General features: G+C 37.3%; 2 protein-coding genes, 2 long non-coding RNA genes and 2 pseudogenes across 16 annotated transcripts; 3 read left to right on the top strand and 3 right to left on the bottom strand.

Annotated features, from left to right (window-relative positions):
* Positions 1-14,550: 14,550 nt before the first annotated feature.
* Positions 14,551-15,346, bottom strand: LOC114292626 (putative fructokinase-7 pseudogene; annotated as a pseudogene).
* Positions 15,347-29,909: 14,563 nt separating this feature from the next.
* Positions 29,910-45,590, top strand: LOC114292620 (SEC12-like protein 1). 2 transcript variants are annotated; one of them, XM_028236615.2, is made up of 10 exons: positions 29,910-30,505; positions 30,592-30,686; positions 38,825-38,945; positions 39,058-39,149; positions 40,500-40,599; positions 40,703-40,775; positions 42,223-42,343; positions 43,500-43,619; positions 44,868-44,938; positions 45,055-45,590. In XM_028236615.2, the coding sequence occupies exons 1-10, from the start codon at positions 30,335-30,337 to the stop codon at positions 45,255-45,257; spliced, it is 1,167 nt and encodes a 388-aa protein (XP_028092416.2). In that variant the 5' UTR covers positions 29,910-30,334; the 3' UTR covers positions 45,258-45,590. The 2 variants fall into 2 exon arrangements, with proteins under 2 accessions (XP_028092416.2, XP_028092417.2); XM_028236616.2 differs by lacking the exons at positions 38,825-38,945; positions 39,058-39,149 and having other exon boundaries at positions 30,001-30,505.
* LOC145797043 (uncharacterized) lies at positions 34,496-39,062 on the bottom strand. Its single transcript, XR_014338003.1, has 2 exons — positions 38,552-39,062; positions 34,496-34,899 (listed from the first exon to the last, which is right to left on the bottom strand). It is a non-coding gene; the product is annotated as an uncharacterized LOC145797043 (long non-coding RNA).
* A 15,678-nt stretch (positions 45,591-61,268) lies between the features above and the next one.
* LOC114292624 (phosphoglucan phosphatase DSP4, amyloplastic) lies at positions 61,269-85,976 on the top strand. 11 transcript variants are annotated; one of them, XR_014338001.1, is made up of 15 exons: positions 61,269-61,403; positions 61,519-61,591; positions 62,345-62,392; positions 65,998-66,100; positions 66,377-66,453; positions 66,546-66,622; positions 66,815-66,895; positions 70,008-70,143; positions 75,094-75,153; positions 78,428-78,484; positions 80,114-80,241; positions 81,679-81,767; positions 82,871-82,930; positions 83,908-84,015; positions 85,647-85,976. XR_014338001.1 is itself a non-coding variant. In XM_082883159.1 (14 exons), the coding sequence occupies exons 1-14, from the start codon at positions 61,378-61,380 to the stop codon at positions 85,773-85,775; spliced, it is 1,038 nt and encodes a 345-aa protein (XP_082739285.1). In that variant the 5' UTR covers positions 61,269-61,377; the 3' UTR covers positions 85,776-85,976. The 11 variants fall into 11 exon arrangements, 8 of the variants coding, with proteins under 8 accessions (XP_082739285.1, XP_082739279.1, XP_082739284.1 ...); XR_014338002.1 differs by having other exon boundaries at positions 83,632-84,015; XR_014338000.1 differs by lacking the exon at positions 80,114-80,241 and having other exon boundaries at positions 81,672-81,767; positions 83,632-84,015.
* Positions 85,977-103,975: 17,999 nt separating this feature from the next.
* LOC114292622 (ribonuclease H2 subunit A-like) lies at positions 103,976-109,993 on the bottom strand (annotated as a pseudogene). Its single transcript, XR_014337998.1, has 9 exons — positions 109,751-109,993; positions 108,819-109,012; positions 108,592-108,663; positions 107,587-107,812; positions 106,553-106,640; positions 105,724-105,861; positions 105,560-105,647; positions 105,344-105,464; positions 103,976-104,285 (listed from the first exon to the last, which is right to left on the bottom strand). The product of XR_014337998.1 is annotated as a ribonuclease H2 subunit A-like (transcript).
* Positions 109,994-111,609: 1,616 nt separating this feature from the next.
* Positions 111,610-115,791, top strand: LOC145797042 (uncharacterized). Its single transcript, XR_014337999.1, has 3 exons — positions 111,610-111,823; positions 113,597-115,200; positions 115,377-115,791. It is a non-coding gene; the product is annotated as an uncharacterized LOC145797042 (long non-coding RNA).
* Positions 115,792-144,179: the final 28,388 nt, after the last annotated feature.

The following is a 144,179-nucleotide window of genomic DNA, read 5'->3' as shown; positions in this document are numbered from 1 at the left end:
ATGTTGTAAGACTGGGCCTAAGGCCGTCATGTACTCAGCACAGAATCAGACTAACTATGTGAACTCTGCATCTTTACATTCATTGTTATGTACTATGTTTCAAGTTAAGCATTGCTTTATTTATGTCTTACTATTCACTGGGCCAGGCTCACTCTCTGTTATGTCTGTTTCTGTAGGTCACCAATCAGGTGGTCAGTCCTAGCCACGACGCCCGCTTTCTCTTGTCAACCTTCGTGTGTCCAGGCACTAGACAAGGCCATTTATTTTGTTAAGCTGTTAAGATGTTGGCTTGCTTTTAAGTGTCCACCTAAGGTTGATGTATATGACTTTCATGTTTTGTATATGCCTAATTTTAGGGCTGGGACTGTATATGTGTATGTATATAACCAATGCTCTGGGTTATAGTTTGGGACTTTATCTATCCATTATGATGCATGTAATGTATGAGATCCTGGCATGTAGAAGTAGCTCAATGGAGTTTGTCTATATCAGTACTCTTTTAGTGTTTTGTGCTTCCAATAAGGCCCCATATGTTATATATACCAGGTTATTTGTCCATTTCTGAATGGGTCATGCCCAAACTTTTAGGGGCAGGTTTGGGGCGTGACAGGTTTGCCGGAGGCTCGCTTTGAGAAGCGTGCCATAAGGCTGACCGGTTACGGGCTTTGCCACGATGGGAACACAAACCCCGGTTTTAACTGGGGCACCCTTTTTGACCATTCGACCTAGTGCATATTCAGAATCCATAGTGACCATTCCAAGCTAGGACAGGTTGCTTACCTGATTATAGGTTGTTTGAAACCGCTGTGTGCGTAGTGAAACCCTAGCTCCTGACAAAATAGGACAGGGAAACCCTGCCCCAACATAGGGGTGTTTTGGCTCTCACTTGTTTGCTATGTGCTTTTAGAGTGCGTCTCTACCAGAATGCATGTATCAGTTGCAAGTCTGGGTATCAGGCCTGAGGGCATCAGTATTTGGGAGAATCAGTTTTACCTGAGGGTATGAGTTTACAGGCAGAATTTTGGGCAGAATCCAATGGAGAGCACAGTCATTCAACTTTGCTCATATCTGTTTTGGTGAAATCAGGCTGAGATGCTGCATGTTTTCTCTTTTGCTAGGTAGTCTTGGAACCGTAGCTTCAGAAGGCTCCAATATCCCCCAAGGTTCATCGGACTTGTGCTGATAGACTTTGTCAGGTCAGAGATTCAGTTCAAGAGAAATCAATGTTCCTTTGCCAGAGGCAGGGTAAAAGGGCCAGTCAGGCACAGATCACCAGTTCAACAGTCCTCAGATCAGCGGCCATTATCCATCTCACCTGGGCGCAGTTAGGTTGAGATATCTGTTTTTACCACAGAGACAGATATACCGATAGATCAGTTAGATCAGGGCAGTATGGCAGGAATGGAGGAGATGATGCGTCAACTCCAAGAAAGTATGAAAATCATACAGCAGGACGCTGTTCGTCAAGCCAAATTTGCCAAACAACAGGCCGAGGTCATGGCTCAACAAGCAGAGTTGATCGCCAGGTTACAGCAGCAAACCGGAGCATCTGCTTCGCACCAAGCCCCTCCTCCACCAGGAGTTCCAGCACCCGAGGAGGCATCAAATGTCCAAGGAGATATGGACATTCCGACAGGGCCGACTCCGCCCTCAATCCTACCCTAATTATCCAAAACACCCACCAACCTGCCGGATTCTCCCTTTGAGTTCGAGGTGGACCCCATAGCATTGAAGGTGAGCAAGCTTGAAAAGCTGTTCAAGAAATCTCAAGGTGTCAAGTCCATCCCGGACATTGAGGATGGGTATACCGATGCGGCCATGACGCTGCCAGACCGCTTTAAAATGCCACATATTGACCGCTTTGACGGGTCTGGGGATCCCATGGTGCACTTACGGCTATTTTCAAACATATTAAGGCCGATGGACCTCACCAGACTACAGAAGCTTTCTTTATTCAGCCGGACCCTGTCGGGTGTGGCGGCCATCTGGTACGCAAAACTGGAAGACGATGTTAAGAGGAATTGGGATGAGATGGCCGAGGCTTTTGTCGCTCAGTACTCCTATAATACACAGATCGAGATCACAACCCGTGATCTCGAGATGACTAGGCAGGAGCCTAAGGAGAGTTTTTTTGACTTCGTAACCCGATGGAGGGCCAAGGCCTCAATGATGACCACTAGGCCCACTGACAAAGATCAGATTCGGATGATTGTGCGCAATCTCCAGCCCAAGCTTATGTAGAAAATGATTGTTCTCCCCTTCTCCACCTTTTCAGATTTACATGAGATGGGGGTATAAATTGAGGATGCTATGAAGCAGGGCCTCATTGACCAGGAGAAGGAGCAGCCCAGGAGGGCATTTTCCCGCAGTTCGAATGCAACCACCAGTGGTGATGCAGCTGCAAGATCTTCTGAAGTGGGCATGGTCACCACTACCGAATCGAAAACAGCTACCCCATTCACCGGTGCGTCCGAAAGTAGCTCACAAAAAACCAAATATCCCCCTCGAGTCAAGAGGGTTTTTACCCCACTTTATATGCCTTTGTCAAAGGCTCTAGAGGCCTTACTCCGGAAAGGATATCTGAAACCATTGGAACAACGGCCTCTACCCGATCCTATCCCTCCAAAGCATGGCCACACTAGATACTGTGCCTACCATCAACAAACCAGTCATGACACTGACAGTTGCTTTCGTCTTTGCCATGATGTGCAAGATCTGTTTGACAACAAGGTCATCGCCGCACCAGCTCAGCAAAGTCTATCATCACTAGATCAGTGAACATGGGAGATAGTACGAGTATGTGATCAGGGGATGAACCACCTTTGGGCGGCACTCAGTTTACTCCAGATGTGGTGTATGGCACGCACAGTTTTAAGCATTTGTGAATGCTAGTTTTTGTACCTCCTGACTTGGGTATTGGGTCAGTCTTGTTGTTTTGTATAGAGTCAGTCTTTTTATGCTGAGTCAATCGGGTCTGTCTTGCTGTATCAAGTCAGTCCTGTTTTGTTGGAGTTGGGTGATTTCGGGGGTGTTACCTCGGACATCACTTGCTTGTTTTGTGTTTGTCTTTTCGTTTTCTTTTGAGTCTGTTTTTGCCTTGGAGCCAGTAATGCCAACAGATTTGAATGAACAGCAGTGATTTTCACACCCTTGTGCTTGCTTCTGCCTTGTGCCAGTTGTGCCAGAAAGTTTGAATGAAACGGCAGTACTTTTTGCCTACTTTTCTGTGCCTCGAACTCATTGCATGGACCCAAGTTTTCCAAAACTTTTCAAACATTGTGTTAAAAATAAAGAGGAAAGAATTCCTCGGGATTTGCAAAATTTGATCAATTGAGAGAAAGAGAGGCGTGCTAAGCCCTTAATGAATGAGATCATGTTTGTTAATGTGAGTACTGAGAAGGATCCTGGCTTGATCCAGATTGGTTCCGCACTGTCTTCAGCGCGAGCGACTAGTCGCTTTCTTAAAAGATTTCAAAAAATGTTTTGCACGGTCCTGTGAAGACCTGTATGGAATCGCTCTTGAGATTGTGCAGCTTAGGATCGCTCTCAGCCCCGAGACTCGACCCCTCACTTTCAAACCTTGAACCTTAATTCAGAATGTGCAAAGGTCAACCACAATGTGAGGCCTGTGTGGCCAGATTTGAAACAACCCTTGAACTAGGGGCAAGGAAAGTCAAATCAAGAAGGTCAGACGTCGTCAAAAGAAAGCTTGCGAAGCTAGATCAGAAGCACCCATCGAACTAGGGGCAAAAATGTCAAATGTGCTCGAAGAGTCAAAAATTAGGATGTTTCTCAAGTTAACAAAGATCGGCAAGAATGCCAAATCCCAGAAGGGAGGAAAGAATAAAATATTGCTGAAGGATAACCGAGTTCCTATTCACAACACTAAGGGCAAATTCAGCCCCCCATTCGATGGACTCCTGCATCGTCAGCGAATAGCAGCCATTCTCCTGGATTCAGATGACTTCAGAATGTCAAAACCATTTGACATGGACAAAGCTACACTTTTACCCTTGAGAGGCTCGCTGGGCCGAAAACCCGGAAGGGCGACCCAGGCAAAAGTTAGAGCAAGAAAAAAAAAAGAACAAAAAGAAGAAAAATGCAAAGAATGAAAAAAAAAAAAAAAAAAAAAAGAAGAAGAAGAAGAAAAAAAAAATGAAAGGCAAAGATGAAAAAGAAGAAAAGAATTGAAAAGAAAAGAAGAACAAAGCTCGCAAGGTTGAAAACCCAGAAAGGGCGGCCTTGGCAAAAGTTAGAGCGCAAAAAGAGAGGTTAATACCCGAGTGTACCTTCACCCCGAACTACGTAAGGCTTGATTCCCATGTTTGGGATACGTAGGTAACTTCATTCTGAAGTCTAGCCATAAAACACTTCAAATTCAACTGTCCTTTCTATGAGATTGAACGGGTCATCTTTGTCATTTCCGTAGCCAAGAGTTCAGTTGTGACCTTCACTATGAGAACTGGTTACAGTGCGCTGCGGTTCTATTCAAACAAGGGGCAACTTTCCGTTACCCCATACAGTGTGCTGCGGTGCTATTCAAACAAGGGGCAACTTTCTGTTGCCGTGCAGTGTCCTTCAGACAAGGGGCAATTTTCCATTATTTTTGGATCTGAGGTTGTGCATCTCAAGAGTCAATTCTACGTTGGTCAAGCAGTAGCCATTTGCAAAAATAGTTTTTGAGAATTTTTAATGAGGTTGACTAATTCTCTCGAAAATTATTCCATTTTTCTAAAACTGGACCATTTCTTGGACCAAAAAAAAAAGGAAAATTTTCAGTACTCATAACCTAACTTGCATTATTTTAAATCAGAAAATCGAACAAGCATGTTAATCTAACTCTCATGTTGGTCAAAATTGTTTTAGCTGAACGTCAAAAATAAAAAATGGTCAAAGTAATGAACTAGAGGCACAGTTAAGTCAGGTGTTCTGTCTCTTCCCCATTGTCAATATACTTACCAGAAAGAGCATCGTATTTGCCAGAGAAGGGCACAACTGAAGTAACAACAAAGGGCCGAAAAGCTCTCTCATCCTCCAAGCAGCGAGGTACCGAGCCAAGTGCGAAGCACGAACTGGAATGGATCAAGATATTCCGCTCCCTCATCTGGATAGATCTGATCACGTCCAAACTCCCCAGCAGAGCATCGTCAACCGATGTCAGCTGCAGATTTGCTACACACCCAGTTGTAGCGCAACCCCTCTGTGGAAGAGATTCACTGTTGTGAACAAGAACAAGAATATGGTAGAATACCAGGGGCAAGAGCCCACAACTTCCTTCTTATCCGTCAACCACCCAGGAGAGGGATAAAAAATAGGAGATTCAAGAATAGAGAGATGTGCACTGAGAGAAAAAGTGAGAAAAATGGCTCTTTCAGAAAAACAGAGCTTGAGGGCCAAGTGATGTGAGAATCACAAATGAGAAAGGGTGGGAAACAATACCCAGAGAAACAGGCTCCCTGTGCACGTCTGAGTGTCGTGTCTTTTTGTTTTATCTCGATTCTTGTTTTGAGTCGTTTTGAGTGTTACTCGATGTGTTTAGGTTGTTTACCTTTTATTTTTCATTGTTGAGTCGTTGTGCGCTGTGTTCAGTCGTAGGCTCAGTACCCCGGTCAAGAACTCATCTCTCAATTTCAAAAATAAAATTGTTTTACGCTTCAAGTGCCGTGCCATTCTTCACACTTATGCAAAACAGAATTTGTTCTTTCATAAAATCGCAGGGTTCAACCCAGGTCATGTGGGAACAGTAAAACCAGGACCTATATGAAGCTACATAGGTTCCAGACTGCAAAGCAAAAGAAAAGAGGAAAATGTCGGGTATCTGAGTTTGTTTCAACTTCAGTAAGTTACGAGATTGCATTCCGTGTGTACCTCTTCAGGTCTTGCCAATGCTCCGAAGTATGAGTGTGCCTCTACCTCAAGCTCAAGATCAAGTCTGCTTCAAGCCAGAATGGCGATCAAAGGTGCTCTCCCTGAGTACCATTCCCTGCCAGAGGCATCTTGGCTGTGTTCGCAATGAGTTCCTAGGAGACTAACTGCGACGGTGGAAACTAGAGTTTGAATGACTGTTGCCTAGAACGCAAAGGTTCGAGATTTCCGAGACTAAAGTTTGGTTTAAATACCTAGAGGCGTGTCCTCGGCTTGAAATCTGTATAGAAGCCCCATAGGTTGAGATAGCGTGTATGCACCTCAATTCTGGATACTGAACCAACCTACTCTGTCACCCCGTTGGAGAAAAGGGAAAGTTGTGAATATGATCAGGCAGGAAAATGGCATCCAAAGTATTCTACGCGAAGAATTCTTGTCAGCATTTCAAAGCCTTTGTACTGTGAGTTGAAGGTAAGTGTTCGAAGAGCACGAGGGGAGACCCCGTCAGAGTAGAGCGGTTCATCGCCACTCACCTCGTAAGGTGCTTTCTAAAGTGCCACTAGGTTTGTTTATTGCATTCCTTAAACATCATGCATTGTATTGCATTGTACCTATCAAGTTTATTTCTCATTCATGCACGATATTGTATGTATGGTTCATTTGAAACTAGCGCAACCAGGCGATATTGTATGTACGGTTCATTCAAAGAAGTTCCGTTTAAGATCATTCACTTAGTGTATCGATCACACTTTATTTACTTTAGTGTATCCATCACACTTCATTCATTTAGGGTATCAATCACACTTCACTCTCTTCATTTGCTCTAGTGTATCAATCACAATTCATTCATTTAGTGTATCAATCACACTTCACTCTCTTCGTTTGCTCTAGTGTATCAACCACACTTCATTCATTTAGTGTATCAATCACACTTCACTCTCTTCGTTTGCTCTAGTGTATCAATCACAATTCATTCATTTAGTGTATCAATCACACTTCACTCTCTTCGTTTGCTCTAGTGAATCAATCACACTTCATTCACTTAGTGCATCTATCACACTTCGTGTTCACCCTTTGTGTATCCATCACACTCTGTTCGCATAGTGCATCTATCACACTTTGTGTTCAATTTTAGTGTATCTATCATACTCTGTTCACATAGTGGATCTATCACACTTCGTGTTCACCTTTAGTGTATCTATCATACTTGTTCACTTAGTGCATCTATCACACTTTGTGTTCACCTTTTGTGTATCCATCACACTTGTTCACTTAGTGCATCTATCACACTTCGTGTTCACCTTTAGTGTATCCATCACACTCTATTCACATAGTGCATCTATCACACTTTGTGTTCAATTTTAGTGTATCTATCATACTCTGTTCACATAGTGCATCTATCACACTTTGTGTTCATTTTTAGTGTATCTATCATACTCTGTTTACATAGTTCATTTATCACACTTTGTGTTCAATTTTAGTGTATCTATCATACTCTATTCACATAGTGCATCTATCACACTTTGTGTCCATTTTCAGTGTATCTATCATACTTTGTTCACATAGTGCATCTATCACATTTTGTGTTCACCTTTTGCGTATCCATCACACTTCGTTCACTTAGTGCATCCATCACACTTTGTGTTCACCCTTTGTGTATCTATCACACGCTCACCTTGTGTATCCATCACACTTTGCCTCATATAGTGTACCCATCACACTCGCTTCACTTTGTGTATCTAATCACATATTTGCTTAGTGTATCCATCACACTCGTTTCGCCTTGTGTATCTATCACACTTTGCTTCACTTAGGGTATCAATCACACTTTATTCGTATAGTGTATCCATCACTCTCTCTTCACTTTTGTGTATCTATCACACATGCTTACTCACTCCGTGTATCTATCACACCTCGTTCACTTTTATGTATCTATCGCACATGTTCGTGAGAATTGCATAATTTTCTTGCATCCTTTCTGCATGTAATGTAGTTTGGTCTGTATTCGCTTGCTTAAATTGTTGCATTTATTGTGTATATTTGCTACATTACAGCTTTCTTTGCGTAATCATAAGTTATGCTCGGCTTTGTGCATTGTTCTTGCATTTTGCCCCCGCCCTCGGGCGCATATCTTTTATCTATAGCTTGTATCCTTTGTCTAAGTCTTCGGCCTTGTCAAAAATGGGCCGTCTCTGGGCTTTGACGTTTACTCCCGTCATTCTTATGACTTTCGAGTTCTGTCAAAGAGGGGCAACTGTAGACACCCCATTTTTTACCGACCTTAAGACTCAGACATCATCGATTGAGCGCTCAGTGATTGCGCATGTTGTGCTCTTTCTGAAGTTACGGAGTCTTGGCTGAGAGCCTTGCCTCCAGACTTTAGGACTCTTTTGTGCTTTGCCTCGGTTTGTGAACCAGGTTCTATTTTCTCTTCCTGAAGGGAGGGAGAGGTCTCGTAGACCATCTCTCAGTGGCCGTAGGCTACTTTACGTGGTCGTAGACCACTGTTCCCATTTGAAGACCAGTTTCTGGTTTTCGGAGCCGTCGGTCGTGCGCTTCGGTTCAGGACCGCTTAACTTTCTCTGTTTGCTCCGATTTTTGGCACACACCTTGTTTCCTCTCTCTAGAGGGACATTGTGGCCCGGGAGACCACCTTCGTGGTCGCACGCCACTTTCGATGCTTAAAAGTCAGTTTTCGGGGCCTCCGGCCGCGCGTTTTGGCCTCCGAACCCTCGTTGTGAATCCGTCTTGGTTCATTTTTGGCATGGACCCTATTTTCATTGTTTGGAAGGTGGTACTAGGGTGGGAGACCACCTTTTCTCCTTGGAGACCACTTTTCCCCAGTCGGTCGATTTTCTTGACAGGTAAGTGGTCTCCCTCACTTTTAGGCCTCCTCGGAGACCACTTTTCCCCAGTCGGCCGATTTTCTTGACAAGTAAGTGGTCTCCCTCACTTTAGGGCCACAATTACTGGTCTCCCACCATACCAATTGCTTGCATTTCATGTGGAGACCACCCTAGGAGGCCACCGACCACTGACCCTTTTGACCCTGGTCGGCCGACCCCCTGAACTGGTCGGCTAGCTTTCTCCTTTTCTGTCTCACTGAGTTGGTGCCAGTTGTGCCAACTGGAAGCCACAGATTGCATCCTCCATACACGTGTATGGAGGATGTTTAACCTTGGTTTTAAGCTTCTTGGAGAAGCTTTGAACCCTCTTGGCTATAAATGAGGGCCTCTCCCTCATTGGCAAAGGTTTAGAAAATTTGGTTAAGGCATAAACATACACCCCTCTCTATCTCTCTATTTCAAGCTCCAAAGTCCCTTGTTCTTGCACCTTTACATACCACCTCCTAGCCTAACCCCTCCACTATCACTCTAAGGTTCTTGGAGCTTGTTTTTAGAGGCTAAGGAGTTACTTTTTTGGTCCAGAAGCTGCTGGAGTTCTTGGCTACAAGGGTAATACTTTTTTCCCTCTTTTTAAGCATTGTTTTGCTTCATCTTTTATCTATATTTGCAAGCATATTTGGGCTTTGTCATAAACTGAAAAAAGCCTTGTTTTGAGGTCCTTAACATGTTTGTTTAAGGCCATTTTTCTATTGGGGGTCATCTACCCCCTTGCATGCTTCATTTCATCTTGTTTTGAGCCATGCCTTAGAGCATTTGTGTTTGCCTTTGTTTGGCCTTTTAGCCACTGAAATCCAGCGGATTTTCAGTGGCTAGCATGCTGTTTTGAGCACCAAAATCAGAGAGGGATGACCCTCTCACCCCTTTGTCTTGTTTACTAGCATATTTGGCCTAATAAATGAGCTCTTATTTTCATGCTTCCAAGCCATGTTTCAGGCCATTTTTGGTGGGTTTTAGGACCTACATAGGCTCTTTCCATAGCCCATTTTTTCATTTTGGGTGTCCATCTTGCATGTATAGAACAACCCTTTTTATAGCCTATCAAAGGAGCCTATCATTCTTGCATGCATAGACCATGTTTCAGTGGATTTTTGGGCTTTATTTGGCATGTCATACCTCTAAATTTTTCTGGTTTGGTGGCCTCTTGAATGCTTCATATACTTGTAGTGTAAACCCTCTTTACTAGCTTGTGTTGCATGCTATTTTGGCCTTTGATCCTAGCACTTTTTGGCCATGCCCTAAACTGATTTTGTGCATGTTTTGGACTGTCTTAGCTTTATTTTTATGCCTCATAGTCAAATGATGCTTGCTATGCATGGTTGTAGTTCAATACCCTTGCTTAGCTTTGAGTTCTGGACATGCTAATGTTGAGGTATTTCCATGTTTTGGGGCCATTGTGCATCATATTTCAGAGCTTACATGTATGTCATATTCCCATATTTTCCACTCTTTAAATGCGTTTGAGAGTTGTGCTTGTATGCCCCGTTTTTTGACCATTGCATGAGCCCCATTTCTTTGCATTTTGAGCCATCATTTTAGACCATTTTCCCACTGTTTAGGACCTGCATAGGGACTGTTCAGGGCTGGTTTATTTGTGTACCTCTAGTGTAATGCGCTTCACTAGTTTCGGTATTCGGGCCATCTAGCATGCATTGTGTGAAGTGTTTGCATGATTCGGGGCCATCTTGCATGTTATTTCAGAGCTGAAAAATGTATGATTTCATGCCATATTTCACCCCTTGCCATGCTTTGGTAGAGTGGCATTTGATGCCTTAGGTTCGGTCCCTTGCATCGGGCATGTTTGCATGAGTGTTCCTGCCTTTAATTTCATCATGTTTGGCCACTGATTTGGGTGTGGCTGAGGCCCATTCATTTTAGTTTAAGTCCATCTTGCATTATGTATGCCATGTCCATATTGTCGCATGCTTGATCGTCGCATTGTGTATGCCTTGATTATGCCTTTCTGTATGTCCATCATCATATGTGCGTTGTGTATGCCATATAGCGTCATGTGCATTGAGTATGCCATTTGTAGTTCATAGCATTGCGTATGCTAGTTGCACCTTTGCATGTCTTTCCTTGCATGTTTGCATGTCTTATTTGCATTTCGTTTAGTATTGCATGCTAGTTGTTGCATTGTGTTTGCATGCCATGCCATTCCATGTATATTGCATTGTGTTTGGAATAGGGTTTAGTCCAAACATGGGAAACGAGGGACGTTTCGTACTCCATGTGACGAAACGTGCCTCGATTCTTGGTCGCCGACACTCCGGATTACCCATGATGGAGTTTAGGCCTTATTGTGTTCATTTGTGCATTCATTTTACATCAAGTCGTGCAATCCGACTCCTCAGCCATCATGCATCGAGATGCGTGATTGATGACACGAGGATCGAGGACTACACTTCCTGGAGCTTGTACAATGATGGGGAGAGTGGTCATGCACACATTTGTTGAAAATACCTTGCTATGCCTCTCTCTTGCTTTGTGTTACAGAAAACCAAGAACAGGAGGCAGAAACTGGTCGGCCGACCAATTTTTCTGGCAAGCCGACCACTTCTTTTGGTCTCCACCACAAAAGGTGGTCTGCAGGTGGTCTCCAAGGCCAAGGGCTGGTTGGCAGCCTTCCCACAGCTTCCCAGGGTGGGGTTTCAACCTTCTGGAGCTTTGTGCAAATTTCTGAGTTCAATTGCAAACAAAGGCGAGTTGGGGCATCGCGATGGATTTCTCGGCAAGGCGACTCGAGCATGCATGCATCCATTTTCATCCAAAACAGAGCCGAGGCAGCCCCCTTTCATTTAGTTTACATGCTAGTTTAGTTAATTTGTTAATTAGCTAGTATTGTGTAATAATTAGTTACTTCGATTCTGTATTATTTATTCGGACCCTCCGAGGAGGGCAATGTTGTAATAAGTGTGCGTGCGTGTGTGAATGTCTTCCAACCCCACATCTTTCTCCCTTTTATTTTACCAGCTTATGATGGTTAGTTTTAGGACACGTTTAAATTAGCATCCTTATGCTCGCATGTTTGCATCATTCATCTGTATTGCATGCACCGAGCTCGGCACATCATGCTAACTGCATTGTATTTCAATTCCAAGTTGAATACATGTTATCTGTTGCATTTCATATGCCATGTTTAGAATAGCCGAGCCTATCTTAGTTGCATTTTGCATGTGTTGCATTAGCCATCTTAACATGAACTAGGATCATGCGTTGATTACTAACTAGTTTCTGTTTTGGCTTGGAGTACTCGGTAAGTATTTATGCTTTAGCATCCTTGCATGTGTGTGAGTGAATGCCATGATAACATGCTTACCATGAGGCAATGTGCTTACGTGATATAACTGCCTAAATGCCTGTGGGTGAAGGTTGGGTTGCTTGAGTTGGAATAATTCGTCGAAACCTGTGTTTTAGCCTACTTGCAAGTAGCAAACTTCAATCCATTTTCAAAAACAAACGGATATGCGATGCTTTGTTCCAACTTGGGCAATCTAGTCTATACTTGTTTTGCTGTGCGCATCACATAGTAATTCTAGGGTAAATAATCGGAATAAGAGCACATGTGTTTTCAAAAACTAGATATCATGTTTAGTAGTGGTCGATCTTTGATCGGGCGAGCGGGGGTGCTCATTGCATGAACTTCCCCAATCGTACCCAAGTTTCCAAGCCGAGGCAACTTTGGTGATGACGGACACGTGGCCTTAGGCAACGAGTCAGGGTTTCCTAAATTTCCCCAAAATAAATATCTAGGTGGCGACTCTGTATCTGGCAAAGTAGTCCATGTTTGGCACTTCTTTCTAAAAATCAGTTTTTCAAAAATGATTTGCCGGATTTGGACTCTTTGATGATTCATCAGTCTTGCATTGCACTCTGCGAGATTAGATGCAGGACCGTGACATTGAGTCCTGAACTGTAGTAAGCCCAAATGAACAAAATGGGATTCCCTCCCGGGACATTCGGGGATGTCTACACTATCTTAGTTGCATTTTTGTATGTGTTGCATTAGGCATTTCAGCATAGTTAGGATTCATGCATGATTTCTAATTAGCTTCTTTCTTTGGCTTGGAGTACTCGATAAGTATTTATGCTTTAGCATCCTTGCATGCGTGTGAGTGACTTCCATGATAGCATGCTTACCGTGAGGCTATGTGCTTATGTGATATAACTGCCTGAATGTCTGTGGATGAAGGTTAGGTTGGTTGAATTGGAATAATTCGTCGAAACCCGTGTTTTAGCCTACTTGCAAGTAGCAAACTTCAATCCATTTTCAAAATAAACGGATATACGATGCTTTGTTTCAACTTAGGCAATCCAGTCTATACTTGTATGCTGTGCGCATCACATAGTAATTCTAAGCTAATAAACCGGAATAAAAGCACATGTGTTTTCAAAAACTCGATATCATGCTTAGTAGTGGTCGATCTTCGATCGGGCGAGCGGGGGTGCTCATGAAATGACCTTCCCAAATCGTACCCAAGTTCCCAAGCTGAGGCAACTTTGATGATGACGGACACGTGGCCTTAGGCACGAGTCAGGGTTTCCTAAATTCTCCCAAATCAAAATATTTAGGTGGGGACTCTGTATCTGGCAAAGCAGTCCATGTTTGGCACTTCTTTCTAAAAATCTATTTTTCAAAACGATTTGCTGAATTTGGACTCTTTGGTGATTTATCGGTCTCGCATTGCACTTTGCGGGATTAGATTTAGAACCGTGACATTTCAGTCCGAACTGCAGTAAGCCCAATGAACAAAACGGGATTTCTCTTGGGACGTTCGGGGACGTCTACACCCGTGCGCGTTAAACAATTCGGACCCTTGATTTCTTTGATCTAGTCTCACTAGTGCAATGTGAAACATAGATAAGAGTCCAGATTTGGCAACTTTTAGAAAATCCATTTTATTACATTTTTGTCAAAAATAGACTACGTCATCAGATCTTAGAGTCGCCACCTAATATTTTGGAAAATTAGGAAACCCGTGACTCGTGCCAATGCCACTGTTCGTCGTAACCAAAATTGTCTCGGTTCGGAACCTTAGGTATGAGAGGGGAAGGTCATTAATTGAGCACCCCCGCTCACCCGATCAAAAGATTGGCCTCTACTAAACTATGATATGAATTTTATTTTCTTTATATGTTCATGTTCTGATTATTTAGTAAATCCTAAAATTTACTATGTGAAGCATACAAGTATAGACTAGTTTGCTCAAATTGAAACAATTCAATTTCATGTTTGTTTGTCGAAAAGGGTTTGAATTTGCCACTTGACAAAATGGACTTAAAGTTTGTGAATTTGCCACTACAAAGTGGGTTTAAAACGTACAATTGTTGAATCATTCTAATTCAAACAACAAGCCTTCATCCACAAGCATTCAAACAGTTTATCACTTAAGCAATTAGCCACATGGTAGAATGCTAAACATAATAAGAAAATTATATACAAGTGGGATGCTAAAGCATAAAAACTCACATATTTACTGACGTCCCGCGAACAAGCTACAAAACAAAGTTAGTAAAATATGCATGATCCTATATACAAATCCTAATGCAATTCATACACAAGAATGCTTATAAAGATCCGCCTTCTAAAACATGACATGTGAAGCATTGCAACACTTGCGATAGCACACAAAATTATATAAGAATCAATTAAAGCACAAAGATGCAAATTTAGCCGGATCTAGGAATGAATCATGGATGCAAAGCATGGATATGCATGGCATGTCAGATATATACATATGTATAGTTAGGGAAAGTGATTAAAGAATGGGACAGAAAGAAGCGGGGTAGGGGGATTATTACAATACTTTAAATATTACGGATCCGAGGGAGGTGAATAAAATAAAATCCACACAAAACACTCAAAATAAAAAAGAAAATTAAACAAAAGGAAAAGCTTTATGTGCCACGCCACGGACTCCACCCTTCAATTTCTTAGTGTAGTATCTGCAACCCTTAGACCCTTCAGTTACAAGCAAAAGCTTAACGTTAGAATGAAAAGGCTTCTCCAGCACCACATTATCATCATTAGGATCATCACCCTCAATCAAGAATGATATTTCTTCCTCACATCCCATATGCTCATAATACCATTCCTAGCAGCATCTTCTGGCGGCCATAATAGCAATCTCAAATTCGGATTATAAGAGAGGAGGCAACCAGACTTTTTGGCAATTGCTAAAGCATCCAAATGAGCTGACCTAAATGGTTCTTCAATCAAACTAATTGAACCATAGTGGAAAATCCTTGCCATCAGCCCTAAGTGTAACAAATGTTAGTGCAGTCCTTGCATTGGGTTCAAACCGCATGCCAAAATTATTGACCTTGTTTTGTTTCAAAATATCAGCCAACACGTTCCCAAATTCATCCTCACCTACCTTTCCAATAAAAGCTGAAGAACCTCTCAATCTTGCTATACAAACAGCAACATTAGCAAGAGCACCACTGAGAGCTTTTTTTTTTTCAAGGCAGGTGCTTCGGCCAGTGAAACTCCGCCTACCGTTGGCTCAAAATTATCAACATTTTCCCCGAAGCAAAACAACCAGCAAACTTCCATCTGAAGTGGGTATTGCAGCCATTTGTCTGATGAGAGATATACACATTTCAGCAATCGTGTATTCAAACCAGCGCATCGCCATGCCATTTGCAGAGAAAGCTTCCGAAGCCACATGTTTGGAGATAGAGAGACAGAGGGTTTTTTTGTGTGTGTCTATTTTTCTTTTCAATCAAACTGCCGAGAGAGAGAACGAGCTGCAGAAAGAGAGTAGAGGAGCTCGGCAAGCTTGAGCTTGGAGTTTACATGGCCTTGTGCTGGGAGGGGGAAGATGAGTACATGTGGTGGTGTGAGTGTTTGTCGCCGGCGCAGTAGCGGTGAGCACAGAATGGGAGGCGGTCGGCAACTGGGTTGGACAGCTGGTGGTGAGGGAAGTGGCTGAGTTGGTGGGTTGGATGAAGAGAGAGAGAGAGTTTTAGTTGCATGTGTCTTTTTTCCTTTTTCACTCTACACCCTGCCGAGAGAGAGAGAGAGAGAGAGAGAGCAAGAAGAGAGCCGCTACTGCTGCGTTTTTAACTTCATGGCCTTGAACTTCATAGTAGAGAGAGATTGTGGTTGTTGAGCACTTGAACTTGAGTTACTTGTGTTTGGCCATGTAGAATATACTCATCAAAGACAGCTTGTTCTTCACCTTTTTGCCACCCTTTTGCCTCCTACGAACCAGAGGCTTTTATACCTGTGGGGATGTGGTTTGGAAATACTCTTCTGATTCTGGGGGACGCTCGTGATCCTCAGCTAGCCACCTGAAAAAGAATGAACACTCCGGTCGGGGGTGCCAGAATTAGCACTCCGACAGATAAGTCAGTGTATACTCTCTTGATTGCTTGTATCTTAAGTTAAGCACACTAGTTCTCACATACCTCTTTCTATCTGACGTTCTTCTATTTATATCTTTTCTTTCCTGGGCCTCGGGGTTTGGGCCCATTTCTGATTCACCGTATAACTACTTATTCGGCTCCTCTTGCTGCAAAACCGCTTTCCACTTGGCCCCTCAATCAACCGGCTATTATGTCGAACAAGGCCGAATGCGTTGTATATATTTCAACTCTTCTGGTCCATCTATTCGGCCTATTTACGCCTCTCAACATTTCAGCCCCCACAATTGCCCCCCAAGCACTCCACTAACAACAGTTAGCTGGAGTGTTTGGTTTCGAACTCGAAAAGTTAGAGTCGAAATTCGGCGGTTAACCTCATTCCAACGCAAATGTCAGAGCACACGCCTCTCGGTTATCATTTCAACTTCCCACCCCTTCGTACACTTATATTTATTGTGATTTAAAATCTTGTCGTCTTTTCAAACACATATTTTTTGGATGCTAGTTTTTGGACTGCCTTCCGACTCGTCTCTGCAACTTCCATTCATCTTTCACCGTCCTCTCCATCTTTTATAAGTTCTCTTCCTCTGTTTTGAATCCCTTTTCCTGGTTTGCCTTTAGTTTAGTACGCTCCTATAGGCTGACCGAAATGGCAAAGCACCTGAAAGACCTCCTCTCCGCGGACCGAATCTCTAGCTTTCGATGCCATTTTTTTATTCCTGATGACGTCCGTCTGTCGCATGTGACAGACGGCACCCTCGATATGGAGAGGATTGATGAAAGCACAATGGTTTTTCCCCTCTTGTCAATTGCTAAAGGCAGAATCCGTTTCCCGTTTCACCCATTTCTTAGGGTTGTCCTCCACCATTGGAGTCTAATCCCCTCCCAACCCAATGTCAACTTTTTTAGAATCGTAATGGGGATCATAGAGCTAAACCGTCGCCTTAGGATTAACCTCGGCATACCTGCTATTCGGCATTGTTATGCCTTGGCCAAGTCTTCTGGTCGGCATGGACGTTATTTCCTTAGGGCCAAGGACACCGACCATCAATTAGTGACTATGCTTTCCAGTTCTGGGAAGCGAGTCAATGATGTTATGGTCGTTGTCCAAGGTAACTGGAAATTCGGCGAAGGCGAGGATCGCCTTGATCCTATTCCCAGACGGAGGGGCGAACCAGGTGGCCGTATAGCTTCTTGTGTTTATTTTTCTTATGTTTATAAAACTTCATTTTTGAGTCCTCATGGTTTAGCTTGTGCAGGAAACGATTTGAAGAAAGTCTTGACCTCAACCGACGACGTCGTTCTTTCGAAAATCAAAGTCGCACTCAAATATTTCGGCCGCCCGAGTCTTCAGAAACAAGGGAGGGCAGCCCACGTTCTGCTTCGATACGAGCCGACTTATACGACCTTCTCGGCGGTAGAAAATATCTCAATTCCGAAGGGTGACGAGTTTCTTATGGCTTTTATTTTGACCGACTTCAAAAACTTGCGGCAAGTTGGTTTGAAGGGATCCAATTCGGAGCAGGCGGAAGTAGCTAAGGTCGCTGACTCAGATCAATCCAAAGCCGAAGTAGACGAGGCTCTGAGGTTGGCCTTTGAGGAAACCGGCCTCAATTCAGCCAACCCTCCGTCCACTTCGGGCCGAGGGGACCTTCCATTTGACGACATTTTTATCAATTTGGAGGACCTTCTCGGCGCATACCCCGAAGACAGGCTGGGTTAAGCCTCACACAGCGAAGGGCAGAGGCCAATCAATCTGAAGTGCCACCTGCCGCCGAAATTCAGCCCTCCCTGCCTATTGAGGAGGAAACGACTCAAACCCGAAATGCCAAGGTTGAGGTGGTTGTGCAAATCAATGAAGAGGCTGAGCGGATGGAGAAGCATCCTACCGAGGTTGAGGCCGGCTCTGAAGAAAATTGTGCTAACAAACGGCCACGTTTAGAGGAGTCAGATGTGATTGTGCCTTTCGTCATTCAACTGAAGATAAAAAACACGCCGATCTCCTCTGACGCATCGGCTATTAAAGACCCAGCCATGGCGTTGAGCATGGCTGCATCTATCTCATTGCCGGTTGACAATGCGGCTTTTTGGGCAGAGCCGGATCTTCTGGCAATAGCATTAGCCGCTCAATCAGCTCTTCTGGTAAATACCTTGATCTTGTCTTTTCCTTTTGTGCAAATATTATTTTGGTTTTAATTTCCTATTTTGCTTGCAAACGGTCGGGAGGATAGCCGAGATAGGCCGTTGCCAGCATGACGCCGTCGAACGACTTGGCCGCTTACAATTGGAAGTTGAAGACCAGAGGAGCAGGGCCGAGTTCGAAGCGGCGAGGGCAAAGATGGAAGCTGCGAGGACCGAGGCCGAGATGGAGAGGGCAAAAAATGCAGAATAGCTCAGATTGGCCGCCAAGGAAAGAGCGAATGCGAGCAAAGCTACGCTCAAGTTAGCCCAAGAGGCTATTGCTAAACTTGAGGCCAACTTGAAAGAATCAAAGGTAGTGAATGAAGTAGCCGACTCTGAGGCTTCCAAGGCGTATGAGGCCGGGTAGAGCGCTGCCCTCGCAAACTATGTAGAAGAAGTCCCCAAATTCGAGAATCGGGGTTTCAAACACGGCTGGCTCAAAGCCCTTACTGCTGCTAATGTGACATTGGCTATGCCGATTCCATTCGAGCAGGTGGATGTTGAGCCACTGGATTCTGACTCTGAGGATTGATTAGGGCGACCTTTTAGTTGCTTTTGTTTAAGGATTTTGAATGTATTGTCACAATCTTTAGTTTAGTAATTTTCATGTGTAAGGTGACATGCGAGTTTGTAGCTTTTGTTTAGTAGTTTTCACATGTAAAATGACTACAGTTTGTGCCTAATTTACTAATGAAAATTTTATTTGTACTTTGCTATTGATGAATGGTATTGTTTTTTGCTATTTTGGATAAGACATTCATGTACACTTGCCGATTTGATAACTAGGCAATTTAACAATTTATCCTCGTCGAATAGCCGATCAGATTAATAAATCTGCCCTTGCCCCAGCCATTGCATGAACTCCAAAAAGCCGAATATTAGTAGTCCACGGAGTGGCTGTGGCACAGATCGATCGGCGTCAGGCTTAGATGTTTGGCCGATTAGATTAATAAATCTACCATTGCCTCAGCCATTGCATGAACTCCAAAAAGCCGAATATTAGTAGTTCATGGAGTGGCTGTGGCACAGATCGATCGGCGTCAGGCTTAGATGTTTGACTGATTAGATTAATAAATCTACCCTTGCCCCAGCCAATGTATGAACTCCAAAAAACCGAATATTAGTAGTTCATGGAGTGGTTGTGGCACAGATCGATCGGCGTCAGGCTCAAATGTTTAGCCGATTAGATTAATAAATCTGTCCTTGCCCCAGCCAATGCATAAACTCCAAAAAGCTGAATATTAGTAGTTCATGGAGTGGATGCGAAGCACATCGATCAGCATCGGGTTTTTGGATTTTGGCATTAATGAAATCGCCTCGGGGGCGCTGCAAGCATTAGAAATAAATGGGGTGGACTCTTCGCGCCAGTGATTCCACTTCTTGTGTTCAGACTCAATTTAAACCAGTCTGTTGCGTAAGGTTAGACAAGTGCGAATGTCAAATAAACTGTTCTTCAACAGCAAAGGAGATGGGCGAACATTGGCTGAGCTTGACACTGCAATGAATCGCAGCATCGAGCCTACACATACGGGAGGTAGGACATCCAAGGAACGGGAAAAACATCAGCCCCCAAGTCGTCGAAGCAAATCACCCCGTAAGGAGAAACAGCAACAGGGAAGCTCCCCATGCCCGCAACCGAGAAGTAAGGCCGACGCGACGCCGCAACCGTTGAGTTTTGTGGTTTTTGCGGGGAATAAACCGATGACGGAGGTGGACTCCATTGTCAACGACCCAGGTGTAGCAGTCGAGTTAGCTCAACAGATTTTTCCACCGGAAGTCCAGCAGTCGATGGTCGGTCGACAAGATTTCGAAGTATTTCGAGAAGGCATCCACAGAGCGGTGAGAGGGCTGTACATCGCCTATGAAGTCAGCATGCGTCTGAACGCCGCGCGGCGGGAGATAGAAAAGAATGACGAACGAATTCAAAATTTGGAGGCTCGCGTGGAGAAGGCCGAGCGTGAGCTTAGGGAGTTTAGGAAGGCTCAAACCACCAAGCCGCGTGCGCTAGGTTAATCTAACCCGATCGTGGAGGAGAATGTGACCCAACGGCTGTTAAGTCATGCGATTGCCGATCGAGATATGGCGAACATGTTTGCCGTAGAAAATGCAAGGACCATGGGTTATGAGAAAGGCTTCCACGATGGGCGGAAAGTCGGGATAGACAAGACCAAAGAGAAACTCACGGAGGAGGTCTGCCGATACGAGAACCGGGGCTTTAGGCATAGATGGATTAACGCTCTCCAAGCCTCAGAGGCACTCCAAGGAGCAAGAATTGAATCGGCGTCACCATTATATCAACGTCAGCACTTTCCTTTCGGCGCTTTCGAAATTGAGAAGAGCGATGACGAGGGCGATGCCGAATAGGATTACATATTTATTATAAATGCTATGTTTCATTCTGAATGTATCTATTGGCTAATTTAACAAAAACATTTCTTTTTAAACATCTATGTTTCATTCTGAATGTTTACATGTTTGATTATGCATCTCATTTCGAATGTTTGCATGGTGTAATTTGTTTATGCAGTTGTGCCGACCTAACTTAATTAAGCATTTAATTTTCAATGTTTGCATGCTTTGATGCGTAAACGGTTTTTGCCGGCTCAGCTTAACGAAGCATTCTACTTTAACCTTCGTCGCGAAGGGCGCTCCGAATTTGAAATATTATTCGGCCTACACGTTTTATGCATGGCTCAGGCTCCAAATTCGGAGGGTTTTTGTCAACCAATCGTGATATCTACGAAGGGACTCTGAATCCATAGTCTCATTCGGCCCATAAGCGTCGCGCGAATAGGGCTCTGAATCCGGATGCTTAATCGGCCCAAAGATGTCATGCAAGGATGGGGCTCCACGAAAGGTGCTCCAAATCCGGAAGTTTAATCGACCCAAAAGTGCCATACACCAATGGGGCTCCGAATTCAGAGACTCGGCTTGGCCAATCGTGATATCCACGAAGAGCGCTCCGAATCCGGAGGCTTAATCGGCCCAAAGATGTCATGCACCTATGGGGCTCCGAATTCAGAGACTTGGCTTGGCCAATCGTGATATCCACGAAGGGCGCTCCGAATCTAGAGGCTTAATCGGCCCAAAGATGTCATGCACCTATGGGGCTCCGAATTCGGAGACTTGGCTTGGCCAATCGTGATATCCATGAAGGGTGCTCTGAATCCGGAGGCTTAATCGGTCCAAAGATGTCATGCACCTATGGGGCTCCGAATTCGGAGACTTGGCTTGGCCAATCGGGATATCCACGAAGGGCGCTTCGAATCCGGAGGCTTAATCGGCCCAAAAATGTCATGCACCGATGGGGCTCCGAAGTTGGAGACTTGGCTTGGCCAATTGTGATATCCACGAAGGGCGCTCCGAATCCGGAGGCTTAATCGGCCCAAAGATGTCATGTACTGATGGGGATCCGAATTCAAAGACTTGGCTTGGCCAATCGTGATATCCACGAAGGGCGCTCCGAATCTGGAGGCTTAATCGGCCCAAAGATGTCATGCACCTATGGAGCTCCGAATTCGGAGACTTGGCTTGGCCAATTGTGATATCCACAAAGGGCGCTCCGAATCCAGAGGCTTAATCGGCCCAAAGATGTCATGCACCTATGGGGCTCCGAATTCGAAGATTTGGCTTGGCCAATCATGATATCCACGAAGGGCGCTTCGAATCCAAAGGTTAATTGGCCCAAAGGTGTCATGCACCGATAGGGCTCCGAATTCGGAGACTTGGCTTGGCCAATCGTGATATCCACGAAGGGCGCTTCGGATCCGGAGGCTTTTGAACTGAATTGCGCGATGAGGAAACGGGAAACTTTGCATTGCAAAAGTGAAATATGTACATGGTGAACCATTTAAAACTAGTATCATTCCCCACAGGTCAGGTTTAATGATAAAATTTACGCAAGTGCCTTGAATTCCAAGGCCGTGGCAGACTCCTTCCAGACATGTCTTTGAGCCGATATGCCCCTACTCTCGCGATCGAATCAACCTAATAGGGCCTGTCCCAGTTAGGACCCAATTTTCCATCAGCTGGTTTCCTGACAGCTGGGAGTACTTTCTTCAGGATCAACTCTCCTAGTGTGTAGCGGCGCAGCTGAACGCTTTGATTATACGACTTAGCAAGCTGCTTCTGATACCGCGCCATGGATGCAAGGGCACGGTCTCTTCGTTCTTCAATCAGAATCAAATCCAAGGCCAGCATCATGTCGTTTTGGCCCATATCAAAAACTTTCAATTTCAAGGTTGGGAGGCCGATCTCCAGGGGTATGATTATCTGGGTTCCAAAGCATAGAGCAAACGGCGTTTCCCCAGTGGATCGCCTCAACGTAGTTCGATGAGCCCACAACACACTTGACAATTCTTCGACCCATTTGTCTTTAGCTTTCTCCAGCCTCTTCTTGATGCCGTCCAAGATGGATTTGTTAGAGGCTTCAGCTTGACCATTGCTTTGTGGATAACCTGGCGTGGAAAAGTAAGGCCGGATACCATACTTACTGTACAACTCTCGGTAGACGCCACAATCAAACTGGGTGCCGTTGTCTGAGATAAGTGCTCTTGGAATGCCGAATCGTGTTATGATATTTCTCCAAACAAAACGCTTCACGTCGGTATCTCAGATGTGCGTTAATGCCTCCGCTTCTACCCATTTTGTAATATAATCTGTCGCGACAATCAAAAATCACTTGTTACCCGGGGCACGAGGCAGTGGTCCGACGATGTCAAGTCCCCATTGGGTGAACGGCCAAGGACTGGTTATGGAGGTTAGCTCTTCAGCAGGCAGGTGGGTCAAAGAAGAGAACTTCTGGCACTGTTCACACTTTTTCACGTAACATTCAGCATCGGCTCTTATTGTCGGCCAGTAATACCCCTGTGTCACGGCTCGATGAGCCAAAAAGCGTCCGCCAGAATGGGCACCACAACTGCCTTTATGTATTTTAGTTAGAAGCTCTTCGACTTTGTCCGGATGCACGCATTCCAAATATGGACCAGAAAGGGATTTTTTATAAAGCTTTCCTTGCAGATCCAAGTAGTATCGCAGGGCTTTGTTTCGCAACTTGTGCGTTTCTTTCTTGTCCTCTGGGAGCTGTTTGGAAGACAGGAATGCAGCAATGGGATCCATCCAACTCGGTTCAGATTCTATGACATTGACCTGGACTTCCTCCGAAGGGCCAATGCTCGGCTCCGGGATGAAACCTACTTCGATGGTCGGTTTAATCTCTAAGTTAATGACGGAGGCTAGGCAAGCCAGGGAATCTGCATGTGTGTTCTGATCACGTGTTATCTGATTCAATTCATTATGGTCAAATTTTGCCAGCAAGGAGTTAGCCATTTTCATGTAAGCCGTCATACGGTCGTTTCTTGCAGCGTACTCTCCCTTTAGCTAATTGATCACCAGTTTTGAATCGCAAAATACAAGCAAATGTTGAGCACCTAGAAGATGTGCATTCCGCAAACCGGTTAGAAGGGCTTCGTATTCGACTTCGTTATTTGATGCTTCGAAACTAAGCTTGACGGCCTGCTCAATTATTGTGCCGTCGGGAGCCATGATTACTACTCCGGCTCCACTGCCCCGTTGATTGGATGATTCATCACAGTACAACTGCCAAATGTCCCCAACATAAATTCTCCAATTCAGCTTTGGTCGAATTTCATTAGGCTTGAAGTCGGCAAGACCCCTAGTGAATTCGGCAACAAAGTCAGCAAGCACCTGTCCCTTGATTGAGGTTCTAGGTAGAAATTGAATATCGTACTGGCCGAGTTCAAGAGCCCACTTTGAAACACGTCCTGATGCTTTTGTACTACGTAGTACTGATCGGAGAGGATAATCTGTTAGCACGCCGATGCTATGCCCCTGGAAATAATGCATCAGTTTTCTTGCCGCCATGACTAGGGCTAGGATGAGTTTTTCCAGCGGAAGATAGCGTGTTTTGGCATCAACCATTACCTTGCTCACATAATACACTGGCCGCTGCTCCCCCAGCTCTTTCTTTATCAGTACAGCACTGGCGGCCCGGTCGGAAACTGCCAGATACAAAATGAGCGGGTCACCTGCCGAAGGTGTTGTCAAGAGTGGTACTGATTAGAGGTAGGTCTTAAGGCCGTTGAAAGCGGCTTCGCACTCGGCGGACCATTCGAAAGCCTTGCCCTACTGTAGTGTATGAAAGAATTGTCGGCAGTGATCTATGGACCGACTGATGAACCAGTTGAGTGCGGTGGTCATCCCCATCAACTTTTGAACCTCTTTCACTAAACGAGGGGAGCTGAGCTCCAAGATTGCTGTGATTTGCCTCGGGTTGGCTTCGATTCCTCGGTGGTTGACAATGTAACCCAAGAATTTGCCAGAGTCGATCCCAAACGCACATTTGGAAGCATTCAGCTTCATTTTGTATTTGCATAAAATGCCGAATGTCACTTCCAGATCGGCTAGATGAGTTTGCTCTTCTTTGGACTTGACCACTATGTCATCAATGTACACTTCCATAGTCTGGCCGAGTTGCTCCTTGAACATGGCAGTGACCAGTCTTTGGTAAGTTGCCCCTGCATTCTTCAGCCCAAAAGGCATAACCTTATAGCAGTAGGTTCCTCTTGGGGTGAGCCATGCAGTTTTGTCTTGGTCCTCCGGATGCATGGCGATTTGATGGTAGCCTCTGTAAGCATCGAAGAAGCTCATACGCTAATGGCGTGTCATCGCATCTATAAGTTGGTCAATTCTGGGTAGGGGAAAACAATATTTGGGGCAGGCTTTGTTTAGGTCTGTGAAATCAACACACATTCGCTAAGTCCCATTTTTCTTCTTCACAACCACAGTATTAGAGAGCCATGTAGGGTAGGTCACTTCCCTAATTGCCCCAGCGTCAAGCAACTTGTCAGCCTCCTCAACAACGGCGACAGTGTGCTCTGCGGCTAACCACCGGCTTTTCTGAATGATCGGTTTGCATTTAGGGTCAACATTCAAACGGTGCTGCGAAACAGACGGATCTATACCCGGCATCTCGTATGGAGTCCAAGCAAATACATTAAGGTTGTCGAGAAGGAAGGAAATTAGCTGTTATCTATCAGCTTGATTCAGGGAGGCACCGACCATGAAGAACCTATTTGGGTTTCCGTCGATTTCAACTCGATCTAGGGCTTCCGTGGCCTTTCCACTTGGGAGCCGCCCAACATCGTCGACGCTCTCTCGATCCGGCACCTCAATAGAATTCACTTACAACTCTTTTGGCGACTTTCCAGCAAGGAGATAACATGCTTGTGCCGATTTTTGGGAGCCACGGATTTGTTCAATGCCGCGTTCTATCAGGAAGCGTAACAACTGATGATAGGTGCTTGGCACGGCCTGCATGGTGTGCAACCAAGTTCGTCCCATGATGAGATTATATAGCGACGGCAGCTTGACGACCAAGAATTCCACTTCCACTGTTCGGGAGCCCACTCGAACGGGTAGTGTGATTTTTCCCAACGAGTATTCTGGATTGGCGTTGAAGCCAAATAGTGGATAAGGTACCAGAGAGAGATCTGATTCGGAGAAGCCGAGTTTGGTAAATGTCTTGTAATACATAATTTCTAATGTACTTCCCGGATCAATGAGTACGCGCTCAACGGTGAATCGATTTACGCGTAACTCGATTACCAAGGGATCGATGTGAGGAAGTGTCACTCCGGCCAAGTCTGAATCATCAAAAACAATGCTCGCAGCTTCATGGGGCTGCTTAGCTGGAGTGAATTGATTTTGAAGGTCGGGATTCGACTAAATCGTATGCACCGCGGATGGCATTGGCAGGCTGTATATCATGTGGATCACGCCGAGTGGAGGTGAATCCTGTCTTAAGGCTATTACTTTGGTTGAGTTGCCTTTTCGAACGTACTGTTGTAGCCGACCATCTTGTACCAATTCCTCCAAGTAATCCTTCAATGCATAATAACTCTCAATATCATGGCCATGATCCTTGTGATACTCGCACTGCCTATCCCGTCTTCGCGTGTCGGGAGGTCCCACCATTTTCGACGGCCATTTGAAAAACAGCAGGTGTTGGATTTTGGACATGACTGCGCTGATCGGCTCTAACAACTCTGTATATTTCTTATTGGCACGCCTTATGCGCCTGCTATCGACTTGCAGTTGTTCATTTACTCGGTGGGGGCATTGGTCGCTTGATCGGCGAGAATCCCGTCTCTTGTCTTGTTTAGCCCGATGTTGTGGTTCAGGTCTCTAAGGTGGTACAAAATTTAACGGCTGAGTTATTTTAGAAGGAGCCGTCTTGTTGGCCACATTTCCGGCTTTAATCCGTAAGGCGTCATCTTCCACTTTACAGTATTCCTTAACTTTCTTCATCAACAACTAGACTGTTTTGGAGGTCCGTCTGGTCAAGGAGTTGCAGAGGGCACTGTCGGGATGTAATCCCATTTTGAAGGCGATAATGGCCATGGAGTCATTGCAAGCATCATCTACCAGATTAAAACACTCCCAATATCGAGTCGAATACGCACGAAGGGTTTTCCCCAGTTGAATCTGCATTGCCCAAAGGAAATCAGCTTGCTTTGGTTGGACCTCATTAGTGATAAACCTTGCCCTGAAGGATTTTTGGAGTTAGTGGAAGCTCTTGATCGAAGCTGGCTCCAGTTTATAATACCACTTGACAGCTAGTGGTCCCAAACTGCTCGGAAATATTCTGCACATGAGAGTCTCGTCGTCTGCATGCAGCGTCATGGCTTGCTCGTAATGGCGGATGTGATCGGTGGGGTCGGATTTACCGTCGTACAAGGTGAATGACGGTGCTTTGAATTTCTTGGGTAGTAATGCCCTTGCAATCCGTCGTACAAAGGGATCGTGCTGGTCTTCTTCGTCTGAACTGTTTCTTCTTCGATTATGCCTTATACGTGGACTCTCTTCAGAGAAACTGGTAGTTTCGGGTCGTCCCTTCTTCTTAGGCTTTGGGGATAATGAGTCGGAGTCGCTATCAGTGTCTTGTTGTCGAGCTCGAGGTCATCAACCATCTGCCCTCAGAGGTCGTTCCGGATCTTGGCGTACAGCTTGCTTGGACTTCGCCACTTCCAAGGCTAAATCCTGATGGAGACGTTCATTCTCAACGATCATGTTCTCCAACCTCTGTTCGTTTTGCTTTGCTTGTTCCATGATCGCTTGCATTGTCTCATCCGCTGAAGTAGAGGGTGAGGCGAAGTTCAAGGCGCGTCTTGCAGCGATAGTCTCCGGTCCAAGCATGTTTGTTGGAGTGAGGTCATCTCTCTGTGTGGTCTCATCAGTGACTATCGGAGGGTCTTCCGTTACGCCCGCCATGGATGTATTTGAGTATTCCCACAAACGGCGCCAATTGTGGGGATGTGATTTGGAAATACTCTTCTAATCTTGGGGGACGCTTGTGATCCTCAGCTAACCACCTGAAAATGAATGAATACTCCGGTCAGGGGTGCCGAAATTAGCACTCCGACGAATAAGTCAGTGTGTACTCTCTTGATTGCTTGTATCTTAAGTTAAGCACACTAGTTCTCACATACCTCTTTCTATCTGACGTTCTTCTATTTATATCTTTTCTTTCCTGAGCCTCGAGGTTTGGGCCCATTTTCGATTCGCCGTATAACTACTTATTCGGCTTCTCTTGCTGCAAAACCACTTTTCACTCGACCCCTCAATCAACCGGCTATTATGCCAAACAGGGCCGAATGCGTTATATATATTTCGACTCTCCTAGTCCATCTATTCGGCCTATTTATGCCTCTCAACATTTCGAGCCTCACAATACCAAAAATGCTGGCCTTTTGTTTAGGCTTGTATGCATTGTAAGTGCTCCCAAAAGAGCCAAACATTTCAACCAGAAGGATGCTCCAAATCAACCATGGAATTCGCAGATATATGATGGTGAGATTGCTAGTTTGATTTTGGGAAAACTCGGGTTTTTGGAATGGACGCGTGAAGAGGAGAAAGAGAAGCCCCCAGCAGAGAGAGATAAGATGCTTGTGTATGTGTCCTCTTTTTACCTTTTTTTTTTTTCTCCACTATCCCTCAACACTCCCCCCACCGAATTTGCGACTTTATTTGCTATGGACTTATCCTCCCTTTTGCTCTTTCTTTTTCCTTTTTTCTTGGCCACCCCACCATTTCCTTTTTGGGAAAAGTTAGGGATCATGAAAATGATCATGAAAGATTTATGATCATTGGATTACCTTGGTTAATGTGTGGTGCTTTATTCTAAGTGTAATCCAAAGGTTACAAAACTTTCATGATTATTTTCATGAAAGGTTTTTTATGATACCTAGCATTGCTGTTCTTTTTTTCATGTGCTACCCTCTCAAACCCTAGAGAGAGAGAGAGCTCCTTTTTTTAACATTATATTTTTTTCTTTAAAACATATCACCCCACAACCTTTGAAACCCACTTCATCGAATTATTCTCCACCATCAAAAATAATAATCATCATCATATCCCATCCCAAAACCATCATCATGTAGACCATTTCTTTTTTTTTTAATCTTTTCTTTTCTATTTTTTTTTTATCATTTTCTTTTTATCAAATATCAAAAATGTATTATTTATACCAAACATCTAAAATTATGTACGAACACACAAAATTATATAAAATTATACAATACCACAAATTTATAAAATAATAATAAAAATATTTTAATATGGCCAAAATGGGTGAGGTTTGGGATTAAAGCTTCACTCTGATTTGTCTGCTAAGAAATTCATAAAATAGCACATTTCAATTTTCATCAGCGAGTACAGCGGGTATTCAAAAAAAAAGCCAAGTCTTAGGGCCGGTCAAAATAGGGTGTCTACCCGAATCAAAACCGGAATCGTTATACCAATGATGCTATGTAACATGACGTAAATGTACAGGTGAAATTTACTCCAACATCGGTATTCTACCAACAAACGAACAAATCAACGTTGCACAAAAAAAACATGACATACCTGCAAACCAACGGACATATGTCAACGTCTGAACTGCTACATATTGTATCCAAACACATAGGCATCACAGCAAAACACCGCGATGTCACACCACAAACCCTAACGGAAAATGGCTGATCCATCTGTTCAATTAACATTCGACTTACCAAATATGTTGTCCAACATACCCAAAAAAAAAAATATGTGATCCCATGGAAACACGTCCCAATCAACAAAGTGGGGGGTACAATCGTCCACAGATCAACACCAAACATGGAAAATATGATCAAATGGAAAAAATATGTCTAGCATTAGGACTTATCGGATTAACAGTTTAAATTGAGGATTGATTGGTAGGACTTATCAGATCAACAGTTTTAATCTGTCTAGCAGTAAGACTTATTAATACATACCATATTAATTTGCAAAAAAATAATATTTTTTTATTAAAGTATTTATGTAATATTTTATATTGGCCCTGTTTGGAAATCCAAATTTAGGACTAAAATGGATTCAAACATTAAAAAATTAAATAATCTCAAACAGTAACCTCAGTCATGACCTATATATATATTTAAAAAAAGTAGCATAAGTTGACAGCTTACCCCACAGTTAGTATACGACAATTTTACCTCTTCAAACCAAATAATTTAAAAAACTAAATAATCACTAAATGCAACAATAAAATAACTAAATAATTAAAAAACTAAAAAAATAATCACATCCCAAAACGACGCCATTGTGTGCGCAACATAGCTGGAAGTTGAAGGTGTAGCGGAGGAGGGCCACAATGAGAATAACGCCCGGGGCCTATCATTAGCGGGAATCCATCACCGAATATCCTCCGTCCGATGCATACATAGTATACTACATACTAATAGACCGACCCATCGTTGACATATTGTAATTCTTCTCTCACTCATCCACTCAATCGACTCAACCCCTCAATCATCATTGTAGTTGCCGCGCTTCTTCCATTATTTAGGACCCACCATCTTCTCCTTCACCTTCTTCTACACATACATACATACAAACATTCCCTCAATTTCTATACTTTCATTTCAACAAGAAACACAAACATCTCTCTCTCTCTCATTTCTCTCTCTAAAAAGATGGAGGACAGTTTGTCGAGGCAGGGCACCGTGACGTGTGCTTCGTGGATCAGGCGGCCGGAAAACGCCCATCTCGTGGTGGTGGGAAAGGCCAGGCACCGTGATCAACCCTCGCTCATCGAGATCTTCTCCTTCGATTCCAAGACCTCCTCTCTCTCTTCCGAACCCTCGGTCTCTGCCCTAACCCCTCTCTCTCTCTCTCTCTCTCTCTCGTGCTGTTACTAGTGACACTGAGACTCTTGCTTCTTCTTCAACAGGCTTCACACGTGATTGAAGAAGGGGACCCTGTCAGCATCGCCGTGCACCCAAGCGGGGACGACTTCGTTTGCTCTATCACCACTGGTGGCTGCAAGTGAGTTCTCTCTCTCTCTCTCTCTCTCTCTCTCTCTCTCTCTCTCTCTCTCTCTCACTTGTTAGGAATTTTTATTAATTTTTCTTCCAATTACGTTTCTCTTTATCGAAATCTCTACAGTTAGATGCCTTTTGAAATTATTATTGTTTGAGTTTCTAATGTTAGGAATTGATACGCGGTTCGCACCATGCACAATCAGTTTTAAAATAAGAATCCAAATCACGCATTTATGTGTTTTACTCCATAATAAGGCTCGTCGCTGCATTTTTAGTATGATCGGAAAGACTTACAATACAATACAGAGATGTGGCACTATAACTATAAATCCATAAGGTAATTCTATTTCCACAACAAACAAAATTTCAGTACATATTATTTATAATGTTCGGATATAAATTTATAAATAAAAAGTAGGTGTTCGGATATAAACAGTTGAACCGAATGTATATTTAAACAATTTATTTTTGTTCGTAAATTTGTGTTTGAACATTTAACTTTTGTTTGAAAGTTCATATTCAAACACAACAAATGGTGTCTACTGTACTGATATTTCATGTGGTGTGCGAATAGAATTTTCCAAATCCATGTTAGGGCCACTAGGCAGAACTGTAAAATACCAAAGTTATCCTTATTCTAAAATTCGGCTACTTATCAGGGCAGCACATCCACAATTGAGGGTTAATGTTCAGCACTTATTTGGATCCACACTATCCAACACCTAATTGTTGCAGTCCTTGTTTGACCCTATATTAATTGGACAGTTCAGAACATATGAAATGATTGTGTCAAAAATAGGTCACATGGGTATTGGAAATGATTAATGCATCTGACATGCCTGATTAGAACATCAAAACCGTAGGCATCTTGACAAAAGGAGAATGTTAATATGTTCAAGTTATGCTAAACAGGCACTTTGATTTTTATCTGATGCATATAAGCAGAAAAGTCGGACATTTAATTTGACAATTTGATAAGGTATTTGTGTCATTTTTGGAGGTTAACCAGCTCTCGGACTTCGCCACTCCCTTACTCATATATACATATAAAACAGGTTGGACTTCTGTGTTCAGAGTTTTACCTAATATATAATTTACAGTATGGTTCTAATGAATCTTCTTGCAAATGAGAAGGAAGATTGGGGCAAAGTCTTGCTATTAGATAGCAGAATTGGGGTTTCCATCTTTGCATAGTGAGAACCTCAAAACAAAAGCAATCCTCTTTCAATGGACCTATGTTGAATTGATCAATCTAGAATCATATGGAACTGTAGTAATTAGAGAATGACTGCTGATCTGGAGGAGTTTCTTATGGGATGAGGATTTTGGCTTGGAACCTTTTAATATTGAAAATAGTTGCAATTGCCTCTTTGATCATTAAATATTGTCCTCAGAGAGCTTAATTTGGAAATTTTATTTACTTACAGCCAAAGTTTTGCGAAAATTCATTTTTATATGTATTTAATCCTCCAAATATTATTGCATCCTATATCATGCCCTGTCAAACTAAATCGGCATTTCTAAAAAAATTACAAAGCCCACTTCATATAAGGGTTGCCCTTCAAAATTTAATGTCTAATGTAATGACCCAAAAAAATTAATTTGGCCTCCCATTAAAAAGCCAATGGTAACCGCATAATAAAAAAAAAAAAATCTTCCAGTAAATAAGAAATATAGTTTTACCTTTTTGTTTTTGGTAATTAAAAATATAGTCTACTTGATTGGTGTGAAATCATATTAAATGAACATTCTTTGCCAAAAACAGTTAAATTTTATTAAATAAAAGAGATTTGGTTTTTAATTGATCCACTTGCAAAGCTTTATGAGCTTAAGAACATTGACTAAAATTCAAATAAGTACATAAGTTTATGAGAAGTGAGTAACATGTCTAAATTGAGACTAGTCTCCTATAGTTTTTGATTAGGTTAATTGGCCTATATTAAGTAATATTTTAATAATTATTTAATCTATTAAACCCAGCCTGACTACTCACCATCTTTTCGGCAAAATTTTCCCTATACCTTCCTTCCAACCTCCTTAATGGAATACTCCTAGCTCCATTGCCTTTTTGTTTTGTTTAGACTTATCTTCTTTTTTGGATTCTATTCTAATCAAAGTATTTTTTCTCTCTCAAACTGATTATAGCCTTGCCTACCTATCTATTCTATGGAGATTCAAGATGAAATAGTAGGTGCAAATCGTAAAACCACCTTTAGGCAATGATTAATTTGTTTAGTGGGCTGGAGTGTGCATCAGGGTCAGTGGCCAGACACAGAGGGCGGGTGAGGGCCATGCCCACCCTAAACTTCATAAAAAATTCATTTGCTCCCATATAATTTGAGTATTTATAAAGCAAGTTAGTATTTTAGCGCCTTCAAAATCTCCATAATCTTACTTTGACCTCTATAAAATTCAAATAATTTTACCTTAGGCTCCCAAACTTCTTAAAATTCTCATTACCACCATACAGTTTTGAGCATTTAAAGCAGAAATTAGCATTTTGACCTCCCAAAATCTATATAATCTTTCTTAGTTCTCCAAAATCTAAAGAATTTTACCTTGGCTCCCCTTCCCAAAATTTCTGGGTCCGCTACTGATTTGGGTGATAGTATGATGCCAGAGAAAAGACTGCTTACTAATACGCCTATTCAAACTATCTATACTAGAACTTTTCACTATTGTTTCCCTTTGCCTTTTTGTGTCTGTAGTTTTAGTGAGAACATCATGTATTTTTGAAAGCATAAGCCTCAAGTCTTCATCTAATAAATATCACTTTGAAAGGAAGCTTTTTGTTTCCAATGTCTCCAAGTGCTATAAAACAAAATTTTTGGGCTGAGTACGATTACAATCAGAAAATTTTGATTGATTGATTGAAGTTGGATAATTATGCTTGGTCTTCAAACAAAGAAAAAAAATGAATCTTTTTAATATCCTTTTCAGCTCTTATCGTCTTGCTGCGATTCTACATTTTATATATGTAACTATTGTGAATCTATGTTGTCCTGCGAAATATTAAACTTATCAACCTTTCCTACCCTTTATTTCGGTGGATGTCATCACAAATTGTTGTGTCCTTCTTAACGTGAAAGTGCTTTGGGATCCAATGTGGAGAAAAAAAAGAAAAAACCTTGAGATTCTAACCTTTGTTTTTTGGCTTTTTCCTCCCTTTAGCAACAGACCTTTGGGTTGTCATTAGCATGATTCAACTAGTTAAGCTCTCATCTTAGTTAACTAGGTAAATCTCACAAACCACCTTGAGGCTTAGAAAAAATACATTTAAGTCCCACAAGTTTGACATAACTACATCGACTTCCCCTTTGGTAAAACTAAAATGACTATAATGGAACTAATGCAGATGGTGTGTAGACACATGGATAAACAAGGTAAAATATACATTTAAGTGGAAAGAATAACGTCATCTTTCCATCCATACTACTAACAAATTATTAATGAAAAAGGAGGCTGAGTTTTATATCAACTAAAACCTTAAGGGAGCCCAATGTAATTATGCCAAACTTGTGGGGCTTGATGTATATTTTTTTAAACCTCAAAGGGTGTTAGTCTAATTTACTCTAATTAATTTATTCGTTTACTGCTACACATTTTTATCTCCAAAACTCAAATAAAGCAATGATTTGGCTTTCACTTCTGAAATAAAAATAGTGATTAGTTGCTGTAGACAGAGAACTAGCCCTTTGGATTTATTGCAGGGTTCTTGTGGTAGTTGGTCTAGAAGAATGATTGTTAGGTTAACTGCCTCACATAGATGAGAAGAAAATGAGAAGAAAGTTTCACTAATATCCCAAAGCACTTATAGGCTTGTTTCATCTTTGTGTGGGATCTCTGCTAAGTGGATTTGGCTGTCAGAGTAATTGTTAGCGTAGGCTTTCATACATATTGGCCTCAATTGTTCATTTTTCATTTAATTTGTGGAAAAGCTTTTGAACTTCGCCCATCAAAAAAAAGAAAAGAAAAAGCCTGTGGAACTTCTGCTTTTAACTTCGTCATCACTGATGGTATTATCTACACTAATGATTTGAATGCGATGGCATCATGCTAAGCTAAGATTGTGGTAAGTGCCTTTTTTCCAAGGACGTGCTTGTATTGTGATTCTCTGCTTCTTGGCTGATCATTCTCTGCTTCTTGGTGTTTATTTTTGTCAAACTAATTTCTATTTTTTTCAGAAAATTTCAGAAAACTGGTTCTGAAATTGAAACCTGTTAGAATTTACCAATTTACTCCTCCACCTACCATCTCCACTAGCACCCACTTCACCTACCACCTCCACTATCTCCACTAGCACCCACTTCACCTACCACCTCCACTACACTACACCTACTACCACCTTCTCTTCTATATATAGGAGTTGTAATACATAACACAATATAAAAACAATCTTGTAATACATCAATCAATAATACATTAATTTTAACATGGTATCAGAGCAGGTTTAGAACCTAGTATTTTCGCTTCACCGGCGGATGGCAACCTCACCTTGGCCGTCCGCCGGACCTCAATCTAATCCGCTAGAATTTTCTACACATACCTTGAAATTTTATTCGAGTCCACCACCACTGCCCCTCCTCTCACTGTTGTCCTCCCATACGCCACCGTCTCGGTCGTCTTCATCTACCACCACTGTTCGCTGCAGTCCCTTCACACTGCTGCACACACTGCTGCACACACACTGCTGCAGAAATCAACACACACACTGCTGCAGAAATCAACGGCTGGACACACACTGCTGCGGTCCCTTCACTCTGATCAACGGCTGGACCCACACACTGCCGGCACCATCGCAGCCACCTTCGGCGGCTTCGCTTCCGACTACTCCGCCCGCTTCTTCGGCATGAGAGGCCGCCTATGGACACCCTCTGGATCCTCCAAACACTCGGCGGACTCTTGTGATATTTGTAATCCTCCCTGGTTTGTTCTGAGGATTCAATATCTCAATGAGCTTAACCAGCTCATTAGGGTCCATTTTGTCCCTCACCTTAATTCCATGGGGCTTAGCAATTCCTCTCAAGAACTCAACATGGGCACCATCAAGTTGCCGAGTTCGTTCCCCAGCCCAGAGGAAATGAGCAGAACAATCATAGTACAAGCCGGACGTTGCATCCATCCTGGTAAGTGCCTGCTCATAAGGCACGAGCAGGCACGAGCAAGCACTCATGCGCTGTCCAACACTCATTGGTTGTCATGATCGGATGATCACTTTCAGTCCAGCAGCAGACATGAATCCAAGGGTCTCATCAACTCGGTTCGCTAGTTCCCGATACCTATCTCCCTGCTCACTGTGCTCTGTGAAATCCATATTCCCCCACCTGCATGTGTGCTGCTAACCCCCCACCACCCACCTTTCTTTTTATTATTTTATTTCATCTTTCCATTCACACACCCCATGTGAACCATTCACACACGGTTTCACCCCATGTGCCCCATGTGCACCATTCATCTTCTTGATTTATTTTATTTATTTCTTTATTTATTTATTTTTTTTTTTCATTAAAAAAATAAATAAATAAATAAAAAAAATAATACTAATACTAATAAACAAAAAAAAAAACAATAAAAAAAAAAAAAAAAACACACCTTTGCAGGTTTTCAAAAAACGTGGGCCCAACGCTCCACTTTCTTTATTTTCTTTTATTTTATTTATTTATTTATTTATTTCTTTATTTTTTTTTATTACAAACCCAAAACAAAAAAAAAAAAACAAAACAACTCTCCTTTTTCTCTCACTCTCCCTTTTTTTTTTAAAAATATTTTCCAACCCACCGCCCCACATGGGCATGTCTCTCTCCACCTTTCTTTATTTTATATATATATATATATATATATTTTTTATTATATTACTCCACCAGCGTTGTTCTCATTTTTTTTTATTCTCTCAGTGCTTAGTCCACCAACTCACTTCCCTCTTTTCTTTATTTCTTTTAAACACTTTTCCACGAACAGTGAGCCAGCTTTTTCACATAATTTTTCATTCCATTTTTTTTATTAAAACATAAAAAAAAAAAAAAAAAAAGCAAAACAAATTACAGATTTGCACAACACTTTGTTTTATTTATATTAGGGATCAACCCCGATCCCCATTTTACACCGAAAAAAAAAAAACAAAAAAACAAAAAAACAACCCAAAAATAAAAAAAAAATAAAAAAATAAAATAAAATACAAACACACACACCCACACCCACAGTGGGATTTTTCTTCTCTACTCTGCTGCAGGTCTCTTCTTCTTGCCTCCGTCCTGGACGGCCCTTGCCGTTGTTGCCTCCGTGTTTCCCACTCCACTGGGCATGATCACTACTCCCTGCTCCTCCCCTGCAGCATATGGCGGACCTCCAAATCGGAACATCACGGTGGCCTTCCGCTTCAGCTCCTTGTTTTCCGCCTTCAGCACACTTATCTCTGCTCGCGCATCCTTATACATGCGCTGGAGCAGAGCCAGTTGGCCGTTCAAATGCTGCACCTCATTTGTCCTACTCTGCAGCCGGTTCGACAAATTTGTAACCGCAGTCATGGTTTCCACACATGACTTCAGTGTATATTGATTGGCTTCAATATCTGTTTGCCCTGCCATTTTTTGCTCCACAGCCCGCATCGGAAAGTTCAACGGAGCAAAACCAGCGGTGTTTGGTTGAGGTTCACTGGCCACCGCACCAGTTATCTCTCTTGTTGACTCGTTCAGGTCGGGAAAGAGAGTGAGCAGACTCCGGGAAGAAGAGGCCATTTTTCTGGGCAACAGAGTGTTACAGATTTTCTCTCTCCGAAGAGGCAGAGTTTTTCAGCGAAGGGTTGGTTTCAGAGGTTTCAGAATGGTATGCCTCAGCCTCAGCCTTCGTCTTGGTTAAATAGCCGAGGCAGCCACGCGTATCGCGCGCCACTTGCCGCCAGACGACAAACGGGCGCGCAAGCCAAGGTGCCCACGTGCCTCGCCATCATGTCCGGCACACCTTTTGATGAATTGGGCACGCCTTTTGATGGCACGCCTTTTGAAAGATTGGGCACACCTTTTGAGGGTGCGACTTTTTTATGGGTCCGACAAGACTCTATAAACTGTCCCGACATTTGATACCGGTTAGCTTTTTCAAGGGTCCGATAAGACTCTGTAAACTGTCCCGACATTGATTCCGGTTAGCTCCTTTATGGGTCCGACAAGACTCTGTAAACTGTCCCGACATTGATTCCGGTTAGCTCCTTTATGGGTCCGACAAGACTCTGTAAACTGTCCCGACATAGATTCCGGTTAGTTTCTCCAAGGGTCCGACAAGACTCTGTAAACTGTCCCGACATTGATTCCGGTTAGTTTCTACAAGGGTCCAGCAAGACCCCATAAAACTGTCTTCTACAACGGTCCGACATGACCCCATAAACTGTCTTCTACAAACGGTCCGACATGACCCCATAAACTGTCTTCTACAACGGTCCGACATGACCCCATAAACTGTCTTCTACAACGGTCCGACATGACCCCATAAACTATCTTCTACATCGGTCTGACACCCCCATACAGTGTCTTCACCAACGGTCTGACACGACCATACAGTGTCTCCTATCCTTTTTTCTTTTTATGTATTTTATTGTTTTGTTCCTCTCTCCAAACTCAAGTTGGTTAGTTTCTATCCTCCTTGAGTTTGCGGGGGGCTGTTAGAATTTACCAATTTACTCCTCCACCTACCATCTCCACTAGCACCCACTTCACCTACCACCTCCACTATCTCCACTAGCACCCACTTCACCTACCACCTCCACTACACTACACCTACTACCACCTTCTCTTCTATATATAGGAGTTGTAATACATAACACAATATAAAAACAATCTTGTAATACATCAATCAATAATACATTAATTTTAACAAAACCAAACAGAGCTGTATCAGCCCTCAGCAAATTCTTTGATGTTAAATGATGTTTTGATATGTTAATTGGTTGGCTGGTTGGAGGGGCTAAAAGTTGTCAAAATTTTTAGTTTTTTGAGAAGTGTATTCAACCTTTGCTTGTTTATCCATTGACCTTTCACTTGAGATTATTCGGACCTTAAATCTAGCTAAGGTAGTGTTTGTTATATGATCATTATGATTTCCATTCCTGTCTCTGGTCTATAAATAGGATGAAATTTTTTCTGTGATGTGCAGAGTGTTCGAGGTGTACGGTCATAAAATGTCGGCCAAAGAATTTGTTCCTCTCCAAGGTAGTGGCTTTCAGAAATGCCTAGCTTTTAGTGTTGATGGATCTAGATTTGCTAGTGGTGGGGAGGTAAGCAATAACCCACTGTGATGAATGGTATAACTTGCATTTTAATACCCGCACATATGATTGTTTGTGAATAGACTTGTGTATTGAGACTCAATTCCTTAATTAACTTTAGGATGGGCATCTCAGAATCTTTGAATGGCCAAGCCTGCGTGTCATTTTAGATGAACCAAGAGCTCACAAGTCCTTCCAAGATATGGATTTTAGGTAGGAATTCAACTTACTTGTTTATTTTGTGATGTTTCATGCGTAACAGTATGTTATGTTGATGTTCATGCATATATGCAATAAAGTTATCCAAACTATATTTTAGGGATGCCTAACCCTGGTTTTTGTTGGCCTTTCCTAATGAAATTTCTGAACATTACCCCTCTTTCACTTTGGATTTACAAAGATAACTGACCCTGCCACTTCGCAATATAGATTTATGTTTGTACGAGCTTTGTTCCACTCAAGGTAAATATTCCTGCTTTTCTCCCCAAACATGTTGGGCATAGCGCACTCTCTCACTCTCATTAAGTTTTGCTTCTGATTTACATCCCCTCTTCACCCATTCCTCGTCACCCCTACAAAATCACATGCATAGTGCAATTTTCTTCTTTCCTTTCCTCCCACTTTTCCCCACAGCATTGCATGGCCTCTCTCTCACTCAGCTTCTTTTGTTTCCAAGCTTATGTACATGTACACAGCTTTCGCATTCATGTCTCATGTAAAATACATGATTACTGAGTAATAATAAGCATTCTGGCTTAGTTGGGTAAACTTATGGAAATTTGTTTCTTCTTGTTTTAAAAAACATTGCCATGCAAATGCCAAGAGATGTGGTTCTTGGACAAGAAGATTTACAGTTTTCTGCTTTATGCTTAAAAGGTTCCTGAGAGTTGGGCTCCATGCAAATACCCATTTTAGGAAATCTTGTGATTACAGATAAATGTATTGTGGACATAACTTGTATATCAGAGGAAAACCAGTGTTTCAAATAGACTAATGTTGCTGTAAATGCTGGGATTTTGTGGAAAAGGAAAGAGGAATCAAGAGAATATGAGCCTCAAATTGGTTATAGAAATCCCATTAGTGGCTGTTATTAGTATCCTCAGCAGATTCAGCTCCTCACACATGCACACAGACAGACACAGGAGTTCATGCGCACATGTGTTTTTCAGAGGAATGTTAGGGTCATTGTGCATATATTTCATTGTGTTTGTTCATATGTAGATATTTATGTATTCGGCAATGATTGGTGGCCACAAATTCTGTGGCTCAAATGGCTCGAAAATGCCAAAACGATGTCGTTTTGGGTACAAAACAACTCCGAAAATGCCAAAACGACGTCGTTTTGGCATTTTCGGGCCATTTGAGCCACATAATTTATGGCCACCAAACATTTTCCTTATGTATTTGAATGTAAAGAATGGTTTAACTGCCTAAGCATCTGTTTAGAAAAAATTATTAGCAGGCAGTTAATAAAACTATATAAAAAATGATAGTTATATAACATATTGAAAGAGTGTAAAATTTTATGTTTAAATGATTAGCTTCTCCTCTTCAAACTTGCAGCCTAGACTCAGAGTTCTTAGCTACAACATCTACTGATGGTTCTGCAAGAATATGGAAGACAAATGATGGTGTTCCAGTGACTTCTTTGACTCGCAACTCGGTACAGTTTATTTAATCTAACAACATTTGGCGGTACCACTATTTTTTATGCTTCTTGTTGAACTCTTGACTTGATATCATATCCTCTCTTCTCTCTGCTGCAGGATGAAAAGATAGAACTATGTCGGTTTTCTAAGGACGGAACAAAACCGTTCCTTTTTTGCACTGTTCAAAAAGGTATATTTATCTGAAAACACAGAGGAACATAATACAGTGTTTCATCACTTACTATTAGTACATGTACAAATCAACTCAACAAAACCCTAATCCCAATCACTGGGGTTTGGCTACATGAATCCATTTTACCCAGTTAGCTTTATTCAGACATATCTTTAGTTAAATCCAAGGCAAACATGTTCTTTCACAGTTCCTTGACTTGCGTTCTTGAATTTTTGTCACTTTGATGTGGATCATCTTACATATTCTTACCAGCTTGTTAGCTGGTCTAAAACTGAACAAAACTAAGCATCCCAATCAGGTGGGGTCTGCTAGATGGATTTTTTTTCTCCATTTCACTTTGTCAAGGGTTTTATGTTTAGTTAAATTAAATAAATTGTATTTTTTTACAATTGCATCCCATGCTAGTTTAGGCCGCCGCCATCCCCCCAATTATTATTTCCATTTACAGTGATTATATCACTCTTTCTTACTTTTGTATCTAGCAAGCAGTCTTTGTTGTATATGACCAAATCACCAAACCATCTTAATGTGATCTCTCTGGACTTATCTTCAATTATTGCTGCTCTTTTAATTTAAAATTCTATTATTTTTAGGCCAAGTTTGGGAAGACTAAATAAGTGTACTTTTTGACTTTTTATGAAATATGGGTTGGATTTGGGTTGGGTTTGAAGTGATGTGTTAGAGAGGTGATGTGACTTAAATAAGATGATGTGACTTAAATAGGATAGTGACTTTTTGACTTTTTGAATTTTTTGGAGGATGCCAAACTTGGCCTTAGTCTTACCACACATCCATCTAAGTATCCTCATCTCGATTACACTCGTTTTATGAACGTATTGTTTTTAGTCGTTTAACATTATGTTCCATAAAGCAGTGTTGACCTTATAGATGTTTTATAAAAATAAAAATAAAAATCAAATTTCTTTGTATCTTTCGATCACATAATATGCCCGAAAACGCTGCTCCACTTGAGCCAACATACTTTGAAGTTTGATTTTATGGATCACATCTTCATCCTTATTAATAATTGAAACAAGTAATGAATTTGTTCACTTTTTGTTATGGTTTTAAATCTTCACTATTTCTATTTCTATTTCTATTAAAGTTACATTCCATTTATTCAAATTTAATTCTACTTATTTTAAATTATTTTGACTCAAGTTCTTTTCTCTATATTTCTAATTTAGTGTTAATTCCTCTCGTAGTATCATCCACATGACAAGATCAGCGTGTTAGTTTGTCTACTACCTTAAATTATTCTCTCATTTGATCTTCAATTAGAGCCACTTCTAACTTCTCACATTGCATTCATTTCTTATTCTATCTTTTCTTGTGCCATACATCTACTCAACTTCCTCATTTCCGTACACACTTTTTAAACATGTTCCCCCCCCTCTCATCGGTACTTATTTACATTTGAAGTAAGCTTATTTATATAATGCAGGTAATAAAGCACTCACTGTTGTTTGGGACATAAGTGAATGGAAAAAAATTGGGCACAAGAGACTACTTAGAAAGCCTGCTTCTGTAATGTCCATGAGTCTGGACGGGAAATACCTTGCTCTGTAAGTGCTCTGCTTTTCTTTTGCACTTATGTTTATAATATATGACACTATTCTTAGGTTGCATTAATTAGAACAAGATGGAAGAAGTGCGCTGCTTTTCTTTTCCACGTAAGTTTATATTGTATGGTACTATGCTTAGCTTGCATTTATTATAAGAATACGTACAGTTGGTTTACCTAGTTGAAATCTCTATTTGGATTGTAATATTTATAACTCATGGTATATATCTCATTGTGAGCCTTAAGTTTTGGAAAATTAACTGTACAGGTCATTACTTTGATCTCAAAGTACTGTAAATAGAATTCCACGTTCTCCCCTAACCTTTTTGAAATAAATGTTTTCTATTCTTTTAGTCTTTTACCAGAACAAGCTCTCTACTAACTTCTTTCAATTTGAGGCGGGGTTTAATATGCTTGCAAGTTGCAACTTATGTTCAATTCACTGAAGCTGAAGTGTGGAGTATTTGTAGAGAACCTGCGGACCAATGTATTGCTAATATATTCTTGATTAATGGATTATCTGCAACTCAGGATTTTAATATGTGCTTCGTTTATATTTTTTTTTTCTTACCATTAGGGTTGTCTTTGTGCAATTTATTCATTGAAATTTATTTGTTCTTTTCGTACTGCACTGCAGCACCAACATATATTGGACAAATTTTCTCATATCAAATTTGAACTGCTCTGCACTTATTTACTTTTGACTTTTGGATGGGAGATATGGAATGGATGTTGAGGCATAATCATGATTACATAAGAAATATAGCCCTTAGCACCTTTATACCGTCAGACTTCTTTGCTTTTACTGAGGCTATTACCTTATTGACAAATTCTCCAATCCTGCCTGTTTTGTGCTTAGCCAAAAAGTTAGCATGATCCTTCATTTGCAGAAAGGTAGTGCTAAAAGTTGTCTTTTCATGTATTTGACCTTTTTAAAGTAGATTTTTCACATTGTATGGCTCATAGCTTAAGGAAAGGAAAATCTGTAGTCTCATGCTGAATAGTTAAAAATTATGTGATATTCTAGAAATGCTGTTTGATGACATCAGTTTGTAAACTTTTTCATAATATTTTTAACTCATTGCAATAGTGTACTAGGCTGGTGCCTTGGTTTGTGATTTTTAAATTCAATGATGTGTATTTTTCCTTCATTACAGAGGAAGCAAAGATGGGGATGTATGTGTAGTTGAACTGAAAAAAATGGAGGTCTCCCACTGGAGTAAGAGGCTTCACTTGGGTTCACGCATTGCATCGCTCGAGTTCTGTCCTAGTGAAAGGTAAGGTTAATACTCTTGCATTTTGTATTTGCTTGTGATTTGTTTTGTTGCTATTTAATATATATATACACTGTACTTGTGATCAATGGTTAAGATGGATCGATTCCTTACTTTTGTCTAAAAAAACAAATAAAATACTTCTTGGGAAAAATTCTAACAATTGTAATTCAGGGGGAAAGAAAGAGGAAGGTAGTTGCAATATTATGTTACTTTAAGCATTTCATTTTGGGGATAGGCTAAGATGGTTTGATCATGTATGACAAAGACCGGTAGAGGTAATGGTGAGTAAGTGCAATTGGATCACGGTTAATGGAAACACTATGGGAAGGATACGGCCAAGATTGACATGGGATAATGTAGTAAAGAATCATATGAATTTACTTGGTTTAACTAAAGATATGGCCCTTGATAGAGCATGATGGGGAAAAGTGGCTTATGTAGCTGACCCGACCCCAATTGATTGAGACACGATACATATGGTGTCAGATTTATGGCTGTACAGGTAGAAGGTCAAAATTAATGTATGTGCTCCTATCTTTCCCTTCTAGCTTCCAGGTCCTGAATGGACTACTGAATCATCTCAATTCATAGTCCTTCATCAGTTTATTTAACCATTTTGAAATTCTCTCAAATGCAGTTATTTGTGATTAATGTTCTATATCCATGTTTTCCACTCCTATCGGCACTTGATTCATGAAACTGGTTGATCTATTACAGAAATTTCTAGTTTTTTCTTAGATTTTTGGGAAAGCTATGGTTGGTAAGAGATGAGAAGCACTTTTCAGATTTTAATGCAACGAAACATATTATACTCAAAAATGAATTTGAAAAAACAAGGCATTGAGCTCCAATACAAACGTGTCAGTTTATTTATCAAAAATATATACAAACATGCCAGCCTGACATGGACTTTGTTGTGAAGTTTCTTGGAGTCATACAAGCACCTTGAAACGAATTGTCTTCCTGCAGATTGGACACTAAAAAAAGAAGAAAATAAGTTTTAGCTCTAATCCCGTGACAAACATCCGCAATTCTGCTTGATGAATGACCAAGGCTAGGTCCAACAAGGAATCAGATATACTGTGTAGTTCACAGATAAGAAAACTCTATTCACAATGTCAACTCATCTATAACTGATTAAAACAAATTAAATGCTTGGATGTATTTTTCGGTTGTGGTTAGGCTAGCCATGTCCCTTTGAAGCCTGGTATTTGCTTTAACCTATGTGGGTGGGAATGCATTATGCAGGATTGTGCTTACTACTTCTAAAGAATGGGGAGCTATGGTGACTAGGCTGAATGTTCCTGCTGATTGGAAAGGTCTCTCTCTCTCTCTCTCTCTCTCTCTCTCTCTCTCTCTCTCTCTCTCTCTCTCTCTCTCTCTCTCTGTTTGACATTCGAGGCTGATCTATTTTTTTCCCCCTTCTCATGTGCAGAGTGGCAGGTCTATTTAGTTCTTCTGGGATTATTTTTGGCATCTGCAGTTGCATTTTACATATTCTTTGAGAATTCCGATTCATTTTGGAATTTCCCTCTCGGGAGAGATCAACCTGCAAAACCAAGGATTGAAGCTATTTTTGGAGATCCACAGTCTGACGATCAAAATATGTGGAGTTCAACTGACCATCTGGATCTGTAACCAGTTGTTAGATTCAGTCAGACATTATAGGAGGTGGGATCGGCCCAGGGGTATAAAATTAAACTCTCGGTTTGCTAGGTGTTTTTCGACTTGGACCAGCCATTTCTTGGCCTTTTTAACGTGTAGCTCTTATATATTTGAGGGAGTGTTTCAAGATGCAGATTGATATTTGTTACTTTGGCGTTTGAGTTGACAGTGAGAAGCTTTTATTGAACCATTTTACTAACATGGCAATTTGGGGAAGAAAACATTTTGTTTTAGAAGAGAAGAAAATAACAGAAAAACTTGGAAATATCATAGATTTGAAGTAGTTGGTATTTTGTTTCTGAAAAATCTTCATGCTTCATTTATGGGTTTATTATTTTATGGTTTGTATTTTTCTTGTGGTTAGGCTGTTCATGTCCCTTTGGATTGGATCCATATTAGGGCATCTCCATCGTTTAACCTTTTTTTCATTAAATTTGAGTAAAAAATTGAGTAAAAACTCCATATAATATTGCGAGATCCAACAGAGAGTCATCAAATCACCAGTCGACCAGGAGGACGTCCGGTCGGTCGACTGACTAGTGTTATTTTTACAAAAATCTGTGGTATGTTGTGGGCAATTTTTTACTCACCCAAGTGGTCATCCGGGGGACATCCGGCCGGTCATCCGACGATGCTGTATTACTTGAAACTCCAACCACTTTGAACAGTAAATTGGTGAAAACTACAGCTATCTTCAATTTGATGAAAATTGTAACATATCTTGGATTTGATATTGGTTTGGTAAAACCATTGGAGCAATAAAAAAGTACTTTTTCATCAAATTCAAATTTAATGAAATAAAATGTGCTAGATTGGAGGAAAGTACTTTTTCATCAAATTCAAATTTAATGAAATAAAATGTGCTAGATTAGAGGTGGGAATACGCTCAAAACAAATCTTATTTATAATCAAAAACAAATTTGCTTACTCTAAAAAGAAATTTCTTACAAAATTGTTGACCAAGAATTACAACAACCTCATGTTCAATCTATTATTCAAAAAATTCAATATTTATTTAGAACGATTTATGTTCTGAACTACCTCATGCCTTCTGGCACCGTAAACAATATATGGTTGATTTGCCCTATGAAAGAGATTTCAATGAACGACAAATCCCTATCAAAGCTTGACCAATTCAAATGGATAAAAAATTAATGGAATATTGCAAACAAGAAATCAATGATCTTCTTGATAAAAAATTAATTCGACCAAGTAAGTCTCCCTGGTTTTGCCTTGCTTTTTATGTCAATAAAAATGTTGAATTAGAATGAGGAACACCTAGATTAGTAATTAACTATAAACCACTCGATAAGGTTTTATAGTGAATTCGATACCCAATTCCCAATAAAAAATATTTATTAAAACTGTCTTTATGAAGCAAAAATATTTTCAAAATTTGATATGAAATTTGACTTTTGGCAAGTTCAAATCTCCAAAAAAGACCGTTATAAGACTACTTTCACAATACCATTTGGCCATTACGAGTGGAATGTAATGCCTTTTGGCCTAAAAAATGCCCCTTCCGAATTCTAAAATATTATGAATGATATTTTCAATCCTTATACTGCCTTTACACTTGTATATATTGATGATATATTAATCTATTCTAATTCTGTGTCTCAACACAGCAAGCATATTTACAAATTTTATAATATTATTAAAAATAATGGCTTAATCCTTAGTGCCAAAAAAAATACAATTATTCCAAACATCCATACGATTTCTCAGCCACATTATTCACAAAGGCACTATCATCCCCATTCAAAGGTTTATTGAATTTGCTAATAAATTCGCAGATGAAATCTGTGACAAAACCCAACAACAAAGGTTTCTTGGAAGCTTAAATTATATTTTTGAATTTTATAAAGATCTCCACAAAGATACTAAAATCTTATAAACTCGTCTTCGAAAAAATCCTTCTCCATGGACCCATGAATATACTGTGGTAGTCCAAAGGATTAAACAAATAACAAAATTCTTACCCTTATTATGTTTACCAATTCTTATTGCTTACAAGATTGTGGAGACAAATGCTAGTGATATCGGTTATGGTGGCATCCTCAAATAATTATATAAAGGTAAAGAACAATTAGTTCAGTTTACCTCCGCAATATGAAAAGGACCACAAACACGGTATTCTATTATTCAAAAGGAAATATTGTCTATTGTTTCCTGTATTAAGAAATTTGAATCTGATTTATTAAATCAAGAATTTTTATTACGTATCTATTGTAAAGGTGCCAGAGAGGTTTTAGAAAAGGATGTCAAGAATATTGTTTCTAGACAAACCTTTGCTCGTTGGCAAGCAATTTTATGTGTTTTTTATTTCAAAATTGAATAAATACGAGGTGAATCAAATTCCTTGCCTGATTTTCTTACTTGTGAATTTTTACAGGGATCTCCAGACACTGCCCAATCAGGAGTTCAGCCCCCATTAAAAGCAATTTAAATATCACCATATTTTCAATCATTATCGCAAATGAAGAATCCGCATTCAAACATATTTTTACTGGATGACTTATAGACTAAATAACCCCTCACAAGCTACTTTCTCCAAAGGAGGACTCAATTTATCCCATACATCAACTGATCATGGCTATTATATCTATGATGTTGCTTATCCCATCACTCCCTATTGCTGTTGACCATTCCACATTTTTCCTCAAAAACCCAAACACTAAGCCAGAAACCATCATATCCCATTATTTTCCAAACAACTGGCATTATCCTCAACATTCTGGCCAACACTCTAGAATTTGCTATGAAAAAATTCTTGAAGAAACCCATTCTATCACTGTGGAACATTTTTATTCCAGAGACGACAAATTCCTTCTCCAATATTCCAAACTCCACATACTCAAAATAATTTCTCTCAGGGAATGGGGACATCTGACAATTTTTCGCAAATTTTTCGATCCAAATATCAAACCAAACCAATATAATTATTATGATTACCAACAAGCTTGGTACCATATCTTTTACTTCCAAAATCGGTTCTTCCAACACTCATGGTAGATCCGTTTGGACCCAATTTTGATATTTTAACAAAATCAATTCCCACTTGGTTCGAGCCATGGTGGACTCAATTTGGTCTACAATTTGAAGCTTTGCCAGAACCCCTCAAAGAGTCTTATGATATTTATCAGAAGGAGACCATCCCTCCTTACCTAGAATTTTTATATTTTATAATAGATTTCAAATTTTCATGGTTTATGGCTTGGCAATATACTATTTGAGTACTTGGCAACACTCAATATCTTTCCCACCAAATTGCAACAAAATGGTGGAAAAATTATAAAATTCCACCCAATCAATTTCCTAATAAATTAATTTCATTATATAAAGATTGTAAAAAGAAGGTTGCCATCAATACAGCTCCATCAGTAATGCCTTCCAATCCAAAATGAAATAAATCTTTTGATTATAATGCCTTTAAGGCAGAATCAAAGCAAAAATTAAAGGAAAAGTATCCCTCAATTTCTAGTTCCAAATTTGAACACAAATACGAAAAAGCCATCAAAATGAAATGATCCTTATGGCCGATGCAGAGTCTCTTTCCGACTTAGATGATGATCTTGTATTAGAATCTCTCTCTCCAATTCTCACAAAATCCAAACAACCTCTAGTTTCATCACCAAAAATATCTTCCCTCACTACCTCCACCAAATCCTCTCCAAAAATTCCTACCCAAAATCTTGATGATGATTATTCTGATACGTGTTAGGGTATCGGCCTTAATAATCTGTGAACCATGTGACTCTCAGGACAATGATTCCCTCAACATCCAAAGACTTCACTGACAATCACAATTACAAGCCACCTTATAAAGATAAACAAATGACGGTTCCATCACATGCATGCTAGAAGATAATTCAAAAGAAACAAACGATCAATAATGCTCTCTCCACCGTCAAAGCAAAATGCTTTCTCCACCGACAAAGCAAAGGCAATCAAACAAAACAAAAGGATAAAGCCATAAAGCAAAAAGCAGATTCCTTCAGATGTCAATTCATTTCAATTCTAGACTCCTTCATCTATATAAAGCCAGCCACACTTCAGAGGAGGTAGGCTTTCCTAAATATCAAAAGCTTATTGTAATATAGTATGAGAAATTGTGTGAGAAAATTTGAGTGTATTTCGAGTGTATCAAGAGTGTAACTGTATTTAGTGGATGTTATGTCCAATCTGCTACCAGGATTGTGACCTATTGTACGTTTTCTTTATTCAGATTTCGTATTTTAATATAAGTATTGCTTGTTTTGTTATATTTTTAATTTCTAATTTGCTTCAAGAAATTAATAACAGTATTCAATATATTTCTGATTTAGAAGAAGAATTAACTAATTTAAGATTATTATTATCCCTTGCATCTGGTCGATCAATTATTAATTATTGTCAAAGAATTGCGACAATTAAAAGAAAAATAAAAGCTGAAGATGCTTGTCTGAAACGTCTCTAAAAACAATTACATTTTGTAATCTGTGTGTAAACTACATCACTCACTTAGTTTGTAATCTTTGGAACCTATTTGGTATCAGAGCCAAGTTAGTTTTTAGATTAATTTGGTATTAAAAAAAAAAAAGTAAAATTAAGATTAGTTTTATTTCTTACCTTATAACCGGCGTAGCACTCAAGTCGCAAAAGTTTGTAAGCCGTTTGGTCTTTAGGTAGGAGGCCATCGTTGATCGTTAGAGCTTAGGCAAAACCCCCTGTTGACCGCTACAGTTATAATGGCAAGAATATTAGAATCATTCTCTAATCTAATTTCTGGTGACGGTTCCTCAACAAAACCAATTATTATTAACCAAAGTGATTTAGAAATAGAAAAGATTAAAGAACGTCTGCAAAATTGGAAATTACCTACCAAAGATATTGGCTGTCTTTATGATAAAAAATTTGAACTCAAACAGACTTACAAAATCAAAACAGTTGAACAAATATTATCTGTAACCCAAGATAACCAAAATTTCCAATTACTCGATCGAGATACAATTCTTAAATTTCAAAAGAAGTTCAATTTCCTTCATTTAGGTCTTATCCAAGTTGGTGTCAAACCTATGACCCGCCTCCATTTGAATAAATCTGTTATATGCACCCTTCAAGATATGCACCACCGTGACTATGATGATTCCTTTTTAGGCATTATTAAATCTAGTCTTGCTCATGGTCCAATTTATTTTGAATGTTTTCCAAATTTTGAAGTTTCTTTAATAGATCCTACCATCCTTAAAACCCTCACTCTTAATATTCAAACAAAAACGATACAAAATGGGTTCTCCATCTTTTAACATCATAATTTGTTACCGAGTCTATCTCAAGGCCATGACTACTTTTTGTCCTAGTTTCAAATATGCGGAAATGAAGCACTGATCGCAGGATTAAAGTTGGCAATAGCAATGGAAGCCGACGAGGTGATGGTCTTCTGTGACTCCCAGCTTATCGTCAACCAGGCCACAAGCAAATACGCAGCCCCGAGATGAAAGGATGATGGCTTATGTAAAAGAGTTGGGCAGACTCGTAGCCTTATTCCAAAGTTGCCGACTACAGCAAGTTAGTCGAGATGACAACAGCCATGCTGATGCCTTGGGCAACCTGGCTAGTGCAATGATACCAGGAGAGGCAAGGACAACAATGGTTGAGTGTTTGTCAAGTCCAAGTGTAGAACCACTGAACACAGAGTGTGAGGCAATGTGTGTGGAGATGGGACCAAGTTGGATGGATGCGATGATAGTATTCCTTAGAGATGGAAAATTGCCAGATGATTATAAAGAAGCACACAAGATCAGACTGAAGTCGGCAAGATTCAGTCTGACAGCAGAAGGACGTCTCTACAAAAGATCTATTACTGGTCCCCTTTTGAGGTGTGTACATCCTTCACAAGTTGAAGACTTCATATATGAAATACACGAAGAAGTATGTGGAAGCCACTCTAGGAGCAGGTCACTTGCTCATAGGGCCATTATTCAGGGGTACTGGTGGCCCTATATGCAGAAAGATATTGAAGCTTATGTCAGAAAGTGTGAAAAGTGTTAGAGGTTTGCGCCTTTGATACCCCAACCAGCATCGGATTTGAACCCAGTGTCCAACCCTTGGCCATTTACCTAATGGGGCATGGATCTTGTTAGACAACTGCCTCAAGCGACTGGACAAAGAAAGTTCCTGCTAGTGGCAACAGATTACTTCACCAAGTGAGTAGAAGTTGAACCCCTTGCAAAGATTCGGGACATTGATGTAAAGAACTTCATATGGAAAAACATCATCACCAGGTTTGGGATCCCAAGGGCGATAATAGCAGTCAATGGTACACAGTTTGACAGAAAGCTAATCAAGAGCTTCTGTGCAAAGTACAAAATCAAGAACTACTATTCCACTCCAAGCTTCCCTCAAAGCAATGGACAAGTAGAAGCATCCAACAAAACTATCTTGGATGGGATTAAGAAGGGGCTGGAAGCAGCAAAGGAAAAGTGGGTGGATGAGTTGCCCAATGTACTTTAGGCATATCGGACTACGCCGAGAAGATCAACTGGGGAGTCCCCATTTGCTATGGCTTATAGCACAGAAGCAGTTATTCCACTAGAGGTCGGCATCCTAGGTATCAGAACCCAGGGAGTAGAAAATGGGACCAATGAGGCATTCTTGGCCCAAGACCTGGATCTGTTAGAAGAAAAAAGGGAGAAAGCAGCAATTCAGCTATGGGCATACCAGCAACAGCTTGCTAGGGCTTACAATAAGAAGGTCAACCCACGAGAGTTTCAAGTCGGGGACCTCGTCCTGAGAAAGGTCGTCGGCAACAAGAAGGATCCCAAAGAGGGAAAGCTTGGGCCAAATTGGGAGGGACCTTATAGAATCATCTCGGTCCTGGGCAATGGGACATATCTACTTGAAGACAGTGAAGGCAAAAAGATGCCAAGACCCTAGAATACTTGCAACCTGAAGTTTTTCTATCATTAGATTTTTTGTTTTTTAAAGTTTTGTATTATTAGCCGAAGTAATAATAAAATTTTAGCTCGATTTTTAATTTCAAACTTGTGTAATACGACTGACCAATCACTTGGCGATGTTTCTAAGTGAAACATGACGAGTAACTTAGACTTATTATATGGCAGAGTTGAATTATACTTGTATATAATAGAGTTGAACTAAGTTGGTGATGTTTCTAAGAGAAACATGACGAGTAACTTAGACTTATTATATGACAGAGTTGAATTATACTTGCATATAATAGAGTTGAACTAAGTTGGCGATGTTTCTAAGAGAAATATGACGAGTAACTTAGACTCATTACATGACAGAGTTGAATTGCACTTGCATATAATGGAATTGAACTAAGTTGAATTAACCTGGACTTGCCATATCGGCAGAGTCAAACACAGATTGAAACTACGTGCATTTGAGTAAGATTAACAGAGGAACCCAGGTTGAGAACCTCGGCTAGTCTCTTTTTGAATATAACTTCGGCAAAAAGGTCATAGCCACATGCTTGATGAGAACCTAAGTGGAACTTAAGTTCACATTAGGAGGCAGAGAGCTGGAGAATGATGCTTGGGAGTTGGAATTCACAAGCTAAAGTTGGCTTAATTCACAAGTTAAAGTTGGCTTAACACTTGTTAAAATTTTCAAAAAATTTACAAGTTGAAGTTAAACCGAGGTTATGTTGAAAGAAGTATCTACATAGTTGCCGAGATTACTACGTTGCCAAAACTTGGAAAATATGGAAGACTGAAGTCTTGGTAGAAGACAATAAGTAAAGTGGCAAGTTTTAGATAAACACTTGTGAAAGTATTTTTACAATGTTTTTAACTGTGAAGGCAAGGCCGAAATAAACAAGTTGGAAGTTATGCCCGAGGTATTTTAATCCGAGGAGACTGTACAGCTAAAATAATAAAACTGAAGACATGCAAAATATTTCAAGTATGGAAACAGTAAAACATACAAACACTTGAAAGAAGAAGTTATCCTTGCATTCAAAAAAAGTAAAAGGGCAATTCGGCCTACAAGAAGGACTACTTGTTCAGATTACAAAAGTGGCACGCCGGCCAAATATGAAAACTAAAAACATTGTTCAGAAAAGTACTAGGTACAAAGAAAAAGCTCATAATTAGACTACTCAGCGTCGGTGGCAGGCTGTGTCTCGGGCCTAGAAGACAATTGGGAAATCTTCTCGGCAACCTTTTCAGCCTCGAGCTCAGCGTCGATCTCTTGTAGAGTCTGATCGAATCTCTTCTCGGTGATTGGCACCTCGGCTGTTGTCTTCTTGGGGGAGGTATCTTTTGAGACCTCGTTCTTCTCATCCTGAGCCAAGTCTAGGATTTGCTCATTCAAAGTTGGGGACTTGGCCCGTGTAGGAACTTTAGCATCAGCCACCTCGGCCTCTTTGTCATCAACTTTCTCTCATTCTTCTTCTTTCCTCCCAGCCTTAGCCTCAAATTGGCTTGAAGCGGGACGGAATGACAGCACAAGTCGACCTGCATCTTTGAGAAGAGAGTCCTCGGGAATAGCCAACTCCTTCAGAGTGACTATCCAACCAAGGATGTAACCCTTGTTGCATGCCTCTCTGACTTGTTTTTTGTAGTCTTTACGGACGTCGGCTGCCCTCTCGGCATAGGCCTTCTCGTCCGTCGCTTTGATCTCAGTGACTTTTGTGGCCAAGGTCTCCCGGAGCTCGACTTGGGCTTCGATTGTTTTTGCTTTGGCCTCTTTTTTCTCGGCCTTGAGGACCTCAGCAATAGCCTCTGCAGCCCCGCCCTTTTTCGGCCTCGTTTTGAGCTTGCTTGGCTGCTTTTGCCTGATCTATCAAGGATCTCATCTTGGCCTCGCCGTTGTTTAACAATTTAAGCAAGCCAGCAGTTTCCTTGGTCTTGCGGACTAACTCCTTCTTTATTTCCTCGGCCTGCATCGCAAAGGAATGGGCATGTTGGATCGCCTAGAAAAATTGAAATGAAGAAAGTTAGTAAACTTAAGGTTTAAAGACAAAGAATGAGGACAACCAAGTATTAGGGATTTACCAGTACAGAATGTTGCACCATCAAAGCAAAATTTTCATATTCGTTGACCTCGGCCATACGGTTGAGGTCATTGGGAAGGAGCAGCGTAATGGAGAGGGCGACGCCGACCTCAATATCAGAGGCGCTGTCACTGGCTCTGACTGGCTTATCCTTAATCGTGATAGATGGGGCCCAGGAGTCATCAGATTTAGGGGTTGTTTGGGGTGTCCTAAATAAGTGAACTTTTTGACTTTTTGGACTAAAAAGTTGAGGAAAAAATATATGGTTGTTTGGGTTAACTTTTTGACTTTTTATAAGAAAATGTGTATTAAAAAATTATATAAATTAGTGTGTAGGAAAAGATTAGGAGTGTGAGTTGTACGGCTGTCCTATCTACGCAGGTTGAATAGATGCTAAGAAGTAATTGTCTACTTTTTGGACATTGCACTGGACAGTGCTGTTTGGCTCGTGGGGGGCCATCACGGGTCCCGTTTTGATAATCTAAACCGTTCAATGTGCAGAACTCGTCGAGTACTATATGCCTATAAAAAATTACGTTGATCGAATATCGATAGCTATCTGATTAGATTTTTTTTTCAACCGTTAATTATAACACCATTTATTTTTTATACAAAACTGATTTGATCGTGTAGTTATCGATATCCGATCAATATAATTTTTTTACAGACATATAGTACTCGACGAGTTTTACATATTGAACGGTTTAGATTATCAAAATGGTACCCGTGATGGGCCCCCACGTGCCGAACAACAGTGTGTTAAAATTGCACCCCAACTATGCAATTTTTCTTAAAAAAACGCAGCATAGATCTGAATGGGTCAGATTGATGAGTTGTAATTTTGTGTGTAAAATTAATTTTTTAATTTTTTTTTGGTGAATAGTGATAACTTTTTAACTTTTTAAATAACTTTTTGACTTTTTATCTTTTTTCAGACATGCCAAACTTCGCCTTAAGAGAACCTGATGTGGCTACTGAGTCCAACCTCGGCTTCTTTGACTTAGTGGATTCGGAGGGGTTAGCCTCGGCGGGCCTCTTTTCGGCAGCGGAGGAACTTTTTTCTGCCTCGGCCATTTTTGAAATTGGCAAGGTATCCTCAGAGTCGATCTGAGTTATCGTTGCCTTTGCTTGGGCCTTTTTCAACCTCTTTGGTTTCAGTTTGGACTGGGAGTGTGAAGGTGAAGATTGGACTGTGACAACATTGGGGATGTCGGCTAGAAGGTCATCAGCGACAGCCTTTTTGCGACCCATCTCGTCGGCGGCAACGGCGACAGTGACTTTAGTGCCGAAGTGGATCGCTGGAAGTGCAGTTGGTGGGTTGGCTGGGTCGTAAGCTGACGCCTAAGTACTTCGGCGTCCTCGGCTACGAGTTTTACCTGCGGGGGGCAAGAAGTGAAGCTCGACGTCGGTGTTGACGCTGAGAAGGTGGAATCAGTTGTGGAGCAGAAGTTGATCTTTGTTCTGCTGGGTCGGATGTTGAGGCTTGGTCAGGCCTTGGTGATGAAGTAGTTGGGGGAGTTGTTGTTGAGGGTGGAGACTTGCTCTTCTTAGGGACATTGGGCAATGTGGATTTATAGGTCGGATGTAGTTCAGGAGCAGAGGAGCCTTGCGTTGATTAACAGGCAAGTCCAACAGCCTCTTGAAGTCTTTGCTGGAGAAGAATGTCTTGCGAAAGTCTTTGGGAGGCAGAGAAAGGACTGCAAGTAAGAAACAGACATTAGAACATACAAAAGTATCAAAATAGTAAAAGACTTGAAAGCAAGTAAAGTAACACGTGGCTTTTACCATTTCCTTCCCTGAACACTGTTCGGCTTAAGGGGTTGAGGTGAAGGTCATCATCTGGTGGGAACTCTCAGTTGCCCAAGACGATGAAATAATCGTCTCTAGCACCCTTGTTGGAGTCTGGGAGGTCGGTGATGAGTTTGTATTCTGTGGATCTCGGCTTAAGGTAATAGATGTAGCCCTTTTCTGACTTCAGGCCACACATTGTATAACAGTATTGGATATCGGCTAGGGTTATCCTAGTGTTTTCTTGGCTAGCTAGGGCAATGATGCCGTTGATGACTCTGTAAGAGTTAATGGCTAATTGCATCGGGTTAAGCTTATAGTAGTGAAGGACTTGGCGGAAGAGGATGTCAATGGGGAACCTAAGCCTACACTCAATAAAGGCTACCACTGGGAAGGGCATGGAATTGTCTTTGGGCATGATGGAGTCCTCCTCCCCAGCCAGCCTAAGATGAATGTCCGCAAGGATGGAGAATTCTTGCCTAAAGTATTCAAGCTTCTCCAGGGTGTCTACCCTCCACCTAAACATACCCATGATGTCAGCTAAGAGGGGCAAGGTGGGAATTTAGAAGAAAGTGATTTGTATGGGTTTGAGGGACCTCAGCTAAACCCAAAACAGAAATGGGGGTAAGGGATTTTCAAAGATCAATGGGAGATTGTTACAGTTTCCCTAAAGTTTGTAAGTTCTAAGGCAAATACCAAACCTAGAACTATTGAAACAAAAATTAGGAGAAAGAATTTGGAAAATAAGACAAAAAGAAAGCAGAAAAGGAATGTGATTCAGAACCCAGAATGCACAAGTCAAGAACGATTGTACAAAAGTGTGTGCAAAAGAGCAACAAGCCAAGAACAGTAGCAAGATAGCAAGTGTGTGAACCAAACGAGTACCCAGAAAAAGATGGCGCAGAAGCAGAATAGCAAACAAATATGATGAAATTAAAAAACATAGATGAAAAATTCAAGAACTTGAATGCATTCACAAAAACAGTGTACAAGTGTAACAGAGTTCGAAGTAAGTTAAAAAACTGAAAAGAGGGAAAAAACAATAACTTACCAAAAAAAATGGTGCGAAGTGAGATTCGCCGAAGTCAGATGACAATGGTGAGTGGAACGGAGCGGAGAATGCTCCACTGAAAGGGATGAACGGAGTAGGTTGCAGAACTTGAGAGCTTAAAACAATTGAGGATTTGGGAGATAAGTGTTAGAGAGAGAAAGCTTGGGAAAAGACGAAGATGCAAAGGTGAAAAGACGGAGAGAGAGAGAGAGAGGTGTTTTTGATCAAAACACGGAAAGGCAGCAAAATTGCAATTAGTGAGCCTAGGACGACGTGTCTGTCAGGCGGCGCGTACAGAAGCGACGCGACCTGATGGCGCGTGTCAGATACGGTTTAATAAGGAAGAGACGCGTGGCAAAAAACGGTTAAGTTACTGTGCATGATAGCTCATACGCGTGTAGAAACTCTTGGAGTTCTTGATTTAATGAAGCAAATACCTCGGCCATGGGAACGATCTCGGTTAAAGAACTTGAAAAACTTGGCTTTTGGTTCTAAGGCATTGACAAGACACACTGAAGTCTGGGTCATATGGAGCCGATGTGAGAAAACCTCGGTAATGAAGGATAGAGCAAGCTTAGCTGACGTGTTATATGGCCAAATGATATAGGTTCCATCACCTCAAAGATGCCAAGGCAATAGAACCTAGGGGGCAGTTGTGGGGGCATATTTTTTGAATAACAACACGTGGCCAAGGTGGCACCGAAGTGCCAGCCGAGGTGCCACGTGTCCTGGTCTTGGTGTCGAGGTGATTTCGGATAGGCCGAGGTTACCTGCGAAGATACCGGAATCTGAGATGAACGGATAAGGGATAAGAGTCCTAGAATGAGGGAGGACCTCAGCCTGGATAAAGATAAAACTCTTAGAGAGTTTATCTCTATCTAACTGGGAGTCCAAGATAGGCATTGAGCCAGAGTCCATTGAAGATAGGTTTCTACGAGGACCAGGTTAGTGCAAGCTATAAAAGAAAGCACCCTCGTGGGTCTAAGGTACGCTTTTTGTTTTCCTGGCTAGTGAGTTAAAACACTATTTGCTATCTTTGGGAGATAACTGAGTACTGACTTGATCATCGGAGTGCCCTCGGGTGGACAAACCTCCACCGGAGTCTCATTTTTCTGTGACAGGTCGTTTAGATGCAATCTATTCTGCCAGTGTTCTCCAGCTGAGTACCTGTTTGGTAGTGTGGTCAGAAAACAGCACACACAGATACATATGATTTCAAAGATGTCTTTGATCGAGTCAACAAAGTTCCTACCCCATTAAACACACCCACAATTCAAGATTTACAAAATGAAATTCGTACTCTTAAGATTGATATTCAAAATCTCCAATTTAGAGTTTTAGCCCTAGAAGAGAATCCCGCCGATACATATGATTTCCTGGCTGATACGGCATTCTCTTATGAACCACATTTGCAAGAATCATCCAATAAACTACTTGACAAAAAACCACTTGTTAATGATTCTGTCAATTTACTCCTTAATAGCATCACATTTCAAAAATGGTAGATTGAAATTAAAGTGGTAATTTATGATTTCATCCTAACCACAATGGCGCTAGTTGACTTTGGTACTGATCTCAATTGTATCCGAGAAGGTCTTGTACCTTTCAAATATTTTGAGAAAATTGATCAATCTCTTAACATTGCTAATGGTGGCTCAATGGAAATTAATTATAAAATATCTCATGCACAAATTTACAACCAAGGTGTATGTCTTAATACTGAATTCTTATTAGTTAAAACATGTCTCAATTAATTATCTTAGGAACTCCTTTTCTAACCATGATTGCACCTTTTATTGTCACAAATGAAGGTATTTAGACTACCCTTATTAATCATGACATAGTTTTCAATTCCCTATTTTCTCTACAGGAACATGAAATCAATACGCTCAAAACAAATCTTATTTATAAACAAAAATAAGTTTGTTTACTACAAAAATGAAATTTCTTACAAAGTCGTTAACCAAGAATTACAACATCATGTTCAATCTATTATATAAAATGACAATGTTAAAGTTATAATTTTACATATTTTAGTGTCAAAATGTCATTTTTAACTAATGTCGCTTTAATGGTATAAGTGCTATTTTGGTACATCCAAACTAATGTTTTTTGCGTGCTGGATATCTCAAACCCAGCCAACCAGATCAAAGAGCTGAGCTAGGCCTTTTTGTTTTGTTTTATTGTTTTTTATTTTTTTATAGTTAAAATTTATAAAAAAAATAAAATAAATTAAAATAATTAATAAGATAAAATATCACATCAAATTTATAATCATTTTATTTTTTCTCTTACAAATATCACCTCCAACTATTAAAAAATTCAACTATCTTTTCAAATATAAAAATTTAAACTTACTAAAAGAGTCAAAAATTTAAATAACCTGTTAAAATAGTTAACTTTCTAAACGAGGGCTTAGCACAAGGTTTGGCAATATTATTTTTTGAAAAGCCTTATTGCAGGTTGTTAGAAATTTTTTAAACAAAAATGCTTGGGACCCCCAAAATTAGACACTCTTAAAATGATGTGGATCAAACATGTTTTTTTTTTTTTTTTTTTTTTTGGGTGGACCAATTATAGGTAAGTGAGGGTTGTGTTTTTTTGGAGTATGAAGCATTGTTGTTTTTTAAATGAAGTTATAATTTCGGAAAAGTGATTTTATATTATTCTTAGGCCTCATAAGATTTTAAACATAAGTGGATTTTTTTTTTAAGCAATTACAATAGGGTGGGAATTTGAAAAATGTACAAACATAAATGATATCCAAAACAGGCCTGTAAAAGAAGGGATTATTTGATGATTTTGGAATATTATTCTATATCATTTATTACTTGATAACTGTTAAGTTATTCAAAAAAACACAATAAAAGGTACTAAATCTTATTATTTTAACCAATAAATATTATGGTGAGAATCTTATCGCATTGCCTAGGGGCAAAAAATAATTAATTTTTTGATTTTGATTAATTTTTTGAAAATTGAGGTTTTTTTTTAAGTAGATTTTTAAAAATATTTTAAGTAATTTTTTTTACTTTCTAAATGTATGTAACTTAGATCTACCTAAAATGTAAACTAATTATGAAAAATATTTAAAAAATTCAATAAATATACAAGAATATGAAAATGTACTGAATTTTTAAAATATTTTTTAAGTGTATTTAGGTTAGGTGCATCTAAAAAATAAAAATATTTCTTAAAATATTAAAATTTCTCGTTTATTTTTATAAAATATATTTTACTTTTGTTGTTTGGTTGAACAAAAAGCAAGTAAAACATTTTTTAAGGTAAATAGTTTTGCATTATTTTTTTAAAAAATGACTTACTTTTAAAATTTCTGTAAATCAATTTTTACAAAGTTGACTCTCACTCACTACCTTTTCGACACATTTTTATTTTTTCAAATAAATATCTTAACTCACTAAAAAGTTATAAATGATATTTTATTGAATCAAAATTTATCTTTTGGGCAATAAAATATTTTTGTTTCCAAAAAAACAAAAACAAAAAACAATTTTTTTTTTCTGTGTAAAATCAATTTACAAGAATTTTTTTATATAAGATATTTTACGTCAGAACAAACGAAACCTAAATACAAAAAATAAAAAATAAAAAACTAAATTTTTTAAAAAATTATTTCAATTTTTTAAAACCAGGTGAATGGCATCAGTGTGTTTGGTTTCAATTTTTAGAATTCAATTTTTTAGAAATTGAGTTTTTATTTTTTGTGTTTTTTTTTAATTTTTAGTAAATATTTTAAAATTCTAAGAATTTTTTTTTTACTTTTTTAGATGTATCTTATTTAGATATATCTAAAAAGTAAAATATTTATAAAAAATCAATAAATATACAAAAATATAAAAAAAGTATTGAATTCTCATTTTTTTTTTTGTATTTTCAATATTTAATAAATTTTTTAAAGATTTTTTTTACAGATATTATACTTTTTAAGTATATATATGTTTGGTGTATTTAAAAATTTAAAAAATTATTTAAAAAATTTAATAAAAATAAAAGATTTTAATTTCCTAAAAAGTGAATCCCAAAATAGGAATCAAATTTTGAAAATATCCAAAAAAAGAAAAAAGAAAAAAAGTGAACCCTTTGTAATTAAAGGCATCGAATATAAAATCAAATTAAAAAAAAAAAAAAATCATTTGGAAAGGGCAAGCGTACTGCAAAAAAATCCTTGCTCATCTCTCTCTCTCTCTCTCTACCAGGTACTTTGAGACTTGATTGTCGGTTTAGTTCAGATGAATGGTCTTCACTATATTCCCAGGTACTCTCACTCATTCACAATTTCCATCTACTGTTTCGAATCTCATGTTCTATTACATTTTCAACATAAAAACTCTTCAATCTCTCTAAAATCTTTCGGCGTTTTCCATTTCCAGATCCTCCTCTGCTTTGCCTCTGCAAAGCTTCCACGCCCATTCAAGAAATCCTTCATCTACTATCACTTCGCTGGTATTGCTCATTCCGACTTCATCTTCATCAAATTATTGAAAACTTCTCGGATATATACTTGTGCAATTCAGATAATTAAAAATAAAAGTAAATAATAAAAAAATTAATATCATAATATTTAAGTTACATTCTTAATGAAATTCAACGTCTTAGGGTTATCTATCTATCTATCTAAGTGAACACAAACTCTTATGGTGTCCTGAAGCTTTACTCTTCTCATGCCATGTGGCAGTATTTTTTATTTTTAAAAAAAAAAAGTTAAACAAAAAGATGGGCAAGGCTTGAACCTATGACCATGGGTTTAAGTATGAGGACTCGTACCACTTAAGCTAAGTACACATTATATTATTAATTTCATTATTATTTTTTTTTATTCCTACTTATTTAAATTGCACACACATCGTGTGTGTCACCACTAGTATTATAATAAGTTTTTTACTTTAGCATATAAAAATCTGCCACTTGGCATGTGGAGAAGGTTTGGAGGCTTGGATACTACAGTGTTGGTTGAGAGATTTGAAAAGAGATTGGAAAAGGAAAGAGAAAAGATTGGTGAAACGCGAATAAAATATACTTATATTTTATATAATTTTTCATATTTTTTTCTTTTCATTTTCAAATCCCTTTCCAAATTTCCTAACCAAATACAGCGTAAGTTCAGTGCTCACGTATATAACAGTATAGTATAGATATACAGTGCATTTTTGTATGTGCAAATATATGTGAATGAGATTCAATCTTTCTGTTTTGCAGGCTGTGATGAAGGCCACTACTGATCTTCCCTGTCTTGTTAGCGTGAAGGTAGTTACTGAAACTTTGGAGTGAGCAATTGTTTGTGTGATTTGTTGTTAATTTACTAGTTTTATTTACTCCGTCATTTATTCTTGTAAATTATCCAATTTTTTTCTTTATCTGGATTGCTGGTTACACGTACTTCTTAATGCTCAGAGTACACTGAAATCTCAGTTTTGGCCCCGATGTTAGTGCGGTGTTGGTTTTGGAAGATGTCTATGGGTATTAAGGGGCAATGCGCCCCGGTGGATGTGTGGAGTAGCCTATTTGCACATCCATTTTTTACCAAAACAAAAAAAATATGAATGAGAGTTGGATTTTATTTTTTTATAAAGATATTTTCATAAAAATCTTATTCATTTGGAATATTCCTTGTTTTGTCCTGTTCTATTTATGTTTTCTCATAACATGCTTCATTAGCAAAAATTTAAAAGTGAACAAAAAATTTAATGTGTTGTTTAGATTCATTTATGGGTAAACTACCAATAAGTCCTAATAGTTAAATTTTAATTCCCATCAAGCCCTATTGAAAATAAATCATAAAATTGTCGCTAAAAATAATTTTTTGGGACGTTTTTTTCAAATGTCTATAAAAATTGACAATTGGTGACATTTTTTTTAATCACAATTTTTATAAATTCTCACTAAAACTTACACTTAGTGACATTTTTCTAAGATGAATTTTTTAAACTGTCATTGAAAGTTAAAAATTAGCTACTTTTTTTGTGATGATTTTTGTAAACTGTCGCTAAACTTATAATTAGTGATATTTTTTGTGACAAACTTTTCAAACTGTCGCTGAAATTAACAATTAGTGACGTTTTTTAATAGTGTTCGACGAAAAACGCCATTAATTATCATAGGACATACTGATAATAAGTCCACCTATTAATACCTACATGTAACTCCCCCGGTTTTTGGGTAAACTACCAATAGGTGCTAATAGTTGGACTTAATTCTTATCAAGTCCTATTGAAAAGAAGTCTTGGTAAAACTGTCGTTAAAATAATTTTTTTGTGACAATTTTTTATATGTCGCTAAAAATTGACAATTAGTGACTTTTTTTGTCATGATTTTTATAAATTATCTTTAAAACTTACAATTAGTGACTTTTTTTCATAATTTTTTTTTTCCATAGGACCTATTAGGCAATAAGTCCACTTGTATGTTTGGTAAAGTTTACGTTTTCAGTTTATATTTACAAAAATTTTATAAACTGGTTTTTGTTTATTTTTTGTTTATTTTTAGAAAAACATAAACTATAAACGCGTTTGGTAATTGACAAAATGTTTTAAAAAATTTAAAAATATAAAAAAGAGCGAGAAATGGCAAGTGGTGGCAAGTAGCGGCGGAAGACGGTGGTGGAAAGTAGTGACGGTGGGTGGTGGGTAGCTGGTGGTGGTGGGTGGGTGGGTGGTAGTGAGTGGGAGGTGGTGGTGACGGGTGATGGGTAGTGGTGGCAGGTGGGTGGTGGGTGGCGGGTGGTGGGTGGTGAGTGGCCGATGGCGAGTGGTGGTGGGTGGCAGGTAGGTGGCGGGTGGTGGTGGTGGGTGAGTGAGTGACGGTGGCTGGTGGTGGGTAGTAGCAAGTGGGTGGTGGTGGTGGTGGTGGCGAGTGGGTGGCGGATGGCGGGTGATAGTGGGTGGTGGCGGGTGATAGTGGGTGGTGGCGAGTGATAGTGGGTGGTGATGGTGGGTGGGTGGTGGCGGGTGATGGTGGGTGGTGGCGAGTGATAGTGGGTGGTGATGGTGGGTGGGTGAGTGGGTGACGGTGGCGGGTGATGGATGGTAGCGAGTGGGTGGCGGCGGGTGTTGGTGGCGGCGGCGAGTGGTGGGTGGCGGTAGCAAGTGGGTAGTGGATGGCGGGTGGCGGGTGGTGGGTGGCGGTGGCAGGTGGGTGGCGGGTGGGTGGGTGGGTGACGGTGGCGGGTGGTAAGTGGTAGCGAGTGGGTGGTGGTGGTGGGTGGTGGGTGGTGGTGGCGGATGGGTGGCAGGTGGGTGGTGGTGGTGGGTGGCTGGTGGTGGCAGGTGGCTGGTGAGTGGTGGTGGCAAGTAAGTGGCGGGCGGTGAATGGTAGTGGCAGGTGGTGGGTAGTGGCGGGTGGATGACAAGTGGGTGATAGTGGTGGCGAATGGGTTGCAGGTGGGTGGTAGCTGGTGGTGGCGGGTGGTGATTGGTGGTCGTAGGTGGGTGGTGAGTGGTGGTAGCAGGTGGTGGTGGAGGGTAGGTGGAGGGTGGTGGTGGCGGAAGACGGTGGTGGAAAATGGTAGCGGGTGGTGGCTAATATTGTGTGATAAAAAAAAAAAAACTGAAAACTCAAAATGGAAACACATTTTTTATGTTTTTATTTTTTGGCCAAATTTATAAACTGAGACCACTGATTTATAAATCAAAAATTTTATCAAACAAGTTTTTATTTGAGTTTTTAAAATTTTTGTAAATATAAACAGAAAACTGAAAACGTAAGTGTTACCAAACGGCACCAGTGTTTTAAGTTTAATTACAACAGATCAATACAGCTGGCAGTAGTGCCATGGTTGTGATTTTGCACTCACTGTGGGAATATGAAAAAATGCTGAAAAAAAAAAAAAAACAGTAGAGCAGTTTTAAAGAACACTATTAGCATTTTGTCTCGATGAGCCATTTCAATTGTTCTGACTCAGCAAAGAGCTTTTTTATTTTGTTATTTTTATTGCAGAAACTGTTACTATATCTATATCCATGGTATACTGTTGTTATGTGCAACCACCTCAAATTGTTAGGCTTCTGAGTGTTGAATTTACCCTGCAGAACTGCGCCACGTCTAAAGGGGTTGCACAACTTGCAAATTCTTTATGTAGTTTGCCACATCAAGCTAATGCAAAGCTAAGAGGAAATTAGCTTGATGTATTTAATTCGTCTAATTGATAATCGTTTGTTGTATAGCACTTGCTCAAGAGTAATAGTTATTATTTATTAGTCAGCCAATTATAGCAACTGAATTTGTTATATGTTTTTTGTTGCAAATAGTTGGTGTGACCAGGTTACTTATTACGCTGCTACACATACTGTAGATGCCCCCCACATCACTCCGTGAGGGGTTTACAACCCTTCTTATAAAGCTGACTACTCCCTCCAACTACCATGAGGTCTTTTCCTCAAGGGAGAACAAAACCGTGAGGGCGCGGCACCCAAAGCGGATAGTATTGTGCTAGTTGTGGGTGGTTGCTTCGCTTCAATGGCACCGTCTTTGGGAACCCCTCCCTTCTTCGGGAGCCAGTCTGCTGGGAAGCTCTGTAGGTGTGTCCCACATCGCTCTGTGAGGGGTTTACGGCCCATCTTATAAAGCTGACTACTCCCTCCAACTAGCATGAGGCCTTTTCCTCAAGGGAGAACAAAACCGTGAGGGTGCGACACCCAAATCGGACAATATTGTGCTAATTGTGGGTGGTCGCTTGACATACAAATTGCCGGTGCTTCCTTGGCATTGTTTTCTTCAATAAATATTACTTTATTTATCGAGAACAAGAGAAAGACTAATCATTGATCCCACATATTATTTTCTACTCTTTCATGTAATAGATGGTTTATATGTATAAATATACATACATGCAAATATATTTTTATTTTCTTCAGGCAGTTTCTAGTTCTACATCCAGCACCGAGATGGAAAATGCTGATGCTGAGGAGGAAAAATCCGAAATTTATAGTCACAATATGACTGAAGCTATGGGTGCTGGTAAGTTTACTTGCACTGTTAGTTTAGGTTTATGCATGTGGAGAAGCTTAGCAGGCGATTCATTGGGAATAAATTCTGAACTGTCAAATCTTTTAGCTAAATATGACAACAGTACTTAGAATTTAGTACATTGATTAATTCAACAAAAAAGCTAGCCAGTTGATATGTGGGATTCTACCCAGGGTTTTCTCTGTTCTTGGTTATTGAGACATTCTCTTGTAAATCCTGGTGTACGTAGTTTTGGCTTACCTTTTCTTGTCTATTCTTTTAATACAGTCTTGACATATAAGCACGAACTGGGAATGAACTACAACTTCATTCGTCCAGATCTGATTGTGGGGTCATGCCTACAGGTGATCCTATTTCTACTTTTAGTGAATGAATGTAATGTATACTGTTCTTTTCTCAACGATCTCTTAACTTCGAATTTTATTGAAAATGGCAGACTCCTTATGATGTTGACAAGCTCCGAAGTATAGGAGTGAAAACTATTTTTTGCTTGCAACAAGATTCAGATCTTGAGTATCCCAGACAATTATATCTTCTTCACACTTTAATTTATGTTCAGAAAAGATTTAATCGCTATTTCTTGCAGCTACTTATATGGGAATGTAAGAGATTGTTATATTTAACTGTTGAGGTATGAGGCAAATTCTATCAAGATTGCCTTCAGGAGATGCACATTCTATTTAAGTCCTTTACTGTTATTTTAAGATATTTTGGGGTTGATATCACTGGCATTCGTGAATATGCCGACACATATGATGACATTCAACACTTGCGTGCTGAAATAAGGTTAGTTAAGCCAATGTTGTGATTTTTTAAGATAAATAAGTTTTATTTTGTGGGGTGTTTTTTATTTATTTATTACTGTGGAAGAGTGGTTGCCTTTGTGTTTATTCATACACCTTAATTTGTTTTTTGTCATTTGGCCTATTATGTTAGATGAACAATGATGAAGAATATAAGAAGCTCGAGGAAGAGTAAATTCAAAGAAGCGAAAATTTGGAAATTGGAATGGTTTCAAAGAGAAATCGATAGGAACCATACATAATCATGTTTCTAATATTATTATAGTTCTATTTTATGATTATTTTTATGTTTTCTAGGATTTTTAGGCGAGGGGTATTTTGATAATTTTATATTTACTGACATGGGTTGTATGGGTCGCCCATGGTTCGTCGTGTGGGTCAAGTTATTTAATTAGGTTTTATTTATATTTCTTATTTAGTCTTAAAATAGTTTTGGAAGTCAAAGATATTTTGGTAATTTCTTATTTTAGTCCTAGTCCTATATAAAGCCATGTAATGCTTATAATTTGAAAGAGAGTTGATATTTTATAAAAAAGTTAAAGAGCTTTGAAGCTTCTTTATAGATTGTGTGATGCTATCAAACCCATGCAATCAAACCCTAGACCTATCTTCTTCTTCTCCTTTCTTTCTATCTTTTTCTTTTCTTTTTCTTTCTTTCTTTCTTTCTTTCTTCAATTCCTGAACCCTAATCGTCCTGCATCAGTTTGGTATCAGAGCAAAGATCCTATTATTGGAGCAAGTTATAAAACATGTCAATTCGTTGTGAAAGATCTTTTGTCGCAGGGCAATTTTGTGCGAAGCGAAGGGATCAAGTTCTTTTAAAAATTGTGGAACAACTTGATAATTTTAGTCAGCGGCTTAATGCTTTGGAGAGACGACCAACTCAGGACAAGGTGATAAACACTCAAATTATCAAGGATAAAGAGAGTTTGATTGATGAATCAAAATTACCCCAAATAGCATCAAGGTTGAAGAAGGTTTTTACTCACAACTCTGTGTTCCAAGGTAGGATTAGAGGACCAAGATCAAAATCTGCCCAAGGTGGTGAGGCCCTTATTCATGATTCAGAAGCGCCCCAACAAGTTCCAATTATTATTCCCAAAGAGGCTAAAGTCCAAAGCAATGAATTGGATGCAACAACAATTGTAAGGACTCAAGAACTAAAGCCACCAACTACAAGTCCTGAGCCAAAAGGGCCTTTGAAGTCGGAGGTTGAAAAGTTGCTATCAGAATTCTCCAATTTGGTGCCAATACAGTCCTATTATGAGCCCCCACCTATGCATAACATTGAGCATACTTCAGGTCATATACAAGAGTCTAAATTGCTTAACCTTGCAAAATATGAGTCAAATTTAAATCAATATATCATGTCCAACTCAGTGACAAGTCATGATTCCATTGAAGAAAAGGGCAAGGTTGAATCACATGATGATATTTTGTTTGAAGGGCAAGGTAAGAACATGGAGGCCAAAATGGCTGATATGACAGGAACTATTCGAATCGAGTAAAATCAGAGCGCCATCAATCCAAAAGATATTAGGATGTATGGGAAAAATTTTGCAACACAAGGTTTAGACCAATTCAAGGATGTATCTCTTTCTTCTATTGATTTTATCATTCCGGAAAAGTTTAACCTTGCAATTGAAAGTAGCTCATTATTCTCCTTACTACCCCCAATGGAGAAGAAAAGGCGATGCCAACTTAAACATTTTTATATGGAGACTTGGGTGCGATTCCAATGCTTTTGGATTCTTATACTTGAACACTTCAAAACTCGAGGTTGAGTTTTTTCCAACCAGGGGAGAATGATGAAGAATATAAGAAGCTCGAGGAAGAGTAAATTCAAAGAAGCGAAAATTTGGAAATTGAAATGGTTTCAAAGAGAAATCGATAGGAACCATACATAATCATGTTTCTAATATTATTACAATTCTATTTTATGATTATTTTTAGGTTTTCTAGGATTTTTAGGCGAGGGCTATTTTGATAATTTTATATTTACTGACATGGGTTGTATGGGTTGCCCATGGGTCGTCGTGTTGGTCAAGTTATTTAATTATGTTTTATTTATGTTTATTATTTAGTCTTAAATTAGTTTTGAAAGTCAAAGATATTTTGATAGTTGCCTATTTTAGTTCTAGTTGGTTTAAGAAGTCTCCTAGTCCTATATAAAGCCATATAATGCTTATAATTTGAAAGAGAGTTGATATTTTATAAAAAGTTAAAGAGCTTTGAAATTTCTTTATGGATTGTGTGATGCAATCAAACCCTAGTTGTGATGCCTATGAAATCTAGGTGTGATGCCTAGACCTATCTCTTCTTCTCCTTTCTTTTATGTTTCAATTTGCTATTCCCGGATTACTATTTACAGTCGTCTAAAAGTGCATTTTTCAACCTCAAAACTCCATTCAATCACTCTCAGATCAACCCTAATCCCTTCCCTTACCTATTAGCCTTCAATTTACTCTTGAAACCATAAATTACTCACTGTTTAGGCCATCAAATAACCTCTGTTTTGAAAATCCAGCACTGTCCCTATTTGTCTTGCATCAAACAATGACATTGATATGAACATTACAGCATTTAGAATTTTATTTATGATTCGCGGTATAGGAGAGCAGTTGCAAAGAGGGTTTTTAAGCTTCCTTGTGTGAATTTGCTGTGTTAGAGTACAAAATAATTCCATGTTAATTGTTGAGCTGCTGTCCCTTGATGATATTATCTACCCAGTTCACTTGAACTACTGTATTGAAGAATCTGATTGGGTCCAAGCACAAGAGATAGAGAAACTTAGAGAGAGAGAGAGGTCTAGAGAGAATATATCTATTCAATTAAATGTCATATCGTCAAAGTTGGTTGCAAAATGGTTACTACTTCTCATGATATAGGCTAATCAATTAACCACCACTACTAGTCACATGCCAAGCACATGACCTACATCAGAATCTAAAGATGACACAAAAAACATCAAATAGAATTAATCTGTGATTCAGCTTTTCTTTATCATATCAAGGTCATTGATTTGGCTGCTGCCATATGTACTGCCCCCATAGAGCAGTTCTACTCTTTATGTTGCAAACTAATCTTTACTGTAGCAGGGACTTTGATGCATTTGATTTGCGGATGCGGCTTCCAGCTGTGGTGAGCAAATTACACAAGGCCATTAGTCGCAATGGTGGTGTAACTTATATACATTGTACAGCAGGACTAGGAAGAGCTCCTGCAGTTGCAGTATGTATAGCTGTCTAAGTATCATTTGTGGGTCAGATCTCATGCTTAATGACCAATGGCTATATTCTTCTTTGGTTTTGTCATGTTATGGAGGCCGTGCAAGATCGTTCATGCCATTTTCCTTGTCCTTGTTTGCTATTATAATCACTTAGGCATTGAACCCCAAGGGGTTTGGCTTAGTGGACGGAGAAAGCAACCAAAGGGCTTACCACCCAAGAGGTTGCATGTTCAAAAACCCACAAAGGCCAAATATCCCAAATCTTGGGGCCATTGAAGGTTTGCCCGGTCGTTAACTTTAGGGCCCTGGGATTTAGTCGTGGTGCGTGTAAGCTGGCAAGGACACCCAGTTATAAAAAAAAAAAAAAAAAAATCACTTGGGCATTATTTTACTAGTTGTTTCTGTGAAGTCATTCTTACAAAGGCTTTTGTTTTTCTTTACTGTTTATTGTCATTTTCAAGACATGCCAATCTTCACCTCTTATATTTTGGCTCTCTAGAATATAAAAGATTGAACCCGTAATAGTTTGGCTTTAGTGTAGGTGCCTGGACTTGGGAATAGAGACAATGCTTTTTTGTGAAATCATCCTTACAAAGGCTGCCTTTTTCCTTTACTCTTTGTTGTCGTTTTTAAGACAACTAATTTTCACCTCTTATATTTTGACTGTAATAGTTTGACTTTTGTGTTGATTCTTGGACTTAGGAATTATAGACAATACTTTTAAAAATTTTGGTCCACAAGTGTGGCCTCATTTGAAGAAACCCTATAATAAATATTTTATGTGAACCTGACAAGATTTATTGGGTTATGCATATTAAGATCATTGGCAACAAAATTTGATATAACCTGAATGCTATCTTTTATTTATGACCTTTTGTCCTTAGTTCTTTCCCATAAGGTGACTTACAATGTGTGGGTGCAGTTATTTTTCTGTTGTATGACTTGGAAAGGAAGCTTTGGTACAATTTTTTAGGTGCAAGTGGTGTAGGTGGCTTCTAAGAGTATGCCATTAGTATGCCACATATGCAATTCAAGCTGACATTCATGGGGCTCAGTATTAAAGCCAAAACTAATGTGGGCAAGATATCCACATAACTTGTTCTAAATGGTAACCTGTACCACTTGCACTTTAAGAATTGTATTGGAGTCTTCCCATGTAAAAACTATTATTAGCTTGATTTACATTGTTGGGCCCATTTCCTATTAGCTTAAGCTTTTGGGAACAATTGGTGACCATTAATTTTTGGCATTCCAGATAGTAGGGGTGTTCACTGGTCGGTTCAGTTTGGGTTTGTCCTCAATCCTCCAACCGAATTGAATAGATCAGGTTGATAAAATGTTCACCTACTGCTGACAGACCTGTTGTTCGAAATTTACTGAGAGAAATGATTCAGTTTGGCTGTCAATCCAAACTCAATCCACTCCCCCTTTGTCATATTGTGATTCAAATAATCTCGCATTACAACTTGTAAACAACTTAAACTCACAAACAAACCGATTTAAATATGTGATTGAAACATGCATACAGACTTGAGATAGTGCAGTGGAAGAGAGAGAGAGGAGTCTTGTCCTCGTTCAATGCCACCACTACTATTGAGCAGCATTGCTGCCACCATGAATTAGCGCCACTGCCATCGATCTACCACAATCGCCATTGCCTCACCATCACATGAAGGAGATCACCATCTTGTAAGAAAACCCTAGGTGGATCCATGGTTTCTTCGTAAGGTTTGGGGTTGAAAAGGGTAGATTGAGACAGAGAGAGAAAAGGGTAGAGAATTGAAAAACGGTCTTGAAAAAAAGAAAACGGTTCACAACTATGAGAGAGAGAGAGAGAGGATTGAAATTTGATGTTTGGTTGTTCGTGAAGATTGAAGAAAACAAAGAGGATATGGCTTCTCAGATCTCAAGAGACAATGAAGGTGTAATAACTGATAGTTGGCTGATCAAAACAACACTGTTATAATTACCAGAATATTCAATTTCCGAAATCACGGATTTCTCACAAATGTTCGCAACTATAGATGCGGACATAATGTTGTGTTTGTATTTATAGATGTGAACATTTGTGAGGGGTCGGTGATTTCGGTGATCAGATTTTTCGATGTGCGTATCTTTTTCCTGATAAAAAAGATAAGGTTCTCCAACCAATAGGACAAAACATGTGTTAAGCTAATGGCATTAGTAATAATCTAAGAAGTATGAACATGGACATGTGACACGACACGAATATGATATGGACATGCCGACATGATAATTTTAAAAAAATGCAGGACACAACAAGTGGGAGACACACAAAATATATAATTATATATATTTATTATATGTTATATATATGAATATATCATTCCAAGACAATAAATAAATGCAATATAACACTAATTTCTATAAATTTACGTTATGTTTCTTTTATCATCGTATTTTAAGTTATTTTGTTCAAATTTATAATTAGTTTCGGGTGTGTTTAAACAATGAACATGTGTGTTTAAGCAATGGACAAATGTGTCCTTCTTGCATCCGAGTCTAATTTTTTCTTAAAAAAATAAGACACGTTTAGATGAGTGTCGGACACGTGTTTGGAAGTATCTGACAGTGTCCGACACTCATCTAAACGTGTCGTATTTACGGGCACGCCACCTTTTTAGAAGTATCCGTACTTCTTAGGTAATAATGTTTGGACGGTTTAGGTTACTTGGGTGGTACCATTAACAAATTCGACGCTCGATTTCTTCTTATTTTAAAATCCACAGCTGAGCAAAATGATGTGCAAAACCATCCGTTGCTTGCATTATTGGGTTGTTCCGGTTGGTTTTGTTGGGTTGAGCGGATCCTTGGACAATCTACCAGACAGTAAACTCCAGTATACCCCATTTGGCAAAACTTTTAATTAGCTTTTAAGATTATTGGCTTAAATTGTTTAGAATAAGTTGCGAAAATGTTTGGTGCAACTTTTGGATAACATGTGAAAAAATCTAAAAATGTTCAGCAAATAATCCAAAAAAGTAGTTTTTTGAAGTGTAAAGTCCAAATTGCCCATAACCTTTTAAACCTAACCCCTTTTTAAAAGGTTATGAAGCACCGCCACTTCAAAACATGTGTTGTGCTTGGTGCTTTAGTAGTGTTAGACACGAGGACCATGTGGGGACATGCTGTTTAATTAACTATTTTTTAGGGGACATGCCAACTAGTTTTTTCCCCTTATTCTTTAGTGTTTTTGGTTCGATATTAAATGTTTATTATTTTTTACTTAGATTTAAATAATTAAGAGTGGGGTATTTTTAATTATATTAATTTAGTGCTAGTTTTTTGTTAATTTTGGTTATTTGTGGATGTAATCTACATAGAAAATACATATAAATTATTGCTATGCTCCCCTTTATATCTGTGTCTCTATTTTTTTGAAATCATTGTGTGCCGAGTCTGTGTCTGCGTTTGCATTTGCTTCTATGCTTCTTAGTTAAAGGGATATGCCCATAATTGTGAAAATCTTGAGAGGGTCTTTTTGTCCAATGTCCGAAAGCTAAAAAAGTTAAGCTAGAAAAGCACACCTTGGGAAGCTTAGAAAAAGCTAGCTTTTTTGCTACAAATAAGCTGATTAAGCTATATAAGTTGAATGTAAAAAGTTGTGTCAAACACCTCTGCTAAATTTTTTAAAGCTATAATCCAAACAATCCAACTTAAAAGCTTGCTAAATGCACTCATACTTGTATGTCTATGTGCATTTATTTTTTCTGTTGTATTACATTGAAAGGAAAAATGAAGAAAACTTTGTTACAATTTTTTAGGTACAACTTGGTGATGTAGTTGACCATTAAGAGGAAGCAGTGTGGACATTTTGCTCACTTATATAAGCCTTGGCTTTAACATTGAGCCCCACAAATGTCGGCTTGAATTGCAGATGTGGCATACTAGTGGTTCACTCTTAATGGCCAACTACACTTGCATCTAAATTTTTTCCCGTATAGAAACTATTGTTAGCTTGGTGTACATTGTTGGACCAATTTCCTAATAGCTTAAGCTTTTTAGAACAATTGATAATCTAAAATGGTATCAGAGCTTTGGTTCCAAGAGGTACTGCGTTGAAGTTTTGCATTCTGTTCTGCCTATACACGTGCACCTTGTTCCAGTCTATTTGTCAAGATGTTGTTGCGCCTGAAGAGGAGTGTGCGCTTGATGTGTATTGCTGAGCCCATTTTCTAACTACTTAATCTTTTGAGACAATTACTGATCTAGAAAACTATACGCTTTTTTTTCTTATCAATGTCAGACACCCAACAATTTTGCATATTTCTCCAAAAGAACTGTAATGTGAGTTAGAATCAGGAATTGAAAATATGAACTAATGTGAGTTGTATGTCCTTTTCAAATTTTAGCTGAGTGGTTTCGTGAGTGTATGTGAATTGATGTGATTACCATTTATCTCTCTCTCTCTCTTAAATGGTACCTTAATACGATTCTTGGTGGGAGTAGCCTAATCTGGATGCTATATTATCTTCTGCACGATCTGCCTTTGCTTTGCAGCTTGATAGGTTTTCTTTTCTTTGCTAGCATCACTGACTGTGTCTTACCAGATGAATTGGTTGAGGAGGGTTTTTGATTACTTGTCACTATGCCCTCATTCAGCTTGCTTTGACCGTCTATTATAAATATAATAATACAACATAGAAATGTTGTTTCTCTTTCTCATCTTTGACACAAAACTGATATCATATACCAATGAAATGTAAACACTACTATATACTGAGTGCAGTAATAATATTGTGTCAGTGCTAAAGATTTTGGGGGTTATGATTTTTGTTTTTGTTCATTAGACAAGATGAACTTTACTGTGAAAACGTACTAGTTTAAACTGGCATCCTTATGCACAAATGTGACGAATGTTCCATAATGTGGCATACTGCTTGATTTTCCTCTCGTCAAATAACTTGCTGAAAATTTGTTATGAACTGCAGTTGGCACACATGTTTTGGTTTGATGGCTACAAGTTAAGTGATGGCCATAGTTTACTATTGGTAATTCTGTTTCTTATTTGTCTTGTTCTTTTGAATGAATGTCACTTCATACATATGCATTACAGCTGTTTGTTTAAATTTGACATGCCTGTTTTGTTAAATATTATATATGATTATGTTTGAAATTGTTGAAATTTATGTATTTGTGGTCCTATAACCAAACTCTTCTATTTGACAAAAAATTATTGATTTAATATTGGCTAATTTCATGGCTTGGACTTTGACATGTCAATGCAATGAGGGAACACAACCTTGTGCTCTAAATAATAGGATACTTGGATCCAAGGAAGGAAATTACTCATCACATGAATATGCATGTATCAACATATTTTGTATCTCTATGTATATGAACATTCATAATCATGAATCCTCTTCTCACTTCACTCCTTTCTAAAAGAACCAAGTCCTTAATAAAACACCCCCCACCGAAAAAAAAATAAAAATAAAAAAAATATTCAAAACCTATTTTGTCCCCCCAAAAAAGAGGACCCTATATGAAGATGATGAGTTTATTTTATTTTTATCATTTTTTCACCAAACTAGTTTTTAGTTTAAGGGAAGAAAAAAAAGAAAAAGAAAAAGAAAAAAAATGGATTTTGAAAACTAAACCAAATAGGGTAGGTCAATATCTAATTCCCAAAGGTTTTTTGGGCACATCTTAGGGAGTGTCCACGAAGTGTCTTTGTAATGTTTTGAAAAATGTGGATTTTACTTCTAAATATGGTCACATCAAGATGAGGTAATGTCACGACCCCATTCTGCCCCAAACAGGATAGTAGCTATGACCGGCCAGTAGTGTTTGACTACCAAGGTCTGGTAAGACAAGACAAGACTGAACTACAACTTTGGGGCTTATGCAGAATAACCTGTTCATTATATTAATCAAAGTCCATCCAGAGCAAGTGCATAAATAAGAATGGAAACAAATCAAACATACTTCTTATTTATTTGCCTTGATATTTACTTGTTCAAGCAACAAAAGAAAAGAGTACAACATCAAAAGACGTCCTTACAAAAACCAAACCATATGAACAAAACTGTGGTTTCAAGGTTACAACTTCCCAAAAGACAAAATAAAAGCAAAAGGGTTCTAGTGCGACTCTTCCTTGTGTCCTTGTTCTTCTTCACCTACATACATATAAGGGAGAGGGATGAGTCATTGCCCAGTGAATAGTAATAAAGTAAGGCAGTAAATGAATGAACATTGAAAGCTTTAAACATTCCTTCAAAATACACATTAACTTATACAAGACAAAACATAGCTTGACTTGATGACCATTTCAAGGATTACAAGGTGTTTAACCGGCCTGGGTACTGGCTAAACGTTATAAAATGAGCTTGGCCGTCATACATGATTGGATGTTCCTCCAATTGTGGGCTTGAGCTATGAATGCCATCTAAATACATAATAAAAGAATATAGAATGTTCATTCATAGCAAAACATAACAAAGTTTGTAAACACTATCAGGGTTTGCATTGAAAACATATTTGATTAAACATAGCATTACTAAATCACCACTCACAAACGGCTTGGTTAGACAAGGGGTTTCCTTCTTCCAAGCTTGACCTACATCAAACAATAACATAACATTGAAGTACAAACCTAATTCGAATAAGCTTTAACAAACCGAATACTTAAACGTTGCTTAATGCTTTCTTAAATTCTTCTAAGTGTTTAGTATTGTTCTAGGTCAAGTTCAAGTCTTAACTAGTGTCAAATGCATAAAAGAAGGGTCCCAAATAAAAGAGGGTTGCAAAACAAAACTGTATATGAAATAAGGATGTTCCGCGCGTGCGGAACCAAAACAGCACTTGCGGAAGGGCCAAGGCAGGTGTGGCCGCCAGGTGCAATTTTTTCAGAATTCAAATCGAGAACAGGGCAAGCTCGCCGCAGGTGTGGGAACTCCCACCACACGTGGTTCTGGGAATTGTGATAAAAAATTGCACCTGGCCTAACCTCTTTCCTTTGCATGTTCTTGAGCTAGGGTCCTTAAAAACTTAACATAAACCTTGTAAATTTAATGGGAAACATGAAGATAAAGTTGTTTTCCAAATCCAAAACATCAAAACATGATTTAAATTCAAGAATCAAGATCAAACTTGTGAAATTTAACAAGAATTGAGAAAAACCTATATTGCCATGAATCTTTCTTTTCCTTCCTTTCAAAACTTGATTCTAAGCTGCAAATCTAATGAAAATCAAAGGAACACATGATGATGAAGGTCTATATGCATCGAGAACATCAAATCTTCAATCAAGATAATGAAATCTTAACCTACCTACCTAGTTTTTTTTCCGAACTTAGCTTCCTTCATTCTTTTCCAAATTTCTTCATTTCAAAACCAAATCAATCCTAGTTTCTTCTTGATTTTAGATGTTAGGGATGGGTTACTACAAGATTTTGGATAGAAAACCTACCTTAGATTTGCTAAGAGTTGAGTTTTGGTAAAATCTTCGAGCTTCCCTTCTTTTCTCTCTTCTTTCTCTATTTCTCCCCTTTGCTCTCCTTTTCTCCCGTTTGTTCTTGATTTCTCCAGCAACTCCTTTTGTTTGTCTGATTACCTAGGGTTTTATTGAGTAAGGTGGGGCAAAATTTGTACGGTTGATTAATTGGTTTCCTTGCTTTAGCTTAATTAACTAGGTTTAGGACTAAGAAATCTAATCTTATCCTAAATATACTTAACTTAATTAATCCTAATTAAGTTCACTAATCATAGTTAATTATCACTAATCTTAATTAGCAAAATAGCAAATAGCATGAAGTGGACAAGCACATTAGACTAAGGTCTTTAAGCTCCTCACTTACGGCATAGGTACATCCTATGGTTTTTAAATCAAGGTCTAAGTCATCCACTAACTTAAGGCACAAAACAATCTAGTCTTAAGCATAACTTTCTTAACTTAGCCTCCTCTTCTCTTATAATTCTTATCAAGCTCTAGTTCAAACAATTAGCACTTAACATAACATAAAATACACGAATGTCATGATATGCATTATGCATGAAAGGTTGGTTGTCACAGGTAACCACTTGCCCAGGAGCATCCAAGAAGTGTCCAAGGCTCCTCCTTAGTTGTGTCCTTGCTTCTCAAGCAGTTTCTAATTGTTTAAAAGATTTCTAGTAATGTGTTAGAAGCTTTTTTCAATAATGTGAGGGAAATTGTTTTTGGATAAGTTCATTGTTACTAGAAATTATGAGAATGATGAGCAAAGAATTAGGGCTAAGGGTTTAAACATCTGTGAAGCAACTCAATGTTATTCTTTTTCCTTGCAGAGCAAGCGTTTGTGCAGCCCAAAACTGGATGCCATAAAAAGTGCAACTGCTGATATTGTGAGTTTTCTCTTAGCGTAGCATTATATAGTAATTTAGTTAAGAAGACTAAAAATTATAGTTTCCTTTCATGTGTCTGAAAATTTTGTTTAACTACTTTATTTCTTAAAGAGCCTATGCAGCTTACCTATGTTTCTCAAGATGAATAATACTTTATCTCAAGATGAATATATTAATAACTTTCTTGGACTAAGACATGTTTGCCAAATAATGTGCTAAAATTCTTATACTTGTGTATTTGAACCCAATGATCAATTTTTTTTTTTTTAATGCTCAAAATTGTTTCTTTATTTTTGTATTAAAAAAAAAAAAGGTACAAAAAGAGACTAGTTATCAGAATTCCCCTTTATTGTGTGGAAATTTATATCTAAATTTTGTGTCCAAATCTCTTAGCATTAGTTCCGTAATAGTCAATTTTTCGATACATTCACAACCTATGTTACAAATGCTTCATTTGTCTGTCTTTGAGAAAAATTGAAGTCTCATCTTACTTACCAAACTAAATTAAGCATCCCCATCAAGAGGGGTCGGCTACATGAATCTTTTTTTACATGCGCTCTATATGCTAGGGGAAATTAAGAATAATTTCATATCCATTTTTTGCTACTACATTTCATATCAACTTAGGTCATTCCTCTCCCTAAAATTTTTATTTACAGTAATCATATCACTCTTCTTGACCTAAGAAGCACTGTCCACAGACACGAGACACCAATTAGAATACGGAACACAATGGTAATACAATATGACATATATGTTTATTTGTTATGTATATGGATATAAATTAAGGGCATAGAGATATAAGAGACATCAATGTTTATGTGGCTGTATTTTCAATTCTTTTTCTTCACTCTTCCCCCTTTTATATATTTTACTTTGAATTATCTTTATAAAATTATTTAAAAAATCCACAAAGGGGTTGTGAGATGGGTTCAAACACAAGATACATATGTGTCCATAAAGTGTCCCCAACGTGTCCTGTAAAAAATAATGATTAAAAAAATTGACACGCCATGTGGTGTGTTTGACATGTGGACATGCATGTCAATGACACATCAATATCCTATACAACATCACATTGAAGTGTTCATGCTTCCTAGTTCTTGACTATTGGATCTACATACCGTAGTTTGCCTGTTCTCTCTCAACTCATGTTCAATTTTTACTACTACCATTTCACACAACCAAACCAAATCAAACCAAACCAAGCTACATGAATCCTTCTTCTCCATTTGACTCTATCAACGGCCATTTGATTAGTCAAATTCAGAAGATTCATATATCTATTTACTACATTATCTCACGTCAATCTAGGTCTGCCTTTTCCCCTAACACTTTCATCTACCATTTCACATATATATTCATTTTTTAATTTTGTTTTTCTTGGTCTTACCTTACATCCATCTAAACATTATTATCATCTCAACTACACTCATTTTATGAATGTGTTGTTTTGTAATTTGTTTTATTGTAGTTCTGTGGTCAGTTTTTTTTTTTTTTTTTTTTTTTTTTTTTTTTTTTTTTTTTTTTTTTTTTTTTTATACAGGACACCATTTTCATCTGGATAAATTATTTAACATTTAAACTTTATCATGTTTTTCTTCCTAACTTGGGGAAAATTCTGGATAGATATTGCCAAATTGTGTGTTGATGTTACTACATGATAGATTAAAGTGCTTGAGCTGGAGTGTAATTGCTATGGTTGTGTTTGTTTCATCAGAGAATGAGGAGGAAAAATGTAAATCTCAAGAAATTGGGTAAGTTAGTTTAGTTGTTTAGTTTAGAATTCCAAAACATTAGAAAAGTATTGGACAACAACTTCTTGGACTTTGATCCAGCTCTTATTTGCCAAAGTGAGGCAAAAGCTATAAACTATTATTTGGAAATTCTTTATATCTACCCACCCTCCCTTTGGAAATTCTTTCATTTTTAATATTTGTCCCTCTTTCAAGCTGGGAAGATTTTTATTTTTATTTTTATTTTCTAGAAAAATACTTGGCAGAAATTATTTTCCTCAAATTTTCCATTGTTTGGTCAATATTAGAAACTTGTCAAGGAAAGCTTTGTTTTGTCAATATATACCTATATAATAGATAAAGAAACGTTGAGTTTGAAAGAGAAGTCAGTTAGATCAGGAGTCTAGTTGCATGAGGGAGAGAGTGAGAGAGAGGGGGGGATGGAGTTTCATATTGGTTTACCGTTATGCATCTTTTGTGGTCTATGTTCTTGGCTAGCATTGGGATGTTCCAAGTACCTCCAAACATTTCTGAAGCAGTCCCTGAAAAACCCAAAAATCAGATATAGATGTATAAGTTGAATAAAATAACTTTACGTCTTACTGATGCTTTTTTAAAATTATTGATTTTAGACTTTGTAGTCTGAGGGGATACCCCTACCGGCCCATCGGTTACTCCCTAAATAAAAGACCTTGGTTTGAATCCTCCTAACATATGATTTTTTTTTTTCTTTTTAGATAGGAACGTTTCACGTTTTTAACAATATATTTAAAAAAAAAAAACAAACAAACAAACTGAATGAATAAATAAATTAATAATAAACTTCCTGTGAAATTTACACCACAATTGGATGTCTTTTGATTCAAATATGAGAAATCTTTTTATGACTAATACTCCACTTCATGATGACTTCATCTCCCCTAGTTATTGTTTCATTTGTTCATCCATCATAGACTCACCACTTGTTGCATTAGTGGAGATTGTTAAGGTATTGGATTTAAGTATAAGATATTTGAAGGTTATAGTATAGTGATGGAGATTCAAAGGTCAAGGTTGTCACATGCAATTTACTGCCTTTATTGAGTATCTGCCAAATTAACTCAATGTCCAAGTCAAAATATAGAAGGAAAAAAAGTAAGCCAGAAAAAATATATTCACTGCCCTATTGGAAAGTAGAGGTTTATAAAAATAAATATCTTGAGTTGCTTTTCCATTTTTGCGTTGCTTTCTGGTTCTCGTCTTTCTGTCTAGCCCTATTTAAATAGTTCATGCTTGTTTTTGGTATTTCAATGATGTAATTCTGCTATTTCTGAAAGACTATCTTCATGATTTAACTTATTTATGCTCGTCTCCTCCCTTTCTTTTTGAAGAGAAGGGGGGGGGGGGGGGGGGGGGGTGTGTGTTTAAAAACTTATTCATCAAACTTGAATTAAGTATATTCTTATTTAAAGCTTACAGGCCTGAGAAAAAGGCTCGTCACTTTGGCATGGAAGGGTAGCAATTGTTCCACTGTGGAAGTCTCTGGACTTGATATTGGTTGGGGTCAGGTAATCAAGTTTCTTCAGCTTCTAATACTACTTTGTTTCTATGCCATTGATATTATGTATGTGTAAAATTCAAAAAGAATCTTCCACTGTGTTGGGTCAACTGATATATATATATAGATTCTACTCTAATGCTTGCTTAGCATGATCATGGTCATTGTAGACGATGTGATTTCTTGTTCCTACAACTGGTAAAACTACTAGAGATTTAAGACAATATTGTTATACTAGTTTTTTTAACTGCTTGCTCGATGCATGTGTTAAGGGCTGTTTTGAACGAGTCCGTAAGTTGCATTAGCATAGTAGGCGTTAGATACAATATTTGTTTAGATACATCCTTAGTGGAGGAAAAATTTGAAGCTTTTCCAACAATGTATATCAATACCATATGGCATTTAGAGTTTGGTATGAATAACTCATGAATTAAGCTTCTCTATATTCAACAATTAAGTAGATTGATTGTAGTTACAGTGGGCCTCCACATGTGTCTAAACATTTGAGTTTTGATATCTTTTTAATCAATATCTTGCATATACTTCTAAAATTCTTTGCTGGTTTGGATTCCTCCATTTATTGGCAATTCATTTTGGAAATTTTACATTCCTATTTATGGGCTCGCACACTTCAAAAAGTATCTCAGAAAGATTTTCAATACCTTGTGTTAAAGATCAATACGCTATCTTGCTACTCCACATGTTAGGATACTTGCCATTGGACTCTCTTGAAGATCCAATTCTATGGGTGATATTTTTTTAAACCCCTTTGTCACAATCAAGTCCCAAGTGTATCCAAGTCTGAACCTTGTTATTTTGGTTGGTTTTACATACTTGGTTTCACCAATATAACCCTGAGTCTTAATGAGCAGAACCCTATATTGTAAAACTTTCATGTTGAACATGAATGTGGTGGAACCACCAAGTGGTGTTATGTTATAGCTGAACTAACAATTTCGTTCAGAAAAGCATGAAAAAATGCATTTTTCTATGTGTCAGTAGTCTGCCCTCTGCTGAGCAATTCCTTTATTGAACTCAATAGTTTTCGTCTCAAGTTTATGATTTCATGCTTCAAAACTGACTGACCTAACAATTTCTCCTGACACTTTCCAGAGAATGCCTCTGAAATACGATAACGAACAATGTTTGTGGATTCTTCAGAGGAAAATGCTGGTAATTGTATTTCATTTATTTTAAACTTTCAATTACTGCTACAATATTGTGGTCCTTAGAAGGTGGTAGTAAAATATTCATTACCTTCAATACCTATGAATGTTTTCTTCAACATTTTACTCTCAACAATTTTATTACATATATCATTTTTGAAAACTTGACAACGCTCTTTGTTTGTTATAATATTCAAAAATAAATAAATAAATAAAAATAACATAAGTGGGAAGGATAATTTTTTCAAGAGTTAAAGTGAAAGATAGTATCAAAAGTTGTTTTGTTCTAGTAGAATCCTTTCTTTTGCTCTTACAGCCAAGATATTTAATCTTCAAAATGTCAAGATTTTCTGGAAGACCAAAAATATCTAGTCTATGAAATAGCTTGCTACGTTTTATACCTTCCAAGAATTGCAAACCATCCCTTTAGATAAAAAGAAAATAGCAAAAAAAAAAAAAAAAAAAGAAAAAAAAGGAAAAAAAGAAAAAAAACTCCTGGTTTCATTTTTTTGAAGCAATGCTGCCTATGTTATTTATTTAGCCAATGCATTATACTATTTTCATCTTGTCACTAACAAGATCTTATGTGAGAGATCTTACCTTTTCCAAAGGAACTGGTGTTACATCTCTTTTCTATTGATATTCAAGAAATCTATGTTTTTACCCCTCTTTGAGACCCTAACAAATGAACAGAAGTCCTTTTCCCAGGAACACACAAGTCTCACTCATCACCACAAAACAGGATAATGGTAACTGTACTATGAACTCCAACATTTATGAATTTAATACTAATAGAAATACATGTTGCGCCAAGCCACGGTCTATAAGTTGTCATTCTCTTACCTAAAGAGAGCGACGAAATAGTTAATGACCGATTCATTTAAAAGCTTAAGTTGTTGGAGAGAGAGGTAATGTGATTATTTATATCTTCAAAACTTCCACTAAAAAGTGACCAGACTCTCCTAACCAGCTCATCATTCACAGGAAGGACGCTATGAATACAAGTATATTATTGATGGTGAATGGACTTGCAATAGTTATGAGCTTGTAACTCCTGCCAACAAAGACGGCCATGTCAACAACTATGTTGAGGTAAGGCTTAGCTTCCCACAGAAGTTACTATTGCTAATTGATACCAAGACATTACTTTTTTTTCTGTTAGCCATGGCTACCATCATAAATTATTTGCTTTTTCTGTAATTTCATTCATGAGGAGTTTTATAAGTTGGATATTGAAGGAGGAAATGGGAGCTCTGTTACATCTTGCAGAAGAAAAATCCAACTTCCCATGGCCGCCGAAGAGTCTTTTCTTGAAATTCCCCTTGGCTGGTTTACAGATGCCCAATTTTCATTCCCACAGAAGGGCTTTTGCTGTCTTTTTGGTTTTCGTAGGGTGATACTCTTATGTAATGGGTACACTACCATGGTGTACCACTCTCTCTCTCTCTCAAACATATGGATCCCATAAAGGTGAGCTCTACATGTTTGTGAGAGAATGTACACCGTGGTGGTGTACCCATTAGCCAATATGGCAAACTTTACCTTAGGAAGTTTGTATCAATTACGCTGTCTTCATGATGAAATTGCACTGTGAAGTAGTTTTTTTATCATCACATCATCGATGTTACATTGACTTGTACTTTACCTGAAGTATGGGTGTTGGGTGCAGGTACATGTTTAAGTGTCTAATTCATCTAGTTTTCATATCCAATAGCAAAATAGTCATATTTCTTAATGTATATATAGTTGAAAGCCCAGCACACACTTCTTAAAACTCAGGTATTAAGGAGAGAGAAACTAAAGCCTTATAACTAGCGCAGGCGATATGCCAGCACAGATGGGGCAACTTCAAGCGATGTGGGGCACATTCTGACACACTCACCTGGACCACAACATACAATAGCTGGACAAACGGCGTACTAGTCATAGGCCCAACCAAACTCTGATACCAAATTGAAAAGCGCAGTCCACACTTCTTAAAACTCAGGTATTAAAGAGAGGGAAATTGGAGTCTTATAATCAGTACAGATGGTGCAACCCCAGACGATGTGAGACAAATTCCAATGCACCCTCCTAGACCATAACATACAGTAGCCGGACAAACAGCCAAATTGAAAAGCTCAGCCCACACTTCTTAAAATCCAGGTATTAGGAGAGGGAAACTGGAACCTTATAATCAGTGTAGATGGGGCAACTCCAGGCGATGTGGGACACATTCCAACACACCCTCCTAGACTACAAGATACAGTAACCGGGCAAATAACACACTAGTCACAGAGCCCGCTAAGCTCTAATACCAAATTGAAAAGCCCAGCCCACACTTATCCTTAAAACTCAAGTATTAAGGAGAGAAAACTGGAGCTTTATAACCAGCACATATAGGGCAGCTTCAAGTAATGTGGGACACATTCCAACATATATTTGTTTTATTTCCCAAGTTAAAATGTGTCAAAACATTTAAGGGGGCCTATGCATAGTTTTTTTTTGATAAACTCGAATTACTAAAGATGTTGGCTGTGTGAATGTTCAACTAGTACATGTCAGATACATATCCCATACTTCATCCAAATGTTGAGCACATCACATAAATACTTCTTACATTTAGAATAGTTCATGTAACTAGGTCATCCCCTATCCTCAATGGTGCCTCCACTAGTTTTGTGACTCACTTTTCTTCTTCTTCTTCTTCTTTTGTTTTGTTTTTTTGTGGTGTTTTTATGCAGGTCTTCGATAGTGATCCAAATAGCATTTCTGCAGCCTTGTGGAAGAGGTTGATGAGCGATGATCCTTACCTTACGGAGAATGAACTACTCAAAATAAGGCAGTTTCTTGAAGCTTGTACAGAAGACTGAAGAGGAGTGAATTACCAATGCAATACAAGTTTATACTTGTGAAAGGTAAAGCTGTGTGTGTATATAGTTTCAATAACCATTTTGTGTAATTACTTTGATTTATAAAATAAAAATCAAATATAGCTCATATTTCATATAAATAAACTCTCAAAGTGAGATAAAAACCTCAAATAAAAGTACGAGAATACGATTTACACCTAAGTACAGAGATTTGAATGCTTAATCTCCTAATAAAGTGCATTGTTTTTGGCTAACCTCAATGATATATTAAAGGGTAAATTGCATTTCAGTTTGACAATGGGAAAATAATCTCATTTTTATGGTGGTGCAAGTTTTTCCTGTATTTGGTGCAAGTATGTGTCAGATTGCACAAAAAAAGATTACACCTATAGTGCAATTATTTTGAGACTATTTTACTTATTTGCAATTTCCCTTATATTCAAAGGCTTTATTCAAAACACTTTATTAGATACTAGAAAAGATAAACATTGTTTTCTTTGTGCCTGTAAATTGATCTTCAGAAATAAATATTGGGTAGTTATGCCTGTATTTGCATGCCTAGTTTGCTACCTTATTGCAAGATCAATCTTTGATAAATATTAGGTGTAGTGACACTGATTAATAGAGTTTAAAATGGGGTGTGGTGTGGTCTGATGTGGTGTGGCGGGATCGATCTCATATTTGACCTCATCGACCAAGTGATTCTCATTTGTTCCATTTGAACCTTTCTAAATCAGTAACTCGTGATAGAAAATGCCACATGATCTCATATTTGTGGACCGACGAGTTTTTCATTATGTTTGCTTCGGCAAATGATGCTTTCAAGAAGTATAAACGCAAACGGAACCCTATCTATCATGTCACTTAACTAAATGAAAAGCCCAAGTTCCTACACATTCGATGATTGTGCACATTCACATGCATAAAGTACTACTTAGTAGTAGAAATACAAGGAGACGAAAACCCTTCAAAATTGGGCTCGCTCTTTCCTTTATTCCACTCTCTCCGAATCAAAATGATTCTCTACCATACAATCCATCTTTCTGCTCCTATATAATAGAAAAAAAAAAAATAAAAAAAAAAATGGGAACAAAAGAAACAAAAAAATTGTCACAGAAGATTCTTAACTCATCTACTTGTAAAATTATTTGCAAAGTCTGATCTATCAAATGGTTGTGTTACAACACACATAATTAGTTAACCAACTAGGCCTAGCCTAGTTGGCCACTATGCCTTCCTTTGGGCTTAGTCTCAAGGAGGTCTGGGTTCAATTCCCTTTAGGGGGGTTGAATTAAGGGAGTGCAAGTAATTAGGTGTTTTGTCAAGCGTGAGGAGAATTTCTCCTATAAGTGCTAATCTAACAATTAACAACTAACATTTGCCGATCAAAAAAAAAAAAAAAAAACACACACACACATAATTAGTTTGTTACATCATAAGTGCTAATCTAACAACTAATAATTAACATTTGCCGATCAAACAAAAAAAAAAAAAACACACAATTAGTTTGTTACATGATCAAGTATACATAAAAGGGTAGACCACATAGAATATAGGCCGGATTTACAGGATAATTTATGCATCTCGCATCCTTAGAATGTGCTAACTTCTCTAACATAATTCAAACAGGTCAATGACTCATGCTTCATACAACAACAGTGTCACAACCCAATATGCAAATGTACAAAAAGTTTCACAACGACAAAATCACACAAAATTTACAAGATACTGAAGACACTTACCTTTCATTTTCCACAAGGTTGCTTTTAGTGGCAAGATGTTTTAGCAGGCTTTCCAACCAAAAATCAAAAACTATGTATCTTATTTTGGGAATTTCAAATGTCAGAAACAATTCCAAAACCAACACAATATAGAATATACAGTATATCATCCCTAGCTGGAAGCAAATTCCCCATACTTCAAATTAAGGAAAATGATGTGAAAGTCTACCCACTCTAGCCCCCATTTTTAACGAGAAATATTTTTGCTAATGGGGTATTGTCGTGTGGTGTTTCAACTTGATATTTATTAGTTAAAATAGTGGGAATCAGTGCTTTTTGTTAAATTTTTTAGAACAATTTGATAAGTATCAAGAGATAAATGATATGGAGCAATACTCCAAAACCACCAAATAATCATTCATTTTTAACACCATGTGGTTGGAGATGCCAATGAGACACTAGTATCAAATTAGATAAGCATAAATCTAGATTGAATTTATCTTTTAGGTATTTCGGTAAGAGATTTATTTTGGAAATTTTTAGGTCAATAGACTCAAATTTAAATATTTTTGGGCTAAAAGGACAATGATCTATCTAAAAGGACACTTATCTGTACACATGTTATCTATTTGTCTACTTATCTATTAAAATGTTACATATTTAAACATGTGTCACCTATCTGGCCAATGTCACATATTTGTCCATCTCATCACTAGTAAAAGCTGCCGACTTCTCGGGTGACTATTTCAGCCAATTTTTTTGGTATCCTTATCATCAAAAAAGACTAAACCTTTGAACAAATAACATATGACCCTATAAATGTGGACTTTTCATCCATTAACAAATAGGCTTTCTGTGTTCAAAAAAAGAAAAAACAAATAGGCTTTCTCCTAATTTGTTATAACATATCAATCCAACAACAAGAAAAAGTTCACTAATTTATTAAGAACAAATAAAATCCCCACCAACATGGAACCTCGGGCCATTGATATCAATTGCATAAAGAAGATATTTTTGCTAAAATAGCACACTCAATAAAATTCAATTTTGATGGGAGCCTTTTTTGATTTAATGCAATTTTTATGTATTTTTGTAATTTTGACTTGAATTACTAGTTAGTAAATGATGGTTGATGGGTAATTAAAAGAAATATTACGAAAATATTAGTACACTAATGGAACACTTGCGCTATTTTAGCACGTGAATACTATACACTATTGGAGTAACTTATAATAAATCTATATAAAATATACTTTCTTTATGCTAAAATAATATAAATTGTATTTAGTTAAAGGAAGCTTTAGTATACTGCCAATAATTGAATATGTGATAGAATTTAACAATTAATATAACATCATTGACAATAGTCTCCTTTTTCAATATATATATATATATTGGATAAAACATGTTAGAAATTTTAAATGAATTACTAAATATTTTGTGCAATAATCATATGGGTGTGAGTTCCATGTGATGTGGGTCTTTCATTCATGTGAGTATTGAGTAAAATATTTGATAATTTTTTTGAGATCTCTAACATTACTTATTTTTTATAGAGAAGTTGTAGAGTTGATGGATACGGTTGTTGGTGGTTGGGGAGTGTGTGGGGTGGCTAGCTGGTGGAGAGGAGTTGAAGGAAAGAATAACATAAGAGAGGAGGGATGTCACAAAGCCAAATCAAATTTTCCCATGTCCATCTGTGCAAGTTCAAATGTTGTCCAAGTGATTTATGAAAAGGATAGTGACACATCAAGGGAGTGAGTCTAAGAGAATTTAGGCACCTTAACCAATATTAATGTCAACCATGATAGTGCAATGGAAGTTATTCCATCCTCTCAAAACATTGATCACATTACACGAAAAAGAGCGCATTCTATAGAAGGTAGTCAGGAAAACCCAAGTTTTTTTTTTGCGTTTCCTTGGCGACTTGATTTGTGAGGTATGGAACGTTCTTTTATTTTTTTTTCTAACTGTTGTAAATTACATCGGGTTTAGAACCCATACTCGATTGGGTCCCCTATGGTGGTATGACCCAAGACACATAACTAGAGATCTAGTTAAAGTGGGGTTGGATTAACTTATCTTGGGGATAAGTGTGAATGGCCAATTATCTCATCTTTTTATAGGAGATAGAGTTGTGGGTAACACTCCCATTATAATAAACGTATTATATAGGTGAGACTAATTTAACCGTATGGGAAACCTGCTAGTCTCTCTCTCATTTTTCGCTCTTTTCTTTCTTCATAGAAATACAGAACCATGCCTTGGTATTGTGAAGAGTGTGGGTAGTTCTCTAGTAGTTCTACCCTATTGTTGAGAATTATTCGAAGACATAAATGGAGGCACGTGATTCACCCATGTAACACCAAAAAGTTTATAAACCCTTATATGGTCAATTTTTATTAAATATTCACCAGTTTCCATCAAATAAATCCATCTCTCGTAAGATAATTCTTTAAGAAAAAATATTATCTTTTATTAAGTAAATCTCATTCTCATTTAAACTATATTAAACTAGGGGGACTTATGTGTACGTCCTAATAAGTGAATTTATTGTCCAATAGGTCCTATGATAATTGATGACATTTTTCATTAGACACTATTAAAAAATGTCACTAATTGTTAATTTTTAGCAACAATATAAAAATTTTGTCACAAAAAATGTCACTAATTATAAGTTTTAGTGACAGTTTAAAAAAATCATCACAAAAGGTGTCATTAATTTACAACTTTTAGCGACAATTCAAAAATTTGGTTACGAAAAAACGTCACTAATTGTAAGTTTTAATGACAATTTATGAAAACCATGAGAACAAAAAGTCACTAATTGTCAATTTTTAGAGACATATATAAAAATCGTCACAAAAAAAATTATTTTTAGTGACGATTTTACCAAGACTTATTTCAATAGGACTTGATGAGAATTAAGTTTATCTATTAGGACCTATTGGTAGTTGACCCATTAAACTATTACATTTTATGCTCACAATACAAGTTATAGTTCACAAAATTAAAGAAATCAAAAGTAAAGATGCCCTAATGGCGTACAAGTTTCAAGGGCAACCCCTTGGTTACACAAAATGGTGGACATTCAGTCTCAACACATATTAGCTCTGGAGCTTCAACAAATAACATCTAATGAGCCCATGTGCTCTATTCAAAATCATCACCGCCTTGTCACTTATGCGGAGTCACACCATCAATTCTTGAAATGGTTTTAGTTGGGGTGAGCTAATGCCTAGTAGGAAATACTATTAACAAGATATATAAATAATCGAGATGCATATGATCATGCCATACACTTGTTAGGATAAAATCCATATTTTCTCTTTTAAAAACCAAAAATGTTCAATGCAAGATTTCCATTCAAAGTCTTATCTACAACTATAGGGTGGAAAATCCGCTATGACGTCCCAAGCAAGAGCCGCAAAACTATACATACATATATAGATTTATATACAGAAAATGTTCCCACATTTGCCGACTCTAAAAACGGCGGGATGATGGGCATCCAAAACCTTTCCCTCTCCATTTTCACCGGCTCTTGAAATAGTGGGCTTGTGGACACCCAAAATCAAGTTTTCCACATTCGCCGACTCTATAAACGGCAGACTCGTGGACACCCAAAAACCTTTCCCACATTCGTCTGCAATATGCACAAGACAAGGCAATTGGGCACCTTGACTCCCCTCGTTGGTACCAAATACAACACACAACCCATTACCAAAATCCGGCTCAACTACCCGAACTCATATGCTATTTACCCTTTTTGACATTTTCCAAACATCCACAAGATTATAAAATCACATGAGAAAATTATAAAGCACATGATGCATGGGTTTTCAAATCCAATTTCCTTAAGGTTTATTCAATTCACAACAATATTTAATAGTATCAACAATAAAGGGTTTCTCCAATTCCACCATTTTCCACAATCTCAATATTCATCTATTTTACTACATATATCCAAGAAAGTTCAATAATCTCATGTCTCAACACCATTTTCATTAAGATTTAAGAGTCAATTTGGCCAAACCCATTATTAAATCAAATTTGAAAATTAGGGTTTTTGAAAAAATTGGGACTTTTCCCTCCTTTACACATAAAGAGTCAATATTCACTATTTCTAACAATAATCAAGAAGGACATGCATAAACTTTTTCAAAACATGGAGTAAAACCCCTTTTTATTCATCAAACTCACTTTATATCACAAAATCATCTCATACATTACCATAACTAAGAAAATATCATGTATATATATATATATATATATATATATATATCTCAAATCATAAATATATCAAGTTAAAAGTACCCTTACCTCAAGAATGAAAACAAGAAGATGCAAACCCAAAGAGAAACCTCGAAGAAATCGCATTCTAATTGGTCAAAATGTTGATCTTCTCTTGTTCTTCCCCTTTAATGCAAGATCTATGGTGGATTCTTGGTGAAAAATAGATGAATTCAAGGTTTGGAGGCCTAGGGTTTTGGGTATAGAGGAGAGTGAGAGAAGAGAGGAAGAAAAAATGAAAATTTTGGGGCAAAAAGTGGCTTTAAAATAGCTGATTTTGAGCAGATCACTCAAGTGGTCAAAATTTGGCTCTAGCGATGAAAAAAAGCTCCCGAAATCTTTGTAATTCGCGCAGACTACTCGAGTGGTCAAAAGTTTGCTCTACCAGATTTGCTTCTAATACAGGTACTCAAATTTCAAATGGGTATAACTCTGCCATCTATACTTTGGTTTGGGTCGTTCTTGTGTCTAAATAGAAGCCCCGACAACAAGATTTCCAATGGTTCTTGCCTCGTATCTAGATTCAAAGTGTGGAAAGAGAAAAAGGTAAAAGAGTGAAGACTGCTCATAGGACAATTATCCGAATCAATGTTTTTGGTTCAATCCTACTTATCATTATGATACCACCTCCATCAATATTCTAAAATGAATCAAAGAAGCTCCAAGTATAATAATAAAAGTGTCAAGAGTAATTCCACTAGTCCAAGGAAAACAAAGTGTTACAACCCACATGATCCATAGATTCGTTTCGTGCATAAAAGGTATTCCCAAATCTGTTTATTTCTGCTGTGTATTATTTCTTATTTTCCCTACATTTGCTTATCTTAGGTGAATGGTGGCGCAATACGTTTCCCAATTGGAAATTACACTTTAGTTTGTTACCTATGTCCTTAATTGAGTGCCTTTCATATTCGTATTTTACACTCCATTTGGATAATGGATTAGCGGAGATCCATTTTTGGGCAATCTATAATGATCAAGAAACGTATCTTTATTTTACTTTTCATAAGGTTGGAAAGTTGAGACCTAGAGTAATAAAACGCATTATTGAATGTTGTCCTATAAACGCTTACGGTCATGTGGCGTATTATTGTATATTGTCATGTAAACCCTCCGGGTCATGTGCTTATAGGTGAGCAGCTTTGTAGGAGTGTAGCTAAGTCACATAAAGTTTTCTTAGTAAAGGTGACGTGAATCGAGTTTTAGAACTCTATAAGATAGAGAATTCTAAGTATTGAGTGACATGCCTAGTAATGGATTGCTTCATTAGAGAAGAATACTCTACATTCTTAGTTGTGTGGTAGCAAATGTGAAAATTTTCCATGTCATCACTGGGTGATTGAGAGGGAAACATTCATGATAACTCTGCAAGATGATAAAGAGGTTAGGATAGTGTCAAAGGCTCTTTAGTCCTATGTTTTTAGAAAGTGGATCAATGTTGTGCATTTTAAGACAAAATCTTTAAGGATTAACCATTTCTAGAATTGGTTGACTTTTCACTATGATGCAAAACTGTTCTAAAGTTGTGCACAATTTGGATAGTCATTTTTGAAGGTATAATGCTTGTCAGATATCGAAAAGTCGCACCATTGAGAAATATGTAGACTATGAGAAGACTTGCTCTTAGGGAGTGAGGTTACTTCGACTTAGACTATGATTGACACGAGTTCGGCACTTTACTTTGTGGACATTGTGACCCAACTTCTCATTGGAGAATTGGATAAGTAGATCCAGGCGAAAAGTTAGGAGCACAAAAGATTGCTAATTCCAATAAATCTTGTATGACCTTAAGTAGTTATTCAATTAGTAGTTCTTAGATTTCATTGAGCCATGATGGTCCAACAATGATCAATGAAGACCACTGAGGCATGATCAATGGTCCAAAAAGAAGTTTTTCCCTTACGTAGTCATTATGAGCCAAGAACTTATAGGGTTGTCGCCACATAGGGTTGGCAGTCCTCTATTTAGACATGATGGACATGGGTAATGCAATTTATATGCTCAGATATCTGATCTTTAGGGATTGTTCCAGGAGAATTTTCAATTTGTCTTTGATGACTTACATAAGGAATATTCTATAATGATTCTAGATATGAAATTGCAAGCCCATTGACTTACCTATTGGTAAAATCTAAAGCCTCAGCTATTGAGTGAATCCTTAGATTGTCTCAAAGAGAAACATATGACATGTATTCCTTGATCTTTTGTTGTGGGAGCTTGAAGTGTGCTACATGGGCATATTTGGCATGATGAGTGTTATCTTTTGTAGATGGTCAATTGAGTAGTTTAGACCCTGACCTTGCTCATTAGACTATGGATAGAATGCTTTACTGGTAATGTATAAATTTGCCTTTTGTAAGATTCAATGCGCTAGTTGATCGCAACTTGAGTGAACGAAATTGGTTACCAACATGTCTTTGGAGAGGTAGTTGCGCAAGAGGTAGTGATCTTGAACCACTTTATGTAAGGTGCACATGGTGGATTCCGTTGTATATGCTTATCGCAAAGGTGCTGATAGAGCCTATGTTTGGAATCTAGAATTGGGCAAATTGTGGTTGTGTTTTTTTGTTGATTGCTTGCTTTTGTGAGATTATGAGATATTGATGCTATTATGGTTTGTATCATAATGATTAGTAGATGATAATTTCAGCAAGCAAGATTGACTCACTCACACGAGCAATTGCCTTTGGTGCTTGGGAGCAAGTAATGATGAGACTAGTGATTTATTTGTATTTGGAGCCAAGAGAGTCTTAAATTATCCACTATGTATGTCGCCTTAGTTGGAGCCAAGATGAGGTCATATTGAAGACTAAAGATAGATGTTGGTGCCTACTTCCTATGTACTGCCTAGCATGGTTAGCTAGATGCGAGATCTAATTTAGCGCTTGAAAGACGAGCGAATAGAGAATTCATGTTAGGTGCTAGAAAGCGACTTGTGCACTTAAGGGTGACTAGACTAAGATTTGTACGGTGTATCGAGTATGACATCATTCTTTGGAAGAGTTACTCCACTGTAGCATGTATTCATACTACATGTGCTTGGTGACTGAGTAATGAGGTGAAAGAATGGATCCCTACTTCCTCACCGCGTGAGTTTTACATGTCATTATTGATATGACTTTCAATTTTGTACCCTTTTATGACCTTTGATTTTGTCATAAGGTGAGGGGTTGCTGTTCTGCAGGTTTGGTATGTTGCCTGTGATCATGTATGATTTGGCCTTAAGGGACATCACTGTGAAAACAGTCAATCCTAAAAGTCAATCCTAAAAGTCAATCCTAAACTAAATGACAGTAGGGCGAAGGGAAGATCATCTAGAATTACACTTTTATTGTATATTCATTGCCGGCAACTCACATCTCTCTGTATGAGAAGCGGATTGAGTGTGAATATATTGCAACATTTGAGAGGGTCAAACATACTTTTTTGAGGGATTAGAGATGTTTTTGGGCCGGTGTAATTAAATGAGTATGGGGTATATGAGACACGATTTTTATTTTTGGGTTGATGTCTCTATGCTGGCTCTTTTGAGTTTTTAGTGTAGAGCTCCCACATGTAGGTGTTCTCAGCGATCATATGGTCCATTGGCTAATATGATTGTGTTTGATGGATAGATTGAGATAAAGGAAGTGCGGTGTCATGCCAACGCATGTTCGAGTGGAAGATGTTGGAAATTGGGTCGGGTTTAGAACCTGTACCTGATTAGGTTGCCTACAGTGGCATGACCCAAGACTATAACGATTTTGGTTTAGACCCGACCCATTTATTGCTTTTGGATCCGAGAACTTGTGTATTCAATTGTTCAACTCATTTTCATCTTGTTGTTTATTGAGTTTGGCTTTTGGGAGTTTTGGTTGTGTTTGAAATAGGTAGAGAAATTAGTTTTTCAAAGTGTTGTTGCCCAGAATTTTCCTTGTTCACTTGAGCGACCATTCCTGAGCTCGAGTGGTCTTTTGCAGTCTGTAAAACTACTGAGAGTTTGGATTCTTCGCTCGAGTGGTCTTTTTTGTGCTCGAGTGAACTTTTGCTGGTTTGAACTATTGGGAGGGGGTCATTGTGTGCTTGAGCGGTGGTTTTGGTCACTCGATCGGTGTCATTTATTGTGTCTGTTGCCCAAGCAACCATTTCTTTGCTTGAGCGGTCTGTGCGTAGATCAGTCCGAGAGGAAGACCTTTTTGATCACTTTTTCATCTCTTTCTCTCTCTAAGCATTCCATAACCCCTAGATCTACTCCCTCTTTCTCTCTAATTCTTGACTTTTTGCCCCAAATACTCTTAATCCGTGCATTTCCTCACCCTAGTCATTTGAAGTAAAAGATAGAGCATGTCGAGGGCTTCGTTCTAATTGGAGAAGTTAGTGTTTTTGGCTCCGTTGAGTTCTACATCTTGTTTCCTTTGGTCTTTTTCTTTGAGGTAGGGTTTTCTTTGACCTTTTTTTTAATGATTTTTAGCTTAGTTATTTGTCTTTTCAAAAGGGTTATGTGTTTGGGAAATTTTGGTAAAACCTAGGGTTTGGTTTGAAATAAAAAGAGGAGACTTCCAAATTGATTCTTGAAAATGGTTGTTAGAAAATGGTAGTGGATAAGTTGTGTTGAATTGGTGGAAAGTTTTTCTCAAAATTGATTTTGGAAAGAAAAAGGGTGTTTTAGCCCTAATTTTGGATTTGGGAATTTTGAAAGGGAAATGGGAAAATGATGTTGAATATTATGACATTGGAATAATGGTTATGATGATGATGATAACAGTGGAGTTGAATATGTAATATCACTCCCATTGTAATTGATGGAAATGTATCTTTTGGTTGGAATTTATCTATTGTTTAGAAATATCTGTTTTGGGCTATCGGTGGAATATAGTCTTGATTGTTGTAGACATTGCGTAAGGATTAGGTTGAATTGAAACTAATTTCTCATCCATTATGCATTGTGCATCATTTTACATTGAACATTGTAAATGTAATGGTTTTTGAGAAAATAGGTGAATACTGTGGTGAATCTAGTTAGGAGATGTAGTTGTGGTTTTATTATATTGGCCTATGTATTCTTGGTGAAAGTCCAGAAACCCGTGCGGTTAGGTGTCGATCCTTCCGATTAGTACTGGTAAAATGGCTTTTGTAGTGCTTGTATAGCCTACTTGTAGACACATACCTAGAGATTCCGAATGTGTTGTATCCACTGCCATATTTTCTGTATAAAGGATTATTTTTCATGAATTGATATATAATATGGCATTGCATTGTTTTGAGATGGAAAACAAGGAATGTTTGGAAAATGGCACGCCATGTACATTCACTTTATAATTTTGCTAAGATTCATATACTATATTATAGTATCTTTACTGGGCTTTGGCTCACCCTATGTGGGAAACAACTTTCAAGTGCTGGTGACATGCCTCCGCAAAGAACATAGCTTCGGAGGACTCGGAGCTTGAGGCTTCTTTTTTGTAATGCCCCGAAATAAATATAATAACCCATCCACAACATCAATAAGTGACAACAATGGTAAAGTAATTATCTTCCATTAGTTTCCAATTAAGTTTTACAAAAGAGTAACATATGCTGATATATATTCACAAGCCTAACCCTGAATCTATAGCATATGTTACATAATAAAGAAATAGGATGAAAGTTAAACAAATAAGAAATGCCCTAAAGGCTTACAACTTTCCAAGATGGTGCTTGGTTACAACAATAGTTGATTTAAGTCCAATACAGTTAAATTTAAGTCCAATACAGTTAAAGGCCTTTGGTTTGTACAAAATATATACAACAATCAACAAAATGAAGCTCTTGTTCCAAGTCCTTCCAAGCTATTTCCTTGGCGAAGGCATATCATCAGCACTTGAAATGTTTTTCCCACATAGGGTAATCTAAAGCCCAGTAGAGATAATCAAACACAGTATCTCATGAATGAAATTTTCGTGAAATGGCAATAGTAATGCTTGTATAGCCTACGTTTACATGGGTGTCGGTTTACGGTTTCCCGCGAATGAAATTTCTGTGAAAGGTTGTATATGTTTTGAGATTCCCAAAGTGTGATTCACTGCCATGTTTTCTATTGTAAAGGAAATGATTTATGAATTATGATATTAACCTGGCATTACATGGTTTTGGAAAGGGATATAAAATATTTTGGCAAAAGCATTGCATATAACTCAAATACAAGCCTAAAACCATTTTTACTTAAGAAAGATCTAGAAACTAAATTCTTTCAGATGTCTGGTACATGCAGCATGTTGTTGAGGGTAAATTCCTTCCCTGATGTCATCTTTAAGATCACTTTTCCTTGTTTAGCCACAGTAGAAGTAGAAGAATTTTTCATGAAAAGTTGTTCACCATTTGTAGCCTCATTATAGGTAGTGAACATCTTTTTGTCCGCACAAATGTGACGAGTTGTTCTAGTGTCAACCCACCATTCCTTGGGATTTTCAACCAAATTAGCCTTAGACACCACATCAGAGAGATTGATGTCACTTATCCCGTCAGACATGTAATCAAGTTATGTCACATTGGCTTGATTGGTAGTCTTCTTGCTGGTACTTCCGCGATTCTTCTTAGGGCGACGACAATCAGAAGCTTGATGTTCGGTCTTGTCATAGTTATAGCATTTACCTTTGAACTTTTTATTGCCATTGTTGTCGCCTTGTTGAGGACCATCTCCAGTAAACTTTTTCTTTTTGTTATGTGGTTTGTGCACTTGTTCAACCACATTAGCCTTAAGACTTCATGGGATTTTTACCATTCATGTTTTCAGCCTTTTCGTTATCTTCCTCAATTCTCAATCTTACAATCAATTCATCCATGATCATCTCCTTGCGTTTATATTTTAAATAATTTTTGAAATCTTTAAAGTCGATGGTAACTTTTCCATTAAAGCAGCGACTTGGAAAGACTCGCTAAGAGACATACCTTCAGAATGAATATCATGCAAAATTATTTGAAAATTTTGAACTTGAGAAATTACCGTTTGGGAGTCTACCATAACGAAGTCCAGAAATTTACCGACAACAAATTTCTTTGTGCCAGCATCCCCTGTCTTTTATTTTTTCTCCAAAGAATTCCATAATTCTTTTGGTGTTTTTAGAGGGCTGTAAACATTATACAACATGTTGTTAAGGCCATTGAGGATGTAATTTCTGCATAGGAAATCAGAATGGTTCCAAGCGTCTACAGCGGCAACAACTTGCCGATCACTTTCATCCTCTCTAAGTACTTAAGCCACTTCACGGAGAAACTGGGCCAAATTTAGAGTTGTAAGATAGAACAACATTTTCTGTTGTCATCTCTTAAACTAAGTGCCATTAATTTTTTTCGGTTTTTCTCCATGATTTATCGGAACTTGAACATGGTTTTGGATAGGGACCGAAGTCGTTGTAACGATCGGATTTGGAGTACTACTTTCAGCAGCCATAATATCTGATTATAAAAATCAGAAAAAACCAAAACACAAATTAATTTTCTAGTTACTAAAATCACAAATTAACACAAAATAATTTTATTTTTCTTGTTACTAAAACTAGAAAAATAAAATATCACAATAATTTTTTGTAACACAAATTAATATTCTGCAATTATTAATGACACCAGTATATTACTACTAGTTGTCAAAGAAAATAAACAGTATATTACTACTATTTGTATTTTCCAACCAGAATATCACTTTGTGAAAGCACAAAAAAATAAATACAATGAAGACACCAAAAATTAGTCTGTTTTAAGATTGTTAGACAATCTTTACTGTATTTAATGAAATAAATTTTGTTTGTGTACTAAATAACAAACAGAATACAGACGAAATAAAAGAAATGAGAGAGTTTGTTTGATTACAAAAATCAAACAAGAAAATAAAATAAAATAAAACATATTTTTATTTTGTTACAAAAACAAAATGAAAATCTAAAACAAAAAAAATAATAAAACAAAAAATAAATTAATTACTTACTAAATTAATTTATTGAACAAATTTTCTGATCAAGTCCATTGTTTAACACTGTGTCCTTAAGATAGATTCGTCTTCTCCACGGTGCTTTCAGATTGTGGATGTCTATCTCCCAAGATAAAATGATCAACAACAAACAGTAGCAGCACTACAAACTGTTTGCACATCGAACACACTTTGTGTTTACACTCTTTCTCACAAGAAAATAATGCAGCAAAATGTAGAGAGAAATTGCAAAATATTTTGGATGAAAATTAAAGTGAAAACATCAAATGAGGGGCTGCCTATTTATAGATGGAGTGGTGGTTGTTTAATTTGAATTAAATAGGTACAGATTTGAATGAACAAGTATGGTACCTGTTCGGTTTGAATAAATAGATACAAATCTGTTGGGTTCAAATTTTGAACAGATAAAACCTGTATTGAACATATTTGAATATGTCCGGATAGGGAAAATAAAACCGAAGCCAATTTTTTAAATTAATTTTTGAAATTCAAATTCCAAAAAATTAGAATTTAATTTTAAAAAATAAAATTCAAATGTTTTTGGCCCAAAAAGATAGGTATTGGGTCGGACAAGCCCATGCACCCGTGTCCAAGCCCAGCCGATAAGACAGACGGCGGCGACGCGCGCGTGTGTTTATTTTAAGCCCAATGGGTCTAGCCCACTTTGCCTGTAACCTCTCTCTCTACAAAATTTGGGTACCCCTTGGGGCCTACCCCAAATTCTAACCCCAAGCCTTATAAAGGCCCTGTTTGGTAAAGCTATGAGAAAGTGCTTATAGCTTATGCCTTAACAGCTTATAACTTATAACTATGAACATAAACTGATTTTTGACTTACAAATTAAGCTTCTCCTGCCCCACTCAAAGAATAAGCTGATTTCTGACTTACAAAAAGCTATAAGCTGCATTGTTAAGCTAAACCAAACACATCAAAATAGCTTAAATTAAGCTGAAAGCTGAAATAAGCTGTACCAAACAGGGCCAAACCCATTCAAAGTTTCCCATCAAATCAATGTGGGACAAGCCTTTATTCAAACATTTAGGAAATTTCACCAAAAACACCATTTCCATGGAGCTCTCTTTGGCTTCAATTTCCTATTCACCCGATAATAGTTTTGAGCAACCAAATCTATCATGTGAATCACAACATGACATAGAATACGTTACCACTTAGACCCGTCAAATTTGGCGCATGAGTCTCACCTAAAAAATAGACCAAAGTTGAGGAAAAATCGAATTTTCAAAACCATTTCTAACATTTACAAGGTTATACAAGATGAATGACAAAGATTGCACATCTAGGAAGATTCTAGTAGAAGAAGTACAAAATGACGAACATCAATATGAAATGAAAAATAGCAATATAACAAATTCTCAAAGTTTAACTGCAAAGAGGATCAAAGTAGAGAACAAATGAATTTTATAAAAATATTTTAGTTTTCAATTTCCTTATTTTATTTCAAAATAATAACAATATTACAATTTTAGTTGGATATTTTATTTCTTCGCTTTTAATAATAATAATATTACTATGTTAGTTGGATGTTTTATTTTTTCACCTTTTCATTACCAAGTGATTTTTATATATAGATACATATAATATAGCACAAGTGAAACAATATGGTGAATTATATATTTAATAGTAATAAGTCTAATAATGTGATATGAACTATAATTATTTTATGTGATTGGTTTCAATCTACTTCCAAAATTTTAATACTTAAACATTAACATAAAAATATAGGATAATATGTAAAATGTTTATGCTAATTTTTATTCTTTTATAGGTTGTTTGAGATATTTTAAATAAGTGTATTTTTTTACTTTTTATTAAATATAGGTTGGGTTTGAAGTGATGTGATGAGAGGTGATTTAACTTAAATAAGATGATATGACTTAAATAGGATAATAATTTTTTAACCTTTTAGGAGATGCCAGACCTAACCTTAATATCCACTCATGCGGTGCCAATGCGATTATTATAAGAAGGTAAAACATAAAAAACTAAAAACTATTATAAAAACTAATAACTAAAAAAAAATTACCACATGCACATGCAATGCACGTGTTACTCTGCTAGTATATATATATATATATAATATCTATGAGTACGAGAAGCATCATGGATACATATACATTGGTATCGTTTGGGAAGCAGGTTGATTTTTTGACTTTTTAGCTATTTTAGTCTGAGTTAAAAAACTTAGTTTGGAAATGACATTTTGAATTTTTGACTTTTTTAATTTTTTTTTGAGAGAATAGTGTAATGATTATGATTTGAATACGATATTTTATTTATTGTGACTAAAGTAACTTATTTTGTTTTTTGTAATTAAAATAGTCAAAACCATGTTCCCAAGTGGGACCATTGCATATTGAGGGATTGGAAACAACCACAAAATATCAAGGCCTTCAGCTGCAACTAAGCAAGTACTAGAACGGATTATGGACAGGACATCATAATGTTAATAATTAATTTGATTCCCTACCCTTGGTACGAGAAAGGACGGAACTAAGAGAAAATTATAAGGGTCACGATGTCTTTTTTTATTTATTTTTTATTTTTTATGAATACTATTGTTTGTTATAAAATTTTAAATATATATATATATAATTTTATATATAAAATGATCCTCAATATAAAAAAAATATCATTTTTCTTTCATCTTAAATTCTCTTTATATTTTACATCAAAAAATAAAAAATTATTCATCCTGTTAAAAATTTCTTCTATGATATTTAATTATATATATATATATTAGGGGTGCAACTTGGACAGATTCAGTTGGGTTGAGAGGTTGTTCAAGCCCAGCCCAAGTAGTACTGAAACCTGTCCAGGCCCACCCAGGCTTAAATTGTAACCTAAGGTTGCCTATCCAAGCCCGACTCGAGTTAAATCCGAATTGACCAAGTTACCCAAATTGTAAATGAATTTCAGTTTTTTTTAGGTACATTATTAAATTATTAAAATTTGACTTTATTTATATATTTTTTTATATAGAAAATCATTAATACCACCAAAACAAATAATTTATATAATGTAAGAGAGATATCGCTATAATAGTCCTTATAATTTATGAGTAAAAATAAAAAATAATAAAAAAAATTATGTTATTCGTATATATAATATATATTCAATAATAATTTAATAATCTAAATTACTTTAATATCATGTAATAGCTAATAATTAATAGGTATATTTAATATTTTTATGAATCTATAGATGTATAATTCGGACTTCGGGTTGCTCGGATTGTTTGACGTCTTTGCCTAAATCCATCCAAATTTAATTCGGACTTTTAAATTTTTGCCAAAATCCATACCAAATTCAAAAATATCTTGTCCAAGTCCTAAGAAAATTCGGATTGGATTCGGATTACTCGGGTTGACCCCGCCCACGTTGCACCTCTAATATATATATATATATAATTTATATATCATATATACATACATGTATGTTTTGTATATATGGTAAAAAAAAAATTTTTTTTTTTTGGACCCTTCTAATAATAAAATTCTCGTTCCGTCGCTGGATACGAGTGACCTCAGATTAGGGTTGACGCTACCCTTGGATGAACGAAGCAACTAATCCAAATTCTATACGAAAGAACACTATAGAATAGAACCCACTTTCGTTTTCTTTTTTTGTTCCCATTTTTCATAAAACGAAGAAAACTTGTTTGGCAACTTCATTTTTTTTTTTAAAAAAAAAAAGAAAAAACAAAAAACAAAGAAAAAAAAAAAGAAAGAAAAAACGCTTTTTAAGAAAAACTAGTTATTTTCGATTTTTCAAAAATCTATATTCATACAAAAATGAAAACAATGGATTTTTTGAACTTTCCATTGTTTTTGTTTCTGAAAACACAGCATGCAACATGAAAACAATAACAAACAAGCCCTCAGATTCTACGTACTAGTAGGCATGCAAGTAGAAATATGGTGCACTAGATAAGCTGACCAACAGGATTGGGTTTTAGGAAATTCACCTTAGAAGGATGACAAGGGCCTGCCAGAAAGGGGTCCCCATGGCCCACCCTAATTTTGAGGTCTTCAGGAGTTTGTTCAGAGTGGTCTTCTTGAAAACTACTCTAAGATGTGCTCATGAGTCAAGAAAACAAGGTAAACAATAATGTTGGTTCTGCTTTCTGCAATACATTGCTATGCATATTCTAACAAATTTTTAGTTCCGTCTTAATTAGGTTAAACATTTCATATTCAACCATATAGAAGCACACTTGAGAACAATTTCTGCAAAGGCATATCTACTCATTCACTAGTTCGACTTTAACAATCTAAATTATAATACGCAATCTGACAGATACGGGTAGTGAAATAGAAAATGAAAATAATGTGCTACATTTTAATAAGATATACCAAAATAGAAAATGAGAGTTGCTCGAGCTTATGAGCCTGGAAAAATTTGCAGCATCCTTTGCCACTTGATTCAATTTCTTCACTTTTCCTCTTCAATCCAGTGAAACCAACATTGCTTAATTTCAATCGCTGCTTGCCACTCCTAGTAGATGAACCATCTTCATCTGTTTTATCAGATTCCCTACAGATAGCAACAAATGGGATCAAATGAACCATTGTGGACACAACATATTACTATTGCATGCATTTATGCATCCTCTTAAATGGAAAAAGAAACCTGAACTGTTGAGCTAATTCTGGATCTACAATGAAAAGCTAAACAAAGAGGAGATAGATTTTTTTTTTTATTTTTTTATTTTTTTTTTTTATGGTCAGCAACAAACAAAGATTTTATTAAGGCACAAAGCCAAAAGAAGGCATTCTCTAAAAAAAAGTACCAAATAATAAAAACAGGCAAAACCCAAAACGATGAAAGACACTACATATCACAAACTGACACCCAACCCGTTGCAATAAAAAATAGAGGAATTCCTTTGAACAAAGGACTCCCCGACACCCAAAACGATACTAAATGTCGAACTTTATCCCATAAAAAATCAACATCCCGTGATACTTATTCAAAGACGCACCTATTTCTCTCCAACCAAATGACCCAAAAAATCACAAAGATAGCACAAAGCCAAAGCACCTTGACCCTCTTTAACCTACCCAATACTTGAAAATCAATTAAAGTCATTTGTGCACTCTCTTTTGGAGCCACTCACATAACATTCTCCAAGCAAAACAATCTTAGCCACAAGGTCGCTGCCACGAGACAACGGTGTCATGAAAAGAGAGATCATAATATGCCAGGTTTCTAATAATGGAAAACTTTGCGTTCACTTATGTTATATCTAGGGAAATTATTTTAAAATTTGAAAACAGTAACACAAAGTATAGATAAAAAGTAACAGAGCACGGCCCTGTGGCTGTGATTCTAGCCAATATGGACTCTTCTTCATTTGTTCTATAACAGGATATCTTTCTTCGCCATTGTAACAGCTTAATATCAGCAACTTTAAGCACCTTTACTGCATCTACACTCTAGATTATATCATAGATCACCACATAATGACCCTAGGTAATGACATATTACATAACAAGAGGCAATAAAAGTACTTCAACCCCACAAATAGTCAAGCAGGTGAATAGAAGTTCTATGAAAGTGAATCATGCAAGCAAATTTAGACCAGGACTCACCACAGCACTTCAACATTGCTTTTGAAGTAGGGAGTACATGTGCCCCAACTAAAGCGGACCAATGTTGGGAATCCAAATACAGAATGTTGGTGATCTTCTAACCAAGATATAGATTTAGGATCTAAAGACATAAATAAGAGTCATGATCACAAGGAAATACTCATTTGAAATTTGATAAACTCAACATAAATGAAAGGAAGTCAAAACATTTTTTACCTCCAGGATAACCGGATCCAAACTTTCTATGCATGTTTTCAGCAGTTTCATCAAGCACCCAATCCCTCAAGGCTTGGTCTCTTGTGACCTGAAAGTTGAAACATGTATTACGAATCATCTAAGAAGACAAACTGTGAAAGCCAACAAAAATGAGAATTAATCACCTTTGCAACAATGCTTGCTCCACTTACAACCGGATAAAGACTATCAGCTTTCTTTGCAACCACAAATTTGATAGATGGGAATCGTTCAGACAATCTAATTCTATACTTCTCTGGATCTCCCACAATATCCACATAAACCTGTAACACTTCCAAACATAAATTCCCCATGACCTGATCCAGCCCACTGATGAATTAAAAACAGAAAGGTTCAAACATCTGTTTGATGCCAAAACCTCCTCCTTGCAAATGTTTTTGGGTTTCGCCTAGTTACACAACTATCGTTTCTTTCCCATTATTTTTTCTACATACATACATACATCTTTTGTTTTTCAATTTAAACCCTTTAGATTGAAGAACAATGAAGCATGGGAATTTGAGAGGGACATATTCCATATAACATTTTACAAGTGCTACTAGGCTTTTTCCGGAACACACAGAAACTTAATAAATTCAGAACATTTACACCACCAAGAGATGAAAGAAACCATAGGAAACTTCCACTAAGAATACATTATATCTGCATTAATCTTCCTATTAGATCAAGTGTTCATCTATTATGGACTCTTTCATTTAGAAACTGTGGTTCTTTCCTTAATGTAACCTTGAACAATAGCCGAAGAAATATAATCTATCAAATTTACAACATTCTTATTTCTAGGTTAAATGACATCTATCACCCTACAACTCCAAGTTCAAGAATCTAACAACTTGATCTTGTTCCTCCATTAGGTTTGTGCTAAGGATTAAGGTTGTGATTATGTCGAACTTGAATATCCAAACATTTCCTCAAGGGAAAATTACGAAATAGATAGGGAATTTTTTATTTTACCTCAGTTAGAAGAACCCCCATGTTCAGGACCCTACTGACAAGGCCCATAGCAGAATTATGTGAGATTTCATTAAGGTTTATCTTATTCCTGTATAAGATCAAACAGGAGGAATCATGTTAGAAAACTGCTTCACTGGAACAAAATGACATGAAGAAAAAAGTTGGTCACTAACTTCTGTAACATTTTAGCTGAGAGCTCCCTTGGATCAATCACATCAACAGCCCATCCAATTGATTCATCTAGGGGTGGGCAACGGTTTACCCGAACCGCCCAACCCGGCATATAAATTGGCAGTTTCGCAAACATAATGCGGGCGAATGCAATTTGAAATATGACAAATTTGGGGGTTGCGGGTGCAAAAACCACCCGCACTTTAATTATTATTATTATTTTTTATATACCAACTTTGTAACTTTAACAGGAGCACCATTATATTTTCTATGACACTACGATCCTTATTTTTAAGTATTTCTCAACTTTCTTAATGTCGTAGAATTATCAAGTCCTAAACTTAGTTTCTTATATGATTTTCATTGGTGACTCATCCACTTTTTCCTAATAAAATTTTTCTTTTGGTGTTCAATGGAACTTCTAGTTTGATTATTGATCACTGAACTGACAATTCTAATTGAGCACAACCTTTAATACATTGATATACAATTTGTGGGACTGTCTAATGGTTTCCCCATGGTGGTTATAGAAAAGATTTTTTCACTAAATAAATTAGAGAGAACACTGTTTGAAGGAAGTTCATATTTATTTATTTATTTTTTAAATGATATTCATTTTTCTTTACTAAAATGAATCCCAGAGGGCCAAGTACACAATTAATGTTGGAGCATGTTGAATGATTTTGAATGATTTGTTTGTGGTAGGAATTGATTTTGTTGTGTTTTTAATTTTATAAGTTTTAATTCATTAATTATTAATGTTTGAGCATTTTAGAAAATTGGAAGAAAATGACCAAAATAAATATTTACAAAATGGGAAAAAAAAAATTCAAAAATTAAATTTTAAAGGAAACAATCCAAACCGCAAACCATCCGCAACCGCCCGCACATCCGCAAACCCTATCCGCACAAACTGTAAACTGCACTGCGGGCGGTTGCGGTTTGACTTTTCCCCAAACCGCATACATACGGGCGGGTCAAAACCGAACCGCAAACCGCACAAAACCGATCCGCGAACACCCCTAGATTCATCAGCCTTCAAATTTTCAAATAATTGCTCCCTCTTTTCTTCTTTCAGTGTTTTTGAATCTGCATAAAATAAGAGATCAGAAATTCCATCGAGTGGGAGAAACGCTAGTGTGTCTTATACTATATTTCGTGAGGGGAAAGAGCTATTAGTTATCACTGACGAATAAATGAATGAAAGCATACTGTGAGTCTAAGACCTGATTCCTCCTTTCATACTAAAGTCCAAGAGTGCAAGATTCCTACAAGCAAAATTGTCGCTTCATCAATTTGGTGCTAAAGCATCAACCCATTTAATTTTTAAGTCATCAAAAACAAAAATAAAGAGCAAAACAATAACTTTACATTCAGTATAAAATTTATTTCCAGAAGCATAGAACAGAGCTAGCACTGGATCAGTACAAGTGTTGTTGAGGAATAAACCACTACACACAAACAATAGCAAGGAGAAACAATCACAAACAAGAAAACACTGACACACAAATTTGCTTGATTCAGTGATATTGCCTACGTCCACATCTCACACCCAGTTCCACTGCACTGAAAGAAGACAAGAGTACAATGCGGCTACTGTGAAGATAACAATATGTATATATATATGCTATGCAAGGGTTTACATCAACAAATTATGGTAATACCATTTTTATACTTATGATTGAAGTGGCCTCTACTTAAACCCATTTGAACAATTCATAAATAATTATATTCACACTACAAAATATGTGCCTTCCTATGAAACCCAGATTATGCTAATCAGTAATTACATTCCCATTCTCAAAATACAAAAATTAAACAAAATATGAAAATGGGAAATACAAGGAGGGGAAAATTGAAGTGTTAACCTGCAAAGTTCAATGAGGATAGAGTCTTTTGGTATGAAAGTGCACAGTACAATCAACCATACACCATGGGTCCTGAAAGCAAATAACAAAAAGTAACTAGTTACCAGGAAATTAAGATCAGACCCAACACCAAACAATAACCAATTGAAGCAAATAAGAGCTAAAAACACAGATATATAGATATATAGACATGATGATGTATATGTGAATAGAAAAGAGGGAAAAACCTAAAACAGGGCCGCGACCAGCTTCGTCGATGCCCATGATGCAAGGATCGGACGCCCATTTGGGAAGAGGAACTTCCAATCCCATTTTATGCCTTCTCTTTGCGTCTCCAATCACCTACACAACTCCATCTCTCTCTCACTCTCTCCTTCCCGCCACAAACGAGGAAAGGAAAAGCTTACTGGATTTTGTTAACCTGGCTTGGAAATAATCCTAGCTTTAATCGCATTTCAGTTTTAGGAATAGCTTATTTTAATATATTTTTTTTTAAACTAAAATATAATGTAAAAAATTAATGTTTTGAATGATTTTTTAATTTTTTATGAAAAATATATGAAAAGTAGAGCTAAAATGTTTTTTTTTTTTATATATAATTCCTTTACTTTTTAATTTTTTAAAATAATTTTTTAATTTTTATACTAAAAAATAATGGGTGTGTTTGGTTTGGTTTTGAGAGATAAATTTTTTTAAAAAAAATTGGGAAGTGAGTTTAGAAATTTTTTTGGTTTGTTTGGTTGTATATTTTGAAAATAATTTTGGAGTATGAGAGTTTAAGATGATTTGATATTTTGTTATAGTTGAGTAGATGTGTGTGAAAGAAAAAGTGATTAAGAAAGAGAAAAGAGAGAGAGAGAAAAAGTGATTGATTGATGTGTATGAGAGATAGTGGGCATGTTTGGTTTGTATTTCAAAATCAGTTTTTGAGAGAAAAAAAGTATCAAAACGCGTTTGGCAAACAAATTTCTGAAATATTCTCTGAAGACTTATTTCAGAGAAAAAAAGATGGCTCCCAACACAAGTTATACGCATCTTCTGTCAATCACTTCTCTCTCTCAAAAGAACCTTTTTGACATCATCTCTCTAATACAAAAAAATTCCTTCAGAGGCATTCCAACGACTCTCTCTCGGCTGTGTCAAAAAAGACGATTCACACCTGTAGGCCAAGATCTGTACTCGCCTATGTGCCTTCGAAGAGACCCACTTGTCTTCCCCCCATCAGTACGCTGTTCAAGATTTGAGAAATCTTCCGCCATAGATGCACCGACACTGTTTATCACCTCCTTCATCTCTGTGTCGCACAGGCTTGAGGCAATAGGGGGCATCTGCTCGTACGAGTCCTCTTTGAATAGCCACAACTTGTCTTCCTCACAGATTTCCCCAAATCTTGCCCTAGCTTTGGTCTTAGTCAAACTAAGTTAAATCTTCACACAATCTGGACTTGTAATATTAATGTCCATCATTTTTTTTTTGTGGGCTCTATAAAATGCGAACCAACTAGCTTCAAACCCAACCAAGACGAAGCATAACTTCATCCTTCGCTACAAAAACTGAGAGGTTGTGCTCAAAACTTCATTGTAGAGGGTGGGATTTGAGGGCCACCAAAAGCAGGCAGGCAAGAGATATTTGTGTTGAACGAATATTTTTTTTTTTTTTTTGAAATTTCATTTGGTACATGAGTTTTGAACAATGTGTTGACTGGTTTTGGTTTACAAAGTTCCCATGGCTTATCTTTTCGTCACTGCCTTTGAGTTTGTCAATTTGTGGTGAAATTTCCCAATCGGTAAATTTTCAAAAATTTTACACAACACTGTCTGCTTTTTTTCTCAAGCTGAGCATTGTTCGATTTTTTCTCAAGCTAAGTAATGTCCTTGTTTTGTTGAAATTGATCAGGGTAAATGAATAAGTTGTAATTAACTCAGATTATGAGCCAATAAATTAAAGACTGTTTGATGTGAAGACTGAAAAAAGTAAACACTGTTTGTTGTAGATAAACTGTTTGATGTAAAGACTGAGAAAGAAAGTGTTAAGATGTCCTTTAAGAGTATAATTCAGGACGTGAAGGGTGAATTGGGAAGCATTTCTAGAAAAGGTTTTGATGTGAAATTTGGGTATGGATTGAAGTCGAGGTCACTCCAGGTGGTTCAGGATAGTTTGGTGGTGTTGGTTGATGCTTTGAAGCAAAGTTGTTGGGGAAATATGCCTCCTGAGCTTTTAAGGGATGTCTTGATAAGGATTGAGGCATCAAAGTTTACTTGGCCTCCTAGGAAGAATGTGGTTGCTTGTGCTGTTGTTTAGTGTCGTTGGGTTCCATATGGTGTTTAGTGTGTTTTCCATAATTTAGCTTTAATGTTTGTGCTGTCTATTTATGGATGCCCTTTATTCTTGTCATGTCTTCTACTTATTTAAGAAAGTGCTGTCTCATAAAAAATAAAAAATTAAATCAGATTATGAGCCAATAAATTTGTGATTATGCACCCAAACACCGTATACCATACAAAATTTGCATACATCATGATTGTAATCTAGCTTATATTTTTTGTGACAAACCTATTTTCTTCCCTTTTCATCACTCTCTGTAACGCGTATTTGAACCACCTCTTGTTCTGCTTCCTTTCTTTGAGAAAACGTATGCACAGACCACATGATAGTTTGATAGTTTGATAAACAGGTTGTTGTAAGGCCACATGATCTCAATTAGAAGAGGGGAAAAAAATGATGGCAAATTTGATAAACAGGTAGTTGTAAGGCAAATTTGATAAACAAGTAGTTGTAAGGGAAAAAAATTAAGGCAAATTAAGGCCAATTTGATAAACAGGCCAATTTGTAAGGCCACATGATCTCAATTTGATAAAAAGGTAGTTTTATAGAATGAAAAGTAAGTGAATTTTTATTTTAAACCAGTATCAAAGGAAAATATATTAGTAAGTGAATTTTGAATTTTGCTTTTAAACCAGTATCAAAGTAAGTGAATTTTGAACTTATTTATTTATATATAAAATATATTAGTTGAGGACCAAGATGTCAAAATGTTCAAAGGGCAAGCTAATCTAACTTTTAGTTAAGGACCAAGATTTTGATTTGTTTCCTATTTAAACTATTTCTCTGCAATGTTTTAGGCCAACTGTGTACTCCTCGGTCATTGTTCAATACACCAAAAAATAAGAGGAAGAGATCACCTCAACCATTAGTCAATTCCTTCACTGCTGAAAACGATTGTCCTTATCCGGTAAACTTTTGCACGCTGAATCTCATAGTAAATATTCATAATGGCCCATATAGTGATGCTTAGCAGTTGTGGATTTTGCTAATAATGGCTTACTAATTTTTGTTCATGGACATTGGACTGCCACAGATGTATTCCCTTTTCTTATGCATATACTTAATCTCACTTACTGCCAAACACAATGCTATGTTTTTATTAACTGCACCAGATTTTTTAAACTTAAGTTGTTCACATACTACAATTCAATTACTCATTAAGTCAGTGGTATGTGGACTGGTCAACACCTACAACTTTGCTGTGCTGTTAATTTCTTATTTTTTTAATTGTGTTGCAAATGGTTTAAGGTGTATAATTGAATTGAACTTGCTAACTTTCCAACTTACTATAAACGTTCATTTGTTGCATTTGTATTAGGCTAGAATGGCTAACGATATTGACAACTTTAAGATGTGGGGGTTCGAAAATGTGAAGATATTTTTAGAAATATTGTTGGATGAAATTTAGAAAGAGGGTCCTTGGATGTCAAAGAAAGATAGAAGTTTTTACCCAAAGCAGTGGCAAACAATTGATGAGGAGATGACTAAAAAGGTTGGAAAAAATTTTGGGCTAAAAAAATTGAAGGGTAAGTTCGCGCGTTTGAAGGCGAACTACAAAGAGTTTGTTTCTCTAAAAAACCACACGGGTTTGGGCTAGGATCCAATAACTCAAACAATGATAGCCCCAGATGATGTTTGGAAAAATTATGTTTAGGTAATTATTTTGGCGCATACATTTACCATAACCATGTGTATAGAGAACTATTTTTTTAAATGATTAATTAATGTTTGCAACTTGTAGGCACACCCAAATGCAAAACAATTTCAAACCAAAGGCCTTGAACATTATGAGCTAATGTCAGAAATATTTTCCAAGTCATTTGCCACTGGCGCTTTTGCCCGTTCTTCTCGTCAGGGTGCACCCACATCTGATGACGAGCGAGAAATGGATAAACACTTTCATGCATATACGTCGGGGAAAGGCGTAGTAAATGAATCTTGCACTTCTGAAAGTAAGCATAAGTCTAGTGGGCAAGGTCAGTCCAGCAAGAACCCAAGAATGAGTGATGCACTGCAATCATGGCAACGTTCATGTGACGCACGTGAACGGTTTTACCTTCGAGCAGTGGCAAACGCTAGGGCAGCTGATGCGTACTCCTTTTAGCATGTATGGCCATCCTAAAATCAATGGCCTTGGATCCAAGCTTGTTTTTGAAGGCCATGAACATGTTCACATCACTAAAATGGCGAACCATGTTTATGACCATGGAACTAGAAATGAGGTACCTTTGGATCCTCAGTTTGTGAGAAGGTTGGTCATCCCATAGTTCGGTTTGAGGTGAAGGTCGACATACTTTGTGACAAGGAAATAAAGAAGCTTGCAGAATTGTTTGGTTTTTTTTTTTATTTTTTTTATAAGTTGTTTTTGTTTTGTTTTGTTTTTTTTTTTTTTGTTTTCATTTTGTGTTTTTATTTGCTTTTGGTTTAGACTATGTTGGGTGTTGCCCCAATTTGTTATTTCCTGCTTTCTATGTGGTTTCGATTTAGACTGAGCACTATGTTGTCCTAATTTATTTCCCCTCTTCTTTGTTATTGGAATACTATCATTAATTGCGCATGCTAATGTTTCTTATTTCATATTATTCCGACCATGCTCTTTTACATATGTTTGTTAAAATTTTAGTGCTATACTCATATAATTAAAGTTAATACCTTGATTGTTTTACACTTTCCGATTTAGATGTCGTCGTCATGACCCAATGGAGGGCAACTAAACAATATGTACGACGTATAGTGATGATGATGATGATGTGATGGACTTACACATGGTTTGTCAACTAACAAGTGACATTCCTATGAGACAACCGCAACGTAATTGTCCATACACCGGTGATCAGTACATAAAATTTTTACTGAGTGGAAATCCGAAATCAATCTGTAACCAATTGTGTATGGAAGTCACGACATTTATGGAATTGGTTAAACAAATTGTCCGTAGAAATATTGTTGACTGGTCAAACATGAGATTGTCACTGGAAGAGTCGTTGGCTATGTTTTTATTTATCTGTGGTCAAAGTTCAAGCACAAGAAATGCTGGAGATCAATTTCAGCACTTAAATGAGACAATTTATTGACATTTCGTATTTATGATGCGAGCGTTGGGAAATCTTTCGCCATTTGTAATCCAACCACCGAACATGGCTGTAACCCCTCCTAAAATTCGGAATGACAGACGCTACTGGCCATGGTTTAAGGTAACATAAATGCCAGTTGATTTGAATTATTTTATATGACTTGAAGATTAAATTGATAAATTAATTCAAAGGTATAATGAAATGAATATGTTCATCATCTAATATAGCTGTGACAATAAGTACAGTACATTACATACATGAATACACCAAAGGATCAAAATTTTGGCCAATTTTAGTTCCTTAAAAGCATTCAAAATTTATGTCATGTAGGACTGTGTAGGGGCCATAGATGGCACACATATTGCTGTTGTGGCACCAGAAGTTGACCAAATGCCATATCGAGGTAGAAAAGTGAATACCAATCAAAATGTGATGGTTGCATGTTCATTTGACATGAAGTTTACATTTGTATACACTGGTTGGGAAGGTAGTGCACATGATTCGAGAATTTTCTTACAAGCACTTACCATAACTACCGCTGACTTTCCACACCCGCCACCTAGTAAGTGTAGTTTTTTTATTTTTTTTATTTTATTTTTGTGATCACCAAATATGCCATTATTTGTTCTTACTGAAAGTGTTTTACTGTAAACAAGTATTATCTCATTGACGCCGGGTATACACATATGCCCAGGTATGTAGCCCCATATCATGGCCAAAAATACCATTTGCAGGAGTTCAATAGGCGGCGTCGCTATCATGGTCCAAAGGAGTTGTTCAACCATAGACATTCTTCTTTAAGGAATGTTATAAAAAGAACCTTTGGAGTGTTGAAGCAACGGTTTCCATTATTAAAACACATGCCACGGTATGATATGGTTCAGCAAGGGCCAATTGTTATGGCATGTTGTGTTCTCCACAATTGGATTCGAACGGTGCAAGTGTAGGATGAATTTTACAATGTAGAAGAATCAAGTGAAGAAGATGAAGATGACGATGAAGACAAAGATGAAGATGAAGATGAAGGTGGAGGTGAAAGTGCAAGTGAAGTTCAGGGTGAAGTTGGAGCTGAAAATGTCCATGGAAATGAAGATGGAGTACCAGCTATGTAGCATCACAACCATGTCAACATGTCATGTGAACAACTACTGCAGATGGGACAATGGCGAGATGAGGTTGCAGCATCTATGTAGGAAGCATACAATAATAGGTAGATTACAACTAGGTAGATGCTTTTTGGTAATTGAAAAAAATGGACCACATAATCAAAGTAGGTTAATCAATGTGGTTGTACAATAAACACTTTTATGTATCTAAACTTCACATTATAAATTGTTTTATTTTATATATTTGAAAATGGGATTGCTAATTTGACACCATATGCAGATGAAGGTGACACCAAATTGTTCATGTGGCGCTGGTCCAATGTTGGTGATTATGGCTCGCACCGAAGCAAACAATGGTTGTTATTTTTTCCGTTGTCCTAATTTGGATAATCATAGGGGCTTCTTCTTCTGGATAGATGACTACGATGGTGGGGTACAGCATCTTACACCTGCGCAAGTGCCTCATATTGGCGGGAAGTGGTTGTTTTGGGTTTGTTGTGGATGCAACGCTTTTCTTTGTTTTACTATTATGATCCTTTTGTTGGTACTTTTGTTTGTCGTTGTACTTAAGTAGGATGTCAATAACCGTGGTTGCCATAATGCTTGTACTTGTTATTTTATTATGGTAGCTCAACCATCAGTACTAATTATGTTGTACTATTTTGTTTTTTATTATTTTCAAACAGATTATGGTAGTTTTTTTAATGTTTGTTAGTTGATATACGGTTTTTTTAATGTTTGTTTTGAATGTATGGTTCATGTATCAGTACTATAGTTGAATGTTTTTTTAATGTTTGTTTGTTCATGTATGCTTTTTTGAAACCATGGGGTAGTCTCTTTGGCTGCATTTGCAATCACGGTGTGTTTTGGATTGGGTAGGGAATTACAAATGGGTTACTGCCATGCAATGGTCTAGTCAGAAAAACTACACAAATGCTCACATTGCTTTCTTTTTAGTTAATGGTGTACAGGAAGGAGTCATGCAAAGCTATGGCCCCCTAACTTTCCTCAAGGTCTCCCTCTCTTTCTCTCTCTCTCTCTCTCTCTCTCTCTCTCAAATTCCAACTTTTGACAAATTTCTTTGTTGCAACATCAATCAGGCATATATTGCTAGTCACTTGGCTCCAATGGTTCCAATGTCATTCAATTATGCATTTCCAGAGTCAATAATCTAGACATGATGTTTAATTTAATTTAATTTTTTTTTTTACTCAAAACTGTTTATGATATTATGTCGAAAAAGCTCAACAAAATAAAATCTGTAAGAACTACATTGCAGCATACAATTTGAATAATAACATGGTTATGAACCAACTGTTACTCCATACAATGCCCTCAAGGTCTCAATTGCAGGTCAGAAACCAGAGCACAAAGGAACAATAACTATAACTCATTGATGTTATGCGTTACCATTCTTTGGTTTTGATAGTGTCACTCTCAACATTTCTCCCTCTAGGACTTTAGCAGCAGTCTCAGCTAGATAACAATATTCGCAATCAAACAAAAAGAGCCAAGAGAGGAATCTAAGTTAGTACTGAAATATGCAAGGATAATATGGAATGAAGCTTCATACAATAATGATTTCTTTCATTATCAGTATGCCATTTTCCAAAATATAACATCGAAGAGTTTGTTTCGAATTTGAAAAATGTTTTCATACAAAAAAGAAAATGATATGAAAATGTACACGTTTAAAAAGTTTCAATGACTTTGTTTCAATATGAGTACGTATGAAAATGGAAATTTCGAATTATGTATAAAATTGTTATTTATAGCATATCACATTTTTTTCTAAATTGTGCAGATTTTTTTTTTTAATTGGGGGTGTTTGTATTTTTTTTTCCCCCTCAAAAAAACCAACCAAACGGAATTTTGAGAATTTTTTTTTTGAAAAGTGATCCTAGAAAAGTCAACCAAACACATTTCTGAGAATTTTTTTAGAAAAATCTATTTGGTTTGATTACTCCCAAAAATGTGTTTGTAGAGCATATTTCAGAAAAAAATTTCTCAAACACAAACCAAAAAGGGCCAGTGATTTTGAAATTTTTTTCCAAAATCACTAAACCAAACAATTTTAAAAAAAAAATTCTCTAAAATTACTCTCCCAAAAACAAACCAAACAAGCCAATATTTCTAAATGAGACTAGTATTGAGAATTGTGACTTCTATTTTTCATCGGATTAGCTTGTATGGACCGTGTTGTTCAGGCAGTGGGGTTCATCACGGGTTTGTCTAGATGATTTGAATTGTTCATTTTTTAAACTACAATGTGTAGGTCATTTATGACAAAAATCAAATTGGTTTGATAAACGTAGTCACATTAGTTTATTATATTTGTTTTTCAAAAGATCAATGGTCTAGTTTTCAAATAATATTTAGGATAAACTACCAATAGGTTCTAATAGTACGACTTAATTCCCATCAAGTCCTGTTGAAAATAAATCTTAATAAAATTGTCACTAAAAATAATTTTTTTGGATAATTTTTTATATATGTCGCTAAAAATCGACAATCAATGACTTTTTTTTGTCATGATTTTTATAAATTGTCGCTAAAACTTACAATTAGTGGCATTTTTTAATGAATTTTTTTTCTCATAGGAACTATTAGACAATAATTTCACTTATTAGGACCTACACGTAAGCACCCCTAATATTTATCTTTTTATTTTACAAATAAATGTCATAAACTAATACGACTATGATTAAAAGATCTATCCTTTTTTTTAATGGATTATCTACACTTTGTGCTCTATAAAATGAACAGTTCGGATTATCGAGTCAAGACTCGTGATGAATTCCATGAACTTAAACAACATAGTTCTTTGTGGATTAGAGACAACCTGCTGCCTTTTCATAATTTTGTTGTCTGTAATAATTTGAAATATGAACAGGGGTGTTGGGGTTGTGAGATAAAGGTTGCCGGTTGCCGACTTCCTTTTGCATTTGTGTTGATTGACATGTTGAGTTATGGACTGGTTGTCATCGTATTGGGTTGTCATAGATTGTTACCGTTAGAGGGTTACTGTATGTACCTTGAGTGGTGATTGTTTGTATTTCATGGGGGACAGAATCGATAGAGCTTCATTACCAATATGTAATCCACGAGGTCGGAGTGAACCTAGTTGTCTTTTAGCATACTTCTTGAGTAAAGAGTGTATAAAGTTCGAGTCGAATTGCCAAGGGTAGTTGTGAATGTAGGACAATCTTCACTATATTTAAAAGATTTAATTCTATTGTGTACACAACAACAATTAGAATTTAAAGAAATAAAGAAAATGAGAGAATTTGTTTGATTACAAAAATCAAACTCGAAATAATAAATAAATAAATAAATAACAGATTTTATTTTGTTACAAAAACAAAATTAAAATCTGATTTAAATAAATAAAAACAACACTGAAAATAAATTAAATAACTTACTTGATTTAATTTCTTCGAATTATTTTCTGATCAAGTCCAGTGTTAGACACTGTGTCCTTAAGACAGATTCGTCCTCTCCACGGTGCTTTCAGAATTTGGACGTCTATCTCCCAGGATGAAATGATCTACCATAAACAATAGCAGCACTACAAATTGTTTGCCTTACGAACACACTAAGTGTTTACACTCTTTCTTTCAGAAATAAAATGCAGCAAGATGAAGAATATAATTAGCAGAGGTGAAATACGAAATTTCTGAATTAAAATTATCTAATGAGGGTGGTCCTATTTATGGATGTAAAGGTGGCTCTTGGTTTTAAATTGAACAGGTATGATACCTGTTAGTTTTGAATTCAAACAGATTTGAATCTGTTGATAATTCAAACAGATAGCAAAAAACGGGAAGGGCCCTGTTTGGGTGTGCATTAATTCCAAACTAGTTTATTTCTGTTTGAAAACGGGAAGGGCCCTGTTTGGATGTACAGAAAATCCAAATCAGTTTAATTTGAATTCTGGATTTTATTTTACCAAAAAATAAAATTAAATTCAAATGTTTTTGGCCCAAAAAGATTAGAAGCCCAACCTAACCACACACCCGCGCCCAAGCCCAGCCGGACGGACGGCGGCGGCGGCGCGCGCGCGCGTGTGTGGTGATTTTTGGGTCCAATGGGTTTAGCCCATAACCTCTCCCTCTAAAACACTTGGGTACCCCTTGGGGCACACCCCAAGTATCTCACCCAAGCCTTATAAACCCTTTCAAAACTTCCCACCAAATCAATGTGGGACAAGCCAATTTACAACCTTAAGGAATTTCCACCAAAACTCCATTTCCATGGAGCACACTTTGGCTTCAATTTCCCATTCACTCGGTAATGGTTTTGAGCAACCAAATATACCACGTGAATCACAACGCGGCATAGAACGCGTTACCACTTTGACCCGTGTAAATTGATACACGGGGCCCACCTAAAAAATAGACCAAACTTGAGAAAAAAATTCTGGTTTTACCCAGAATTTTTCTACCATTTCCAACAGTGAATACCAGGACGTTTTCACTGAGGATCTCACTAGTTTGCCACCTGACCGTAAAATTGAGTTCTCTATTAATTTAGTGCCTGGCATGGCACCGATTTCTATGGCACTATATAGATTTGCACCTGTCAAATTTAGTGAGTTGCAGATTCAACTCTAGTAATTGTTAGATAAGGGTTTTATCCGCCCTAGTACTTCGTCTTGCAGAGCACCGGCTCTCTTTGCCAAGAAGAAATATGGTGCATTGCGACTTTGTATAGATTACTAGAAGTTGAATTCGGTAACTATTAAGAACAAGTACCCAATGAGTCGCATTGATGATTTGTTTGACCAGTTGAAAGTGTCTTATAGCTTTTCTAAGATAGACCTAAGATCGGGTTATCACCAATTGAGGGTAAGGGAGGAAGATATCCAAAAGACGGCATTCCGTACGGGGTATGGCCATTATGAATTCCTAGTGATGCCTTTTGGGCTAACCAATGCACCAACTGTGTTTATGGATTTTGCAACAATTGACTTTAGGTGCCCGCTCGAGTGCAAAAGTTGTCGCTCTAGCGGAGAATTGTTGCTCCCAGTGTCTCGTAGGCTTACGAGTGAGACCATCTGAGCGAAAGAGTTGTCGCTCAAGCGTAAAATGTGAGCTCCCAATATTTTCGATGTAGCTCTGCAAAACTTCTGAGACTTTACGTTTACCGCTCGAGTGGTGGAATGTTCGCCCGAGCGGTTCATTTGCATTTTGGTTCTTCGTTCGATCGCAGGAAGTTTCGCTTGAGGGGTCAAGTCCGGACAACAAATTTAAAACACAATCTAAACACACTTTTGTAGTTCGACTTTTCGCGCTCCTTTCGAAAAGTGAATAAGCCCTACAGTTCGAGCTCCACCTGTGATTCTGAATTTGATTTCACAAGTGCAATGGTAAATAGTGAAAACATAAAAAGATTCCAAATCCGGCAATTCTTTTTGAAAAATTGATATTTTGAATCAAATGCCAAAAATGGACTGCTCCTAGTATCTCGTAGGTTTACGGGCGAGACCGCTCGAGCAAAGAAGTTGTCGCTCGAGCGTAAAATGTGAGCTCCAGTATTTTCAGTGTAGCTCTGCAAAACTTCTGAGACTTTATGTTTACCGCTCGAGTGGTGGAATGTTCGCCCGAGCGGTTCATTTGCATTTTGGTTCTTCGTTCGATCGCAGGAAGTGTCGCTTGAGTGGTCAAGTCGGGACAGCAGATTTAAAACATAATCTAAACACACTTTTGTAGCTCGACTTTTCGCGCTCCTTTCGGAAAACGAATAAGCCCTACAGTTCGAACTCCACCTGTGATTCTGAATCTGATTTCACAAGTGCAATGTGAAATAGTGAAAACACAAAAAAGTCCAAATCCGACAATTCTTTTTGAAAAATCGATATTTTGAATCAAATGCCAAAAATGGACTGCTTTGCTAGATTTCAGAGTCGCCACCTAAATATTTTTGAGAAATTTAGGAAACCCAAGACTCGTGCCAAAGGCCATTAGTTCGTCGTCACCAAAGTGTCTCAGCTCGGGAACTTAGGTACGAGAGGGGAAGGTCATGAATTGAGCACCCCACTCGTCCGATCAAAGATCGACATCTACTAATCATGATGTGATTCTTATTTACATTATACGCTCTTATTCTGATTTATTATCTATATTACTATGTGATGCGCACACAAGGTATAAACTAATTTGCAAGAATTATAACATTTGATCTCATGTTTTGTATCGAAATTGTTTTGTGAATTTGCCACTTGAAAAAGTGGGCTAAAATGGACATTTGATCAAACCATCCCAGTTCAAGCAACTAACATTCATCCACGGGCATTCAAATAATTATATTATAGCGACCCCGGTCTTTTCCCATTTAATTATTGTATCCGGACTTAGGTTCCGTAGACTCTGTCATTGTATAATTGTTGTTGTTGCCCCTTATTTTGCTCATTTGGACTTATAGGATGTGTTGGGCAGGTTTGTTTCAGGTTGGTTGGGTTTAGAAACCAAGTGTTGCTGTCCAGAATTTTGGATCTTCGCTCGAGCGAGGAGTTTGTCGCTCGAGCGAGCTGTTATTTTTGGTTCTTCGCTCGAGCCGGGGTTTGGTAGCTCGAGCGAGAGGTTGCGTCTGTTTTAGACCTGTAGCTGTGCATTCTTGGCTCGAGCGAGCTTTTCTTCGCTCGAGCGAGTTAGTTCGTTCTTCGCTCGAGCATTAGTTCTTTCGCTCGAGCGTGAGTCTGGTTACAGACCTGAGGGTTTGGGTTCTTCGCTCGAGCGAGCTTTTGGGTTGTTGGCTCGAGCAAGGTTTTCTTGGCTCGAGCGTATCTTTTCTGTGTCTGGTAGCTCGAGCGACCAAGTCTTCGCTCGAGCGAGCCTGTCAGGTTTAAATAGGCAGCAGCGTGTTTCAGATCTGTTTTTCATACACTTTCATATTCCAAAACCTTAGTTACGAGTTTTCTCTCCCTATACACACCTTGTCTCTTAGGATTAATCTACTTAGGGTGTGTTTCTACCCTAGATCCTTCCTTAAAAAGATAGAGTGAGTCGAGGGTTTCCATCTAATCTGAATAGTTGGCGATTTGGAGCACTTTGGTTTTGGGTATTCATCTCTGTCTTCTCCATTTGGGTTGTTCTCTTCGAGGTAGGGATCTCCTACTCCATTTTATAAGTTTTGATCTAAGTTTTGGTATTTTGATATGTTGGGGATACTTTGGTAATTTTGGGAAAAACCCTAGTTGTATTATTAAATTGATTTGTATAATTAATTCATGGAATTGGGAAAAGATGGTTAAATTCATGGAATTTGGGAATTCATTGATTAAATGGCATAGTTGGTTAATTTGAATCATTTGTCAATTTAATTGTTGACATAGTTATCTTCAGTTTAGAAATAACTGTTTTGGGCTATCGGTGGAGGATAGTCGTGATTGTTGTAGACATTGCATGTGAATTAGGAATAACTGAAACTAATCACATTGGTTAAGTCATTAATTTTGACTATTGCATTGATACAGAAAATACGTGTATTGATTGAGCATTGCATTTGCATACATTGTTTTGTGTTGGAGGAGATAGGGGATGTACTCCACGGTTTAGAGGAAGATAGGGGATGGACCTCTAAACCGGATTTTGTTTGGGAGGAGATAGGGGATGGACTCCATTAGCATCACTTTTATGTGTGCTTATCTATATTGAAGTGTTTTATTGATACAGCACTAAAATGTGTATCAATCTGGAAGTATGAAGTGTTTTGATTTGAGCTTGAGTCTCATATGTTTGTTGTAAGTTTGGCCAGGTTCTGAGCCATGTTGATAAAATTGGAAAATAAAACATGTGTTAGACAATAGTGTCTTGAGGCTGTAAAATGAAGTAATTGATTATCTTGGTTAACCATCTGTTGAATGCTATTGTTTTACTCATTGCTTATATGTGGTTTAGTATATTTCTACTGGGCTGTGGCTCACCCTTTATGGGAACATCATTTTCAGGTTCAGGTGATAAACTACCTCCAAGGACTTAGCTTGGGAGGGTTTGGCTTCTGGATTGAAGAAGGCTACCTTTAGTTAATAGTTTTTATTTATTAGTACATGTAAACATTCAAGCCTAGGGCTTTTCTTGTATTGAGTTAGAACTCATATTTTTGAATCCAGGTGTTGGCTTGGAAAGATGTAAGCCTGTAGGGCATTTTATTCGATGTTACATGTAATGCTTAATTTAGTAATACTCTGATGAATGACTTAATAAATTGTATTCTTTAAATAATGCATGTCAATGATATATAATGGGTTAATTTTGAGGGCGTTACATATATCATTTAAGCAATTAGCCTCATGGGAGTATGCTTTGACATGGCAACAACCACATTCATGCAATATGCTAAAGCTCAAAGTAGCTCACCTAGTACTCCAAACCAAAACAAAGCAAAATAATTAGAAAAATATGCATGTTCCTAATTAATGCAATATGAATAATGTAATGCATACATTTTGTATATTATAGGCTCGGCTATGAGCATAGCATATGATTCCATTTAAGACGTGCGAGAGAGCACATATTCAAGTAATGAATTTGAACATTGATATCGGGTTAGCATGATGAGCCGAGCCTTGGATGCATGTAACACAATGGATGCAAAACATGGAGTATACTAAATTGAAAAATGATATCCTGTACTAACTATCGTAAGCAAGTAAGTAAAAAGGAGAAAAATGTGGAGTTGAAGACATACAATTTACTACAACATTGCCCTCGTGCAAGAGGGTGTGAATCAAAGTCCGAAAGTCCAAATTAAATTAATTATTACAAAATCGAATAAATAAATTAAAGAAGTAACTAGCTAACTATGCTATTACAACAAGGATAACTGTGACAAGTAAAATTAACTATCTAAGCTAACCAGCTATAATAATTACAAATTAGCAAGATTAATTATAACAAGACTAATAACTAAATTAATTACAACAATGCATAGAGCATTAATACACAAGGGTTGTATGCACAAGGTCCCAGAACGGCATTGTCTGCCTTGGCTTGCTCTATTTCACCTTCAGCCACTACCATCTATTTTTTACAAAAATACACTGTTGACCAAACATTGATGACTGGTAGGCCCTCAATGAAGCCCAGCCAGGCCTAACGAAAGCCAGTCGTGCCTCAATTTCATGCCAAATTCTATTTTGTACTTTGAAGTGAAAACAGTGCAGACAAAGTGTTCTGGACTCTGTTTGTCCCTCTTACACTTCTCTGTCATAGGAAAGTCTCGAGAGAAGGTTGGAATTGTTTTCAAAACCATCAATGAGCAAGTTGATTGGTTGATGATTTCGGGCACAATTTGGGCAAAGATCAATAAATAAAAGGAATTATAACCACCCCTCCCTCCTATTATGGAGTGAACTCAAAGAGTGAGGTAGAGACGCTTCAAGATCCATCAAAACATCATGAATTGATGTAAGATAACTCTTGACACAATGAATTCGGCATAACGTTCGACTGAATCCCAAGCAATATAACTCATTTTCTTTATGTGGGTTGGTTCATTTTAAGTCAAATTCATTAGTCTTTTTCATCCTTTAATTCATTAAGTCCAAGGTGATTGTTACGTCCATTAAAGATTATGTCCACTAAGTGAGAAATATGTCAAACGGGAGGTGATTCTCAACATGAAAAAGAGACTACACCGTTGGCAATGAACCTCCGTAGAAATTAAGCCATTAAGCGTTAATCGCTAGTTCATGTTTTAAATAACCATCAACCGATTGAAACGACTCTCAAATAAAAGAGATGAATGGCAAGTTGATTATTAAAATGAGGTCCTTAAACATGGAAATGAATCGAAAAAGAGCCAAGAACAATATACTTCAAGCTATGTAGGCATACTTATGAGACAACAACTAAGCTAATCAAAGTATGAACTATTCAAATAACTTAGAACAACCCTAAAACAAATGAAAAACAACAGCTAAAAGTGCATAAAAAGTGACTGAAAAGCTAATCAACAAAGAGAGAAAACAAGGCAATTAAGCAAGAACAAGGATGCAATAACCTTGTCTTGTGTTAAGTTAATTAATCATAAATATGTTGTGATTATGTGGTTAATTTGAATTTGGGTGTTAATTGCATGATTAAGTGTGATTTTGGCCTTATATTTGTTCACCGTAGGTAAATCTGTTCAACTTACTATTGTAAACTGAAAATTGAAGGCCTCATCGGCCACAGAAATCGAAATTGACTACACCATTGTGATTAGCGTAATTTTTAGAGCCTATAGTGAAATTTAATTAGAAATTGATTCGGATCAAAATAATTAGATTCAAAATGATTAAATTAGAGCATCATTACTTAGCCTTAATCAATTTGATTAGCCAAGCCTATAAATAGGGCTGTATACACTCAATTCTATCTTTTGAACTCATCTTGACTGAAATCATATTCTAGAGAGAGAGAGGGCCGGTTTAAAGAGAGAGCTAAGCCATCCTTGTAGATTTTTGCAAAAGAATTCAAGATTTGAAAGGCTAGGCTCAAGAATTAGCTAGAATTGGAAGATTGGAGCCTCTAGGTGAGTAGTTAGACATGAATTCATGAGTATTGAGAGTCATAATTAGATGAATTCAAAAGAGAATTAGCAATAAAGAACAAGAATTAAGTTGAGTTTGATGAATTTGAAGTCAATGTACACATGCATGTAAGAAATTGCCATGAATTTGTATATTTGAGCATGAAACATGTAGTTCATATTAATTTGAGAGTCATTTACTACATGCATGCGAGAATTATCATGATATGAAGCTCAATTATAAGGATTTATGTTGTAATTAGAAGTTGATTGTTAAAACATGAGGAATATGTCACCAAATCATACATGTATGCATAATTTTAATGAACTCCATAATTTTAAGCATCATTTATGCTATTTGAAGAGAGATTGGAGTCAATAATTGACATGTATAAATGATTCATGAAGATATGAACATATCGTCATCTTTTGTATCAGCTTTGGGTTTGGAGTTTGAACTGTTGGAGTCTCCTCTGTTGGTTGAGACACTTATTCAGGGTAGAGTTACATTGGGTCGAGTATGCCGCTCTTGTGAGATTGGGGTCGTAGATCACCGACTCTCTTTCGATTTTATTATTCTTGATATGCATGTTTTTGACATAATTCTGGGGATAGATTGGCTAACTCATTATTGGGCTTCGATAGATTGCTATCATAGGAGGGTATCGGTGTGTACACTATCAAGAGAGTGCTTCTATTTTATGTGCGATCACAGTGATAGTCTTACTTCTCCTTTGTGTGTCCTTAAGGGTTGAGGAGAGTTGAGTTTTCTTTTTGCCATTACGGTAGCCGATGAGGGTAGTATAATCCAGAGTGAATTGTCGAGGATAGTTCGAGAGTATTCGGATGTTTTTCTAGAGGATCTCACAGAGTTACCACTACATAGAGAGATTGAGTTCTCAATTGACTTAGCACCAGACACGGTTCCAATTTCCATGGCACTATATAGGTTTGCACCCGCCAAGTTGTATGACTTGAAGGTGCAGCTGTAGGACTTATTAGATAAACGTTTCATTCGCCCTAGTACTTTGCCTTGGGAAGCACCAGCTCTCTTTGCTAATAAGAAAGATGGCACGTTGCGATTATGTAATGATTACCGTATGTTAAACTGTGTAACTGTTAAGAACAAGTACCCATTACCGCGAATAGATGATCTGTTTGACTAGTTAAAGGGGTCCCATTATTTTTTCAAGACTGATTTGAGGTTGGGGTATCACCAATTGAGGGTAAAGGATGAGGATATTTCGAGAACAGCATTCCGTATGCAGTATGGCCATTATGAGTTCTTAGTGATACCTTTTGGGTTGACCAACACGCCGGCTTTGCTTATGGGCTTGATGAATTGAGTCTTTCATGAGTTCTTAGATCGATTCATGGTTGTCTTTGTCGACGACATCTTAGTCTACTCACTCTCCAAGGAGGAACACAAAAAACACTTGTGGATTGTACTTGAGTTGCTTAGAGCACACCGTTTATTTGCTAAGTTCGGGAAATGTGAGTTCTGGCTAAAAGAAGTTAAGTTATTAGGCCATGTGGTGTCCGGAGAAGGAGTGATTGTAGATTCATCGAAGATAGATCTAGTGCAAGATTATAAACAACCTAAGAATGCCTTTAGGATCTGGAGTTTCTTAGGTTTAGCCAGGTATTATCGACGTTTTGTAAAATATTTCTCTAGATTGTCTTCACCGTTAGCCAAATTGACTAGGAAGGGAATAAAATTCATTTAGAGTGAGGCTTGTGAAAAGTCTTTTAAGGAGCTTAAGGATAGACTCACCACCACTCTAGTTTTGATTGTTCTGGGAAGAGGTTTGGGTTATTCGGTTTATTGTGATGGTTCTCGGGAAGGTTTGGGTTGTGTATTGATGCAAGAGAGGAAAGTGGTAATGTATGGTTCACAGTAGTTGAAAACACATGCGAGGAACTATTCTACTCACGACTTAGAGTTAGCAGTGGTGATTTTTGGCTTAAAAATCTAGAGGCATTACCTGTATAGGGATAGATTTGAAGTGTTTTCCGATCACAAGAGTTTGAAATATTTATTCTCACAAAAGAGACTTGAATTTGGGACAGATGAGGTGGATAGAGTTTATGGAGGATTATGATTATGAGTTACACTATCATTCGGTGAAGGCCAATGTAGTGGCCGACACATTGAATAGGAAATTCGTAAGCAGTGTAGCTAGCATCACCATCCGAAAATGAGAGATGTTGGGTGTAGCAGGCGAGTTTGACTTACATCTTGGCAAGTCTGTCGGGTTGGCCGCTTTGTTCACTGTAGTTGCACAACTTACTCTAGTCTGCCAAGTTATAGAAGCACAACAGAATGATCATAAAGTGGAATCTATCTGAGGAAAGATATCTAATGGGAAGGTAGAGAAGGGCTTGAATGTTTATCCTAACTCGATTGTTAGGTATTTGGACCGTCTTTTTGTGACAGAATCTTGTAGAGAGGAGGTACTTTGAGAGTTTCACCATTCTCACATTGCGGTACACCCGGGGAGGCATAAAGATATATCATGACCTTAGTTGCCAGTTTTAGTGGAGGCGGATGAAGAGAGATATAGCCTTGTTTGTTTCGAGGTGCCTTACTTGTCAACAAGTAAAAGTTGAGCATCAACAACCAGCGGGTTTGTTGCAACCCTTACTTATAGCCCATTGAAAGTGAGAGCATGTCATGATAGATTTTGTTGTGAGTCTCACGAGGACTCATCGGGGTTTGATGCCGTATGGGTAATAGTCGACCGATTAACCAAATCAACACAATTTGTACCTATTCATACGAGTGACTCAATACATTATCTTGCTGACCTATATGTTAGGGACATAGTTTGACTTCATAGGGTCCCAATGACTATCGTCTCGATTAGAGATCCAAGTTTCATGGCTCGGTTGTGGCAAAGCCTACAGAAAGCCTTGGGTACTAAGTTAACGTTTAGCATCGCCTAACAACCTCAGTCTGACAAGCAGTCCGAGCATACCATTCAAATCTTAGAGGACATGTTTCGTGTTTGTGTTCTTGATTTCAAAGGGTCGTGGAAGAGGCATTTACCCTTGGTAGAGTTTGCCTATAATAACAATTTTCAGGCGAGTATTGGTATGGCACCTTTTGAGGCCTTATATAGCCGACTGTGTAGATCTCCAATATGTTGGGCTGAGGTGTGTGACGCACCTCGTGTGACGCACCTCGTGTGACGCACCTATGTTAGGTCCTAAATTAGTCTAGGAGACAACAGAGAAGGTTGTGCTTATTCGTAAGAGGTTGGTTTCGGCTTAGCGTTGTCAAAAAAGCTATGTCGATCGTAGGAGGAGGCCTTTGTCTTTTGAGATGGGGGATCATGTGTTTCTTAAAATATCGCCGAGATGAGATTTTATGAGATTCGGAAAGAGGGGGAAGTTGTCTCCTAGATTTATTGGGCCTTTTGAGATTTTAGAGCGAATTGGAGAAGTAGCTTCTCTTTTGGCCTTGTCGCCCTAATTTTTCGAGGTTCATGACGTGTTTTATATATGTATGCTCCAGAAGTACAAGCATGATCCTTCACACATATTGGATTGGACTGAGTTAGAGGTAGATGAGGATGTCTCGTATGAAAAGAGACCAGTTCAGGTATTAGAAACTCGGGATGAAGTCTTGAGAAGCAAGACTATTCCATTGGTTAAGGTGTTGTGGCGACACCATGGAGTTAAGGAGGCAACTTAGGAGTGCGAGGCAGAAGTCTGTGAGAAGTATCCAGACTTATTTGCTGGTGTTTGAGTTTTGTATTTAAATTTCATTGCGTTGTAATATATGAATGTTATGATGTTTGAAAATTTAAAACTGTAGTGTTTATAAGTTAAATGACTGTGTTGTACCACTGTTTCTAACAAGAGTTAATATTGCAATTGGAATTATGTGTGTTTAAGGTTTGATTTAAGTTTTGGGGACGAAATTTCTTAAGGAGGGGAGATTATAATGGTTCCAGTTTAGACTCGACCATTTTCATGCTCTATGATCCAAAATTTTTGTACCTTTAATTGTTGTTATACCCTTTTTATCTTGTTGTTAGTTGAGTTTAGTTGTTTAGAGTTATTGATTGTGTTTGAAACAAGTTGAGAGTTAGTTTTTCAAAATAGTTGTTGTCCATTTCTTTTCTTGTTCGCTCAAGCGGTACTTTGGTCGCTCGAGCGAACTTTGAGGTCTCTCAATATTTTTGCATGTTTGAACTTCTAAGAGGGGGTCATTGTGCGCTCGAGCGATGTTTTGGTCACTCGAGCGGTGTCACTTATTGTGTCTGACGCTCGAACGGTGTTTTGGTCGCTCGAGCGGTATGCGCATATGTTAGATCGGGGGAAGCCTTTTTCAATCACTTTTTCATCTCTCTCTCTCTCTCTCTTTAAAACACTTCTAAACCCAATTTCTTCACACTTTCTCTCTAGTTCTTGCCTAAATACCTCAAAATACACCCAAATCCATTGATTTCTCCACCATAAATCCTTGGAGAAAAAGGTAGAGCTTGTTAAAAGTTTTATTTTAATCGGAGGAGATTTTGTTTTTGGCTTCGTCAAATTTCTACTCTTGCTCTCTTCCTCTTCTATTCTTGAGGTATGTATTTCTTCAACCTTTGTATGATTCTTAGCTTGGTTATTTGTTCTTTAAAAAGGTTTAGTGATTTGGGAATTTAGGGTTTAAATTTAGGGTCTAATTTTAAAATGTAAAAGAGGAGTTTTTCAACTGGATTTTTGAGAAGGGTTGTGGAAGTATGAATATTGTTGAGTTGTGTTAAAATATTGAAAATTCCTTTCTAAATCGTGATTTTTGTAAGTAAAGAATGTTTTATTAGAAAATCGTTGATGATTGATTTATGAAAGAAAAAGAAAAGATGTTGGGTTGAAAAGATAAGATGAATGTATCTATTGATGATGAGAGTGGAGTTGGATATATATATATATATATATTATCGCTCCCATTTTGAAATTTATGAGATTATATTTATTGTTGGAAAATTATCTGTTAAACAGAGATATCTGTTTTGGGCTATCGGTGGATGATAGCTTTGATTGTTGTAGAAATTGTATGAGAATTAGGTTAATTGAAATTAATTACTCATACATCTTGCATTGAGTATTGTTTTAGATTTAAACATTGAAATTTATTATTTTGAGAAAAAATGGTTTATACCTTGGTGAATCTGGTTAGGGGTTATGGTTGTGATTTATTATGTTGGCCTGTGTGTTCTTAGTGAAAGTCGAGAAACCCCGCAGTTAGGTGCCGATCATTTCGGTTAGTACCTGTAAAATGGCTTTGGTAGTGCTTGTATAGTTTACTAGCAGACACATACCTAGAAATTCCCAGTGTTTTGTATCCACTGCCTTATTTTCTGATTAAAAAAAGTATTGTTTTAAGAATTGATATGCATATAATTGAGGCATTGCATTGTTTTGAAAGAGAAAGTATAATGATTGTCAAATGGCATGCATATGCATTCACATTATGACTTTGTTAAAATTTATACATTTTGTTCAAGTATCTCTACTAGGCTTTAGCTCACCCTACTATAGCTTGCTTTTCGTGCTCCTCGGAGGGGTTTAGTCTCCTCGGATACGATAGCCCTACAGTTTGAACTCTCGTGATTCGGAATCTGGTTTCACAAGTGCCATGTGAAATAGATAAACACAAATGAGAGTCAAAAATTGACAAATCTTAGAAAAATCCATTTATCGTCAGAGGTGCCAGAAATAGACTGCATTGTCAGATTACAAAGTCAGCACCTAAATATTTTTGAGAAATTTAAGAAACCCGTGACTCATGCCAAAGGCCACTTGTCCGTCATCACCAAAGTGTCTAGGCTCGGGAACTTAGGTATGAGAAGGAAAAGTCATGAATTGAGCACCCCACTCACCCGATCAAAGATCGGCCTTTACTAATCATGATATGATTTTTATTAATATTATATACTCTTGTTCCGATTATTATACTATCTTTACTATGTGATGCACACAAGTATAGACTAATTCACCCAATATGGAATGTTTTGATTTCATGTTTGTTTTGAAAATTGTTTGAACATGTGCCACTTGAAAAGTGATCTCATATGTACATTAATCAAAATCATCCAACTTAAGCGAAGAAACCTTCATCCACAGCCATTCAAGAGATATATCAATTAAGCACTTTGCCTCATGGTAAACATGTTTGATGATATGACAACACTAACATACGTACAATATACTAAAGCAAGAAATGCTCACTTAGTACTCAAAAGCAAGCCAAATAAAGCTAAAATTATTAGAAGAAATGCATGCTCCTAAACAATGCGACACATACATTATGCAAATAAGCTCGGCTACTAGCATGGCATATGAGTCAATTTAAGGCATGCGAGAGAGCATGTATTCAAATAAAGAATTTGACATTAACATTGGTTAGTATGATAAGCCGAGCCCGTATGCATGCAAAATGAATGGATTCAAATCATGGAAGATGCTAAGGAAAATATGATGCTACCATTATAAGCAGGTAAATAAAAAGGAGAAAGAAATAGGGGTTGGAAGACATACGACTTATTACATATTTGGCCCTTGCACAAGAGGGTCCAAATGTCTAAGTGTTCGAACCAATTACTTATTTCAAATCTGAATGAATAATAAATAGCTATCTAATTTATTACAATAATAATATTACAACAAAAATATGTAAAGAATGTGCAAGGATTGCATGCACACTGATGAAAAACAGTCTTTAGAAACTACTCTGTCTGCCCTCTGGGAATCTGCTCTGTTTCACCCTCAGACACTGCTCTCTGTTTCCATCAAAAGTGCTCTGTTTACCATACATTGGAGCCCGGTCGGCCCCCAATAGGGCCCGGTCAGGTCCAAACAAATCTGGCCGTGCCCAATTTTGTTACAGAAAAATGTTTTTATGCTTTGAGGTGAAAACAGTGTAGACAGAACATTTCTAAGTCATGTCTGTCCTTGTTGCTCTTCTCTATCATGGAGAAACTCAAGAGAAGAACGGATTTGGTTCCTAAACCATCAATAGGCGCAAGTTGATTGCATGACGATTTCAGACACGATAGGATAAAAATATTAATGAATACAATAAAAGACAAGCAACACCTCTTTCCTATCATGAAATTAATTCAAGAAGGGAGGTAGTGTAACACTCGGATCCTTTAATCCATTGGAGAGTGTATTTAATTCCCTTATTTTTATTTTGGAAGTCTTTGGAGTTTTTGTATTTTGGTTTTGGAGAAGTACAATTCAATTTAATCTTGTTGGGATTGTTCCTTCATGCTTGTTTACATTGAAAAGTTGTTCGGGAACATGAAAATCTTGTTCTGGGGTCAACACCACTCTTGGTGGTGTCAACACTTGTTTTTTGTTGTTGGCCTCAAGGGTCGACACCAGTCTGGGAAGGGTCGACCCTTGTATATTGCTAAATCTGGAAGTTGCTTGCTGAAATTTAGTGTCGACACCAGTCTGGGAGGTGTCAACACTTTGCCTGTTGCACACATTGCTTTCTTCCTGAAGGGTCGACACCTGTGTGTAATTTTCAGATTTTTGGACTGGTTTGGGCCCTTTTTTTAGGGGGTTTTTGACTTATTATTTTCATTGACCTTAGAGTTGTTTTCTATTACTATAAATAGACCCAAACCACTTCTCTCTCATTATTTTTCCTCTCATTTTTCCTCTTAAATTGTGAGTTCTCTTCTCTCTCTAAACTCAAACTTGTTCACCCAAGATCTTTAGATCTACTCACCTAGAGTGATCTTTTCACCTTGGTCCTTTGAGAAAGATTGTAGATCTTGTCAAGGGCTTCCTTTTGGTCCGAATAGTTCATGGTTTCGTCGCTGGTGATTTTTGGGTCGTCATCTCTTTGCTTCAAGAAGTAGGTGTTTCTAGTTCTTCTTAAATACCCTCATTTATAGATAGATTTGTGGTATTTTCTTTTATAAATACAAAAGTTATATTGTTAAACAAATCATGAATAAATCATAAGATTAGGGGTTTAGGCTTTGAAGAGTTGGGGTTTACTTGTTGGGTTATGGTTTGGGTCATGAGTTTGAGTGTAAAAGCAGTACAAGGGTTGGAATAAAATGTGTTTTCTGAAAAGCTTTAATTTCTCTTAAAAATCCTAATTTGGTCCATAAAGATAGATGATGGTTTTGCTTAAATTGATAGTAGAATCATGAAATTGAGGTGTTAAATTACACATGTACAAGTTTAATTGAAATTTTAAAGAGTTTGAAAATTTATGTAAAAGTTGCGATTGAGCCCTCAATGTTAATATTTTAAATTATGCTATAATGTGAAACCAAACTTGGGAGAAAGAAATTACTAATGGTATGGATCATATGAGCTTTGTGATGAAATGATGATGTGGAGGTCTAAGAGTTGTATTGAATTATGTCAAATTGTATTGAATGGTGTTGAAATGGTTTTGTTGAATTTTGTTGTGTGTTATTTTGAATTGTATTGAGTTATATTAAATTAAGTTGAGTTGAGTTGAGTTGAGTTGTGTTGAGTTTGGTTGAGTTGTGTTGTGTGGAGTTGAGTTGTGTTAGGTTGAGTTGAGTTGTGTTGGGTTGTGTTGTGGTTGGTACCTGTGCGGGGAGCCGAAAATGTTTTTGGGGGCCTACGTCCCGTCGTATAATAGGCGGAAAATGTGTGCGTGGTTTTGGAATTAAACGTGCTCAAATGCTCTATTTAGGCTTATCGCTGGATGAATGTGGAAAAAATATTTTTTAGTGTCCACACAGTCCCGCCGTATAATAGCCGGCAAAAGTGAAAAAAAATAATTTTTGAGTGTCCACACAGTCTTACCGTATAATAGCCGGCAAAGTGAAAAACAGATGGTTTTGAAAATGATTTTGGGTGCCCACTTCATACCGTATAAGAGCCAGCGAATGTGGAGATGGTTTTAAAGTTGAAAATGTTTTTGGAGGTCCATGTCCTGCCATATGATAGCTGGCAAATGTGGAAAAACATGGTTTTTGGAAAAATATGATTTTTGAGAAAACGGTTTTTAGGAGTTCAATTCCCGTTGTATAATAGCCGGCAAAAGGTAGAATGTGCCATGAATTGGGTCCCTACTATCCAGCTGTATCAAGTTGTCAAAAGGTGGAATGTGCTGAGAAATATGTTGAGTTGGTGATAAACATGTGTGACTTGTGATAAACTAATGAAATTAAAATTTGATGTGTACCTTGGTATGGAAGGGGAATGTATATAGAAATTATTTGAAAAGAATGGATAATGAAATAGTAACTGGGTAAGGGGTTAGTGATGATGAATTCATCGGGTTATTTGCAACTATAAGGAAAGATTAAGAGTTTTGTTTTGTAATTAATGAAAAAGTTGAATTAAAAGGGTTTATTGTCCTTGTGATATGTTGAATTATAATTGATAATGCAAGTGTGGATGTGATGTAGTTGTTAGACAAGTAGGAGTTGAGTGTAGGATAACGATTATTAAATATAAAGGAGATTTGAATTTCTACGTTAAGGAGCTACAACAAATATGAATAGGCTAGTGGGAATAGAGTGTATGAGGACTGTTTTGGAGTATTAAGGGAACTTGAACTTGAGGTCATGATGTTATAATAAATGTAATTAGTAAAAAGGGAAAAAGGAAATAAAAAGTGAAACATTAAGATGGAAATTAAATAAGGAATATTTTGGAATGGGTTAATAAATTTAAAATGATGTTGTTCCTCAAACAAATTTGCTTTCAAAAAAGGATTTGGATTTATGGTCTCCTGATGATAAGGGAAAGTTTTTATGGCTGAAGGTTTTCCTTAATTATTCAAATAAATTTTGAGAAAAAAGGTACTCTACGTATGATATTTTGAAATTACAAAACATCACCTATTATATGGTATCATCATGTATGCATGATCATTTTTATCTATAGGATGGTTATTGTTTTAGAACTATGAGATTCTTACTGGACAATTGTGTTCATCCCTTATTGTTTCATTTTTTTTACAAGAAGAGAATTTGGATTGATTGGTTGAAGGGTTAACAAGTTCATGTATCTATTATATGTAATTTCATAGTAGATGTGAAGAGATGAATTTTGTACATTGATGTTTATAATCATTTATTTGTAACTCCGTAACAGAAGCTTGGCATGTATTATTATTATTGTTGTATTCATTGAGAGAGAGAGAGAACAAGTGTTATTATGTTTCTATTACTCAAGAGTAATAGATATTTTTTTTTTAAAAAAAAGACCTAAATTAAAGACTTTTGGTAATGTTTCCGAGTAATTAAAAATTGGGGCGCGACGGGTAGACACGTCTCAAGAATCATCAAACGTCACGAATTAGTATGTGATGAGTCTAGAAGCGATGGATTCAGTATAATGTCCGACCGAATCCAACCAAAAGAGCGATAATGAGTAATAGAAACATAATAACACTGAATAACATCAGTTTTAATTGATTTTAAGTTGATTTCATTAGCCTTTTTCAACTTTCCTTTCCATTCTTTAATTATTTAGTCCAAAAATGAGCGTTACATCCAATAAGTGCAAAAGCAATAAAGATGAACAAGTGTCGACTTAACCTGAGAAATGTGCCTTTCAAACCTTTTCTTTGGGGGAAATTACAAAAGAGGAGTCAAACTCATTTACATTTGGAGTCAAACCCAAAATGAGCGATAATGACTAGTTAAACTCAAAAGAGCGATAATGACATAGCCAAACCCACAATGGGCGATCAGGACTCTAAACCTAAACTCGATAACAAGCTATAATGAAACCTTTTTTTGTAATTTCCAAGGGTCTAACTAAAAAGTTAGTCCCTTAGATGTAAATACACCGATGATAAAAATGAGTGACAAACAAGTGGTTGTGTTTAGCATAAGAGAGATGTAATGCCTTGGTAATGAACCTCCGAAAAGATTAAACCATTAAGCATGGAGAGTCTCTTTCTTATTCTTGAACAACAAACTTTTGTTAAACATAACTCTTTAATCAAAATAAGCGAAGAATGGAGGGAGGTTACAGAGATGAATGGACAGTGGAGGAGTATAATGACATGAATACTTGAATATTTACATGAAAGCTATAAGGAAAATGAAAGATAGGGACTATCAACTAAAACGGATTGGCGGCTATGTCCTAAACACACCAAACCCATGAGGACTTACAACAATACAATCATATTCAATGCATAAATTAAAAGCTAATAAACAGCCCCTAAATGCCAAAAAAATAGTGGCAAAAGCAAGAGAAGGTAAATAAAAAGAGTAGAAAAAGTTATGGAACAAAGCCTAAGGAGTGGTGGCTAACCCCTCAACTTTTTGCAACTTTGAATCACATATTTCAGCCCTTGAAAATAGTCCAAAAAAGTGTATAAAGCAAGGGAAAAAAAGGAAAAGAGTAAAAGAGAAATAAGAAAGAAGATGCAAAAGTTATACCTCTTGAAAGAGAGGATACTTGTAGTTAAACAAACTTGATTCTAAACACCCTCAAGTTTATGAAATTATGGTTTGAAACTCTAACAAAAAGCTTCAAAAACAAGCTCTAATGGTGTATGTATAGCTAAAGAAGGTTTGAAGATGAAGAAAGGTGTTAAAGATGAATGAGGGTCTCTTTAGCTCTTCAAAGCTTTTGGAAAATTTGCTAACCCTCAATTCTAAAGGGAGAAGTCGAATTTATAGAGTTTGAACCAAATTAATCAAAAATATCTTCAAAAAATAACAGCTGGCGAATTCCTACCAGTTGTCTTGTTTGTCGCTAATGAGACCTGGCCGGGCCACAAAACACATGGCTGGGCCCAAAAATGAAAATCCGGGTCTAAAAGGCACCTATGGACTATTTTTCATTGAAACCTGGCCGGGTCTAAACAAGCCACGGCCGGATCTAAACAAACCCGACTGGGTTTAGACCCGGCCGGATCTAAACAAACCCGGCTGGGTCCAAAAAACTACTTTCAAGCCCGACTTTAAACAGGCATATCTCCCTTATCCAGACTCATTTTTAGGTGATCCTTAAGCCTAAATTGAAGCCCCAGAAGTCTACTTTTCAATGGTGGTAGCCTCACATCTAAATTCTAACTATACAAATAGATATACGTAATTTAGTGAAGGTTGTTTATTTCTTTCTTAACAGTTTGATGCTCAACCTTTTTCCCAACTAGTTTTCTTGCATCCCCTCCTATTTTCTTCAACGTCAAATCTATAAATAAGATGTTTTTAAAGATTTTTCAAAGATTTTACCTCTCTTCCATTTATTTTCACTTTGTCCTTACTTAGTTTACCGAAAAGTGCAATATTTTAAACAAAATGCGAGCTTCGAAACATCGTAGAAACATTTGAAAAAATTGTTTTGAAAAAAAGAGTTTTGAGGTCTAAAATAGTTTGGCCAAAATGGGGCGTATGGTTTGGGATTAGAGCTAGAAACTAAATTCTTTTGCTGAAGATCCGAATGATTACACAGTGTAACTTTCATCATCGAGTGCTTGGAATAAAGCGCCCAAGTCTTACGGGTGGTCAAAAATGGGGTGTCTATACTTACGTGAAAAACAACTTCTAGGTGTTGATGATATGCCTCTGTCAAGAATATAGCTTGGGAGGACTTAGAGCCGAGGGCTTCTTTTGTTTCTTTTGTGTAATTATTTTGTACTAGCCTTGGGCTTTCTATGTATTGAATTCAAACTCACTTTTGTTGTATCTAGTGAAAACTTGGAAAGATATAGCCATTAGGGTATAAACTTAATTGTACTTCCTTTCACTATCATTCATTTATACATGCCTTATGCTATAAGTTAAGGGTCTAAAATTTATGAATATATATATATATATATATGCATATGTCATCTTATGTACATTGAAATAGAATCAATGGAAAGTTAATATCATGCAAATTTATGCTTTTCTATTAAATATTATGAGATGGATTGTTATTATTATTTTGAGGCGTTACAAAACCCATAACCAAACTCTTTTCAAAATTCTATTTAAAAAAAATTCAAGAAAATATTTTTTATTTTTTTCTTTAAAATTACTTTTTATTTTATATTTTTTTGAAAAATATTGTTTTCAAAAAATTTATTTATTTTTTCAAAAAATATTTTTTGTTATTTTTTTAAATATTGGCCAAATAATTTATTATGATTTAGATATATATGGTGATTCAATTTTTTTTTAAATTTAAAATAATTAAATATTTAAGAAAAAAGTAAAAAGAATTTAAAAACGGGGGATTTTGTGATAGACCCCTCAGTGTCTAACTTGTCCTTCTAAAGGAAAAGAATTATATGGATCCTTTCAAAACTCCTTAATATTTTAAAACTTATTTCTTTTACTATAATACCCTCATATATATATATATATATGTGTGTGTGTGTGTGTGTGTGTGTGTGTGTGTGTGTGTGAGACTACAATCATTCTCTCTCATCTTAATCTTTCTGTCTCGCTCTTACCATTGTTGCTCTCCATTGGCTCCATCACTGCTCTTCATCGGCGCCACTGCCGCTCACCATGGAACTCTTTCTCTACCGTTTTCATCGCCATCGTCACTCGTCGGATCTACAAACTCAGATTTGAGATCATTCATAGTCGTCGTCGCCAAAAAAATGACGGTTTGCAACGGTTCGCAAACCTCAGATCTTATATCCTTCTCTATCTCTCTCTCTCTCTCTCTCTTTGGTTTTGATGGTTCGTTGTCATGACCCGAACTCGACCTTATAGGTTAGGATCATAACCGGCCAGTAATCATGAGATTGCCTACGACCTCAAACAGAAATCAGTCATATTTAATATTAATAGGGAGGCAAGCAAAATTAGAAAATTTGTCCAATGAGCTGTGTATATATGGCATTACAAAATAAACTTTGCACATTATATTAGTAACTCATACCATACAATCAATATAGATATACATATATCCAAGATCATTGTAGAAACAATCTTAGCAGATACTAAGTTATATACTTACATACAGACTTGGTCCCACAGGACTACAAAAGTAAACAAAAGAAAAAAAAAAAAGAAAAGTCATAAACAAAACCTCACATGGGAGGCGTCCATAGCAGACTCCACAATATCTAATATCCTTAACGGGTTTGCTAGGGTTGAGGTTAGACAACCCGCTGCTTACCTGCATACATATAAATAAAGAGTGAGCTAACGCCCAGTGAATAATATCAAAATAAAAGAGTTGAGTGAATGAGCCCCTTTTTAACAGATAAGCATATTTAATCAATGAGTAAACATTTTAAATCATAACGACCTTGGGTCCAACATGTGACAGAACGACGCTAGGTCCAATAGATAACAGAATATACAGTATGAGTTCAATCATTACTCAACAGAACTGCCTATGACCTCAAGTCCAACAATTAACAGACTCACCAATCGGATTCAGTCATCTCTTATTAGTACGACCTTGGGTCCAAGCATTTACAGTATATAATGGCCATTCATTTTTTTTGCAATTGCATATCAGTCATTCAGTCTTATCAGAGATTCAATCATATCATATCAGTCATTCACTTGTACAAATAATACTCTTGTTAATATCACATTGTTAGTATATCGTTCAGACAGAGAATGGTAACTCATTCATGTTTATCTAATCATAGGTTCCAAAAAGCTTACCACATGTGAACAATCAGAAAATAGAGTATAAGTAAAATATCTTTGCTAAGATATTACTCACTATGGTCAGATGGCTGAATCGCCCTTGCATTGGCCCTACATAATGCACAACACATTGGGTCATAATACAATTCAATCCGTTCTTTAGTTTGCTTAATTTTCTTAGGCTTCTTTCTAGTTCTTTAATTCATTTAGAATGCTCAGAGATGAAAGAGAATGAAAATTGGAACATAAAACAACCTTTCAAAATTTCTTGAAACAGGGCACGTCACTCGAGCGCAACATTGGTTGCTTGAGCGAACCCCTTGGTCTGAAAAAATATTAGATGCTCAATTTTCACATTCAACGGTCACTCGACAATTGCTCGAGCCAAGTATTGAGAAAAAGGATGTTCGCTCGAGCGCACAATAGGTCGCTCGAGCCACTATACAATTGTCTACAAAATTACTAGGAGCTTGAAATGTATGCTTGAGCGACACTTCCATTGCTCGAGCGAACTACTCGAATTCTAAAATTTTTAGAATTGTGTTTGAGCTTCAAACACAACTCTAAGGCTCCAAATTCATTTATGTCTTGTCCAAAAGCTTGAAAACATGTAATTGAACATTAATACTTGATGAATCACATCTCCTATATCCAAAACTTCATCAATTTGTCAAAATGAGACTCAAAACTTTCATACATATATGATCTAGCTTGAATTCTTATTTAATCATCTTCAAAACATAAAACTAAGTCTCATAACCCCATGATTCATGAATGCATGTGTTACATAACTCTCAATCATGCATGTGTTGCATAACTCTCAATTTAACATGATTATCAAATTTCATCCTCAAATATGAGGAATTATAACAAATCTATACATGCATGCACATATTGATCCTAATCTCCACATGTTCAACTCAATTCTTGCATTTATTTACATACTCTTTTTGAATTCACATAATTATGGACTTAAACTCATGAATTAGAGTTCGATTAATTACCTAAAGCTTTGATTATCACTCGTATTAATAGATTCTTGAACTATTCTACACAATTCTTAATTTCCTTGAGCAAATCTTCGAAGATGATCTCTCTCTCTCTCTATAGAATGGCTCTCCCTTCTTGGCTAATTTTTGAGCTCAAGAATGGGCTTAGCTTAGTCTCATGTCTCTACATATATATATACACCATTGTTTAAGTTAACTTAATTAATCATGTTTAAGGTTAGTTAATTACATTTAATTTAATCTAATTATTTTGATTCGAATTAATTTTTAATTAAATTTAACCGTAAACTCTAAAAATTATGCTAATCATAATGATGCGGTCAATTTCGATTTCTATCACCTCTACAACCCTCAATTTTAAATTATCACAGGAAATAGAATAGATTTCTCTGACAAATATAAATTCAAACACACATATAATCACATAAGTAACACCCAAATTCATATTAAGAACATAATCACAAGCATAATTAACCTGTTTCTTCTCTGCCATTATTATTTTTGGTTTCTTGATAAACAAATCAAGAGTGTTCTCTGGAAGAAAGACCTCAGTTTGATAAAACAAAGATATATTCTTTCTCTCAAATAAATGAAAATCAAGGACGGATTAGAATTCCAATATCAAAATCAGCAAAGTTGAAACTCTAATCAGCTTAGTTTATAAGAATAGGTCTCCGAAACAAATCAAACATAGAAGATCCAACGTATCATAAAAATAAAAACAAGAAACAAAAGGCAGCCTCTTGATCTCAATTAGAATTTCAATCCCAAATCTCGTTTTGACCCCTACAATTTGGAGGCTAGATAATCAATTGTCAGTGTTGATGGAGGCTTGATGATCAATCATCAGTGTATGGAGGCTTAATAATCAAACTTCAATGTTGGAAACCCTATGATGCACTCCAGATCTGAGATTGTTTCGCAAAAGAAAGTGAGGAAGACGAGATTGATTATGTATTGCAGATTGAGAAATCCATATCGATTATGTATTGCAGATCAATTACCTTTTTGAAGAGAGTGAGTCTAGTAAAATTGTAATCGGATTTGGATACATAATCGGAGCCGATCGGATTTATCCAGATCCGTTTCATTTACAATTGAATTATGTGGATTTAGATTAATCGGATTCGAGTTTTAATATACGGATCAGATTAGTCAGGTCAGATTCGGATCGGATTCGGGCAAAATCTGATCCACTGACAGGCGTGCTTGGAGGTTATGGTCTATTACTATTATCTTGGGACTTTTTTTTTTTTTTTTTTTATCATAAAAGGAGGGGTATATTAATCACCAAACTGGGTTACATCTGAATAGAGTAATGCGCCACCTTGTTATTAGAGCAACGTGTCCATGTGAAGGAGAGGTGAAACTGTAGAGCAAGAGCACGAATGTCCAGTATCATAGCATTAATCTCCCAAAGGGGAACCATTTCTGAGACGCACAACTGAATCACCACTTGGTTATCACTTTCTATTTCCACATTCGATAGATTATGAGCTTGGATCATAAGGCAAGCTATGCAGACCACGAGAGCTTTAGCAAGAAGGGTTGAGGAGGCACCTAGAGTCCTAGCATTGCCATCAATGAAATGGCCATTGGAATGCCTAAGGATTGCTGCAAGTAGGAGTGGACGCGGATCAGTTGTGGCCACGAAACCTCCAATCCGCCATCCGTCCACCAAATTGGCAGATTGGAGAAAATCAATCCGCATCCGTCCGCCAACCCAGCGGATGCGGATTTGGCGGATTGGCGGATAGATGCGAATCGGTTTGGCGGTTTGAAATTTTACAAATTTTTAACATACAAAAAAAAAAAAAAAAATCGTAGACAATGCAATATTTATTCATTCACATCTATTAATCAACTTGGACAGTGCAACCTGGGCATCAAAAACCAAGAACAGAGTCACCATCCTCTTATAACAAGCATACAAGTTTGCTCTACCAAAAACTTATCTGATTTAACTTTGACTGGATTCACTATCCTAATTATTGCCAATAGACTACAATCGCAGATGGCTTCTCCAGTACCCAAGTTTTAAAATAGTATTTCAAAGCTATTAGAAAAAACTACAATTTTTTCAGAAACCCCTAACCCTGAATCTTACCAATTTAGCTCAGTGTATAGTTCTACATTTATCTAAAACATGAAGCACCAAAGTTTAATCAACCATCATATCAATTTTCCTTCTAATAGTTCCAATTTTTTCTATACTTCACACTATGTTTGATAACCTAAGAGATAATACAAAGAATTTAACTTTAAAAAAGGCATTTCTTTATTTAATAATCACAATATATATATATATATATATATATATATATATATAATTAGACACTGGATCAAAGTAAAATCTCAATTTAAAAAACCCTAAATTATATATATTTGATGATCATTCAATCATTCAACCCTAAATTAAAAATCATTCAATCATTCAAAGTTACGAAAATATTTAGAAAAATATAGCGTATTGTATATCTTTAAATTATATATATCAAAATTATGTGACTGTGGCATTTTGAAAATAACAATTCACTTTGATGCGTTTCTTTGATTTAAAATGAAATGAGACAAATCTATCATATTATTCTGTATAGATTTTTTAAGTATATATTATTACTTAATTAAGTATGATATGATTCATGTCCAAAATGATTTAGCCACACATTTTATTTTTCAGAACACTTTAATTTCTAGGTATAGTATTATATAAGTTACATACAAAATAAATCTAGAAAAATACAGAGTGTGTAGCATTATATTTTCCAGAGTAAATCCAGAGTAAATCTAGGCACATTATATTTTCTGAATGTGTAGCATTGGTGCTACATGGATATAGTTGTCCCTTACAATAAAGAAAACAACAAACAAACAGAGTTCCTAAATAGAGAAGCATGAATAATTAGGTAATCTACAAAACTAACTTGGCAAGAAGGTCAAATGGAGACAATATAACCTCTGCAGCTTTCAAGCTCTCCGAATCGGCTGTGTTGT

This window comes from Camellia sinensis, chromosome 8 (assembly GCF_055761805.1).
Source record: "Camellia sinensis isolate YWXY chromosome 8, ASM5576180v1, whole genome shotgun sequence".
In the NCBI taxonomy this organism is placed as follows: domain Eukaryota; kingdom Viridiplantae; phylum Streptophyta; class Magnoliopsida; order Ericales; family Theaceae; genus Camellia; species Camellia sinensis.
Note: the sequence above shows the minus strand (reverse complement) of the source record. Positions and strands in the feature narration are given on the sequence as shown.

Coding starts and splice junctions, on each gene's coding strand:
- LOC114292620 (XM_028236615.2), top strand. CDS start 30,335: ATGGAGGACAGTTTGTCGAGGCAGGGCACCGTGACGTGTGCTTCGTGG. Junction 30,506..30,591: donor CTCTCTCTTCCGAACCCTCG/GTCTCTGCCCTA, acceptor CTTCTTCAACAG/GCTTCACACGTGATTGAAGA. Junction 40,776..42,222: donor TTTTTGCACTGTTCAAAAAG/GTATATTTATCT, acceptor TATATAATGCAG/GTAATAAAGCACTCACTGTT.
- LOC114292624 (XM_028236619.2), top strand. CDS start 61,378: ATGAATGGTCTTCACTATATTCCCAG. Junction 81,768..82,870: donor TTGATATTGGTTGGGGTCAG/GTAATCAAGTTT, acceptor GACACTTTCCAG/AGAATGCCTCTGAAATACGA. Junction 82,931..83,907: donor TTCTTCAGAGGAAAATGCTG/GTAATTGTATTT, acceptor CATCATTCACAG/GAAGGACGCTATGAATACAA.